Consider the following 144179-nt stretch of genomic DNA (forward strand, 5'->3'; position numbering starts at 1 on the left):
ACAGGGCTGAAGATGGGCACTTGCTGGAGGAGGGAAGAACCATGGCCGGAGACACACAGGGCTGTACCCAGCTCCATGGCAAGTCCTGATAGGCAGCGAAACCCAGCGTCTGGCACCCTGCTTGGAGCATAGGAGGTGCCAGAAAACAGCTGCACAGTGACAACTGCGAGTTCAGGACAATGGTCACCTCTGGGAGTGGGGAAGGCACTGAGATCACAGAGGGCCACGCAGGGGTATCCACTAAATTTGTTAATTTTTTTAAAGCAAGGTAATGAGTTCACTGGTGTTCCTTATATTATCTATTTTGTTGTTGTTTGGCTAAATTACTTTAAAAAATTTATATGTGTTACATACAAAAAGAACTCCAGGGTCCTTTAAACAAATGTGTTTTTCTCTGTGGATATAACACTTTGCACCCCATCTCAAGTAGTTCTAACCAACACCCCTGATGGGATCTTCTTGGCCTGTCATCTATGCCTCCATCCCCACAGCCTGTGACACTCAGGGGTAGATCTGAGCATGGCATGACAGACCGGGCCACATGCATTCAGATGTGGCCACATAAACTGAGCCAGGCTTGGAGGACAGGTGGGGAGCCCCAACTGGAACCATGTAGTCCCATTGATGATGCTACCAGGGCAGTGAGCGTTCCTGTGAAACCAAGCCACTAACCAATCTTCTGTTCCCTTCTGCAGAAAGGACGAGTATTGGCATGTAAATCCTACAGACAATAGACTATTCCATTCGGTTAGATACTGGGATAGGGTGTACTTTGAGACTGCCAAGATTGAACCACAAAGTCAGAGTCTCAGAGTCTAAAGGGATCTTCAAGGGCACTGACCTGGGCTCCCTATGAGACTCAAGCCTTCCTTAAGGATAACTGTCAGGAGGCCACTAACTACCTGGGGTAGCCGTAATTGATTCTCATGCTGTCTCCCTCCCTTTCTCCCTCCCTTCCGCTGCTCTCTCTCCTCTCTCTCTCTCTCTCTCTCCCCTTTCTTCTTTTTCTGCAAGTAATAGAGTTAAGATTGGGGATTATTGGTTTTTTTTTATATAAATAGTATCACCCTATGTACATTTCTCTGCACCTGGCTTTTCTCACAGACAATCTTTCTAGGCCATTCAAATTTTTTCCTTTTTTTATGACAGTTAGCATGTACCAGGCACAATTCTAAGCATGTTGTGCACAAACTCAGTTCTCTTCCTAAGAAGCCTATTGGGAAGACACTATTTTAATATCTACTTTACTGAAGAGGAGACTGATGGTCAGAAAAGTCATCAAAATGACTTTTGTAGCCAGGCGTGGTGGTGCACGCTTGTAATCCCCACACTTGGGAGGCAGAGATAGGAGGATCGCGCAGGTTCGAAGCCAGCCTTGCTGGCTTAAGAGACCCTGTTTCCAAATAAAAAAGTATAAAAATAGGTCTGGGAGTGTAACCCGGAGGTAGAAGAGTTTCCAGGAACCCCAGTACCACCAAAAAAAAAAAAAAAAAAAAGGCTTTTGTAAGTGGTGAGATCTAGAACCCTGGCTGGCTGTCTCCAGACCCTGCATTCCCAGCCAGTGCACCACATTTTCTGAACAGACACAAGATCTGTCTCACCCTTGCTAACAGCTAATAGCCACAATCTGTCTACAACACCTTTTAATTTTTCCTACTGCTGAGTTGTGGTGGTTCTTCTCATTTTTTTGCCACTAGAATTTTGCAATAAATATCCTTTATACGCACATCTTTACAGACTGGTGCCATTGTTCCATAAGCCAAATTCCCAGAAGTGGGACCACGGGTCATAGAGTACGTGTGTTTTGGGTTAAAATAGCTGTGAGGCCTATTGTTTGAGGAACCTTCCTATTAATGAGGCATGTGATTTTCACTCACTGGTTTTGATTCTGTCCCAAGGACTGCACAGAGCACCTCTGACTTGCGCTCTCTCTCTGGGACAACCCTTGTGGGCTGAGGCAGATCCTCCGCCTCTCAAGTGTTCTCTTGCCGAGTATCCTTAGATGTTCCTCTGACAACATGGTGGTGTGATCCCTAGGACTGGTCCAGACAGCTCTTAGAGTGCAGCCCCTTGGGTAAGCCGGCTCATGCTCCTTTCTCCCACTGCAAGACACACTCAGAGAGGGATAGGACGTTTCCTTCCTTCCTTCCTTCCTTCCTTCCTTCCTTCCTTCCTTCCTTTCTCTTTCTCTTTCCTTCCTTCCATCCATCCTTGTACTGGGGATTGAACTCAGGGGCATTCTACCTCTGAGCTACATCCCCAGCTCTATTTTACTTTTTATTTCAAAACAGGGTCTCACTAAGTTACTGAGGCTGGTTTGAACCTGTGATCCTCTTGTCTCAACCTCCCAAATACTAGGATTATAGGCGTGCACCACCATGCCCAGCAGATGGGATTTTCTGACACCGATGATATAGGAGGAGAGGTCCAAGTGGCAGGATTCAGATTCTGATCTTCAGCTCCCCCAATTCAAACACACACACCCCTTCCTGAGCAAGAGGGCCTGTAGGCGGTATCAGCCACCAGCCAAATTCTACCTGCTGTGACAATAAAGCAGCTCATTCTTCTACTGAGGAGATACCAATGACTGGGGAGCTGGTCAGGCTCGCAGCATCTTCTAGCTGGATGTCTTATTTACCCTGGTGCCCTGGTGGGCTGTGGCCCCTGGGCGTATAGCCTCACTCCCCCAGCTGGGAGCAGGGTCACGGGGGATGGGTTTCTCCAGCTCTCTGCCTCTTGGTTCCTAGGAACTGTCTTACTAGAAAGGCGTAGTGTAAATATTTTGCTAAGCAGCCAAGAGAGGAAACTTACCCAGGCTGAGCTGCCCGGTGCTGGGCGCTGGCCACGGACACAATGCTCAATGAGGGCCATTATCTAGGAAGGGAGGGCTGTTTGTTCCGCTGCGGGACAGTGCCAGAGCCCAGAGCCACCAGGCTTGCCTCTCTGGCTGCCACACAGAAGAGTCTCCTTGCGTTCGGCGGACTGTGTGGCGATGCAGTGGGGGCCAGGAGGTTAACTCTCCCCGGCCGGGAGCCAGGCCTTGTTCCTTCCCGCCTGAACATGTCCATCTGAAAATGTTCAGAACTGTGGGCCTTGGTGTTTGCAAAAGATGCTCAGGCCCTAACCTGCTGGTCTCTTCTGAAGGGCTTGGAGCTGGGGAGCTGGTGTAGCCATCTTTACGGCTCCTGGCCCCTGCCATCTACCCAGGCCAGTGCTCCAGCTCCAACACTGCCCACACCCACAGGGACCACTCCCAGGTCTCCCCGCCCTCTGCTGGGCTGCTCCATTCCCCTCTTCTCTCCAGCAGTTGTGCCTGGTCTAAGCTCATGGTCCACCCCACTTCCTCAAAGCCTTCACTGATCACCCCAGCCTCCAGTGGCCTGGCTTGAGGAGTGAGTTTTCAAGCCCAAAGTAGTCTCAGGAATATCCCTCTCAGTGCTCCATTTCCCAGGTAAGCAAAATGAGGTTCGGAGAAGTTGACTAGCCTGAGAGGAGCCAGTCCGTGAGTGTGTCAGTGGCGCTCCTCTCAGATCGCTCTCTCAGTGTGTCCTGGCATCTGGACCTTTGACTATAGCTGGACTCTAACTGCTCCCCATGGCCTTCATGGCTGAGACCCTGGTCTGGGGCTCTGTCACCTCCCGATGACAGCATATGCCTCAGTGCAGCAGCCAGGGTGGCCAGGGAACACTTAGATGGCTCGGCTCCTCTGTGTGGACTCCAGAGACTTGATGACCTGGCCTCCCTCCTCCCAGCTTTCTGTCCCCAGTGCACACCCCACCGGCCTCCTTGCTGCTCCCACCCAACAGGAAGAGGACCCTCCTCCATCCAGTGTTTACTACAGCTCCCCCAGCTCCTTGCCTGAATGCCACCCTCCCAGGCTCTTCTGTACCACCTGGCTTAAAAGTCACAACTCAGCCTGATGTGGTGGCGCACACCTGCAATCCCAGAACTTGGGAGGCTGAGACTCACGGCTCGCAGATACACTGATAACCTCAGCAATTTAGTGAGGTCTTCTGCAACTTTGTGAGACCTTGTTCCAAAATAAAAAATAAAAAAATAGGGCTGGGGATATAGCTTAGAGGTAGAATGCCCCTGGATTTAACCCCCAATACCCACCCCCACAAAACAACAACAACTACAATAACAAAATAGGTCACCACTCATAGCCCCAGCACCCTTTATTCTTTTTTATGTTACCATGTCCCATACCATATATTTCATGTAAGAAAAAGATATTATCTTTCTAATTTCTTATCAAGAGGCAGAGGCAGGCATGGCGTTCTGTCACCTGGCATGGGGCTTGACACCTAGTGTCTAAGAAGGGCTGAGTTTGAGGCTGGTCCCCCTCTCTGTGGCGGGGATACACTGTCTGTCACCAGCTAGGTCTCTCGGGGGCAGGGTAGGTTTGGTGCACATGTTGAATCCACAGGAGGAGAGGCCCGGCAAGTCTGGGGAGGCCAACAGTGAGGCTGCCCACTGCCATACTTTCAGAGCCCCATGGGAGAAACACCCAGATGTCTGGGCCTCTGTGTCCTCCAAACCCAGATCAAGCCGCTCCAGAATAGCAAAGTCACACAGGCGGCCACAGAGTCTGGCAGACTGTGAGGCCTGGACACAGTCCCGCTGTGAGGACCTGGGCATGGCTGGCCACGCCCTCTCTTGGGCACCTTGAACTTGCAAGTCCAGGAATCTCCGCTATATGTTTAAGTTCCTTCTCTGGGTGCCTTGTAGACTGTGCTGGGCCCTCGGCTGAGCCCCTTTGAACAAGCTGTGTTTCTGATGCTAAATGTTGACTGACTAGAGAGAGGGCTGGCAGGGGGTGACAGGGATCCACGGCAGGCACAGGAGAGGAGGACAGAGGCCAAGCAGGATGATCCTGAGGACACGCGCCCGAGCAGAGGCACGATGGCAGGGCTTGTCCCGACAGGTGGGACAGGCACTTCCAGTTCTCACCCGCACACCTGCACCTCTGCTGGCCGGGAGCTCAGAGCTCGAGCAAACAGAAACTCGTGATTTCAGTTTTATTGAGACTGACGTTTTTATTTACCCATGGCACAACTGCTTTTAGGTTGGCTGACTTTATTCTAAAGAGGGACCTGAACCAAGTTCCTTAGTTGACCTGCAGCTCAGATCTCCCTCTCCTTGGCAGGCCCACCCCACCGGGCTCTGCTCCGCCTCCCTGACTCTAGCCCAAGCCCTTCTTTCTTCCTGGTGTGTGCACTCCCTCCTCAGGCTTGGGTCCTCAATCCCCTATTGTCTCTCTCTGAATTTCAGGCCTGGCTTTTTTTTTTCTTTTTAATTTCTTTCTCTCTCCTTCCTTCCTCCTCGTCCTTTTCTTTTTCCTGTTTCTTCTCTTTTTCTTTTTCTTCTCCTCCTCTTCTTCTTTTATTCTCTCTCCCCCCTTTATATTTCTTCTTTTTATTTTTTTGGTGGTACTGGGGATGGAACCCAGAGGCTTTCTACCTCCAGGCTACTCCCAGACCTATTTTATATTTTATTTGAAAACAGGATCTCGCCAAGTTGCTGAGAGCCTCACTAAGTAGCTGAGGCTGGCTTCGTACCTGTGCGATCTTCCTGTCTCAGCCTCCCAAGCGCGGGGATTACAAGCGTGCGCCACCACGCCAGCCTCTTCTTTTTATTTTGGAGCAGGGTCTTGCTAAGTTTCTGAGGCTGGTCTCGAATCTGTAATCCTCCCAAGTATTGGGTTTACAGGTGTGTGCCACCATGTTCTACTACCATGTCTAGTTTTCTTAGCCACTCCCATGCACACATCTCTTGATTGCCCGGCACTTTCCAGTCCTGCATTTCCAAGCTTCAGGACACTTGGCCTTGGCCACCCCACTGGCCTCTCAAGATCAATATGTTTAGCACCAAACTTACTTTTTTTTCTCTCTGCCTTAGGTACCATCATGCTTTTAAACTTTCAGGATTACAACCCCAGAGCTTCCTCTGCTATCTCTAAATCTGCTCTCCTTTGTCCCATCCATCCCTCTGTCCCCTTAGCACCTGCCCCAGTTGTTCACTTATTTGTTCAACACCAGCCACCATGCACTGGCTGGCGGGGACCCAGGGGCATTCATCACGGCCCATCCCTGCTCCCTCTGTGGCACCTCAAGGACTAGCCTTGCCCTGATTATGAGAGGAAGCCTGATCCAGAACTAGCCGGCCCCACATCTGCAAGTGCTTTGGGTAAGTCACTTGCCATGTCTGAGCCTGGGCATCCTTGTCTGCTTTCTGAGAGGATTATTCATTCCTGTCTCGCCTCTCTTCAGGCTGGTGGGGAAGGCCCATCTACCTGTGTCCTACGGGTGACATCAATCTGAACCACATTTATGATCGTCACCCATGGCCATACCAGGATCTTCCTCCTGGAGACTGTGCCTCTTGGCCTCCAGTGGGATAGGGCCTCCGAGTCTGCATGGTATGAACACACCAAAGGTAACTCTGTTGGGGGGAGGTTGTGGATCACACATGCAGACGTGTGTGATCATTCACAAGACCAGAGTGTGAACTCCCTCCTCATCCCACTGAGGGAACCTACTCTGCCTGTCAGGCGCTAAGCCTGTCTCCAGCGGGGGTCTCTCAGCTGAAGTCCGGGTGGCCCTTCCACTCGCTACCCCGAGCCCAGAGTAGGCTCTGCTCTTCTCTTGTCATTTCCCTGCCATGGGAAGCCCTTCCTCCCAAAGGTCTCTTCCAACTGCAGTGTCCAGATTCAAATGCCTTCATCTTCCTCCAAGAAGCACAGACACACGTGGCCCTTCCTTTCCTGCATGAATGGCTGGCTGGCTCTTCACCAACTCACATCCTGGCTTCCTACCCAGACTGTGAGCTCTCTGAGGGCAACTGTCCACCTCGCAGAGCTGTGTGCTCATCCCCCTGTGCACCCACAGAGACGCTGCAGCAGGCTGCTGGGGACAGAGAAGGAAGGTATGAGCCTTGCATGAGCAGAAGCCCACCCAGCGTAGAGACTGCAGGTACTTGCGAATTGGATCTGCATAGAAATAAAGACAGGGTTCCACAGAATCCCAGGGCAAGGGTTCCTGTTGCCATGGAGAGGGGCACAGAGGGCAGGGAAGATGTATCCAGAAAAAGGAAATGGCATGTACAAAGGATTAAAGTGCGAGGCCTCCTGCACAGGAGCAGGGAGCAGGAGAAGCCCCATGGGGGCCAGGGGGCCGGGCAGGACTGGAGATGCTGAGCTCAGGGGCTGTGGTCAGCCTGTGGGTCAGGGGTTGGCAAGCTCAGCGCTGCCTGTTTTTGTGCATAATGTTTTTCTGGAGCACAGCCCTGGCTGTCCATGGCTGCTTTCATGCTGGGACAGCAAAGTCCCAAGACTGTATGGCTGGCAAAACTTAAAATATTGACGATGTGCCCACTTAGAGGAAGTTTGCTGACCCCTGCAGCAGGCACTGGAAGCCACGGGTGGGTTTCCAGCAGCGTCAGAGGACATGGAGAGGGCGGGGCTGGACAGCTGGAGGAGGGGAAGTAGAGGGGGAGGCTGGTACAATTGTCTAGGTAGGGGACAGATATTAAAGAAAAAATTTTTAATTAAAAGACATATTAGAGCCAGGCGAGGTGGCGCACACTTGTAATCCCAGCATTCGGGAGGCTGAGACCAGAGGATCGCGGTTTGTGGATAGCCTCAGATACTTAGTGAGGCCCTCTGCAACTCAGTGAGACCCGGTTTCAAAATAAAGAATAAAAAATAGGGCAGGAGGTGTAGCCCGGAGGTTGAATGCCCCTGGGTTCCATCCCCAGACTCGCAGGAAAAAAAAAAAAAAAAAGACATATTAAGAGTTGCTATTGCGCCGGGCGTGGTGGCGCACGCTTGTAATCCCTGTGCTTGAGAAGCGGAGACAGGAGGATCGCACAGGTTCGAAGCCAGCTGTGCTGGCTTAAGAGACCCTGTTTCCAAATAAAAATAATATAAAATAGATCTGGGAGTGTAGCCTGGAGGTAGAAGGGTTTCCAGGAACCCCAGTACCACACACACACACACACACACACACACACACAGTAAAAAAAAAAAAAAGAGTTGCTATGTGTCCATGCTGAACTAAGCTCTTCATTTCACCTGCACAGGAACCGCTCGATCCAGCTGGAGTCGTTCTCCTCACCCTCTGGCTGTGTCCAGGTTAAGGAGCTTGCCTGAGCACACAGCAGAGCCAGGGTGCAAAGCTGGCTGGGGTGTTCCATGCCGACTCAAGGTCTTCGGGGTTGAGCATGTTTGCTTGTTGACAGATCCCTGGAGCCTCCCTGAGAAGTCACAGAACACGAGTCCTCTGAAGGAGAAAACCTACCCCGTGCCGTGCCAGGCGGGAAGTGGGAGGCAGAAGTATGGCTATTTTGGAGAAGCGACATGAAAAACCACGAAACTTCCTACCTGTCCTGTTTTGCTCCCGTCTGTCCTGGGAAACAAAGCTGCCCCTCTCTCAGATAAAAAGGTGTCTCTCCCCACACAGCAGCTCCGCCACTGGCGCTGGGAGTGAGCGCGCTAAGCTTAGCACACGCTTGCTATTTTTAAAGGACTAGATAAACAAACAGGGCTATGTAAATAAGAAAAAAATGAGGTCATCCCTTGAAAAATCTAAAAATGTCCCTTTTCTATGGGGTGAGCAGCAAAACCTCAGAAAAGACTGGGGCTTTTTTAATCCCCATGAGGCCTTCTCTCGGCCACAGCCTCCCAAAGCCACCGGGCCTGGCCTTCCCTTCATTGCACCCGCTGAGAGAAGGGCAGATGGCCTCGGAGCTAGGACTTGCGGGTTTTATTCCTGGCTCTGTGAGCTTTGCCTCGAACGCCTGTCGCCACTGTCCAATCCCAGCCCACCTCCTAGTGCCCCTCCGCCTGTCCCTGTCACTGGCCAGGCCTTCCAGCACTTGGTCTCCAGTCTGACTCTGCTGCCTGCTCCCTTTCCCCTGACCCCCACCTTGATGTGCTGAATGGCCACGAGGGCCCACAGCATGCTGATTAGAAAGGACTTCTGTGCTTCTCCAGCCTGTTTCTCTGTGCACATTTTAATCTTTTCCCATGCTCGTCTAAACCTTTTCTTCCAAGCTGATGGCTGCAAGTCACTAAAGCAGCAGACAGCTGAGCTGAGGTCATCACCATGGCCAGGAGGCATCAGAAACCGCAGCAGGAGCTACATGGCCACTCTGTGCTGCCCAAGGACGTTTCCACTGTGTACCCCACTCCCCGAGGGGTGATTCCTGCCCGACAGTGCAGCCTCTCCTCTCCTCCCCTCTTAGTCTCTGCCATCTCTCACTCCTCCTCCTCTACTGTCTCTTCTGTTATCCTTAAAAGATGAAACGTGGTGGTGGTGGGACTCTTAAGATACTGTTGGAGGGGTTGTACATAAGTATAGTCACTATAGAAATCAGTATGGAGGTTCCTCAGAAGACTAAGATAGGGCCACCATGTGACCCAGTTATTCTATCCTTCTTACCCCAAAGATTTAAAACCAGCAAGCACACTACAGAGATACATGCACGCCCATGTTTACAGCAACATAACTCATAAGAGTCAAGTTATGCAACAAGTCTACAAGTCTATCAAGAGATAAAGGAACGAAAAAAATGTGGTATATATACACGATATAGTTTTAGCCATACATAAAGAACAAAATTATGCTTTTGCAGGAAAATGGATGGAACTGGAGAGTATTATGATAAGTGAGACCATCCAGACTCAGAAAATCAAGGGTTGAGTGGATACAGTGGCACATGCCTGTAATCCCAATACTTGGGAGGCTGGGAGAGGAGGAGGCCAGGTTCAAGGCCAGCCTTAGAAACTTAGTGAGACCCTCAGCAACTTGGCAAGACCCTGTTTCCAAGGGCTGGGGATATAATGCCCCTAGGTTCAATCCTAGTACCCAAACAAAGACAAAACTAAATAAAAAAGAAAAGAAGAAAATCAAGGGTCATACATTTTCTCTCATATATTAAAGCTAGAGAGAAACAAAGGAAAATAAAAGATATCTCATGAAAATACAGGGTGACTCGTATGATAGAGGGGGGAATACTGGGAATACAATCGACCAAATTATGTGATATGTGAATATGTCACAATGAATCGCACTATTATGTAAAAATTTTATGCACCAATTATTTTTTTAAAGTTTTCATGAAAAACAAAAGAACCACTAATATTTGCTGAAGGGTGGTTCTCAAACTGCGTTTCATGGAGCTGTTTCAGAGGTTCTTCAATGTGAGAATTTTATATTAAAATACAGTTTGACTCCTATTAACACTGTTAAAAGAAAACGGAGCTCTACATTCAAACCTGTTCCATAGCGCATTATAACACACCGAATGCAGCCAGTGGGTACCAGCTTAAGTTGGTTTGTGCAGACCTTGGAAATAAGATCTGGGTAGATCTTGAACTTCAGTGTTGAAATGGGTCTTCAATCAGAAAGACTGGGTTTGAGTTTTTTTGCTGGGGATAGTTGCATTTTGTTTATACTGAGGACTATGAACCAGGCATGGTGGCACAGGCCTGTAATCCTAGTACTTGGGAGGCCGAGATAGGGGAGTTGCGGGTTCAAGGACAACCTCAGCAGTGTAGCAAAAGTCTCAGCAACCTAGTGAGATCTTGCCTCGAAACAAAAATTAAAAAGGGTTGGGGATGTAGTTCAGAGGTAAAATGCTCCTGGGTGCAATCCCTAGAACTCCCATTCCCCCAAAATGAGGACTATGTCTACTTATATCAAACCACACAAGCAAATATACTGAGAAACTTTCAAAGATAAGAGAATGCCGCCAGATGCATACAATCCCTGTATGACAAGGATTCTCACACAAGTACATAGACGATGGTGGCGTTTCCTGTCTGACTCATGTTTATAATGAGAAGGATACAAGCAGTTGGATATGCTGTCAATGGCCAGAGCAGAACTCTTCTCTACTTCTCCCAGAAAGCATGAAACTGAAGCTATCCCGTGGCTGCAAGGTACCTGCTGAAGATCTATGACTATTCACATTGTCTCATTAGAACGAGAATTCCTTAATACTGTGCAGGCAAGCCAAGCAAAACAAAACAGAGAAAGGAATATTGGCCGCTGCAGCTGATAGGCAATACGATGATTATCTAGGGCACAGGTCAGCAAATCTCATCTGTAAAAGGCCAAATAGTAAATAGTTCTGGCTTTAAGGGACAGGTGATCTCAAGTAGCCATAGATAAGGTGTAGCAAATGGTATGACTGTGCTCCAATAAAATTTTATTTATAAAATCAGGCAGCAGCCTGGACTAAGCCCACAAACCATAGTTTGTGGATTTGTTTCGTAATCTAGAACATTAGATTTTTAATGTTTTTAATGTATCAAATGTATTTAATGTTTTTAATGTATCAAAGCAAAATTATTACTCTATTGATGAACTTTCATTATACATAAATGTTGCAGATTTGTACTTAAAAAAATAAATGTGCGTTAATAAGCTATCGCTTTAACTCCTTTTTAATGTGGTACTGAGGACTGAACCCAAGGGTGCTCTACCACCAAGTACATCCAAAGCTCTTTTCTTTTTTTTTTAATTTTTATTTTGAGAGAGGGTGTCACTAAGTCTGAGCTGGAGTCTTGGCTGAGGCTGGGCTCGAACTTGGCAATCCTCTCATCTCAACCTCTCAAGTACTGGGATTACAGGTGTGTACCACTGTGTTCAGCTAATTGTTTTAATATAGTGGCATTCCAGGAAAGATATGACTTTTAAAAATGGCTCTTAAGAAAAAAAAAGTTGAGAAATTCTTCTATACCCATTTCAAATTAGCTTTGTCCTGCAGTCACTCATTCTGAAATCACATTTACTCTGGAGAGAGCTCAGATCATGCCCCTGCTACACAGGGGCTGTGAGTCCGGGTCTCCTTGCCCTCGAAGGACTCCAATAATTCCTCTGGGAATGTAGGGGTGCCTAAGACTCAAGTGGTGATAATGGGTCTCCCCGTCTCCGACATATCGGAGTCTGCCAGCCACGCCGCACACCTGCTGGCCTGGGCCCTGGGTAGCTCACCCTCACCAATGCTACATATCCCAGCCCCCTCCCTGGTGGGCCAGCCATGTGTCCCATCATGAGTCAGCACCCCATTAATCATGGATGCTTTCTGTCCCAGGGAGAACACAGGGAAGGGTGGGGCCAGATTTCTTGCTGTAATGACAGCTCATTCCCTGCTGGGCACCTCTGCTCCTTACAGATGCCCCTACAGAGGGCAGAGCCTGCGTGGACTGACGAGAGTCTGGGTATGAATTAGGGGAGGCAAATGCCAAGCCTGGGGAGGGTCCCTGGGACAGTTCCCCAAAGCTCTGCCCATATCCTCAGAGCGCTGCATCCACCTCATGGAATAAACCCAGAGTAAGTCTTCCCTGAGACTGCCAGTGGAGGAGACCCATACACAGGTAACTGTGATATGCACAGAAGGAGCCAGGAGCTGCCCCGGGCTGCCAAGAAAGGGGACCCACTATTATGGCCATTGATTCTTATTAAAATGTACATTTCCTAGAGTAGGGACATCCTTGAAGTTCTAATTGTCTTTCTTCAGGAAGTTTCTTGGTGTGTGTGTGTGTGTGTGTGTGTGTGTGTGTGTGTGTGGAGTGCTAGGTCTTTTGTATGCAGAGAAGTTCTGCCCCTTACACTCTATGTGGCTGTCTTTAAATTACTGAGCGTCTCTGTTCTCAGTCTTCTTATTTATACAAAAGGGGAAATAAGATCAGCGCGCTAGGGTTCTCAGGACTTGAGCTCATGTGCAAAGTGCCAGGCCTTGTGTGCAGCCAGGGCTGGCCCCTTGGTTTTCCTTGACTCTAGGTCCCTGCACTGGGACCAGGTGGGAGAGCACAGCAGATGTGCTGCAGGGGAGTGGTGGCCGAGCTCCTGCATCAGGGGAGAGGGTGGTGGAAAGGCTGTCCATGTGTGGGGGTCCTTGCTATGTGCCTGGCCACATTCTGGGGGCCTGGGGTCTGTCCACAGCACCACTCTCAGCAGTACCCCTGCTATCCTCATTTTGCAAGTGAAGGACCTGAGGCTGAGAAACAGCACCTTGACTCTGAGGCCAGGAAATTCTACACAAAACCAGAATCTGTCGGAGCTGGGATTTGAACTCAGGGAGAGACCACACTATCAAGCACCAAAATGGGGTTCAAGCCGGGCGTGGTGGCGCACGCTTGTAATCCCCGTGCTTGGGAGGCGGAGACAGGAGGATCGCGCAGGTTCGAAGCCAGCCGCGCTGGCTTAAGAGACCCTGTTTCTAAATAAAATAGTATAAAATAGGTCTGGGAGTGTGGCCCGGAGGTAGAAGGGCTTCCAGGAACCCCAGTACCACCAACAAAACAAAACAAAACAAAAAAAACCAAAATGGGGTTCAAGTGCCCACTTCTTCTTAGAGGTCCAGGGGATGTTAGCTCTAGGTCCCCAGGGAGAACCCTGATCAAGGTCCAGGTCTGCTGGGCCCAGGAATGCTGCTAATCTGTGAGCAGAATCCCAGGTCCTGGCTCCCCCACAGTCCATACGGCCTTCTGGAGCAAACAAGGCCCCCGCCCCTCTGTACAGTGAGAAAATTTCAGTTCTCAGGGGAAAGGGATGAGTCACTGCTCACAGCTGGCCAGGCTGAGAAATGGCCCTGGAACATCACAGCAGCTGCCAGCTTTGCAGGTGAGCCTGGCCTATGCCACACCAGATAAGACACCCAAGGACTTAATCCTGGCCCAAAGAGCTTTTAACATGGTATGCCTAACCTGAACCACAGCCTGAACAGCTAGCTTGAACCCACAGCACATCCTAGAAGCTAAAAAATAAACATAAACATCTATCAGGGCCAGGGGCTCCTCCCAGACCCAGCCAATTATCATCGCTGGAACCGGGGCCCTGGTCCCACAATTTCTAAAGCTCTCCACATGATCCTAACACATGGCCAGGGCTGAAAAACTGGACATCTTTCCCCTTCTCCCCAAGGTGGCGTTGGGAGGAGCGGAGGCTGTGCCCCTCCGGGGGCAGTGGATGGGGGAGGGGAGGGCAGGCAGAGGAAAGGAGGAGGAGGGGCGCCCTGGAAAGTAGGTGTTCCGCAAGTGTGTGAGGAGGTCCAGGTTCTTGCCAGGGACAGGATGGAAGCTGAGGAATTGGAGGAGGCAAGACTGCATTTGGGGGAGATGCATTGCAGGGCAGTGGCCGTGCTGGCACCCAAGGGCTGATCCCTGGCCATGTGGTCCCAAGGGCTTCCAGAACCAACCCCACAGAGGCTTCACGAAGGCAACGGTGATCACAGAAACAGCACATTGTAAGACGAAGAACATAAGCTCGAGCTTCACCAAAACAGCTCCCCACGAGCGTATCCAGCAATAGCGGACTCCTACCTGTGCTGAAGGCGCCACTTCCGGTGGCCGAAACTGAAACGCTGTTCTCTTGGGAAACCAGCATTCATGTCCACTGCTGCCACCACGCCGCCTCTCACACTCGGCTCTTCCCTCGGGCGGGGAGAGCTTGACCGGCCTGGGGCTCTGGAGGCCGCTCCATGAACGATGTCAAGGCTGCCGGCTTGTGCCTCCAGTCCTGCAGGGGTGGGTAAAGCCATGGTCAAAGGGTTTTCTTGCTCTACTTCTGCAGACACAGAACAATCTCTGCTTGGTTGCAGGAGGCCCAAGCCTCCCCATCTCCTCCCAAGCAGCTTTTCTGGGTGCGCCATCCCATGTGTGGTGTGTCGGCCCTGGAATCCGATACATACCACCTTGTACCCAATACTGAATTTCCCTGAGCCTCTGAATCTTCAGCAGTGAGGTAGGCAGGTCTCTAGGATGTGCCTCAAACGTCCTGGTTCCCCGGTGCACAGTCCAGTATAATCCTCAGGGCTGGGAAGGTGGTGATGCTTACATTCTGTTTTAGGATATAACTGACCCTCAAATATAGGCTTGAGCTAATCATGATCGCCATTTATTTGTATTTATTTATTTATTTATTTATTTATTTATTATTTTTGGTCCTGGAGATTGAACCCAGGGATATTCTACCTCCAAGCAAACCCTATAGCCTTTTTATAAAATTTATATTTATTTTTTGGGTGTGTGTGTGTGTGTGTGTGTGTGTGTGTGTGTGAGTGTGTGTGTTACTGTAGATTGAACTGAACTCTCGGGGCATTCTACTTTTGAGCTATACCCCTAACCCTGTTTTATTTAGGATCTCACTAAATTGTGAAGGGTCTTGATAAGTTGCTGAGGCTGGCTGTGAAACCCACAATCCTCTTCTCTCAGCCTCTCAAATATTGGGATTACAGATGTGTGCCCCGGTGCCCAGCTCTGAGGCCCTTTAAAAGAAGAGGTAGTCTAGAGGGACTCCAGATCATGGAGGGGAAAAATCAGCAAAGCTTGAATGGAAAGACAGGAGAGGAAGAAAGCTGAGGTTGTTCAATGGAGGAGCTACATACGAATATGTATAATAATATAAATATAACATGGTTAACCTGGATACTCTCTAATGGAAGGGGAGAAGGGAAATGGAGGGGGAAGGGCATGAAGCACAATCTAAATGTACATCACTTTCAATATGTTCCACTTATAAAAAAATTTAAAAAAGAAGGGGTAGTTTGAGATACTGGAATCACTAGGATTCCATGTGCCCTTTCTGGCCTGAAGATGGAGGGTTTGAGTTGGAAGGACCTGGAATCATCCTCCAGAGACTGAGAGCGAACGCCCAGCTGACAACAGGCAAGGAAGCAGAACCTCCATCCTACAACCACAGGAAACTGCGTATGTCAACAATGGGGATGAACTTGGGACACTTCCCTGAACTTCCAAGTGAGAACTTGATCCACCCAATACCCCAGCGTCAGCCTTGAGAACTCCAGCCACTCTGCACGGACTTCTGACCTACATGACTGGGCTAGCAAATGCAAGTGGTGTTAAGCCACTAAACTGAAGATAATTTGTTACACAGCAAGAGGAAATTAACACAGCCTGTAAAAGTGACTGAGACATGGGCATGAGTGAGGATGAGCTACAGTGGCAGCCATAAGAGCACATTGTATTCCCAGATCACTAAACAAAACAGAAGGTTCAGGCCCCAGGGAAGCCTGCATCAGGGCCAGAACTCAATGGTGATCAGTTTTCAGAATTTACTTAGCAGGCTATTGTAAAGACCAACTAAGGAAATACAGAAGAAAGTACTTCCCGAACCAGAAGGCCAGAGTTGTTTTAGTCAGGACAGCACGGCACATCACAACACGCTGTGCTCTTTGGGCTGCGCTAGCCATGTCTGCTCTGGGCAGTGTTGTGTGGTAGCTGAGAATGTGGTTTCTAGGGCTGGGATGCCTGGCTTCAAGCCCCAGCCCTTATACTTATAATCTCTGTGGTTTTGTGAAATTTATATTGAAAAGGGGGCTGGGAATGATAAGTACGTCCCAGGGATTCAATGAGTTGGCCATGTAACGGGCCTAGAGCAAAGCCTGGCAGGTGGAGTGGTCCACACAATTGCTGTGGACTTTGTCCCAGAGCAGAGCTCTGCAGGCTGGGTCTGGAGGACCCTGCACACAGGCCTGGAGCCTGGCCTCCTTGCTCCGCTCCTCTGTGTATTAACCCAGCTGTGGGATGGCTAGTGCTTGGCAACCACATGGTACTGCTGATTCCTATAGAATATACAGGCCACTCAAGTCCCTCTGCTGTCCCCACCCTACCATGTCTGCCAGTCCCAAATCTAGCCAGCCCTGCCCCTTGCCCAAGGCAGCATCGTGCAGGGATGAGGTCAGACTTGCTCTGTGGCTCCCGTCTGGTCGTTTCCTGAATCTGTCATCCAAATCACCCAAACTCTACAACTCTGTGATTTTATCCTTTCCAAGTCTGACCTTATACCCTCCAATAGACTGCAATTATTAATGACATATGGTGCTGCTCTGTCTCTCCCACTGATTTCTCAGAACATACTGGTCCACGAACACGGCCCACAATTCCCTACCTCTGAGCCTCGGAGTCTTTGCTTGGGTAGTTTCTTTTGCTCACCATGTACTTCCTTCCCCTACCACCAGGTGCACCTGGCCAAATCCTCCCCATCCTCCCTCAGGGGGCTCACCCAGCTCCCACAGAGGTGGGCATTAGTGCTGCCTCCCAGAACACCCAAAGAACATGTGCTGTGCCTCTCTTATGACAAATTACATTGTCCAGTGTGCACAGAGAAATTAACTGGAAGCCCTTCTGGACTGCATGAAGCTCAGGCAAGGTTCGCCTCACTCAGTCCCATACTCCTAGCAGGTGTCTCACATGCAGTTAGTATGTGACGATTCTCTGCAGAGCTGATTTTCTTGTTCATTCACGTAACAGATATGCATTCAGGGTCTGTGTTGGCTTATGTTGGTGGTAGGTGCAAGGATAAAAGCCCATTAGTCAGGCACAATGGCCTATAATCCCAGTACTTGGGAACCTAAGACAGGAGGACTACAGGCTTGAGGCCAGCCTCAGCAATTTAGCAAGGTCCTCTGCGACTTAATGAGATCTTATTTCAAAATAAAAAATAAAAATTTCTACTCAAAGGTAGAACGCCTCTGGGTTTAACCCCTAGTTAAAAAAAAAAGCCAAATTTCAGTCCCTACCTTCAAGAGATCACAATGAATTTATCAGTTCAAAAGAGAGGGAGAAAGAGAGAGAAGATATTTCAAATGGCAAACCCCCAAATGGCTGGAATATTTGAGAAACTCATGCAATCCCAGCAGACAGAGGGGCAAGGCACCATCAGCTACAGAGGGCAAGAGCAGAAAGGTTTTCTGCAGCAGGCCCAGCCCTGGTCTGGCAGGGGAGCGACGTCATGGAATCATTTCGGTCACTGAGGTGATGTTGAGGATGAGGGCTGTGGCTGGAGGGGAGCCGGGACACGATGGAAGCAGAGAGACGTCATATCTGGGTCACCTGAAGATGTCACACACTTGAGGTTCTAGATGACAAACCATGTCCTTTTGTCTACCTCTTCTCCCCCAAATGCCACTGAGATCAGAGGAGAAATGTCCAAATAAGAACAGATGCATAGTAGCGCCAGCTGGCCAGAAAGACTTAGGAGACAGGCGACTAGGAGTGGTAGAAACCTAAGCAGAGCTACTCTAGCCTCACCCAGTGGCCTGGGCAGGGAAGGCCTACCTGCCAAACCCCCAGAAACCTACTCAGGGGTAGAGGACTGAAAACCGAGCAGAAAAGAATGCTCTGAGTCAAGTGTGGTAATCCCAGCACTTGGGAGGCTGAGATTGAAGGATTGTAGGTTCAAAGCTAGCCTCGGCAACTTATCAAGGCCCCTCAGCAATGTGATAAGACCCTTTATAAAATGAAAAAAATAAAAACCTTGGGGTTGTAGTTCAAAGGAAGAATCCCCGGAGGCTCAACCTCCAGCAACAACAACAAAAAAAAAAAAAAAAGAAAGAATGCTTTCCACAGAGACCAAAATGGAAAGGAAGGAAGGCACAGAAGACTGCAACCACCTCCCTCCACCTTTATGATCTTCAGCTCCATGATGTTCTATCCCAGAATCCCTGAAAGGTGGCTGGATTATTCATTACAGAAACTTCCTGAAGGATCCATCCACTCTTCATCGACAATTTGTACCCTGAGAATATCTGAATCCCCTGCCTTGACTCAAAACTCCTTGCCTCATGGTCTCCCAGTCCTGGGTATGGTGTTGTATGCCTTGTGCAAGGTAGATGACTAAATCAAGCTCCCACAATGATGTTCTCACCTAAAGGAAACTTCCAGTCCTTGGTGAAGACAGCCTTGCCTCCCTCCTCCCTGACATGCTGGGGCTCTGTGGAGGTGGTGATCTCCCTTCCCAGGTGAGAAGTGATCTCAGCTAAGCTTGGTCCCCCAAACTCATGGCCTTAATGGTAACCGGAGAGCTGGCATTTGACAGTCTCTACAAAAATGTGGAGATTTAGATTGACATTGGACTGGATATCTGCCTCACTGCCTGGTAGAAGGCAACAAAGCAAAGACCTCAGAGCTTGGAAGAAAAAGGGTCTAAAGCCCTGAGGTCTACTAGTCAGCCAAGACTCAAAATGAAAAGGAGAAGTACTAAAATAGCATGCCACCCACTTATCTATTCTTAAAAAATACTCAGGGAATTACTCCAGTAAAATAAAAACTGTGCCAGGCGTGGTGGCACGTGCTTGTAATCTCAGGAATTGGGAGGCTGAGACAGGAGGATCACAGGTTCTAGGACAGTCTCAACAACTTAGCAACCCTAGTAGTGATCCTGTTTTAAAATAAGGGTGAGGGTGTAGCTCAGAGGTAGAATGCTCCTGGGTTCCATCACTAGCACCAACAACAACAAAAAAGAAATAAATAAATACAAACAGACAGATAGATAAAATGCCAGAATAAGTAATTCAAGAAATGACAAGAAGAAACACACACGAAACAGTGAGGAGTAATAAAAACATGATGCATAGTCACATCTAAATAAATCCACAATGATGGGTTTATCTTGTTGGGAGTTAGATGCCATTTGATTCTTGATATGAGTAGAGAAATATCCTTTATTTAAGAAGAAAAATAAGATGCAGACCTTTTATGTGTCAGAGAAGGAACAAAGAAAATTCAATTAATTTAGTAAGAGCTAGGAAAGAAAAAATTAAACAGGAAGGGAAAGTATAATAAACTAAAGACATAAGATGACAACAGTAAGACTAAACACATTAATAAATCTACTAACATGATTAAATTAAATTATCTTATTCTTAGTTAAGAGATCAGGATGGTAAAGGAGAAAATCCAGCCATATGCCATTTGGAAGTGATACACTGAAATTGACAAAGAAAGGTTGAAATCAAAGAAACGAGGAGGGGAGACTTAACAAGCAAACCGTGTAACAAAAAGAATGCAGGAAAATCAATATTTATCTCAGACAAAATGTAAAAATATTAAGTAGTATGGGACATTTAATATTGTCAAAGGGTCTACTTCTACAAGAACACACAAAAATCATGAAGCTTCACTCTCACCCTGAACAAGAGGACCACAAATGTATGCGTCAATGTGTTCTTGGAATCAGAAGGAGAAAGAGTGGGAAGCAACGCTTGTCTTGAGGATTATTAATCAGTTTCGATGGGACAAGTTGCCTCCAAAATAGAATAAGAAGATTTGAAGATATAGTTAGTAAGCTTCACTTTCTTTACACTGAAGAAACAGATAAAAGACCTTTTCCTCAAATGTCCTTGGACTAGACTGTAAAAAGCTTTCAAGTTCCAAAGTGCATGAGTTGTACAGATCATGGCTAAAGTCTCAGAGAAACAGAATATTAGATGTTAACAAATAGCAAGATAACAACAGCGACAAGCCCAAAATAAGGAAGTAAACTACGCACATGGTACTTTTAAAATACTTTTCTAAATGGCTCTTGAATCAAAGAGCACAGCAAAACTGGAGCTGAGAGCCCTATGTCTCAAAATATGTGGCCTGTAACCCAAGTTGAATCCAGAGGAAAAGACAAACTGTAAATCCACTTATATGATAAAAGATGAAAAACGGAAACTACATGAGTTAAGGATTTCACCCAAGAGGCTGAAGAAGAACAAAGAGAGCCAGAATAACTTAGAAAGGAGAAATGAATAAAGTGGAAAACAAAAGTAAATTAGTAAGAAAAATGCTAGCAGCCACACCAAAGAAATGTTAAAGCCTCAAACTAGTTCTCTGAAAAGACCGACGACATGGACAAACTGCTGGGAAATCCAACCTCCAATAAACAGCAAAAGCACACTCAAGCACCAAGAGAGGGGTGTACACGTAGTTATAAAAATGTTTTTAAATTTAAGAGAATCTGAATAAAACTTATTTCAATGAATTTAAAGACTAATGATTTTTCTAGGAAGTCATAAATTATAAAACTAAAGGAGAACCGGGCGTGGTGGCGCACGCTTGTAATCCCCGCGATTGGAAGGCAGAGAGACAGGAGGATCCCGCAGGTTCGGAGCCAGCTGCGGTGGCTTAAGAGACCCTGTTTCCAAATTTAAAAAAAAGTATAAAATAGGTCTGGGAGTGTAGCCCGGAGGTAGAAGGGTTCCATTCCCGGTACCACCAAATAAAAAATAATAATAATAAATAAAATAAAATAAAACTAAAGGAGAAGGGAAAAAACTACATAGACCAATAACTACAGATGAAACAGAAAAGGCTAACAAAGAGGGAATTCCAAATTAGCAGAAAAATAATGGACTATTTCAATAAAAGAGCCGGGACAACTGTCTACTCCTTCAACAAATATTTACTAAGATCCTGCTATGTGTTAGGCCATGGTCTAGGTCCCAGGAATTTAGTAGTAAACAAAATAGAGAAGATTCTTGTCCCCCCAAAGCTGAGCATCTACCCAGGGGCTCAGGTAAAAAACAGGTAAAATAAACGGTATAGGAAGGTAGTGAGTACCATGAAAAATAATTAAACAGCAAGATGGAATATAGAGTGTGTGTACTTTAAATATCTTATTTAGATAGGGCCTGTGCACCACACACAGAGACATAAAGGTATAAACAATACATAAGCAAAGCTACAAAAAATACCAGCACTAAAAACATTTGTATAATGCACTGTTGGAAAAAAGTCTTCAAAACCTGAACTGGACCGCAGGGCTCTTAAAAGAAAAGATTAATAATTTTACTACATAAAGTGTCAAGTATTCCATATAACAAAAGATCCCCTCAACAGTTAAAAAGCAAATGACAGACTGGATAAAAATATTTGGAGGTTTTTGAATTCTTAAAGTAGGTTTAATTCCTACAATTGAAGCAATAAGAAGTCTTAAATCTCTATTATTTGTTCTATCAAAGTAACTCTTTTGCCAGATGTATTTTTTAGGTTTCTGGTGGAATGTTCAATAATAAACTAGGTATTGAGATATTCTGCAAACATAGAAAAGAAGGGTCAATAGCCATAATATGTAAACTGTACTCACAAAACAATAAGAAAAGTCATATAGCTAATAAAAAGAGGAGAAGAACTAAAGTTATTTTAATAAAATGTCTAAAAAAGATATTTAAATATGCTATATAATTATCATTAAAGGCCTATGTTAAAAATCAGTATCACTTTTTCTCAACTGGTTAGCAAAGAGAAAAATGGTTGGCACCATCAAATGTTGGAGAGGTATGGCCTATGCATATATCTCAGACATTGCCAGTGGGGTACAGGTTACATTTTCATATTTCTTCCAGTTTAGTTGACCATCATACAGCTTCACAAGTGCACACACATCAACACACACATACACACACATGCACTTGTGGAATATTGCTGTAGCACTATTTTTAACAGTGAAGATAGAAATAGCCAATGTCCATCATCAGGATTGGTCTGATAAATTAATGATGATCAATCCATCCAGCGGTGCTGTAATGGGACAGTTACTTTACTTAGTGAAAGACACATATACTCCTGCCATTGATAGAGAGTCATTGTGGCTTTTCGTGTGTGTGCAGTGCTAGCATCGGCAATTCTCCCAGGTGGTACCCTGGGCCCTCCCAGCTTCCGGGGTGGCAGGCCCTTGCTATCCCCATTTTCCACAGGAGTCTAGGAGAGGCTGAGGCGGGGCCAGGTGGTACACTTTGCTCTGTCCGATCCCACACACTCTGTCGCTGGACACATCTCTCAACAGGATGGCAAAAGCAAAACCCCACAATGCACATCTGTCTGTGCAACTGGGAATGCTGAAAAGGTCCTGGAGGATAAACCCTGAGCTGTGGGCTTGGCCTAGGCGGGACCATGGCATGGTGGGGTTTGGAACATGCATTTTCTTTCATAAACATTTCTATACTGTTCCTTAAAAAGCAATGAGCATGGCTGGGTGTGGTGGCGCACGCTTGTAATCCCCGCGCTTGGGAGGCGGAGACAGGAGGATCGCACAGGTTCGGAGCCAGCCGCGCTGGCGTTAAGAGACCCTGTTTCAAAAATATAAAATAGGCCTGGGAGTGGAGCCCGGAGGTAGAAGGGCTTCCAGGAACCCCAGTACCACCAAAAAAAAAAAAAAAAAAAAGCAATGAGCGTGTTTTACTTTTCCAACTTAAATATATACAAATGTATAGACACAAAGTAGAGCAGTGGTTGTCCAGAGCCATGGCAGGGGGGATGGGGGTTACTGTCTAAGGGGTGCAGGGTTTCAGTTTCACAAGATGAAAAGAGCCCCAGAGATGGACGGCAGTGGTGGTTGCGCATGTTTACGGATGTCTTTAATACCACTGAACTGAACCCTTGAAATGGTGAAGATGGTGATTTCATGTTACATGTATTTTACCACAAGAATAATAAAGGTAAACCAGAATGTGTCTTTTTTTTTTTTTTGGTGGTACTGGGGTTCCTGGAAACCCTTCTACCTCCGGGTTACACTCCCAGACCTATTTTTATACTTTTTTATTTGGAAACAGGGTCTCTTAAGCCAGCACGGCTGGCTTCGAACTTGCGCGATCCTCCTGTCCGCCTCCCAAGCGCGGGGATTACAAGCACGCGCCACCATGCCCGATGCATGTGTCTTCTTTTTAGAAAAGAGCTGCCCAGGGAAGGGCTACAGGGGAAGGGGGGCAGGTCTACAAGGTGCAGCCCTCTACCAGGACAAAGACCAGGGTTGGGTCAGCTCTTCTGCAGCCTCCTCCCCACTGCAGCCCGAGGCAGGGAGGCTCTGCTCTCTGCTTCCCACCCTGACATGGAATCAGAACATCACAGCACGGCCTCTGCTGGCAAGTGGAGAGAGTCATACCCTACCTGGGCACTGGGTTGGCATCCCTGGAGCTGATAAAAGGAAAACCCCTGGTGCCAGGCAGGGTCAGTAGATCACCACCCAGCCAGTTTCCAAGGGCTGGAGAGGAAGCGAGGGACACTGGGCCCTGGCACTGGGCTTCACCTCCTGACCCTAGAGATGGTAGAGAAGGCTGGCTCTGAGCCCCTACCCGCCCTCCTGACATGCAGCCGCCTCCCTCCCATTCTGAGTGAGACATCTACAGACAGAACCAGCACACAGGAAAGCTGAATTGATCTGATTGGAGTGGAGAATTGTAGGACAAATCTTTTTCTTTTCATTTTTTATTTTCACTGTGGTCTGAGGATCAATAAGAAAATCCAAAAATCCAAACACAGGGACACACAGGATAATCAACATGAAATAATCCTGGTGGATCTTGCTAGGATATGGGCAACAGGGAGGGGTAACAGGAAAAATTACTGGCACACCTCACGTACTCAACACCCTAGAATAGCACTGGATAGCCCAGAGAGCCAGCCTGACGACATCATCAGGAGAAATTAGAGTAGACCTTGGGCTCAGCCATTAATAGCTGGTTGACCTCAACCGAATCACTTAACTTCTCTGAGCCTCACTATCCTCATGAGTCAGAAGTTCAAGCGCACCTCTTTCCCCATGTATAATGTGGATCAGACAAGGCAGAGAGTGTGTGAGATTAGCGTGGGCCCAGCAGAGAAGCTGCAGGCAATAAATGCCCGTGCCCCTCTTCAGTTATGCTCTGTCCATCTGTCTTCTGGCTCTGTTTTGGGGCTGGGGTCAGCTCTGCAGGATCTCTGCCTTCTTCCCCACGGTCAGCTTCAGCTATCCCTTTCCTGAGCACCACTGTTGCTTCAAATGCCCACGCTGCATTCTGAGAACACTGCCACTTGCATCTGGCTGCCCAGAGACTGCTTGGGGCTTTCCTGGTGCCTGGCTGAGTTCCCCAGAGAGAGGCTTCTCACTCACGTGGTTGCTGACTCACAGATTAGCAAGGTATCCCACAGGAGAATGAGCTCTGCCTGGGACAAAACATGCTTGGAGAACACCCAGGAAACTTCTTCCTGGAAAAGCAGGGGTGTAAAAAATAGAGGGTGGAGATACATTTCCACGTGTATTGAGGACAGAAAGAGAGGAAACTCAGGTCCAAGCAGCTAGGTTCTGTTTAGTGACAGGCAGGAATATACTGTCCCACAAACCCTGTCTTGGGGCTAGCAGGAGAAAGATTCATGGTCCCCAAGCAAATCAGGGAAAGGGAGGGGGAGGTGCTGGTGTGTGTGTGGAGGGCACAGCCCTGGAGCCAAGACAAGGAGGAGGGACCCTAGGAGACTGTAGGACTGCACCTGGAGGTCCAGGTGCTGAGAGCTGCCTGTGCCCAAAGGAGGGATGGGAGGCTCACTTCCACCACACCGGCCATGCCTCCTGGCAGCCTCTCTTACTGAAAGTCCCCCTGGAACCAAGTACTCACCACAGGGCACAAAGAGGAGATCTTCTCTCCTCCCTAGGTACAACAGAAAGCCCCGGGACAGTGGAGGTGCAGCTGATTCAGCTAGGTGACTGCTACCAGGCACTCGCCAGCACTGTGCCAGGCCCCAGGGTACAATGGAAAGGGACCTTGAATTGTCTCAGGTGTGACACAGCAGGTCAGTAAGATGAACAAGGAAATCAGTGACTGCAGACCTGCTCCCCAGGAAGCCCACTTCCGAGTGGAGAGGCTTCCCCCCAGAAGGCTGGTAACATCTTCCCAGTTTGCAGACACAGAAGCGAGGGGTAGGAAGGAGCCCGGCATGTATCGAGTGCCTGCCAAGTGCCAATGCTGCCTTTCTATTTTGTCAATGCTGTGCTCATGCCACAGGCAGGCTCCACCCTCACCATGGGACTGCTGAGGAAACAGGTGCAGAGAATGGCTGGCACTACCCTGAATGCAGAAGGACGGCCACCAGCAGGCCTGGCCTCTGGCACTGAGGCCTCCAGCACCTTGGAGTCTCAGCTTCCTCACCTCCAAAATGGGAATAATTCTGTGTCCAAAGAAAGGGGGCCTTCCCCCTTTTCCTCTTTTGGTTATTTCTGATTTGCTAGCTTTACTTATATGTACAATGATTTTATGCTCTAAAATAAGATACCAGATCATATAGCAAGATTGGTGCAACCTATTCCTAGGGAGGACACACACACACACACACACACACACACACACACACACATGCGTGCACACGCACACACAGGCACACAAAGAAAAGCAGGTTGAGACCCTGGAGACCCCTGGGCCTGAGCCTCCAGCACTGGCCCACTGGCTGAGGTGATTACCACTGCTGAGATGACACCATGGGTGTGAGGGTTTGGGGGATTGCTTCCTGTGCCCACAACAGGTGCCTCCTTCACTCAGAGGGGAGGCCTGAGGAAGCAGGTGTAGAAGCCAGCTGTGACAGCCCTGGTGGCAGGAGGACAGCCACCACGTGGCCCTGGCTCTGGCCCTGTCTTTGTCCAGGTGCCCGGCCCCCTGCCCTGGCCGCCCCTCCCCCACCCGCCAGCGCCATGTCACCAGACAGAAAAGGCCATGCTGAAGGAAGGAAGCTGCTTGCTGCGGAGCCCACTGTGCCCCCTCCCCCTCCCCGGGCTCTTCCTTTTTCTGGCCTTGTGGCTCAGTGAGTGGGGGCCTTTTTCCATAGAAAGTTTCCATTGCATCAGTTATTTACATTCTCGACACCTATACGCGGGCTCCGGTTTTGAATCAGTGAACCAGAGCGGGCCTGGTGGGGCCCATCATGGCTTACAGGGAGTGGGGAGGCTGTCGCCACGGCAAAGGGGCCAGCAGCCCCGGGGCGGCCCTCCCTCCTCCACTCCCCAGGCGCTGTACCTTGGGCAGGCTAATCAGTAACATCGCTGGGCCTTGGGAACCAAGTTGGAAGCTGGAAGAACAGTAGCACCTACCTGCTGGGTGGTGGAGGACTCCATTAGGCAATCCTGAAGTGCTCAGAACATACCTGGCCCAAAGCCTCAGCTCGTGTCAATCAACGTGGACGGGGCCTCCTGTCCCACCAGCCTGGCTCAGACCCCCGAGTCACTCCTCACCTGGACCAATACAACAGCAACAGCCTCTGGACTCTCCCCCCAGCTCACCCTCCTCTGGCCAGACTATCCCACCCCAAATCCTCCAGTGGTTCCTTCCCCTAGAGGAAACAGTCTCCGGACACTCCCCATAAACCCCCTGACCTTGTCAACCAGGCCCAGTGCTCACTGCCTCTGTGGTTCTCTGCCTGGAGTGCTTTATTACATTCACTGAAAATAAGTCCAATCCCTATAAGCACATGTGAGCCCAACTCACAGACCCCCCCTCCAGGAAGTCCTCCCTGACCTTCCCCTCCAGGCAGTAGTGACCTATCAGAGCCTCTGAGATCTCCATGGTGGGGTGTCCCTCCCCACCCTGTGTGTGGAATGTAATCCACACCAGTGCTTGTCAGCATCACGGCCAAAGCACAGGGTCTTTGAGGACAGGACTGGGGTGTGTGATTCATCTCTGAGTCTCTCACAGAGCCTCCGATATAATTGGTGACAATACAAGAGTGAATAAACACCGCGTTCTCTCCATTTACTACCCCTGGGTGAGGAGGGGAAATAACGGTGGGCACGTGGGAGGGGATGAATCACAGCCCATGGGCCCCTACATGCTCTTCTTGAGGGATGCAGCAGACTGAGGTGTCCGCAGGGACCCCAAGGGGCTCACAGCCTCATCCCCACCCAGCTCCCCTGCCCACGGTCCAGGGCCCTGAGAGTCAGTGAGCACCTCCAGGCCAGGACACACTATCCTATCTGCACCTCTTGTGCTGAGCACAGAGCTTGGAAAGCCGTCGGCTCAATGAAAGCATGCCTAGTGAACGAGAGACGATGGGTCCATGCCCCACAGCTGGCCCGCCCCCCAGGGTATTGCCCTAACATCACTGCAGCCAGGACCTCACCTTCCAGGACCAGGCAGCAAACCTGCCATGTACACTGTGCAGCTAGAACGAAGGGTGCTCCCAGGGACTCTGCAGCCTCTGTGCTGCAGGTCCCAGATCCTGAATGGCCTGGGATCCCAGATGGCTGCATTCATGTTGGCCTGGAGGCCAACATGGAATCCTGGAGATACGAGGCTTTGGGGTGGGTTCAGATGCAGGGGAAGGAACCTGAAGAGCGCCCCCCCCCCAATCCCTGGCTGCCTGGCCACTACACACAAGGACCTTCCTGTTGTCACCTTTCCTTTTGTCTACCCCTTCCCAGATTGTGCCCACCACCATCCTATCTCCTCATCCCTTCCCAGGTCTGCCCTGCCAGTTCCCTACCAGGCTGCCTATTTAAAGAGTCTGTCATTCTTTTAATAGCTCAACTTACAAAACTATGGGGCAGGACCCCATGGGAACACAGCACTCCTACCAATTGGCCACATGATCTGGAACAGCCATGTCTACCCCTCTGTCACCCAAAGACCTGAACAAGCCTGCCTCTAAGGACCCATCTGTTCTTACTCCCTGTCTAGTGGTTGGGTACTGGCCAGAATGACTCTTCCTAATTAAAGAAAAACAAAAATAAACCAAGAGAATTCCATGGCTTTCTCTGCTATTCCTGAAAGCCAAGGTAGCTCTCAAGCTAGCTCTGGGAATATAAGTTAGATCCTCTTTTGATTCTTGAGGGAATGTCCCCATTTGTGGCAGTTTCTATGCCCATACATCCCAGGGGTTGAAGACACACTGGCCTCTCTGTTTTGTCTTTTCATTTTCACAGTTGGGTGAGTAGGCCTCCTTCTCTCCCTATCCTGGATAAAGAGCTCTGGATGGAGCTGAGGGGTTTGCCTAAAGTCTCCGGCTGGTGGAGGAGAAGTGGCGCTGGCTCCAGGTGCTGGACCAGGGGCTGCCCACCGATGGGGAGGCAGGCAGGCACTTCAACAGAACTTCAGTGGAGACATCTCTCCGTTCTTCCATGAACCCCTGCCGAGGGGTTGGAGTGCACAGACCTCATCGTGAGCTAGCTGCTTATTTCTTAGAAGCCAGACTCCTTCTAGCATTCCACTGGACAGACAATACTAAAGACAGACCTTGGTGGGGCAGCAGAGCTTCTATTTCTGAAGATTTCGGCCCCTTCCCAGCTGCTGAATCCAACAGGCCATGCCTGGTTCCTCCTGGCCTCCCGCCCTGCCAACAGCAGGACTCCTACTCTGGGGCTCCCAGAGGAGGGCTGACTGCATGTGATCTGACCTCCAAAGAGGGAGGGAGACAAGGTGAGGGGCCAGAGCCCTGGAAGAGCAGGAGGGGCTGCAATTCTGGGCTCTTCTAGCCCTGCTAGTTGTCGCCCCTGGTCTTGGACTGTTACTTTGAGGATGTGCTGATACTGTCTTCCAAATCATACTGTAAACCCCTTCAAGGATGTCTTAGAGTAGAACTGCCACATGTACTTGCCTTGCACAATGTACAGTCTGTATGACCATGAGCAACTCACAGCTTCTGACTATCCCCTGCATGGTATTTATCACCACTGTAATTAAATAACTAATTGAATAATTACTTATTTTCTCCCTGCAGAATACAAATTCTCAGGGGAGGATCAGGCCCTATTTGTCTTGTTACCAAGTGATAGCCCAGCCCCCAGCATAGTTAACAAAGAACAGGCTCTTGGGAAAATACCTATCGGACAAGTAAACTCATGTAGTTATCCACTCGTGTGTTACAGGGCCTGCCCTGGGTCAAAGGTGAGACACCTGTGCTCTGACTATGGATCTCCCACTTGCTCCTCCATTGACCCTGATTTCCGCTGTCTGGGTCTCAGTCTCCTTATCCATAAAATGGACCCTGGGCTTGACTTTCTGTGCCAGATTTTGTGTGACTCTGATGGTGAGGCCTTGCAATTCTAGCCCCTTGGTCGCCTCACCTGTCACCAAACCCAGTTTCCATGCTTCCTGGGTGCTGGCCAGGCCTAGGCAATGAGACTCAACCCACACAGCAAAGAGAGCAGGGCTTCTGAGCCCCCTGGTGACACCTGTCCTGGGGGGGGGAGGAGTCACTATTCCTGCCTGCAGCCCTGGGAGAAGAGTAACCATGACAGCAAGGCTTCCCTGGAGAGCTGCGTCTTCCTTGGCTTTTTCAGAAACAGTGTTTACCTCCAGCCCTGCAATAGGAAGGAGGCAAGGGGCCTGCCAAGACCAGCGTTTCCAAGAGCGAGGGCTGGGACCAAACCCCAGGCAGCCTGTGTACACTTCTAGACCCTCTGAGCCCAACTCCCAGGCATGCAGGACACGGTCAGCACCACCCTGCAGCTGGCCAGCACCACCCTGCAGCTGGGCACATGGAACACCAGAGGAAGGAGAAGTGATAGGATGGGGGTCTTGAAAAATGGGAGGAGTATAGAAGGAGACTGGGACGGCATGCACAGTGCCCCTGCAGGAGGCCTTGCTACAGAGCTGCTTGCTCACTGAGAGACAGTCAGTTTCCTATGTGCAAAGCAGCCTGGACAGCCTGGAACAGCGGAAACCGGTGCCCCAGTTGAAGGCGCCTGGCAAAGATCAGATCTGAAGAAACAATGGGGCATCTCTACAACTGTCATCTGCTCTGGGCCAGGAGGCATTCATGAGGCACTCTTCACAGCCTCCTGGTACACACAGAGGAGGCTCTCTAAGCCTGGAGTAACAAAGTAACCACAAACCCTATGGAAAACAACACAGGTGTATTATGAGAGAGCTCTGGAGGTCAGATGTCAAAAATGGGTCTCTCTGGACTAAAGTGAACAACAGGGTTGTTTCCTATTGGACAACAGGTGCCAACAGGGTTGCGTTCCTCTATGCACAGTCCAGAGGAGAATCCATCCCTTTGTGCCTCTCTCCCAGCTTCTGGAAGCTGCCCCCGTGCTGGCCCCCGGCCCCCTGAAAGCCATGGATGGCCAGTCCAGTTTCTCGCCGTGCATCACCCTGAAGCTAACTCTTCTGCCACAAGTGAATTATCACATGACAACCTATCAATTGTATAATTAAAATAATAATTTGATAATATTTAAAAGGCCCTTATGATTACATTGAGCCCACATGGATAATCCAGGACAATCACTATTTTAGACCCAGCTCATCTGTTGATCCCAAGGGCACTCTACACAGAGCTACATGTCAGCCCTTTTTATTTTTTATTTTGAAGCAGGATCTCACCAAGTTACCTGGGCTCTCCTCAAACTTGAAATCCTGCCTCATCCTCCCTCCATTTGCTACCATAATTCCCCTTTGCCATGCAATCTAACAGAATCACAGGTTCCAGGAATTCAGAAGTAGACATCTTTGCATGATGTAGGGGGTAGGGCATCGCTCGCTCTGCTACGACCTGCATAGAACAACCCCAAAAGGAAAGCAGCCCCGATGAGAGAGAGAGAGAGAGAGAGAGAGAGAGAGAGAGAGAGAGAGAGAGAGAGAGAAGAGGGAGGGAGGAGGGGGGAGAGAGATGTCTCACACTCACTAGGGAGGGAAGGAGCGGCGCAGCTTCCTGGCTCAGCACACATCACCCTAGAAAACCTTATCATCTTTCCACACAGAGCCAGAGCCAGGCACAGGAAGCTTCCACAGTGCTGGCAGGAGCAGAGCCAGGAGTAAGGCCACTGAGATGGAAATGCCCCTGCCCCAAGCCTCCCTGGCACTCACTCCACTCTCCCGCCTCCTCCACGGGGAGGGAGGTTCCCCTGGGTCTAAGCTGGGCTGGCTGAGGATTCCAGCAGTCGTCCTGCAGCCTGGCCCTGGGGGGGGGGCACAGGTATGGGCTTGCCCCAGGGATCTGACTACAGGAGGGGCGGGCACCCTCACCTCCATACACCGCCCCCAGCCTCACTGCTGCCAGATCCCAAGCACTCCTTCTCTAAACTCTTGCCACCAGACACTGGGGTCTGCTGGACACTGTCTCATGAGCCAAAAGCCCATGATGCTCTGATCTTGACCCCTCTGGCCTCTGAGATGTGGCTGGGCTCCTGCCTGGTGGCGCCCAGGCCCATAGAGGGGAGCGACCAGGGACCTGGTCTCACAAGCCCAGCCCTGGCCTCCAGCCCTGTTCTGTCTCTGAGCGCCCACCTGCCTGCTCTGCCTCCAGCCCTGGAGTCCCATCTGGGGAACTCAGGACAAACCCTTCTGCTTCCAAAAGTCTTCTTCCTAGGAGCTATGTGGGCAGAGCAACTTGTCCAGACCTTACCATTCACGCTGCTCACACATAGGACACTGTGTCTCCGTGGCCCTGGGAATCTCCTCTGTGACTGTTGGATTTCTCATGTCTTACATTCATTCAGTCAAAGGAAACAAGAGTATTGCGTGCCCTCCACGCTGCATAGCACACTGTTAGACCTGTGCTAGCTCACGCAGCCCGGGCCTCTACTCAACTCGCACTGTCCCTGTTCTACAGGGAGACAACCGAGGCTCAGGGGGAGGAAATGGCTTCCCTGAGGTCACAGCCAGAACACAGTGGAGCGCAGACTGGCCACGCATGCCGGGCTCTGCAGCCCCAGGCTGCAGCCACTGTGCCACGCTGGGGCCTAGGAGGGCGAGACCACGTGGGCAAGGACGAGCTGCTGCGGTAAGACAGCTCCAGTTTGGTCTCTTTGTTATGTATTGGGAATCCAGTGCCAACTTTTACTTAGGGTAAAAAAAAGTCAAGTCTGGGCTCGGTGATGCACACCTGTCATTTCAGCTGCTTGGGAGGCTGAGGCAGGAAGATCGCAAGTTTGAAGCCAGACTGAAAAACTTAGCCAGAGCTGGTCTCAAAATAAAAAATAAAAAGATAAAAAGGCCTGGGGTACAGGTCAGTGGCAGAGCGCCTCTGGGTTCAGTTCCTCAATACCACACACATGCATGCATGCACGCACTCACATGCACAAAATTCTTTTTTTAAAAAAGTTGGAGGATGGGTGGGGAGGGGCCACTATTTAAAACATTTGGAGATTGTTGACCATAGCTAAGCCCAGCTTTGTACCAACGACAAGACCAAGACCCAGAAATAGAAGGGATTAGCCCAAGGACAAGACACCCCAGCTCCCCGTGTGACCTCCTACCTTCTTCTCCAGGGAAAACCCACCGCCAGCTTCACTCTGCCCGGAGCACTGCTCAGTGCAGAATTCAGAAGCCCGTATGCGCGCCCTCGTTCCTGCTCTCTCGGTGCCTGCACAGTGAGCACTTCTGTGTGGAGCAGCAGGTCCCCTGGGGGACGGACTCCAGAAGGCGCAGACCCGCTCTGATCAGAGTCATGTGCAGCGACACTGGGATGGGATCACAGTGCTGGGCCCTGCGCCCCGCGCCTCGCCGGGGAGATGGAAAAGCCCTATCTTTAGAATCAAAAGCCTCAGGCAGAGTCCCACTTCTGATGCTCACAACTTTGTGGCCTTGAACCACCCACCTGGCTTCTTTGAGTCTTATCCTGGGGGATAAAAATGCCTTCCATAAGGAGTGCATACAGACGAATTGAGTTGAAATGAGGTAAGGAGTGTAGAAAGTTGGAAGCATGAGAATCCCCTAATTTTCAGAGTCCCAAGCTCCACCCCATCTCACTGTCTGATTCTGTAGCTGTGAGGGGGGGAGCTGGAATCTGAATTCTCCACCCCCTTCCCACTGCCCCCAGTGTAACTTTATTGCAGGTACTCAACAGACCACACTTTGAGAAATCCCTCTAGAAAGCTCTCAGAATGCGTTTGTTAAATTTTTGGATCCGCAAACATCTGCTGAGCTGCATGCACATGGCTACAGGAAGACATGGGCCAGAGGAAATCAGTAATTTTCTCCAAATACATTTCCTGTGAAGTCCAAATGATGGGATCTGGGTTGGGGCTTCTAGAACGGGAGGGTGATGCAATGACCCTTCCCCTCTGCACGAAGCTCTTTCCTTAGGCTAGAGGAGCCTGGAGCTGGCGGGCCATGCCCGGTGGCTCTGGGTCAAACACAGGCAGGGATGCTCCAGGGAGGGGGTCCCCTGGGGCGCGTTCCAGAGCCTGTTCTCTTTAGCATCCTCATGAAGACAGGAAAGAAAGAACTGAAAATACGCTCATTAAATCTGCATCTGGCACCCGATTTGGCAGGGTTGCCAAAATTCTGTAAGACTAGAATTAAATTAGCAAATTGGAAATAAAATGATTTTAAGCAGGCTTGATGGAATTCATCAGGGCCAGGTGGAAGCAAGTGGGGGAGGGAGCCAGGGAAGCCCATATCCCCTGGCCACGAAGAGACAAAACAGCCAGGAAGAGCGCCCCACAGGATTAAGATCCACTCTGGGGATGTGAGGGGGGCAAAGAGGATCCCAGACTCAGGGTGGTCAGAGGCTCCCCCTAGGGGACAAGGGTGTGGCCGGACAACACCCCGCAGAGAATGGCAGCCCTTCCTTTACAAGAGGGCCAGCAAGGGGGCTGTCTGGAGCCAGACAGGGCGGGTCCTCTGGACCGGCAGCCCCAGGGGGCGCTAGGTGGTGACCAGCACCAGGGTAGCGGGCACAGTGGTGATCACGTTTACTGATCTGGGAAGGACACAGCAGGGGCAGGGAGGACGCCGAGGACCTGGGGAGGAAGAGGACACCAGAAGCATCCACTGGGCACTTGTTATCTGCTGCACTGACATCTCATTTTGTTGTCACATAACCCTATACTGTTGAGATTTTTCTTCTTCTCTTTCTATTTCTTGGGCTGTTTTTTAGTTTCCTTTGTTTAAATACATGCACACACATATATGTGTGTATATATATGTGTATATATAAATATATATACTTTATATGTATATATATGTATATATATGTGTGTGTGTATAGGACATTTCTAAATACAGAAGTACTTAGCAGAAAAAGTGGACAAGCCTCCCCCCCTTTACCCTCCCAAATCCTACTTCAGCTCATGAAGCACTGGGTGTATTATTCTGAGGCTGTTTCCATGAGCACAGAAATATATCTACATGTACACACACACACACACACACACACACACACACACACATTTAACTGTTTAACTTTTCCTGGATGAAAATGGAATTGTACTAAACATATCACACAGAAACCTTCTTCCAGTTAAGAATATGCTATGAATACCCTGCAGGCTCATTTCTTTCTTTACAAATGGCCACAAAGTATTCAGTGCAACAAATGTACCACAAACTGTGTACATACTGCCTCTGCTGCCCATGGAGGTCGTTTCTAATTTGTCTCTACCACAAGCAATGCTACAAGAGAACACCCTTGAATATATAAATCTTTGTATACCATGTTTTCCTTTAGCTGGAACGGCTGGATCAAGGCAGGAATGTGCATCTATAATTTTCATTAATACCAATTGAGATGCCCACATGCCCTTAGTCCTTGCTGGCATGACATCTTCTCTATTTTTTTTTTTTACATTTTTGCCACTGATAGTCAAAGTAATCTCTCTCTCTCTCTCTCTCTCCCCCCCCCCCACTCACTCAGGAGAATTTTATCATTGAGCTACACTGCCAACATTATTATTTTTTCTTTTTAAACAGGGTCTTTCTACGTTGCCAAGGGCCTCACTAAGTTGCTAAGGCTAGTTTTGAACCTGTGATCCTCTTGTCTTAGCCTCCCCAGGTACTGGGATTACAGGTGTGTGCCACTATGCCTGGCTGAAATAATCTCATTTAACTCACAATCTTTTTTATCTCGTGGTTTAAGCATTTGTCATATATTTATGGACTCTTTTTACCTCTGTGAAATACCTGTTTATATTTTTGCACACTTAAAAAAAAACCTTTGCTGTTTTTTAGTTGATGAAATTTTTTTCATGAATACTAACAACTAACATAGTTTCTTGCGATCAGGCAACATTCTAGGCTCCCCAGCAACGACACAGCATTGAACCAAAGCCCCGAGAGGCGGCAGTGGCAGTCAAGTCTCTAGCAGAGGAAATGGAAGTTCAGAAGCTCCAGGGCACCTGTCTGAGGTCCCACGTGGTCAGACCAAGGGCATGCCAGATTCTAAGGGACAGGTGTAGCCAGCCCCTCCATCCTCAAATTAAGTCATTTCTGCAGCCTCCTCAAGACCTCCAACCATCTAATCCATAGGAAAAATTCCCCTTTCACTGGGCCTAGTGGCTCACACCTGCCAATTCTAGCAGCTTGGGAGGCTAAGGCAGGAGGTTTGAGATCAGCCTGGACAACTTAGTGAGACCTTGTCTCACTAAGTCTGGGAGTATAGCTCCATGATAAAGCACCCCTGGTTCAATCCCTAAAATAAATAAAAAATAATAAATTCCCTTCTTTCTGATGGAGAGACAATCATGAAGTAGAATTGGATCCTGTCACCTTGCTAGCACATGGGCATGCTTAAAGACAAGCTGGGAGTGCCAGGAGCAGGCCTGGGAGCAGGTGGGATTGACAGGGTGCTGGGAACCTGGGACAGTGAGGCTGAGGTGGGAGCCAGCTGGGAAGGGCTTTCGTGGGCAGGCCAGGCAGTTGAGAGGCTGGGACCAGGTGGTGGGGCGGAGGTGGGCCTAGCGAGACGTCCTCACCCATCAGAGATGCTCTCTCCTCCTAGTGGGTGAAGAGGCCCACCTGTGAGTGGAGCAAATGCACCTGTGTACAGGCAGGTGCCAGGGACCCTGCGTGCAAAGCTACACTCCACAACAGGCTTCTCAGTCTTGGTGGCATTCTTTAACGAGGTTCTTTTTGAGCTCCTAAACACCAGTGTTGCACATGGGTTTCTGGGTTGCAGATCGGCCATTAATTTTTCCTGTGAGCCTGGCCACCCTCATCGTAATGAACACGTGCAAGACAGTAGGCCTGCCTCCCTGAGTGGGGCACATAACGAAGGAGCATTTGCCTGCCACTGCCACTTTTCTTCTGAGAAAAAAGAAACTAAGTTAACAAAACAGAAAAAAGAGGAGACATTGACAAGCTGAAACTCACAGACAGAAGAAAGCTTTAGAGTTACTGTGAATTCTCTGTACTCTCGTTAGCTCTGACCTCAGATAACTTCTGTGTTTTCCCAAATGTTTTTCTATGAAACTCTAGTCTGGCTACTTATGTGTTTATGTAAGTGTGTGCACATATGTGTTCTCTGGTCAGTTGATCTTGAAGAGTTGCACATGATGCCCACTTTGACACACACACATTTAACAGCACACACACACATTTAACAATACACACACACATTTAACAACACACACACACATACACACACACACACACTTTTTTTTTCTTTTTGCAGATTTCCAATGCAATTTTGCATATTAAAGGCTCCAAGAAGTCCTGAAGTGTAAAGGCCTTTAAGCTTTCCCAAAGGCACTTGGCTCTAGGACTTTCCATTTCTCTCCTTAACACATTTTTACATCCTGCAGCGCTGAGACATGCTGGACTTCTTTATTTCACAAGATCAGAGCTGCTTAAAATAAGAGCCCATTTGGGGATGGAAATTAATTCTACCCCTATACACTGCTTTTTGATAGACCATGCGGATGGTTTCCTGTATACCCGAGCAACCTTTGCCTCTCCTGTACTTCAAGGAGACACCGATGCCCACGTACTAAAGCAGGGATATGTGGAGTGGCCCACAGTGCTCTAGAAACAGCTGGGAGACCTGGTCACCAAGACAGCCAAAGTTTTGCGGCTCAGCAGTTGCAGGTGAGCTTGGCCCAATCACCTGCTCTGGGCGTAATGGTTTTCAGCAGAGGGTCCCCAGAGACTCGCCTAAGCCCAGCCACTTGTTTTGTGAATGGGAAATCAGGCCCAACTTCAGAATCATTTGGCCTCTGGTCTCTTTCCTTCATTCAGTGAGACAGCTCTCCTGGGCACACTTGCTTTCTATAGCAAAGAAAAGCCAGATTACCTTTACAGAACTGAGGTTCCCTTTAAAGGCCTCTCCAGTCCTGTCCTCTGACTGTTCTTTCTCCGCCTCTGTTGTCCCTCGCACCTCCTCCTTCCAGCCACTCACAACAATCGTTCATAGTCACGTGACACATCTCTGCAATAAAGCTGAGTTCCCACCTGCCTGTTACAGCAGCAAGTGGAAATGAGCTGGTGAACTTTCACCAAATGTCCACAGCATACCTAGGGTTGTCTAATGTACAGGTTATGTAGTACTCCTGAAATTCACTGGGGGGGGGGAGTTCCCAGGGGGCAACATTTCAACCTTCCCCCGGCTCTGGTTACAGGCACTGGCTTACCATTCGCTCTTTCTTACACAAGCTACCCTGGGTGGCACATTTGGGGTGACTAGCAGGAGCAGAGGTTCGATTACTTAACGGCCTTTTATGGCTTTCCTATGTAATCCCAAGGAGGTCTGCAGTAGGAGTGTGTGCAAATCCACTCATTCATTTCGAGTAAACATTTCATTGTGGAATAGTTTTAGATTGGCATAAAAGTTGCACAGATAGAACAGAGACTTCCATCTGCCCTCCACCCAGCTTCCTCTGAGGCTGACATCTTATCTAACAAGGCATATTTGCCAAAACAAAGAAATTAACATCAGTATATGACTAGTGACTAACCCACACACTTAATTCATATTTTATGTTTTTCCACTAATGCCCCTTTCCTACCCCAGGAGCCAATCCAGGATGTCACATGGCATTTACTCAGCGTGTCTCCTAAGCCTGGACTTGGTGGTGTTTTCAAGAAATAGGCACCTCTCGACTGCACGCAAGGTGACAAACGGGGTACTGTACAGGGCCCCAGCTTCCCTGCAGGGATAAACTGTCTGAGGGGCACTAAGTCTGGGCTTGGGGCGCATGCAGCCCTCACCTGTGACAGGATCCTGGGCTTGTCACTCAGGCACAGCTCTCAGATTCCTCATCCACAATGTGGCCACGCTACATTCTACCTTGTCAGAGGGCTGAATGAGACAGTCTGTGTGTGTGGACAGGCATTTGAGACCTTAAAACTGTGACCAGTTGCTGCTCACAGGTATTTTTATTAATGTTAGTGTAATGACTATCATTAAGTAGACTCCTGTAGGGCCCTGCTTCCAAAACAGGACAGCCCAAAATTTGTGTTGTCTGGCTGAGCTGACCATTTCTGCTCCAAAAGAGACATTTCATAGACTTCCATGGACACTGTAGAGAAAGAAAGTCCCCCACAGAGTAGTCTCTGCATCTTCTGTTCCTTCTCAACGGTGCTCACGTGCTCTCACCAGTGAGGTCTTCTCTGACCATCTTGCATGAAGAGGCCCGGGGCACCTGGCCTGCCTTTACTCACTTCACACCCTGCTTTATCTTTCTCTGTGGCACATACTCCATTATCATAGCACGCCCTTCTCTGCACCTGTGTTTGTGGCTGCCTCTCTCCCTCTGCTGGTGTGTAAACCCACGAGGGCACAGGGTACCATTTGTTTTGGATGCTACCGTACCCCAGTGCCTAGAACGTGCCTGCCATTTCATAACTGCCCAGCAGATGTTTGATAACTGAATGACCGCTGACCACACAGCTTTATTCTACAATCTTCTGATAACCTGGACACGGCTTCTCACCACCCCACCCCAAATATACTGTTGAACTCTTATAATATGACACATGTTGCTGGGCGTGGTGGCACACGCTTATAATCGCAGCATTTGGGAGGTTGAGACCAGAGGAACGTGGTTTGGGGACAGCCTCAGCTACTTAGTGAGGCCTTCCACAACTTAGTGAGGCCCTGTTTCAAAAATATAGAATAAGAAATAGGGCTGGGGGTGTAGCTTGGAGGTAGAATGCCCCTGGGTTCCATCCCCAGTACTGCAAAATAAATAAATTAATAAGACACATGCTACTTAGGAAGCAGGTGGATCAGAGCCTTTTTATAAAGGGGGAAAGTGAATAACTTCTTTCTTTTAAATTCATTCAATTCCACGAATACACTTCTCCTATCTTCTCTCTCCTGAGTGGCCATGCCAAGCAGAAGCCACAGTCTCTTCCTTGCCCAGGGCCTGTCTGCTGGCCTTCCCACACAGTCAGCCCCAACAGAGTCTTGGCTGGAAGAGTTGACAAAGGCCCCATACCCAGCCAGCCCACAGTTAGCTCTTGTACCTCAAAGGCCCACAGACTTCTCAGAGCCTGAAGAAACCCAGGGGAGGTTCAGAGGTTCAGAGAGGGGAGAACACTGGCAAACAACACACAGCAACTTGATGGCAGGTCCACAAAGAAGCCGGGACTCTTGGCTCTGCACCCTGGCCCCGATTCCCTCATGGGCTGGAACTCATTCTGACAGTCCGTCCCCACCTGGCAATCCCCAGCACTTGAACTTGGGCAGCAGTGGGTGGAGACCACTCTCTCAAAGCGGCAACACACAAGGGAGCAGAGCTGAGAGCCAGGCAGCCAGGAAGAGAGGACAGAACTAGTTGAGAGCCAGAACATCCCCCATCATCGTGTCGCCCGACACTCCTGGTGCCCTGAAACCAAGGTGCCAGGGCCACATTTCAAGTGAGGGAAAAGACACCGCAGAGAACCCAAAGATGCAGCTGACCCCACAGCAAGTGAGCTGTAAGGAAGTCAAGTTCCTCCAGGTAAGGAAGCCCTTGCTTTCTCTGCCAACCCTCTAGCAGAGCCTCTGAAACCCAGACAGCACTACTCCAGAGACCATAGGGTCCTTAAAACAATCAAAGCTTCCTTTGGCAAAGCAACCAGGAAGATCCCATTTTAGAGAGCAGCAAACTGAGACCAGAAAGGAACTGTCTTTCCCATGGCCGGGGCGCTGGATCTGCAGGAGCACGAGTCCCTGGAGAGGCAGGCTGTCTCCTGTGGCTGAGCCCAGAGCCGAGCCCATGGAAGGGACTTTACCTTCTGCTGCTGAGTAAACCAAGGAATGATGGAGGGAGGGGAGAAGTGCCACTTCCTGAGAGTCCTGCGAGTCCAGTGTTTACCCCAGCAGCCCTCAGGACCAGGAGGCCCGGCTGACATAGGTGAGCCCTGACCGCCAAGCCTCCTGTGCCCTCTCTGTGCCTGTGGAATGGTTAGAAGTGTGGACGGTGATGCTGCCCCCTGTTCCGTGCAGCCACTGCTCTCCACCGCGGCAGGCACTATGCAAGGAAGAGGTTTAGGATGACGATGGCAGAGCTGGCAAGTATTTGTGTGGATTATGGTATGAAATGCTCCCTTCTCCCCAAGGGCTGGTGTTTGAGGCAAATTGGTTCCTCTTACTGACCCCTTCGATAGCAGCCAACTCACAAAATGCTGCAGTTTTTATTATTATCATGCATGTTTCACAATAACGACAGGAACTTCTGGGCTTACTGTTCACCTACTCTGTGCTAGGCACGGGTGTCTAACCTTGATGCTCGCCTGTAATACACATGGCCACCCTGCAGGTCATATGAGCATTCCTACCTTATAGCTGAGGCCCAGGAGAAGGAATATGGCAATGTGGCCAACATTCCTGGTCAGAGAACCAGAGATGCAAACGCAGGTCTGTGGAACTCCATCCACAGCTGGTGCAATACCATGTGGCCGCCATGGACCCAGGAATAGGGGGGTCAAGCCACAGGTAAGGTGGGATGGAAACAGGGGGCAGACAGAAGGGCTGGCTTTCTGGGCATCCAGCGCTCTGGCCTTCTCAGCCCCAGAGGAGCATCACCCCTGTCAACTCTCCACATGCCCAGATGCCATTGCTAGAAGCTCTGAATCAGACCTATGGGTGGAACTTGGGGCACTGCTGCCAAGAGCCTTCAGGTGACACCGAGAGGCCTCCTTGACTAAGAAACACTGCTCACAGGGTGCAGGATGACTCTCTCACATCTACTTCATCTTCTGAAAGATTCCAAAATGTTTCTTATAAAATCCCTTCATTGGCTTACAAAGAATATCATGCCTCAGAACACCTGGGACCTTATGACTCTAGGATTTTCAGCAAAGTGACAATAAGTCTGATCATTTTTACTAACTGTGATAATTATACCCAAACAGCATAATGTGTATGAAAAGGACTTTGGAATCCAAAGTCTCAGGTTTGAGCCTTCACTCTGCCCTTTACCAGCTGTGCAACATTAGGCAAATTGACTCAATGTGATAGTTTATCAGAAGGCTACGACGCACTCGGAGCCCTGGGCTGGGGAGACTGGGGACACAGAGGTGGATGGGAAAGTCACAATCTTGAAGTAACAGTTATTAAATGCCTGGTCCATGCCAGCCCTTAGACACAAGGGTTCTTGCTTCTCCCCATCAAGAGCTCAGGAGGCAGGTTCTCCTGCACCCTGGCTTTGCAGTGGAGGAAGCAGGGATGCAGCAGCAGTATGGCAGTGTCTGCGCTCTCTGCCCCTCCCCCCTCCCCGCAGATCTGTCCACAGGGCGAAGGGGATAATAGGAGAGAGTGCTCTTCAGCCGATCGAGAACCGCACAGATGTATGACATCATGGTTATTAATAATGGAAGCAGCACATCCAATTTGCTATCCCTCCAGATGGGCCACCTGAACTATCTCGAACCTCCTGCAAACAGAGCCTGGAATCCTGCAACAGAAGAGCTGAGAGCCTGTCCAGCCTCTCCTTGTTACAGGGCGGGGAGGGTGGAACAAATAGAGGGGAGCTCCGAGACAGCAGAGGCAGACCCCAAAGCCCGGGCTAAGTGGGGGAGTCTGGCCTCAGAGATTGAGCCACGATGATAATGAGGCCCCAGATCAAAAGCCAAAACAGTCACCCTCCTAAGGGTGGCAGCAAGGGAATGGGTAGTGGACGAGCTGCAAGGATGGTCTCCTGGTCCCCTGGTGGTCCCTCAGCCATGTCCTCCTGCTCCTCCTCTGCACCTGCTCTTCCTACACTGGAATATTCTTTTCCCAAGCTTTGCATGGCTATTGCTTTTTCATTGTCCCAGTCTCATGACTAATGTCAATTCCTCAGAGAGCTCCTGGGGCCCCAGATCTTGCTTCCCGGTTCACCTGACACAGCTCTGGACATTCTCCTCTCTGTCTGCTAGGATTGGAGTAGCTCCACAGCCTGCATCAGTATGTAGCTGCATCTTGCCCATTACTATTCATTATCTCTCTCCACTGGAATGCAGGCTCTTTGAACAAAGGGATTAGGTAGTTTTTGCTGCTGAGGGTCCAGAAAGCTCCAGTCAGAAAGGCTCAGTGCATTGGAGGAAGGAAGGCTGGTCTGGGTCAGAGTCATCCCAGCTGCCAGTGGACACTGCTTGCTCCCTAAGTGCTCACGGAAGCTCTCCTCTGTGCTGAGAATTCTGCTAAGTGCTGGGGTGCTCACCTCAAGGCGCTTTGACAGCTGATTCAAACAAACAGGACAGGAGACCCCAGAGCTGTGGATGTTCCTTCATATGTGACCAAACAATATATGTCCAATAGCATATATGGCAGGAGATAGAAGAAATTGGGAGATGGTGAGGAAACGCAGCATCATAGTCCCCACAGGGGCTTCCTGCATGCTCGATGCCCCTGTTAAGGAGCTACTGCAGGCACCCCGCCAACTCTGGGGACATGGGGACAAGGGAGTTCTTCTGATGAGTGACTCTTGGCCAAAGCCTGGACACAACAGGATGGATTTGTATATGTGAGAGTGGGTGTAGGAGCGGATGTGTGCGTGTGAACAAGTGCACAGGATAGAGCGCATGAGAGTATAGAAGTGGGTGTGTGCACTGTAGAGGCGGACATGTGTGTAGGATGGTGTGTGCATGTTCAGATAAGTGTACAGAATCAAGTGTGTAGGTTAGTGTGAGAGAGGGACTGTGTGTATATGGAGGAGATGATGTGGGTGTTTGAGTGTGTAGCAGTGCACGTGTGTGTGTGTGTGTGCACGTGTCTGAGATATGCCTGAGGTGCCTGTACTGAGCTTCTTCACCACAAATTCCAAAACTGGTTGAACTTTACACATTAACAATAAATGGCACATAGTAGATCATCACTTCATTCATTCACTAATAGATCATTTAAATCTTTATTTTTTAAATATACTTTGCAGAGTGTCCATATAACACAGAAAAGGTGGTTTCAGAAGAGAATGTCCTCAACATCTAGAATATAATTCAATAAGGTAAGAGTGCTGAATGGGGAGTCTAGGCTCTGGACCCTGTCTTACCACTAGCTACTAGCTGATCTTGGCCATCTTGTAGCTGCATGATCCCTGATGGGCCACGTAGCTGCTCCGGGCTTCTGCTCACTCGCCATTAAAAGAGGGCAGCTAAGAGTTAGCTGAGTTTGGTTGCCAGCATATGTCACCACATCATCTCTGTGGACAGCCCTGACAGCAAACCTGTGCAACTTGAAAAGGGCCTTGAGCCAGTGAGAGGAATGCTGGGCTCGACCAAGTTAAACAAGTTCTTTTATTGCAGGACTTTTCAGATCCCTTAATTTTCCAATATAGATGGCAATTGGCCAGATGGGGTGATAAAGAGCTTGCAGAAATTGCCAGACTTATTCAAACAGGGGAAACCTTTACTCATGGAACAATCTTCAAAACTAGCATTCCAAGGAACACACTCTGAGAAATCTGCTAGCAGGCTCAGAGGACACTTACTAATGCCCCCTTTTCTGCATATGACAGAACAGAAATAGTGTTCTAAGTCACAGAGCAAAGCCATGCCAAATGCCAGCGAGAAACCACGCAAACCTGGGCAACTGGCACGTGCACAGGCTTAGCATTTACAAGCCAATTCTCTCTGACAAAGCACCTGGGATGGAGGACACTCATCCCCATTTCTGAGATGCTAAAACACAGGCTGAGAGATAAGGATCACTCAAAACTGCTCAGAGCCATTAAGTGCTGGACCCATCCACACCTTGGTTTCCCCGCTATGTCCTTGATCAAATGGTCCGTGAATACATTATGTGTGCATAAACAGTTGTGGCCACCCAGAGACCCCCTCCCCCCACAAGAGGTCAAGGCTGATGCTCCTGCACCTGTTCGCAAGGACCACCAGTCCCGTCCAGAGCCCAAGCGCCTTGCATGAATAAGGGGGTAGGGAAGGGCGATCCCAGAAGTGCCCATGGAGTAGGCGCAGCTGGAAATATCCATGCTGCGAGGCCTGCCATGCCAGGCACGACGCCCCAGGCTGTACCTGATGCCAGGTGCCATTCTGCAGAGGAGAGGAGAGGAGGGAGCGACGCGAGTTTAACTCACTCCAAGGAGCCCAAAGCTGTTGGCTCTGAGTGTGAAACTGTAACAAGGCCGCTTGGGGAAGCCAGCGAGTGCTGCCAAACCCATTCAGCAGTTCCCACCGGGTGTGCAGAGTCCCGCGGTGGCAGAGACTGCAGGGGAGAGGGTCCGCGCAGGACCAGCAGCCAGTGGGGCTGTGCCCGGCGCCAGCGTGCAGGAGAAGTGTGTGGACGCGGGAGCGCTGGTGTCACCCTAGGGTGGCCACAGAAGTAGTGCCTGGGAAACGCTAGCGCAGAGCGCGTGCACGGGCCACCCGGGCTGCCGAGAAGCGGGTCCCGCTCCCCGAGGGTCCGGGAGCTGGTCCGCCGCGCAGCCCTCTCCCACGGCGCGGCGCCCTCCAGTCCCCGGGCTGCTCGCGCTGCCGGGCCCGGGCTGCCAGGCCCCGGCGGGCGCGGGGCGGGCGCGGTGCTTACCTGCGGGCGGCTGCGCTGGCGGCGCTGGACTGGGCTGGCCGGCCTCCGCGCTCTCGGCAGCCCGGCTCGGCTCCGCCCGGCTCGGCTCCGCCCGCGGTGCCCGGGGCTCCGCTCGCTGGCGGCCCACGCGGCGCGGGGTGGGCGCGGGGCGGGCGCCGGCGGCGGGCGAGGCTCCGGGCCGCCCCGCGGCCGCTTGGAAGCTCCTTATTTGGGCAGTGATGTCAGGGGAAGTCGCAGGGGCCGGACCACCCACTTCTTTCCATTCACTCCCCAGAGTTTCCTGTCGCCGAGCCCCGGGGACCCCGCAGTCTGCCCGCGCGCTCCGCGCTCGGCCTCGCCGCCGGCCGCCCTGGGGTGCCCTGGCGCCGGGGTCGCGGCGGGGCCGGGGCTCCTGGCCGGGGGAATCCCCGCTCCGGCCGCGGGGAGGGTCTGCGGGCCTCCTCGGTGACAGGCCGTGTCACTCCGGGCACCGCCCCTCCCTCTGCGCCCGCCCCGGCTCCGGCGCTGTCATTTCCTCCCGGGTCCTCCCGACAGGACTGGCAGGGAAGCCCCGGTGGCTGCCGCCAAGCCCTGCCGCTGGGCGCCACGCCTCGGCCGTACCGGGGCTCAGCGGGCGCCCATCTCGGTCCCCAAAGTGCACGCTCCCGGTTGCCGCTGCCTTCTTCCCAGGTGCCAGCCCGCTCCGAGAAGCTCCGTACCTCTCCCTTCCCAGGCGGGAATCCGCTTTAATGAGTGCTGGGCGGGGCGGGCCTGCTGAAACCTCTCTGGGCTCAGGCTCAGAGTGGGGGTGGGGGCACCCCGGAGCTTCCCAGAGGCCAGACTTTAACAGAAGCATCTGCATTCCAGGGTGGCCTGAGTCTCTCTTGTCCACGATGGTGGTCAGCATCCAGTGCCCTTGAGCCAGTCCCAACCAGGCCCCACCGGCCAGTGCAATGGCCAAGGGCATGAGACCTCTCCTGATCCATAGTTGACAGGTGCCTGCTGAAGCTCAGACACCTCAGGTGACTGGTCGGTTGCCAGCACTCTGCCACAGCAGAACCTGGGCTGACCCTAGGTCTGGCCTGCCTGTCCCAGAACAGCCTCAGGAAGGGGTAATGGGGGGTGCAGGAAAGGTAGGATTAAAGAAAGGCAAGTACCTAGGTTGCAAACTTTATTTAAGGATCACCACCCAGTATCTTGATCAGGGCTTCGGGGAAGGGCCCATGGAGCTCCAGGTTTTCTCTGGATCCAAAGCGATGGCCTCAAACTCATTTGGGCCCAAGAAACATGGCAAGTGACTCTGGGGATTTCTTTTCTTCCCGTATAACCACCTCTGGCAAAGCTACCACCTTCTCTCCAAAGCCAGGTCCGAGAAAACAGACCCCTTGCAGACTGCCATCTTTAAGTGCGAGAACCCCATCTTTCTAAGGGGGGGCTCCAGGGCTAATAGGAGCTGAGGCTGGAGTGCCAGCAGCTGGACATGGGCCTGCTACTCACACAGCTGTGCACCCATCTGCCAGCTGCCAAGAGCTTCCCAGCTGCCCTGTGGATCCCCACCACCCCAGGTCTCCCCCATTCCATCAGCTCCCAGGCCTAATCCAAGCTCTGATGAGGCCATGCTCCTTTTCACAAAGCCCCAAAAGGAAGAACCACACTCCCCAAAGTGGCATGAGGCCCACTGACCAGCTGTGTTTCCCGCAGCTAAGCCCATCCTGCCCTTGGCCCAGACCCCCCCCCCACACACACACACACAACCTCGCACCAGTTTTTACTCCTTGGAGTCTCTGCATGGACTGCCTTCCTGCTGTACCCTACTGCTGTCCTTCATACCCAGAAGCAAGCCTGCCCCTGATACAGGTGCTTCCTCTGAGCAGAGCAGTTGGGGCTGGCGCCTTCTGGAACAGATCCTTTACCTTCTCTCGCTCCCCCCTCCACATTGTCCTGTCTAGAAGAAGTGCTAGGCGGAGGAGGTGGGTGCCTTGTTATAATTCACAAGGCCCTGAGGGGTAACTTTTTGTCACTCACACAAGGGATCAGATGATAGCCTTGCTTCTAGCCCACATTGAGTGTTCCTCTTACCTTCCAGGGGTAGCCCTGCCCCATGGACTCCCCTCTACCACCACAAGCCACCCAAAGAGCTCTGGCCTCTTCAGACATATCCATCACCCAAATATCAGTCAGCTGTGAGGGGTCTCCCCTCCTCCAAACTGGGAACTGCAAAGAATTTTCCATCTTGATTCTTTTTTTCTTCCCAGGGAGGATTTCATGATTCTCTGATACATGGGTGTATGATGCTAGGGGGCAAATCTGAAGTCAAACTAAACCCAGAAGGAGCAGGGTTATCCAACTTAGACCTGTGGCTGAGGCAGCCGGGCCCCTGGCTGGGGCTGAATTGGAAGGTGGCTGCTCAGCAAGGGCTGTTCAGGAGGTAGAGCCAAGGTGGAAAGCCTGCCCTGAGAAGGTTCCTTCCTTGGACTACTCATTGATTCCAACTTTACATGGGTTGGGATTTGTCTCTCCTTCTTTCCCTTGGAAAAATCTGCAGCCTTCAAGCAGCCTAGGATATCACCAGGCCAACACCCAAGCTCAGAGTCCTGAGCTAGCCACAGCAAGATGGGGGTGGGGGGAGGAAGGAGAAAGCTATTCATGGAGCACCTTCATTGTGCCAGACAGAGCCATACCTCGTTCTCCCAGAACTCTCAAGCCACAGAGGCCCCTCAGGCCAGGAGTGCCAGCCAGGGAGCCCTCATCTAACTCCTCCCAGACCAGAGTTACCTTCCCTGACCTCAAGACAACCCCCACCCCAGTTCTGGTGACAGTTCTCACTAGGTCTTCAGGAATCTGGCCTTAGATCTTGAGGACACTGGGGACTTGCAACCTGAGTAGATTCTGCCCTATGAACCCCCACCCTAACCCTGGGGCTTGGGGTGCCTTTCCCACCCAGTAGCTGGATGGGACACAACTCAGAAGGCAGGTGGTGCCAGGTGCCATTTCCTTCCTGTCAGTCCCGGCCCCTGCATGTAACTGGGCCAGGTCTTGAGAAAGCCCCAGCCCTTGGCCCCAGGGGCCTTGCCACATTCCTTCGTTCTTCAAACATGAATCAGGCACCTTCCCTGGCCTGGGAACATACAACACACAAGCCTGTGTCCTAGGAGCTCTGTCCAAGGATGGAGACTGATAGGTAAACAGATATCCCGGTGAAACTTGCTAAGCGCCACCTTGCTGTCTGCCAGGCTTCAGGCAGGGAAGGGGAGGGTATTTGAGATGGGGAGGACAGATTCTTTCTTCCTCTAGGGCTACAATTCAAGAAGACTATGGTCTAGGTGTCCCAAGCTAGGATGCTGAATGCTTGTTTCCATGGAAATGCTATGTGCATGCACATGCGAATCCACGTGCACACACACACACACACACACACACACACACACACAGCTTAGCTCTGCTCCAACATCACACTGTAGAGACTTTGCAGGCTAAGAGAGAACAGAGCCGAGGGCAGCTCTCTCATCTAATCTCCCATCTTGAAGGCTGTCTCCCCGTGAGATTTTGTTTGCAGCTCCTAACAACCAAATTAAAGATATACTGTTGGAATATACCGCTGTTCCAAAGGAGCCAGGGGCTGCCACAATGTTCCTGGGAGCATTTAGAAGGTGTGGTGAGCAATAGGCATGGTGGGCCCTCTGAGTTATTTATGTTTAGGTCTTATTCTTACCAACCATCCCCTCTTTCCCTCTCATCCCCTGTGCTGTAATTTTCTGTACTCAAGTGCTCTTTGTTGTTTTGCGTGCACATGCGTGTGTGTGCGTGCGTGTGTGTGTGTGTGTGTGTGTGTGTGTGTGTTCAGTATTCTTGCCTCATTTCTGGGGCATGGACCTAGAGAGTCTTGTAGTTTATGGATAGCAGCTCCTCCTGGGGGCCTTCTGGACTCAGTCTCAACCTCTCCCCAACCCCCAAAGATGGAGTCCTTAGTTCATGCTGTGGTTAGCAGCACTTGGCCACATGGACCTGGGTCCAGGCTCAAGCCCCACATTTAAATGAGTCTGGAACTTGATGTTGCTGACCTTGGCTTTCTCATCTCAAAGGCTGCTGTGATATTCTAACAAGATACTGCAGTAGAGCCCTTATTAGGGTACCTAGACCCTAGCGGGGACTCAATAAATGGTACCGATGATTACTTTGTTTCCATATCATAACCTAGAATCATCTCCCTCTCATTCTGCTTATCTCCATTATTGGGGGCAGCCCTTGCACCCAGCCCAAGCTAGAATCTCTTGTCTGTTCCTGCTGCCCCAATTCAGGCCACTGCCATACACTGGTTACAGTGGCCTTCTCCATGATACTCTACCCAGCCTGCCCCTCCAATCCATTCTACCCATAGAAGAAATTTGCTAGGACAAAATCCAGTGGGATCCTGTCCAGATAAACCACCCTGTTCATTAGGGCCTCTAATAGCAGAGCCTCAGTTTACCTTCCTCTCTCAGCATCATCCCCATCCGATCTGTGTGCCCACTATACAGAATCTCTCAGCATTTCTGAGCCTGCCAAATACACTTTGCACACCCAGTTTCCTCTATGGTCTCCCTCGCCTATATCTGCATGGCTAGCTCCCACTCAACCTCCCAGGCCAGCTGAGAAGCCAAGTGCCTGGTGAAGCCTCCCCCCGGGCCCAGATGTCAATGCCTACCGCTTCCTTCTCTGCGAGCAGCCAGCCCTTGGCACAAACTGTCCTGCCCTGTGCTCTCCTGTGTGTAGTCATTTCTTCATGAATCTGCCAACACTTTGGATTCTGCCTCTCTATGCACGACCACATCTAAGCTCCAGGGATGTCACAGGTATTCAGAGCATGCCGATGGACAAACTTCTACCTCTATGGCCATCCTGTCCGGCACACATCAGCCATAAGAGGCCAGTTGTCTTCAAGCTCCCTGACTAGGTTTCGCTACATGACAAAAGCCTCCTCTTTTCCTCTACTTGGGGCTGAGACTTTGGCCCAGCCTGCGCCCGGGAGCTGGCTTATTCTGGCTTCTCAGTGGTGTTTCTGGGGACTCCCACAGGCCAGCAGGCCCCAGGTGCGGAAGGCGGGGTTTTGGTTCCAGGAAATCAGAAGATTAATCAAGCCACACTCCCCTGGCAGCTGTGAGAACAGGTTTTCCCCCAGCCCAGGGACTAGCAAGATCATCAATAATAACATTTATCTGCACATGCTTTGGGCTCACCAGCAGCAGGACACCAACACGCAGGGCTTGGGTTTAGACAGGCTCGGGTGCTCCTCCGACACACCTGCTTACGCTCCACTGCCTCAGTTGTCATAGCTTTAAAATGGGGAGAATACCAATCAGCAAAAACTAGGAGGAAAGGGGCAACAGCAAGAGGTCGAGCTATAGAAAGGGCCCTATAGCGAAGCAACTAAGGTGACCAATCAGAAGGTATGGAATAGGGGAGGGTGGAGCCTCTTTAAAACGCAGGAGGTACATAAACAAATGTATCAAAGTTAATCACCAAACAAGCCCGGGATCCAGGGAGGGGGAGGGAACGGGATGGGGGCTGGATGAGGGCTAATTGGATGATGTGTGCTTGTATATCCTCTCAAGTCTTGTATTCCAATGTGATATATGATTACAATGCACCAATTAAAAAATAAATAAATAATAAAAATAATAAAAATTTTAAAATGGGGAGAATAACACCAACTCAGGGAAGCATTATGAGGATCAAATGAAAGCTGATGAAGCTAAAGGAGAAAGTGCATTTAGATCAGAGGGGTATGTAAGACAAGCTAGATAAAGGGATACGGGAAGCCCCGCCCACCCTACTTCAAGCTCTTTGGGGGATGCTGTGATGAATTCAGCTTAGTTTTTTTTATCGGTAGCTCATAAAGTGAAGGAAAGGGGGATAAGTGAATTAAATCAGACCCCACAGACATTCACACTGCAACAAGTATGAGAAGAAAGAATTCTGGGAGCGGCAGAAGGGAGAGGGAAAATCTGAGATGATCTTAAATCCTTTCCTTTGTGTGACCCTCACCCAATAGTGTTGATACCACCCATGAGGCCAAGGCGAAGGGCTGGGTCCTCAAGGGGTGGGCAGAAGTGAATCTCTAGGCAAGACAGCCCCTGTGTGCAGACAGATAACGGTGCGGTTCCAGGGAGGCCTTGCACACCATGGGAAATAACTATAACAACAGTGAATAAAAGCACTAATGATGCAGAAGACATGGGAAGGAGAGGAATAAGGAAGGGGTGGGGCTGGTTTCCAGGTTACTTTCAGGAGCTGGCATCCCATAATAAGAAGGGGATGTAGAGGTGTCTGGCTCCACCCTTGCCCAGGCTCTGCCTCCAGTGCAGAAGAGCAAGCTCTGCTCCTCTACCCTTCAGCCTTGGGGTCCCCACATGGAGTCAGACCCAGGGAAGGGCCAGGCCTGAGTCCCTAAAAGCAATGTGACATTGTATGCACTGTGCCGGCTTGTGCTGTCCCTTTATCTTTTGCTCCTATGCTCCCCCTCCCTTCCACTCCCCTATTAACTCTCCCTGACTACTTATAGAACTCATCTTTCAAGGCCTCCTTCCAGTGTTCTGATTTTCTTATTTTTTTTCTGGCTGACTGACTCCCAACCTCAGGAGAATGTAAAGCCCCTTCCCAGTGTTCCTGTAACTTGTTTGATAGACACCAGCAGACAAAACACTGATCACGTTAAGTAATCGTATCTGCTGTCCCCTCTAGAGTGGGAAAGCTCTAAGGGTCTATGCTTGGCACCTAGCAGGTGCTCAATAAACAAGGTGCCTGGAAGGCTTTCTCCTTGTGCTTACCGCAGTGGAGTGGAACAGGGCAGCAGCTACCATGCTGCCTGTGAGTGTGCACCAAGCCTCCATGGATCCCTAGGAACTCCAGGCTCTCACCACAGCCAGCCACCTGCCTCAGTCTGAAGACAAGGTCTCTCAGGGATGTCTTCCCTGGTCTCCCTGCTGAGTGCCTGCACCTTGCCTAGAAGCGTGCAGATCCCAGGCGGGTAACCTTAAGAAAGCTTGGAAGCAAAGGCAATGTACCCATAGGTGGCAGGCTAGATGGAGTGGGATACACATGTGGATTTGGTGTCTGCGTCTGGGCCTGGAGGTACAGGATCAATAGCAGTAGGGGGTGGGGAGGAGGGCGTGACAGTTAATCCTGTGTGCCATCTTGACTGGGCCGTGGGTGGCCAGACGTTTGGCCCAATGTTATTCTGGGTGTGTCTGTGAAGGGGTTTCAGGATGAGATTGATGGGAGAGTCAATGGCCTGAGAACAGCAGACTGTTCCTCCAAAGTGGGTGGGCTTCATCCAGTTAACAAAGGATCTGCACACAATGAAGCCCTAGTTCCCAGTTTCTGACTGCTGGAGCTGGGTCATGGGTCTATTTCAGCCTTTGGACTCAGAATGAAGTGCTGGTTTTTCTTGGGACTCAAGGCTGCTGGCTTTCAGCCTGGAGCTTACACCACTGGTTCTCCTGGGTCTCAGGCCCTCAGACTCAGGCTGGAAGTACACATCGACTCCTGGGTATCCAGGTTGCTGACTGCTAATCTTGGACATCTATATCTACCTACCTATCTAGATACATACATACACACATACACATATATGTATTACACACACACACACACACACACACACACACACACACACACACATATATATATATATATATATATATATATATATTCCACATATCTCTATCCTGTTGATTCTTTTCCTTTAGAGAACCCTGACTAATACTGATGGCTGAGGCCTGAATCCCCCAGATGCCAACAGACCCCCATATTCCCCTTTTGGAGTTCCCCAAATGAGGGGATGTGTCCCACCTCCTCATACCTAGAGATGCCCTCCTCACCTGGGAGCACCTCTTTGCAGATGGGCAACATGCTGTTACTCCTCTGTGGACCCCTAATCAGTACGGTGCCTGGTGCCCAGCTGGTGCTCAGTGATGGTAGCAGAACCCGTGCACGCCCCATACTTGTTTGGGCAGCCCTTTAGAGGTTTCAGCATCATCACACGTGTGCCCTCATGCCATCCCCATAGCTCTCTGAGGGGCAGGACAGGGTCCACTGCCCCAGTTACCTGATGGATAAACAGAGTTCCAGAGAAGACCTAGAGGCTGTGCTGGCTGGGGACCCTGTCTCTAGGGCTTGGGTGTCCTCCAGAGGGGCCATGACCAGGGTTTAAGGCAGGGGATTGCCCTGAGCCTGGGTCTTTCAATCTCCCCCAAATCCATGCATCCTTTAACACATGGTCACCTATTCTAGGCTGGGCTCTATTCTAGGAACTTGGAGCACATCCATGAACAAAATAAATGAAGCCCCCTGCCCCTGCAGAGCTCATGTTTTAGAGGAAAGAGACAGAAAGTGACCATGAAACAAAACAAATAGGTGAATAATGTAACCTGGTTGCAGGCTATGCACTATAGGTCAATGTAGGATGGGGAGAGGGGTCAGGAATGCAGGGTGGGAGGCATCACACTCTTGGGTAGGGTGGTTAGAAAAAGCGTCACTGAGCAGGTGGCAGTGGGACAGCCACTTGGAGTCATGTGGTTACGAGGAAGGCCTTCTTGGGCTGGTGCAAAGGCCCAAGGTAGCATTGTGCCAGGCTTATTACACGGGGTCTTATGGGCTGCTGTGGGATCTGTGGCTTTAGGAGGAATAAACAAGGTTCCCAAAGCTGGTTTCTAGTGGATTCCACTCATCCTCAAGAGCAGGGTCCTGCTTGGCAGCTGCTAAGAGTCAGAGGGGGCCTGAACTGAATGGAGTGGGACGGGGAAGAGGGGGAGAGCCATTTTCCCACTTCAGCCAGACACGCTTGGCTCCAGTCTTCAGCTCTCCCTCAGGCCTGTTTTCTGCTGCCTTGAAAGCTGGAGCTCCAGCCCAGCTCAGAGCCTCCCAGGTGGGATGAGGTTGGACAGGTTATCTAACCTCTCTGGGAAAACTTCCAATGTCAAAGTCAACAGAGGAGGCTCCTGAGGGCTGGGGATGGGCCTCTGCACCCTACACCTCACATGCCCCACGTGGGGGCACCTGAGGAAGTCACAGGTCAAGACCAGGGAAGCTCCACCATAAGACGGCAGTGCTGGCCCGTGACTGTCCTGTCAGTCACCGCTCAGCCTCCGCGGGGAGCCGGGCCCTGTGTCTCCTCTGCTCACACTGACAGCTGTAAGGAGCAGATCCACTCTGAAGCCTCCGTGAAGTCGCAGGCGACAGCCTAATTTTAGACTGAGCATCTGCTCTTCTGTCCCAGAGAGGCAGCTCTGTCTGGGAATCGCTCCTTCTGGAACTGCTAGAGAAACAAACGAACCTCGCTCTACGGCCACAAACGCTGGCAGTGTCCAGGTCAGAGCTAGCCAGCAGGCCCCTCCTGTTGCCACACCCTGGCACCCTGTGCCCTTCTGCCCGTCTCCCATGTCACACCCAGTGGCCAGAGCCTGAGAGAACCATGTTTGATTTCTATCCTGCCTTCTCAGAAAGCTGGCAGGCCTCCTGGGGACTCACCCCAAGCAGAATGGGGGTCTAGGGAAAGAAGTGGCTTCTGTTCATCTACCTCCACATCCCCAGCTTCTGGCACCAGTCCTGAAGTGTATCCCTGGCAACCACCGGCCATGAGACAGAGACTGCGAGAGGAGAAAAGAGGAGCGGATCAATCTCCCCAGGTGGAGGGGTTCAGAGAGTTGGGGTTTGAAGGGTGAGTAGATGTTTATTAGCAGAAAAGCCAGGAAATACCATCAAGGCAAGAGAAACAGATAGAAGAGCCAAGAGTGCTGACTGTTTGGGAATAGCCCCCAAGGGATGGAGGGGAGAAAATGGGCAGACCCTGGGTGGAGGGGGGCAGTTAGGTGTAGTTGGGTTGGGCCACAACTCGAGGGTAAGGAGTGATGTTTATGTCTATAAGTGGAGAGCTTGCCGAGGAAGGCCCTTAGAGTATGTCACTTTCATCCATGAGGGCTTCTCCTTGGTTCTTCTTCCATGGTGTGTTGGATTCCGTAAGGCCCTCTCTTACCTCCTTGGCACATGTGGGTTAGACCCCAAGTTCAGCCTGATGGGGCTGCCCATTCTCTCTCAGACTCCCACCTGTGCTCTAGCCCCGGCACCTTCTGGCATGGCCTCCCGCCCCAGGCACTGGGATCACTGCTTGGTCCTGGTTTCAACCCCCACTCCCCACGGCAGCACCCCCTTTCATTTCAATAGACTCAGCTTCTCCATGCTGGTTCCACTACCTGAAGAGTCTTCAAGAATGATGAATACTTTAGTGATCCATGCATATCCATGTTCATAGCAGCACAGTTCACAAGAGCCAAATTAGGGAACCAGCCTACGTGTCCATCAACAGGTGAATGGGTCACAAAACTGTGGTATAGGCACACAACAGCATTTTACTCAGCCATACAGAGGAACAAAATCATGTTTTATGCAGGAAAATGGATAGAACTACAGAATATCATGCTAAGTGAGATCACCCAGTCTCAGAAAGTCAAAGGTTTTATGCTTTCTCTCATACGTGGAAACCAAAGAGAAAATAGTAAACAAAAGAGACTCCAGATAAACGAGGAGACAGAGGGCAGTTGAACAGGGAAAGGGGATTAAGGGAGGGAGAGGTAAGGGGGAAAGGAGAATTGACAAAGGAAACAGTTCAAATAATGCTGTGTCCATATTGAAGGTGTTACTACCAACCTAACACGTGCTGTGGTTGGGGAGGGAATCCAGAGGGAAAGATACCAAGTATTGTGTACATATATGTTTGAATTACTTTGAAATTCACTATGATGTATAATTACAATTCACCAATAAAGTATATGAAGAAGAAAAAGAAGGAAGAGGAGGAGGAAGAGGAGCGGGAGGAGGAGGGAGAGGAGGAGGAGGAGGAGGAGGAGGAAGAGGAGGAGGAGGAGGAGGAGGAGGAGGACATCGCAGCCCCACAGGCTTCTGCCTAGCTCAGCCCTGCCCCTTAGGCACACAGGAAGGTTCAATGTATGGGGATGGACCTTGTTCTCTAGACCAAGAACTTCTTACACATCACCTCCTTCAATTCTCCCAAAAACCCTTTGAGGTATTTATTTTTTACCACCTTTCATAGGTGAGGAAAGGGGGCTGATGAGCTTAACTTGGTGTTGATCACGTAGCAAGAAGTCTATCCTCTCCCGCTTAGCTCCCCCCAGCCCCGGGGCAATGCCTGAGCAGCTGGTGTCCAGGGCAGAGATGGTCAGGATATGAGGTCAGTGGGAGGAACTGAGGACCAGAGGAGGTGGACGCCTTGCCCGGGGCCCCTGCCTTGATATCCTGGAGAAAGAACGAGTTTAAAACTTATGTAAAGCAATTTGCAAATAGATCCCACAAAACAACATTTGGATGATTTAAGTGTTAAGGAATCGGAACCATATGGATTAAATGTCCCTGACGTTACGTATGGTTTTAAAAATTAGAAGAAAATGTACTGGGAACACATACACATATAAACTATGGAAGGCCAGACCACATTTTTAGCTTCATGGACACAGAGTTATTTGAAAAATACTAGCCAGCACTCACCCAACTTCTCCAAGGCTGCCACCCCCCATGGGCTTTGTCTTCTCCCCCACCCAACGGGGCTCAGCTCCCTCCCCAGGGCCCCAGCCTGAGAAAGAGACTTCCCAGAACAGCAGGCTAGATGCTTTAACCACAGGACAGTTGGAGCCAAACAGCTGGGCCAGGAACAGCTGGGATCTCCCAGAGGCCAGATGGGTGGCCTCAGGTGCAGAGGACTGTGGGAGAAGGCTGCTTTCCCAAGAGGGCCTCTAGGTACCGTGCAGAGAAGATGCTGAGCAGCCTGGAGAAGCAGCTACTCCCCAGGGCCAGCATTTCCAGCTCCTCCGAGCTCCGCTCTTCACTCCTTGCTCCCAGGATCCCTGGGAGGGGACTGTTGTTAACCCACTTCACAGGAGGGGGAGCCGAGGCCGGGGTGGGCTGGGGCGCCACTCAGCGAGTGGGCGGTGGAGAGGACCAGTCACCCAGCGCCTCTCCCCACTACACCTCAGAGCCTGAAGCCAAGTGCAGCCATGAACTGGGAGTCTAGTTTCACTCCAGGTTCCTGTTTGTTTTTTACTTCCTTTTAAAAAATGAGGGTGTTGGCCACACACAGTTGGAGATTTATCTAGCGGGGTGCTTTCAGGGAGGGCTCCCCACACATGCGCAGGTCAGGCTTCCTTGTGAGTCTAAATGGCACTTGCACAGGGTATCGCACTGAGGGAGACAGGTTTCAGTGTTTGGGAAAGCCAGGCTATCAGAGGATGAGAGGCAGAGCCACAGTGCCAGGAGCAGCGCCTCCTTGAACCTGAGACAGTCAATGTCAGGAGCCGGCAATGGCCCCACAGTCAGCCCATCTCCTGTCACTGTGTTAACCTGTGTGCAGGATGGAGTCCGAAGGCAGCAGATGAGACTGAGGTCAAGACAAGAAAGAGGAAAGGTGACAGCTGGGGAAATCAGAGTCTAATGACTTGATGAAACACACCAGTTCCCTGGATCTAGCCATGCCTGAGGTCCACCAATCTATCCATCCCAAGGAAATGAGACAGTGAGACAAACTCCACCTGTGCCCTCCCCTCCCCTCCCCCACTCCCTAAATGCCTCTGGGAGGCCCACAGAGATGAAAGTGAGCATGTGTTGAGAGAGACTGACTACTGCAGCACACCCCACAGGTATCATCCTGTCGAATCCTCATGGATACAGTGGTATAAAGGAAGAGAAGGGCCGTTAGAATAGGTCATGAAGGCCGTGCCCTCTAAGCTTGTCTCTGTCAGGCTGGCTGTGTGCTGTTGTGCCAGTTTCTTCTCAGGGCTCATCTTCCCTCCTCTGCAAAGTGGCAGTGATGCCCGCCTCAAAGGCTGCCCTGTGGAATGAGGAGACAAAACTAGGAAAGGATCTAGCAAGGTTTCGGGCTCAGAGAACCCTGTGGAATCCAGAAATCTTTCTAGAAAGGCAGTTCTCCGTGTCCTATGCTATTAGTGTTGGCCATGGGTAAAAGAAAAGGAGGATGTGTGAGGACTCCCAGCTGAAGTTCAACATGGAGTTAACATCTGGCATCTAACTGCAGTGGCACGATGCTGGCGGCCGAGGGGTCAGCCTCTTGCTGCGATGGACAGTCCCAAGGGTCTGGTGTGGCAACGGGCCACCAAAGCCAAGAGCCTGCTTGTGGTTTCTGAATAGGCCTAGCTGCTTCCAGCCTGCCCTGGACAGTGCTGACCATCTGGACCAGGACTCTAAAACGCTGAACTTGACCTCGTGTCCCCATCTCTTGTGCTGTTAGCTTTATGGGGCTGGGAGGCAGGGCCTGTCTTTCCATACTGGGCTCTGTCACCTTCCAACTATCACTTCTCAATAAAACTGCTGCTCTCAATAAATAATTTGGCTCTGTCTTGCCATGAGGCTGGGGGAGGTTCCGCTGAGAGAGGCCCAGGGCCATTCTCCTGCGCTGCTTGCCCTCGCAATCCCCACAGCCCATCCCTGTGAGGCATCTGGTCTGCTGCACTCCTGGGCCTCTGGGACTAGGAAGCTCCACTCCGGAGTGAGGCTGAGCTGGCAGCCCCTTCATCAGGAGCCTGGTGGCGACAGTCCTTTAGGCAGCTAGCCATAGAGACCGCAGGCCGCCTGCACCCAGCTCAACCCTGTCGTCTGTCACCAGCTCAGCCCGGGCCAGCACTCTCTTTGGGCCTGTTCCCACCAACCAAGGGAGACAGTGGTCAGTCCAGCTGCCCCAGGCCAGGGCTCGGAACACCTCTGCACCCGGAACAGTGGCATCCTCCACATCCTCTTCCCAGGGCTGGCCTCCGGTCCTCCACCCTTTCATCCTGCTTGCCTGTTTCCTGGAACCACGATCACCCTGCAGTGGGCACCGTCAGGCCTGAGCTGGACCACTGTCTCCCTATGTCGCCCTGCCATCCAAGAACCCAGAAAAAACCCTGCGTGTCTGTGAACGTCACCTCTTGGTGACATGATGGTGACGACTGTCCTCCCCCTTGGAGCCAGGTTCCCAGCGCTGGCAAGGCCCTGCAGGCCCTGTTTGTTATCCGCTGGGACTGTGACAGCTCTCCAGCCCAGAGGGCCAATGTAATCTCAAAGAGGAGTGTCTGGAGGTGTTGGACAGCCTTGAGCATGCTTCTAAGCCAGCACATCCGCGAGCCCACTCCTGTTGCCACGGTGATTTCCAAGGTGAGAAGGGTCCCTAGAACCAGGGTCTGACAAGTAAGTCAGAGAAATAACAGAAGGGGGAGGTGGTGATCCCAGGAGGTGGTGATCCCAGGAGGTGGTGATCCCAGGAGGTGGTGATCCCAGGAAGGAGTTAGGTGCTGCAGCTGGGAGCCCTGGCCTAGGGGCAGGATACTACACCAGGGTGGTCTCAAGGATCCAGAGTCCTGGCTAAACATTTGGACTGTTAGAGCTCTCAGCTCTCATGATAGGGGCAGAGGCTGAGCAGATGTTGTTCTTTTCAGCATTTTTTCTCATTTTTTTTTTTTTACCTCGCCAAAGGCCACTCCCTAACTCCCGACATGCACTCAGTTCTGATGAGTCCTGGTGCTTCCACGCTGCAGGCCTCCTGAGAACATTTTGTGTGTGCAGAGGCTGAGAGTCACAGAGCAAGGTGAGGCAGAGCCTGGACTTGGACTCCCTTGTCAGAACCCAAGTCTAGTGCTCATTCTGTGGGACCATAACTGCCCATGCACATAGAAAAGGCTGGGCTTCCACTGGCCTTGTGCAGGCCCAGGGTGTCACTGCTAACCCCCAGCTCTGCTCAGTTTTAGGCTGTCAGCTCAGTACCTGAAGGTTCAGCCCCACCCATTGCTGAGCTCATCCTGCCCAAGCCTGGGAGGATGTGGGAAACCACGTTGCATTTAGGGCTAGAATTACTTTTCTTACCATAAGCCACATGTCCTGTGGGTTCCTGGGGCTTGCCCATGCTCTCAGGGTTCGTGAGGGAGAGGGTGTCTCTCTGGGGGTCTGACTTGAGGAGGGTCATGCTACTGTAATGAGAATCTCAGGTCCAAGTCACTTTGCTAAGGGTCTGACCCACAGTTGTGCACTATGGGCTGGATCCTGTGCTCATACTTACAGCAACTAAGTCTAGATCCTGTCTTGAAAAGACATAGGCCACAGCTGCTGAGCCCCTTCTAATGTACACTGGCTGTAGCACACAAAGCACACACTGGTCTCTGGGTGGCTATGCAGGGCCAGGAAGCCATGGATGTGACACAGACGTTACTCTGCAGGCCAATGTGGGAACCAGACTGGAGACAGGAGCACTCCTCTTAGGCTGAGCTGCTGAGATGCCCAGGCTGCGGGTCTGACTCGAGCACATGCAAGGTGACAAATGTACCACTCTGGCCTTGGTCTCAGACTCCAATTCTCTTCCTCTTTTTCAAACTCTGACTCCAGTAGGGCATCACACAGGCTAATACAATGGAAAAAATGGGGGCATGAAGCTATACCCAGCAATATAATTTATTGGTTGCTAGCCTAGCCGAGGAGTCTGGCTTGGTCTGGCTCAGCCCAGTAACAGAAGGCCACATTCCAGCCTGCTTCTACATGAACTGAGCAATGGCTGCCTTGGTCCCCTCTGTGGAAAAAGATGATATAGGAGGGCAACTCACAGTTCTACACAGAAACTAGAGAAGTTTCTGTGATGTGCAGCCCCTGATTCTTAAGGTGGTCACTTGTGCCCCTGGAGAGTATCCCAAATCTTTATAACAGTATGTAATCAATGGGCATTGTATTCCAGTTAGACAAGATGAATAAACTATAAAGATTTGTTCCACAACATTACACCCATAGTCAACAAAAATGTATTGTTAAAATTTGTTTTTGTCAATAGGGTCCACATTAAAAAATAAAATTAAAAAATAAAGTATTTGCCGGGCGTGATGGCACAAGCTTGTAATCCCTGCACTTGGGAGGCAGAGACAGGAGGATCACGCAGGTTTGAAGCCAGCCTTGCTGGCTTAAGAGACCCTGTTTCCAAATAAAAAAATATATATAAAAATAGGTCTGGGAGTGTATTCCAGAGGTAGAAGGGTTTCCAGGAACTCCAGTACCACCAATAAGTAAATAAATAAATAAAGAAGGAAAGAAAGAAAGAAAGAAAGAAAGAAAGTATTTCTCTTACTTTTCAAAAAATTTTGTTAAGAAGAAGGAGGTGAAAGCCCTCTATGATGAAAATTATAGAACACTGAAGAGAAAAACTGAAGAAGACACTAGAAAGTGGAAAGACCTCCCATGTTCATGGATAGGCAGAATTAATATTGTTAAAATGGCCATCATACCAAAAGTGATTTATAGATTCAATGCAATACTCATAAAAAAACCAATGACATTCTTCATAGAACTAGAAAAATCAGTTCTTGAGTTTATGCGGAAGAATAATAGCCAGAATAGTCAAAGCATTTTAAGTTAAAAACATACTGGAAGCATAAAAATACCTGATTTTAAATTATACTATAAAATTATGGTAACAAAACAGCATGATGCAGGCATGAGAACATATACATAGATTATGGAGTAAAATAGAAGGACAGAGACAAATCCAGACAGATATAGTCACTTTATGTTTGACAAAGGTACCAAAAATATATGTTGGCAAAAGACCCCCTTGCTAACAAATTGTGATGGGAAAACTGGATAGTCATATGTAGAAAAATGAAAGTATACCAGATCTTTCTCTCTCACTGTAGGTATAGGTAATGACTTCCTCAGTAGGACTCATACAGCTCCAGAAGTAATACCAATAATTAATTAATGTGATGGCATCAAATTGAAATGCTCTGCACAGAAAAGGAAACAATGAGTGTGAAGGGAGAGCCCACACAATGAGAGAACGTCTTTACCAACTACTCTTCTACCAGGGGATTAATATTCAAAACATATAAAAAACTCGAAACACCACCCAAAAGACAAATAATTATAAATGGGCAAATGAACTAAGCAGATACTTCTCAAAAGAAGAAACGTAAAGGGCCAACACATAATTGAAAAGATGTTCAGCATCTTAAGCAATCAGGGAAATGTAAACCAAAACTACACTGAGATTTCAGGTCACTCCAGTTAGAAGGGCAATCGTCAAGGGTACAAATACTAATAAATGCCATCAAGGATGAGGGGGGAAAGGAACACTTCTATACTGTTGGTGAGGTTGTAAATTAGAACAACCACTGTGGAGATCAGTATGGGGCTTCCTCAAAAGACTAGGTATGAAACCGCCATAAGACCCAGCCATGCCACTTCTCTGTATTTATCTGAAAGAACGAAAGTCAGCGTACTCTAGTGATATGTGCATACCCATGTTTATAGCAGTGGGATTCACAATAGCTAAATTACAGAACCAGCCTAGGTGTCCTTCAACAGATGAATGGATAAAGAAAATGTGGTATATAAACACAATGGATTTTTTCAGCCATAAAGAACAAAATTATGTCATTTTCAGGAAAATAGATAAAACTGGAAAGCATTATGTTAAGCAAAATGTAAGACCCAGAAAGTCAAGGGTTGATGTTTTCTCTTATATGTGGAAGCTAGAGAGAAAAAAGAAAATAAGGGGAGGGGAAGATCTCATGAATAGAAAAGAGACCAATAGAGGAAGGGGATGAGGAGGAGGAGGGAGGGAGGCAAAGGGCAGGTCCTGAGGAATGAAATCGACCAAATTATATATGTGCATGTACAAATATATAACTAGATGTATAATGTAAAATGGCAATGTATGATTATCTGTAATCAAAATGCACCAATAAAAGTTAAATAAAAATAAAATATTTTAGGAAGGTAGATTTCAAGTGTTCTTACTATAATAAATTAAAGTTCAGAAAACAGTATGAATATACATAAAAAAGATAAGTCTTTTGTGGAAGCTTGCCTTTTATGGAAAGAATTCCAGTTACCAATTACTGAACACTTACCATCAGCCAAGCTCTGGGCTGAACATTTCAGGTCTATTTAATCCTCACAGTAGTAATCCTACAAGGTAGCACTAATAGTATTCTCACTTTACAGATGAGGAAACTGAGGCTCAAGGACTGTCTTATTTCAATGCCCTTATCATTCCCTGGAAGCTGAGAAATGGCCTGTGTGATTAATCAATGGGCTCCAGGAAGTATCTCTCTGAGATCCAGGAGTATCTCAGTTTCTCCCCAGCAGTAACTCCAGGGTTAGTTTAGGAGCCATAGAAGACGAGGTGCTGGGGAACTACATACTTTTGTGGACACAGGTTGCCTGGCCCATGCCTCTAGGCCAGGAGGAGTGAGGCTGCCCTTGCCATCCTCCCCAGAGGTTAGGCAGGTCCTCCAGCTGGCTGAGAGCTGGGGGAGAGCTGAGAGAGAGGCCCAGTGTCTGGCTGCATGTGAAGTCTATTCCCACTACCTGTGACTGATGTGTGCAACCCTCCTCATGGGGACTGGTTGGCCCTGGTTGTCGTTTCTTCCTGTGAATCTCGGTGTATTTACAGATCTGCTCCCAGCTCATCTCTGGGAATGGCTCAGCACTGCTTAGACACATCTTCCTTCCTCTAACTCCCTCCCAAATGACATCTCCCCAGCTATTATACAATCCAGGGAGCCCCTCCTCCACTGCCAGTCTTTCCAGTGGACAGCTCCTTCCCAGGGATTAGAGGGATGTGGCTGGTGCCAGCCTGGTCCTCCTTCCCCTTACCCACTGTGGCTCCTCTGTCCTTCTCACCCACCACCCTCATGGACAAATCTAGGACCCTGCTGCAGCTGAGGTCACCTCTGTCCACACCACTGGCCACACCCAGCAGCTCCCAGGCTTTGCGCTCACTGTGAACTCTGCTTCCCTGGGTCTCAGGCCTGTCCCTCCAGGACGTCCTCTCTGGCCCAGGGCCAGCCTCCCCCAGCCCTCCTGGAGCTCTGGGGTCACCTCTGCTGTGGAGGTGTCTGTTTCCTCCCTGGGTTGTGAGCCCTTAAGGGCAGGCACCACGGCTCATGACTCCCTGTGCTCCCAGCACCTGAATCGGCTGACCCCAGGGGATGCTGGGAGGACTGAGGGAGTTGAGGCAGATATTTTAAAGGAAGCACCCGCTGGCAGCCAGGGGATCCTGCAAAAGCAGTATCCAAACTTTCCAGAAAAAAGTATCGGCTCTAGAAAGGCCTGAGAAACGCGTCCACTTTTCAGAGGGGAAATTGAAGCCCAACCAAGGACAGGTGTTACCTGTGGATGAGACCTCCCCGTGGCAGGCTTCCCCAGGTGTCTCTGTCACATGCTGCCTGGAGCCTCAGCAACGAGCTACGGAAGCTCACGCTGGGTCCCTCTGGATCTGTTTCCATTCCTGCCAATGGACTCTGATGGGACAGCCACTGCCTTCCAGTCCCCAGGCTCCAAGGAGCCCTGCCACTGTGCGCCTGAATTGCTGTCAAGTGGAGTAAAACCGAAATAGCAGAAATGTGTACAGAGGCGCTGCCAAAGGAGATGAGACGGGAGAGGATTGGGAAGACATCTTGGGAGAAGTGACTTGCAAACTAGATCTGGAATGATAATTTACCTGGAGGACTGAGTTGCCAATGGGAAAAGAGGGGAATGGTGGTCCAGTTACAGAGAAATGTGCAAAGACACAACACAAAAAATGACAGTGAGATGGGGACCCACTTGAACCAGGCAGTGAGGGAATCTGTGCAATGGAAGGTAAAGCAGTGAACGAAGCCACATCGACAGGGATGAAAAGTCACACGAAGCTGACTGGACCCTGGATTACAGGAAACGAGCCTTATATATGGAGTTTGTGTGCTCTCTAATCTCCCTCCTGCTCCCTGCCACCCCACCAGGGGTGGGAGGCACAAGTGGACGCCTTAACCCTGCTTTCTCACCAGGAAATCCTCAAGCCCTGGAACATCGCTCCTCAGCTGGTAGGACCGCACATGGATCCCCACACGTTAGAGCTGCAAAACAGGAGCCCACTGCAGACAGGAGCCCGTGCTGACTTCAGAACTGGAGTCTTTAGGGAAGGTCTTCTAACAGATATGGAACTCAGTGTCGTAAAGACAGGGAGAAGGCCCATGTTGGCTGCAGGTTTACCCATGACACCACACCTGCTCTGAGAGTCCTAGAGCATCTCGTCAGCCACTCACCAGGCCCAGGATGCTGTAAAAATTCAGGAACACAAGTCAAAGGAGGTGGCGGGGAAGGGGAAGAGGTGGGGGACCTGCATGTGGTCCTCTGTGGCCTCTGTGTCGTGCTAGCGCTAAGAGGGGATGCCCTCTGCCACCTTCCTGCTTCCACCGCTGTTGTGACAGTGGAACCCATAGAAGAAGCAGGGAAACTGTGAAGGAATACAGGAGGGTTTCTACACGCCTGGTGACCATCACGTCCCTAACTGGGGGTCAGCTGGTGGCATCCTGCACTGTCTTCTAGAAAGCACTGTCCCCTGAGACAACTTTTTGTTGACCTCCTGGAGATCCAGGCAGGTTGCCGGCTTGACAGATGTGGAGACTGAGCCCCCACAAGGGGAAGTGGCTGGCCTATGGTCACGAGGTGAGGCGGGAATAGAGATGGGGAAGGACCCAGGTCTCCCAGTTCTCCGCCTCCCCACCCCAACTTCCTGCAGGTGACTCAGGCCGACAGTCAGCTCAGGAAGGAAGTGGGAAGGGAAGCCCAGCCCGCTGGATTCCAGGTCACCACTTTGTTAGTCCAGAGCCACCAACCACCTTGGCCACCTGGCTCTGGCCAGTGCCGGTGACCTCGCAGGCCTTCTTTCCCTGGGTCACAGCTGCGGACCTTTTCCTCCAGGCTCAGGCCAGGGCCTTTCTGCCAGGCAGCACTTCCCTCCTGCAGAGGTCAGGCATCGCCTGCATGGACTCGGCCAGTGGCTGAACCTGTGCAGGCCAAGGTTCATAAATGAAGTGAGATGAGATGTAATGAAAGCCTCGTATTTAACAACTGGGGCTCTGGAGCCAGTTTCATCATTCGCTGGACTCAGTTTCTCTCAGCTGTAAAACCAGGCCACAGTATCTGCTTTGTGGGCTGCTTGGAGGACGAGAAGAGATGATAATCTGCCTCAGAGTGTGCGTGTGTGGGCACCTGCTCTCAGTTGCTTCGCGAGGTATGACTACAGGTAGCATCTCATTTAATTAACCCTGAAAGTAGACAGCATCATTTTTTTGTCCCTGGTGAGAAACTGGAAGCTTATGGCTGGTGCAGGCAGGATTTGAACCCGGCTTGGTCTAACTCCAGAGCCCAAGTGTCCTCCCAATAGCCACAGAACCGTCTGTGGTCACGTAGTCATGTGGCCATTTGCCCGAACAGCTGTATGTTTGTGCGGGCAGAGAATCTTCCTGGATTCCCATCCTGGTTTCACCACTTCCCAGATGAGTCTTGGAGTCTTTGGGCTCCCACTGTCTCCTGCCTATAGTAGAAAATCCTCCAGCCTTCTTCACAGAGGGACAAAGAGGGGGGCGACTGTGATGGTGCCTGTAGCTGGGATCCTGCTCTTGGGACACAGGTGACTCCTTGCAGCAGAAGCACGGCTGGGGCTGTCACACATGTGGCTTGAAGTCAGGGATGCCAGAAGACCAAGGCCTGTAGGCGCCTCTGCCTCTGTCACCACCACAGGAAATGCTGCAGGGCCTCTGCAGTCTGGGGCTTTCCATGTGCTCAGAGCGGATCCCTGAGATGAGGAGGGAGGGTTGCAGATTCGTGGCAAGTCTGCTGGCCTGTTTCCTCCTCCACATGCAGGGAAGGACTGGCTCCCAGCACATACCTGGGGTGGATGCTCGGCTGCCCACACCCCACCATGCAGGCTCCTGACAGTCACCGTGGGACTGAGGCTCCGTCCTTTGTGAGCCCAGGCCCCCACCTCAACTGCAGCGCTTACCGTTTCATTATCCCAATTTCCACCTTGGATCTTTGGGGAACAAATAAGTAGACCCGCACATCTCTGCTTCCTCTCTGTTTCTTTTGCTGGATTTTAAGTTTCCTGAAGACACTTTCTTTATGATACTCATCTTTGTAATTATCCATAACCAGCGTAGATACCTCTGGGGGTGTCTCATGGTTTTCATGGTTCCTACAAGGCAGGTGAATGTATGTGATGGAGAAAGAGGGGGTATTGCTGGATTCTACTAGAATCAAATGCACAGATGTATGTACATAGAGGTTGCCGTCCTCGCAAACATTCTGGGGTCTTGAGGCATTCAGGGCTTGCTTCTGGGCTGTAGATGTATTTTTGAAGTCTGAAGTCACCATTTAAGTAGTCTCTTCCAGAAAAGTGAGCAAGCGCCGGGACATAGCTCAGAGGTAGAACACTTGCTTAGTGTGCATGAGGGTCTGGGTTCAAGCCCCAGCACCTCAAAAATAAACAAATAATAAATACAAATTTCACACAGCACAGTGAGCAAGATACACAGGGGTGGAAGTAGGGAGGAGGAATCCATCAAAAGCCCCATCGAGTTGTCTTCTTTTTTCCTTTACTTGCTGAATGACTGACCACTTGCAGGACCCACCAAACCCGGACATAGCTGGATTGCCAGATTTTGCCATGAACTTTCAACTACTGACGGGGATGATGCCAGCCCAGCCTCTCATCTGGCTCAAGGATCCCTAGTGAGGACAGTCTTGAAACCTTCCAGGGCTGGGCACACTGGGCAGACAGAGATTCTGAGACCCCAGGGCCCAGGGAGGGGTTCTTCCAACTGCCAAGAGTTTCTGGTTCTCGATCGTGAATGAGAGGAATAAAGCCCATCCTACAGAGTTTGTATAAGATCAACATGAGATTATAGTGGATAAAAACAGTACGGAAAAACTGGGCAGGGTAAGGATCCACCTGTCCCTTCCACTAAATCTGCACTGCTGTGGGCCGGGCACCGTTTCAGGATCTGGGCACAGTCTGTGGACAGCAGCATGTTAGATGGGGGTCAGGGACATCCAGAAAAGCAAAGAAGAGGAGAAAGCAGAATGGTATGCCGACAGTAGGAGGTGCTGCCATGTTAAACAGGGGCTGGAAAAAGCTTCACCTTCAGAAACCTGAACGAAGTGAGGGACTGAATCATGTGTATGTGTTTTCCAGTACAGAAAACAGCGAGTACAAAGGTCCTGAGGTCAGAGCTGGACACCAGTATGGAGGCCAGAGGATACAGGGTGTGAGAGGTCATTGACAGCCACATGCTTGGGGTCAGGAAGGCATTTCTGGCCTTTACTTGGAGACAGGAAGCCACTGGACACTTTCCAGCAGAAGGTTTATACAACCTGACTTTATAGCTAATCAACCAAATTTAGCCTTTCTCTTCAAATCCTCATTCAAAATGCAGACCTTCGAGACTCTAGCCTATATGCTCTCTCCTCAGATTGCTCCCAGCTTCCTAGGCTTATCCAAATCAGGAGGGCCTCCCTGCTTTTTGCCAAGTACAGACTGGATAGAGACTGTGACTGAAAGAGAACAGAGCAGAGACCTAGTCCAGTGTGTGTGTGGCGGGGAAGGTCTTGCTCCCTCCCGCCCTCGGTGCTCAGAGGGCCTCCGGCCAGGACATGGGCAGGGCCCCAGCCCGAGTCATCACCGAGACAGCTCGGTGCAGAGCCTGGACTCTGTGCTTTCACTTTGCTCCTCTCCTTCAGTGGTTTTTAACCTTTTGGGGTTCACCTGTGCCTTCAAGAATCTGCTGACAGCTCTGAGCTATGGCTCCAGTAAAGGAGTAGGGCACAGGTGCTCATTCTCTTAGGATGTTGGGGGTTTCACGAGTCCCTGAAAACACAGGAAAGAAACCATTATCTGTGCAGATGACATCGGAGCCGCAGCTCAGGCTGGATGGCTAAAGGAACAAACGAAGAGGGAAAAGGCTGTGTGTACCTGGAGGAGCAGGAGGAGATGTCAGAACAGGGAGGCGCGGCTGCCCCTGGGCACCAGGACCCTGGCTGGAGGTCCCTGAGGCCTTCACAGAAGCCACCCGGAAGCAATGTGCAGCCAGGCCCTGCTTGATGGCACCCTCCAGATAGCCAGGCTCACCCTGTGTTCATCTGTCCTGCCCCTCTGAGGACCACCTTTCTCAAGGGGATCCAGGCACACTTCCCTGCCCTTTTTTCAGGTCCCCTGAGCAAGACAGAACTTTATCTGGGTGACTCTGGGGGCAACAGAGAAGATCTAAATCCAGACATCTAAGAAGCAGGCAGCCACTTTTCTTGTCTCATATCTGCTGAAGCCCAGGACCCCCTGACAATCTCAGACCCTCTCCACCCCTCCTGCTGGGCCCAGCTTTCTGACCTCCCTGTTCACTGTATTTATTTTTGATACCTCTCCCAAGAAGGTGGGTTGAACATTCACTCCTTCTTAGAGCTGCGCCTGTCACTTTCAACAGCATCCCATTTCCTCTGGTGGCTGTTCTCAGCCATCACTTGGAGAGACCTTCCCTGTGGGCCCAGGTGGGTGGGAATCTACCCAAACATGCAGTGCCCCCAAGAGAGATCTTCCAACACTCCGAGGCCCAGCGATGTGGCTCTGGCGGTTCCCGCTCACTTCAGCTCACTCCGCCCGCTCCTCGGGACAGCCACCCTAGCTGCTGGATCCCGCCTCTGTCCCTTGGCATGTGCTGTGCCAGTCTCCTGGAACGCAGCCGCCACCTGCTCGTCTCACAGGAAAGCTCTCACCTCGCTGCTTCCCAGAGACGCGCCCTTCCTTTCCGGATCTTGACTTCTCAACATAACCCAGCCCCAGCACGTTCTGTTTCCAACTTCTCTTTTGAATCTCGGGGTGGGGGGCATAGTCAGAAGTTAGGTGAGTGCACTTTCGAGTATTTGCCGGCCCTGTTCACGAACAGGGCCTTATTTGTCTGTTTCGCCAGCAGAGAGCACAGGGCGCTTATGAATGTCCAGTTCGTTCTGGTGAATAACCATCTTTTTTGGTAGGTCTCCTCTCGACCCTCCCAGCTGGGTTGTCCTGTGACCTCAGCCCTCTGCTGTTAAGCCAAGCCTCTCCCTGTCTCTGTTTCTGCTCCGCGGGGATCCTGTTAGAACTGTATGTAAACTAGGAGGACGTGGGCACCACAGGAGACTGTCTGAGCAAACCCAGGACTGGGCATAGAGGCTGGGTCTCAAGTTCTGTCTGCCTGGCACATTTGTGCTTCTGGGCTGCAGTGGGTAAGGCCACTGGATGGGAAACCTCCTCCAGCAGGTTGTCATAGTAACCATGACTTTCAATTTCATGTGAGAGAGTCCCTCAGAGGAAACACGCACCAAGCGGTGGGGGAGGAGTGGTGGGAAACTATCAAAAGCTCCTAACATTGTCCTCTCGTCCCCCTTTTCTCTGCTTCAGGCTGGTTTACATGCTCAAGGTAGATGCCATTATGTGTGGGCATCTGAGTAGAAGCTGCTTAAAATAGCCGCCCGACTATTTCAGGGAGCAGTTGAATATGCATGAAGCTATTTTAGAAAAGATGTCCCTGGCCCGGCCAGCCCCGACCCCAGCCTTTCCCCTGGCAGCGCCAAGAGAAGTTGAACGGGCCCTTTCTTAGCCTCCCCTGCTGGGTGGGGGGTTCTCAGAAGCCGCAGGAACAACACCCTGGCTAATGTTGGCCTTGTGGCCTCTCAGCTCTGCCTCCCAATCCTGTGGCCACAGAGACTCGGGGCCAGACAGCTCAGCCCTCTAGAGTCCCCCAGAGCCTCAGGAAGCTTCCACAACTGCCTCAGTACAATCCTGTTTGCAGAGGGCTTTGGGAATCTCAGGATCTTAGGCGTTTCCACTTGTTCATTCACAAATTCCTTCAACGTGCTTTTATTGATGGACAACCTGTGAAGAGCATGCTGGGTACCTGGGTTACAGAGATTTCTGACACACGCTTAAGTGGGGTGGACAGGTGAGATCACGGTAGTGGCCGTGAAGTTCCGAGAGAGAAGGGGTCAGGGCGATGCCAAGAGGGCTCGGGCTCGGGTTGAGCCCTGGAGGTGAGAAGGCCCCTGAGAAGGCAGGCAGGCTCGCAGAGGTGCGTGGTTGGGTGTGGATGGGGCCCGCTGTGCTCCAGGAGGAGAGAATGGAAAATGAACCAGTCTGTGGGGGGGCACCGGGCACTGGGCTGATGAGGGCTTCTCTGAGTCCCTGAGCCGGGCTGGGAAGGCTTCCCCTTCCATGGGCCTGGAATGCCTGGTGGACCCATGCTGCCCTCAGCCTGGCCTGGAAACACCTCGGGGCAGGGGCTATTTCAGTCTCCTGGGCATCTCCATGGCCCAGCGTCAGGCTAGCTGCTGGGCAAACACGCAGCACATGCTGCCTGAAAGCTGGCTGCTGGAGCCAGGCTGCCTGTGCTCAGATCTGGACTCTACTTCTTATTGGCTATGACCTTGGGCAAGTTGTCTGACCTCTCTTTGTCTCAGGTTTCCAATCCAGATAATGAGGATAATAATAGAATCTATATCATGAAGCTCTTTGAAGAAAAATACATTAATTAATAATGTAAAGAATGTTGGGCATGGCGGCACACATCTGTGATCCCAGCTATTCAGGAGGCGGAGGACGGAGGACCACTGAGCCCAGGAGTAGAGGCCAGTCTGCACAGCATAGGAAGCATCATTAAGATATATGTATATAGCTGGGCATGGCTGTGCATGTTTGTAATCTTAGTACTTGGGAGGCGGAGAAAGAAGGATCTCAGGTTTCCGGCCAGCTACAGCAACTTAGGGGAACCCTCAGTAACTTAATGGGACCCTGTTTCAACATAAAAATAAATAAACACATACATAAATAAATATGGCTGGGAGTGGAGCTCAGAGGTAGCGTGTTCCTAGGTTCAACCCCTAGTACACACATCTACATGGCTTAAGAATGTTTACTTTTGCCGGGCATGGTGGCGCACGCTTGTAATCCCAGCATTCGGGAGGCTGAGACTGGAGGATCGCAGTTCACAGACAGCCTCAGATACTCAGTGAGGCCCTCTGCAACTTAGTGAGACCCTGTTTCAAAATAAAGAATAAAAAGTAGGGCAGGGGGTATAGCTTGGAGGTCAAATGCCCCAGGGTTCCATCCCAGACCCACAAAAAGAAAAAAATGTTTACTTTTTATTATTCTTGGTGGTACTGGGGTTTCTGGAAGCCCTTCTACCTCCGGGCTACACTCCCAGACCCTTTTTTAAAAAAATATTTTTATTTGGAAACATGGTCTCTTAAGCCAGCACGCTGGCTTCAAACCTGCATGATCTTCTTGTCTCTGCCTCTCAAGCGTGGGGATTACAAGCATGTGCCACCACACCTGCCTACTTTTTATTATTCTAAGTTTTGATATTTATCTGGAAACTGGAGTACCATAGATGATGAGTTTTGTTCCCCAAATAAAATCAGCTTCATTATTTTAATTAATTGTATCATATATATCCACTATAAAAAGTTCAAACATTATAGGCAAAAGGAGAAAGGCAAAATCATCTCAAGTACTAACTGGTACTTGCCAAGAACATGACCACCTGTCATGGATGCATGTCTGTGTCCCTCCAAAATTCCCATGTTGAAATCCTGAGCGTCCATGGTATCAGGAGGCGGGGCCTCTGGGAGGCCATTAGCTCCTGGGCATGAAGCCTTGTAGATGGGATTAGTGCCTTCTGAAGACCCAAGAGAGACCCTTCTTTCTTCTGCCACCTAGGAGCCTGACAGTGGACCATCCTTAGACACTAAATCTGCCTAATCTTGGACTTCCAACACCCAGAACTGTCGGGGATACATTTCTTTCACTTATAAATTACCCAATTGATGGTACTTTGTAACCCAAGTGGATCAAAATGTCATCTTTTAAGATACAGCTGAGCCATGCATAGTGGCACAGGCCTGTATCCCAGGACATGGCTCTTGGCCAGACTTGGGAGCCTGAGACAGCAGGATCACTGGTTCAAGGCTAGCCTCAGAAACTTAGTAAAACTGTTTCAAAATAAAAATAAATAAATAAAAGGGTAGAGAGTGTACCTCACAGGTAGAATGCCTCTGGGTTTCAACCTCAGTACCAAAAAAAACCCCAAAAAACAAAACAACACCCAGTTGTTGACCCTCATTACTCAAATGAGTCATATTTACAAATTCACCTGCTCAGTAAAAATATTTGTAACCTCCATATCAACCCTCACTTTACAGATGTTTACAAATGTGCAGAGCGGGGGAATTTTTGAGTGGCCTAACTTTGAGGTTCCCAGAGGAGGCCAAACAAGGTGACACTCTGCCCGCCTGTTTTAGCATCTGTACTGTAAACAAGTATCCTTCTGCGGGCCATTTAGCGCCATGTCTTTTGTGTTTTTGTACTTCTTCGGTGATTTTACTTTTTAAAACGGCCCTCGAGTGTACTGCTGAAGTGCTATCTAGTGTTCCTGAGCACAAGAGCGCTGTGAAGTGCCTTTGGAGAAAATAAGTACGTTAGACAAGCTTCGTGCAGGCCCGAGTGACAGGCGTTGGCCCTGAGCTCCTGGTAAGGAGTCAGCAGTCTGCCCTGACTGCAGTGGTTCCACGGGAACACACTATGATGCAAGGTATCTTTAAACAGCAACAATACAAAACAAGGCTATGCATTGTTTGGTTGACAAATATTGTGACTGGAGGTGCAAAGGAACTCAATGCTGTAGTTCTCCTAGGAAAAATGGTTCAGTATTCACTGATTCGGTGTTTGTGGGGACATAATAGAACATAACTACTATGTGTGACAAGAATCCAGGATTCCTTTCTAGATATGCAGACATATTCTTCTATACCTTCTTTTGACTCTTTCCAAAAATCATACATGAATATGTCAAAGATGTCTTTCCATATCTATAAATACGGGTTTATGCATGTGCCTTCTCTCATTGGCCAGTAGTCTCCTCCTGATGGACAATTTGGTTGTTTCCCATTACTTGCTATTATAAATACTGCTAAGAATAGCTAACATTTATTCAGCATTTACTACAGGCCCAGCCTTTTACTAAAAGTTTTGTAAATAGTATCTCATGGAAGCCTCATAGTCACAACAGGCCTCTTAGGAAGTGGCATGATTATTACGCTCACTTCATAGATGAGGATGCTGATGCTCAGAGATATTAAATAACTTTCCCAGGGTCACACAGCCTAAAGCCAGGCTTCCCTGACCTCAGATTGCACGCTCTTAACCAGGGTGCTCTGCTTTCTTCTCACATACACACGATCCTGGGTGCTATCTGATTGTTTCCTGTGGATACCTGCATAGAAGTGGGCTACTGGGTTGACCAGTGATGCCGTGCAAGTGTTGGAACATACTGTTGAATCTTCCCTCTGGAAAATGTGTATCAATTCACAACTCACTAACAGTGTTCAAGTGCTCCTGCCTCCCTGTCTCATCTCCCCCGAGTACTCTCATTCTGTGAAATAGGTTCCTCAAAGCACATCTTGATGCTGTAATGTGCATCCTTAGACAACCAGCGATCCCTCTTGTATATGCTTAGCACACAGCGATCCCTCTTGTATTGTGCCTTCTGCGGATTGCTCCTTTACGTCCTCTGCCCATTTCCTGCTGGAAATTTGTCTTCACTTCAGCGACAAGGGCTCTTCGTAGATGAGCGCTGTTAACCCACTAGTCCTTGCACACGTGCTGAAATACTCTTCTGAGTTTGCCATCCTCCTTTAACCTTGATCATCGTGGGATTTTTGCTCTGGGGTTTTAGGTTCTGTTCTTTCACAGTTTCTGGATTTGGTTTTATACTTGGGGAGGCTTTCTCCATCACCATGTGATACAAATATTCCTTCACTGTGTATTCCGTTTATGCTTTTATGCTTTCTTATCTCTGTGGAACTTATTTTGGTGAGAAGACTAGGGTATGGAGACAGTGGTACCTCCATCCTCTACAAACAGCTAGCTGGTTGTATTTATAACATGTCAGGAATCATCTGCCTTTTCCTCTCAGGCTCAATGCCAGCCTCACACACACTGATATGTATTTCTGGGCTTCCTGTTCTTGCCCATTGGGCCACAGTCTCTTCCTTTATCAAAACTGAACGACTATAGGTGATTCATCCATGTTCGTTTTTCTGGATGTGCTTGGTTATCATTTTATGGAAAAAAAACTTGTTAGGGTTTTGAGATTTCATTTATAGGCCAATTTAGAATAGCTTCTCAAGTCTGTTCTTGGCCAGTTTATACTTTTATTTCTTTGGAGAATGGAATCTTTTCTCCTCTGTGCTTTTGAGCTGTTTCATTTGGGTACCACCTTTCTCCTGAAATCTTTTCCAATCCACCCTGCAGGCAGCAATCGCCCTTCTCCAGAACTCTGCCTTCCCTGCCTCACTTCTTATGTGCCTGGAATTACAAGTGCTGCTTAGACGGTGAGTGAGCTCCTGGAGGAGAGTCCCTGCGTGGCCGCAGGTGTGTGTATCTCTTCTGTGTACCTGCCAGGTGGCCGGGGTTCTGGAGATATTTGTAGGATAAATAAATGAATGAGCAAATACACATCCTTCTGGAGAGCTGACTGCATGGGGGAATGAAGCTCTTGCAAACCCTATTCCTCCATGGACTTGCATTAGCAAATAAGAGGTTGCCCCGGCTAAACCCCAAGGTGCAGGTCAGAATCAGAGAATAGGTTTCTGGTTGGATGGGTGTGCCACCTGCACCATGTCCCGGCACCTCTTTCTAGAGACCAACACCCTCTCCCAGCCTGGCACTTCTCAGCGAGGTGCCCAGGCCTCACAAGCTCAGAAGAAGAAGCAGCACACAGGCTGTGTGCCTGCTGCTGGACCAGACATTTGAAAAGCACATCCCCATGAAACAGAACAGCCCTGAAAGCCAGAATCATGGGTGGAATCTAGCCCTAAAAATACAATCTAACTGGGAGCTAGAATCAGGAAGCCTAAAGGCCTCATCAATGGTAACACACAGAGCATCTGAGTCTCAAAGGCTGAGTGCTGAGGCCCAGGGGGACACCATAGGAAGAAGGGTCCTGCCTTTACTAAGCCAAGATCATCCCTAGAAAACATCTTTCCTCCACAGCAGCTGTGATGCTGCTGCTATGAATTGTTCCTAAAGAGCATCTGACTCAGGTCAAAGAGCCACTGTTGGGGCAGGGGACATATTACACAGCCTGTATTGTCACCATGGGACTGGGCAGGGTGGGCTGGGGAGGTGGGAGACTGGCCGTGGGGGCAGGGGCAGTCTCTGGACACATTTGGCCTCTCCGTGTTGCTCCCCCAGGCTCCCCAGGGCCGGGCTCTCTGACTTGGCCCCGCAGCCCCCTCCTGGGAGCACAGCCAAGCGGCCACTTCCTTACTGGGCTGGCAGCTGCTGGGCAGGCCTCAGCTTATTTCTAAACCTGAATTAAAGCTTGGGTTTCTCAGGAAGGACCATGGGTTGGGGCCAATATATTTACTGGGCTTGACTCTGTGCCCGGCCCTATGCGGGCCCCAGGGATGCAGAGGCGAAGGGCCCATGGGTCTCCCGCCTCATGGAGCTCCACTCTGACCAAGAAGCAGATCCTGAGTAAAACTCCCAACCCTACTCAAGTGTCCTCACGGAGACAGCTCCACAGGCAGAGATGATGATAGTTAGATGCGGCTACAGAGTGTGGGCTGCATCCTGTAGGCAAAGGGAGATTTCCTGTAGCTCCAAGCAGGACTCTGCCACAATTAGATTGGGTATATTTATTTTCCATCATGGTGGGAGTTGAACCCAGGGCCTCTCCTATGCTGGGCAAATGTTTTACCACTGAGCTACATCCCCAGCCTTTTTCATCTGTCATATTTTGGTTTATTTATTATTTTTATTTTTGTGGCACTGGGAATTGGACCCGGAGGCATTCTCTCTCTCAGCTATACCCCTGCTCTCTTTTTTTTTTTTGAAACAGGGTGCTCTCTTTTTTTTTTTTTTTTTTGAAACAGGGTCTCACCAAATTGTGGAGGTCCTCACTGAGTTGCAGAGACTGGTCACGAGCCTGCATCCTTCTGCCTCAGCCTCCTGCAGCTGGGATGACAGGCATGCACCGCTGTGTCCCGGCAACATGTATTATTTCTAAGGTGGGAATTAAAGTATTCCCACTTTGGATGAACACCACCAAATGTTGGGCAGATGGCCATGAACCTGGTCAGGCTGCTATCCTATCTGGCTGGTGAGCAGAAAGAGCCCTGGACTATAAGTGAGACACGCCCACATTCACATTCAAGACTCCGCCACCTATGATATGCTGCGTGACCTCAGGCAAATTACATGCTGGGCTCAGCCTCAGTTCCTTCACTGTGAAATGGGAATGCTGTCACCAAATCCACTGGGCTGTCATCAGAAACAAAATCAGGACGTCAAGTGACACAGTCCTTTCAATACACACTTGACTAGTGTGAGTGCTGAGGTGAGGTCCAGGCAAGTTCAGTGTACGCGGGCACACACACACACACACACACACACACACACACACACGTGCTCACGCGTGTGTGTATAACACTCTCACCTGGGGACTTCTCAGGCATCCAGCACCCCAGCAATTTCTCAGGAAATCTCTCTCAGCTGTTCCAGCTCAAACCAAGGCCCATCCTATAAAAACACAACCCCATCCAGAGACGCAGTCTCCCGTGGGCGTTGGGTGGGCCACCTGCCCCGGGAGCAGCTTGCTGGGCTGAGAACATCAACAAGGCCCCTTCCTAGGGGGAGAAGGAACAGGGAGCTGGTTGTTCTCTGACAGCAGAGCATTGGCGGCGATGAGGAACATTTTTAAGGTGGGACTCTTCTTCCTGCACCGTTGGCAGCTGTCTACATAAGGCGTCCATTATGTGCAGACCCCAAGGACAGGGCCTGAGAGGCCAAGCTAAAATTAACGTCAAATGTGTACCCACCAGAGACACAGAACACCCGAAGGTCAGATGCCTTCAACCAGCCGCCCAGGCAGGACTGGGCACCTGGGCAGTGGCTGCCTGCAACTACTCGTGGGCACAGAGACAGACGGCCCTGCCCAGGGCCTGGTCCAGTGGTCCAGTTTGAGCTAAAAATAGAATGCAGACTATGATCCAAAATATATACATGTATTTAGAAATGTGTGTCTGTCCACATAGAAGGTGGGTAAAGAACTCACTAAACATCTCCGTTGTGCATGTGAAACAGTGGGTGAATTCTTTTTTTCTTTTCCTGCACTTTCCAAAAATTTCTGAACAGAGATGTATTACTTGGTAATGTTTTGCATTACAGAAGAAAATGAAAAAAAGGGCTGTAAATTGCATCTTTATCTTACATATACAAAATGATTAAATTGTATATACTTTTAGATGTGTAGTGTAGGTGTTTCTACAGACAGGGACATGGCTGCTGACTGGCAACATTCTCCAGCTTTTCAGTTTATGGAGACCACTGAGGCCCCACAAGCAAAGCAGGACGCCAGTAGCTGCTTTGCCCTGAGCCTGGTGTTGTCCTGTTGTCTCCCCAAACGCTGCCCCATTCATTTCTCTAAACAGAAACCGGAGACACAGAGAAGCGAATCAATTCACCCAGCGTGCCCAGCTAGGAAGCACAAAGCTCAGTCCAACTCTAGTTTCCCATGTGCAGCCACTAAGCCTCAAGAAAGGAAGGGTCTTTGGGGGGAAAAAAAAGAAAGCAAACCCAAATCCCCACTTTGCTTCTGAAGTCTAGAGTATTCAGAAAGTACACAAGACAGGAGTGAGGTGTGAACGCTCTTTCCCGAGCGCACACACCTTCCTGCCTCCTGGGGCTGGGGTTGTGGTCATGCTGTTAGATCTTCCCCTGGGGACCTTTAGGGAAGGAAGGGCAGACCAGGAAGGAAGGACACAGAGGGCAGAGTGCACTCCCCTTCCCAGGGACAGGCTGGAGGGGAGGCAGCAGGTGCCAAGTCTTGGGGATGAGATATACCCCTAAACTCAACCTTGTCTGGCCCTTCAGCCTTTCAGTGCTCCAGGCCTGGCAGCGCCTCCCGGCTACTCGCTGCATTTTGACCCAAGGCCCTGTTCCAGCTGCACCCCTGCCTGAGACCCTGTCTCCATCCCCATTTCCCACGCCAACTCTTTTGGGGCCCAATTCATCACACATCTGTGCATTCTTGTCAGCTGGCACATTTTCACTGAGTGCCTACTACGTGCTAAAGCGAGACAGCCATTGCTCCAACCCTGTCAGTGCCTGTGGTGCTTAGAGACAGGCTACCCAGGGTCATTTGAGTGTAGACTCTGGGGCCCAAATGCCTGAGTTCATCCTGGCTAAGCCACTTCCCGCTCTGTGTGCCAGGCCAGTCACAGAGCTTTTCTATGATCTATGTTCTCACCTGTAAAGCAGAGCACCAACCCCACCTTGGTGAGTGGTTGCGCCTGCTGTGTACTCCATCTGACCTCTTAGAACAGTACCTGGCAAGTAGCGAATGCTCAATATGGAGAGTTATCATTATCCTCGCGATGGCCATCCAGCTCAGACTCCGGCTCATGGCCCACTCTGTCCCTGCTCTCTGGCTGTTCCCTTCTCTAAGGTGCCACAGGCCTCGGGACAGTGATCTGTCACAGCAGCAGGGGCCACACAGCATGGGTATGCAGGGCCTGTTCACTCCCACTCTGCCTGGGCAGGGCCTGAGCGCCACGCCTTTCTAGCCCAGCCACCAGCACAAATGTAGCGCCTTGAGATGCCCTCAGAGGAGTTGGCAGGTTGCCATGCTCTCAGCCAGCCAGGGGGAACCCAGGAAGCTCCTGCTCACTTGCCACCAGAGGCCACCGAGCTTCCCTTCTGCGCTTTTTCAAACTGTGGTACCTGGCCTAGGACGAGACCCTCCAGGGAACATCTGAACTGATGGGTCCGGGTGCGGAGCCTCCGGCACTGCTTCCCTGGGGGAAGCTCTGCTGGGCGGGTTGCTAGAAACACCAGCTACGGATGCCCAGCACACAGCGGCTCCCACGGCCAGGCCTTCGCCCCTGCTGGGACCGCCCTTAGCTCCCTTCCCATGGTCCCGCTGATCTGACCCACGCTCTGGTCCTCCTGGTGCCAGCTCCTGGCCTCTGAGAGATGTCTCCTCCTCGTGCCCACCTGTGGGGCGTGTCACCACACCTCTCATGTGTCTTCCACTTCCTCTGTGAGCCTGTTTCTTTCTTGCAGGGCATTGCCACACGCTTGGCTACATGTCCTTTCTGGGGAGACGACCATCCTATTATTGCCCGCGCCCTCAGTGTCCCCCAGTGCCAAGGACACAGCTCTGCTGAATGGAATTTTCAAAGGAAAGTCAAATCCATGGCCGCTTCCTCCTGAGGCACACCTGCCAGCTCTCCTGCCACCTCCCGAACGCAAACCTCACAGGCCTTCCTGCCTGCCCGGCCTTCCCCACGAGCTCTCATGTTGGATTCTAGAACCATCTAAGGAAGCAGGTATGTTGTGGAGGAAGAGGCCTGGCCAGCCACAGCATTCCCCACAGGAGGGACAGGGTGGGCTGGAGGGCAGTTCTTTGGGCCCTTAGCCTACTCTTTCCACACTGCCACGGAACGACAGATCAAAGTGTTCTGATCTCTACCAAGAGAGGATACTGTGGTGCTCTAAAGCCATGCAGTATGTCTCCCAGAAGGTGGCTGCCCTGGGGGAGGCGGCCCACTGTCCTCCTGCGACAGGGGAGGGGAGCTGACAGGGGGGACGAGGCCTCCAAGTTGCCCTGCAGATGCACAGCTGTCCAGACACCTCAACGACGGGCCTTGCCGCAGCGCAGTACGTTCTAAGGCAGACAAACTCCTTGTCTCTGCTCTCACTGTCTCTGCTCTCAGCTGCCACCACAATCCCGGGGCCTCTCTCAGAAGCCCCAAGCTGACTACCTCTCTCCCCGGTTCATGTAAGAACCGACCCCAGCACCCTGGCATGGCTCTGAGCCCTGCACACACCCTCCCCTCCACTGCTCTTCCTCCATGCACTGGTCCCCGCCATGCTGATCTTGTACTTACTACCCCTTCTTCCATGGGGAGAGGGACCTGGTGAACTCCTACTCATCCTTCAAAGCCCGGTTCAAGTGTCACCTTCAAATAGTCTTCCCAGAACTGCCCCCGACAACTAAACCTAGATCCAATGAAGCCCTCCTGTTTCACAGGTTTTGCTGTGATACAGCTATTTGCCTGACCATCTCCTCCACTGGGATGGAAGCTTCTGGAAGGCAATGCCAGGATCGGTTCACCTCTGTGCCTTAGCGCACAGCGCAGAGAACAGAGTGTAGCACGTAATGAAAGACATGCGGGCGACCAGCCATGAGAGCGCGGGGTAAGGTCTGTGTCTGTGTTTGACTTCATGAGGAGTTTGCTAGGAAGAATGGACCCAACCCTCCACACACCTGTGGTGTCCGCTCAGCTCAGCACAGGCTTTCTGTGGGTGTGAGGTCCACGCGGCAATCGGCAAGAGTCCTGGGAAGAGGTGCACAGGTGCAGTGCCATCTCCCCCACCCCCGCCTCCACCCCAGACCACCAGCTTGAGGACCTCCATTCTCTGAGTCCCACCGCCTCACTTGGTAGACAAGCAAACAGAGGCACAAAAGAGCAGTCGCTGCTTGAGATGCTAGTGAGTGGTCCCCCAGAACCAGTTTCCAGCCCCCACCCCCAGGACTCTCCACGCCACACGCTGCCATTGGCAGAGGCACCGGCTGCAGCATGCTGCACATCCCGGGGCCTCCCTGAGGTCTGCGTTTCATTCTCCTCCCGAGGTTGGGGACATCCCACCTACCTCTTGGCCACAAACATGGCGGGCACGGTGGCCTCTGGTCTGCCCCCGCCTAGTGTGTGTGCATGGTCGGAGAGGGGATGGAGAGACCCTACCTGTCACACGCCAGCCGCGGTCTCATGGTTGAGTTGTGTCAGAGATGTCTAAGAGCTTCAGGACTGTGTTGGAGGGAGGCCTGTGGGAAGTTGAGAAGTGAGAATATTATACCATTGCCATCTGTCAACGTTCATTTGAATTTGAAAAATGCAGCCAAAAATGGCGCGCGCAGCCTTGCTGAGCGCGAATCCCAGCCTCTGCCCTTCCCAACATGGTCACCGCAAGGTCAAGGCCAGGCCCCTGGGTGTGCCGCAGCGCCTCGTCACCCCACCGGTAGAGCGGAAAGCCCTGTCCTGCCCTGCAGGCCCCGCAGGTGTTCTAGGTCCACGCGCAGGCCCCAGGAGCTCTCATGGGCACCCTGAGCGCTGTCAATCATAATTCACTCACTGCTTTTCATTATTCATTCATCCACACATGAAGCAGACAGCATCCTTCTGGGAAAGCTGTTGGATGCTACATCAGGTCTCAGGAAGATGAAGTCCCTGAGAGAGACAGCTCAGGTCCAGCAAGAAAGGCCTGCGCCCCAGACTGGAGGACGGCCTCCCCCTCCACATGGCCACTGTGCCTCACACCGGGTGAGCACTTTAAACCAAGGAGCAGAGTGGCAGACTCTACCATTTGCAGCACACAGACCCCTTTTGCAAGGAACAGTGCTCAGAACTCTTCCCGACAGTAACAACACACTTGATATGGTCTCCATGAGAGAGTAAACAATGCTACAAAAGCTACAATGAACACAGTGCTTTGCAATTAGCTTGCATTCTAGTAATCACAGCACTGCTGCATAGATGTAAATGTTTGTGCACAGATTTATTAGAGATGTTATTTATGTCTCCTGGTCACAGGCTTTGAGCCCTGAGGGATCCAGCCGTCCAATATTCATTCAACAGATATTATGGAACATGTCTGAGATGCCTGGCCCATGTCCTGCAGGTTAGGGATCCTGGTCTGGGAGGAGCAGACTGGAGTTGTGCCCTCAGCAGGCATCCAGTGTGTGAGGCCTGGCACAAAGCAGGGGCTCAGCAAATGGGTACCAGAGGCTCATCGACCTCCCCACCATTCCCAGCCACAGTCATCATCATCAACACCATCGTCATCGTCATCAACAGCAGCAATGAGTCTGCGATCCTCTGGTTTCAGCTTCTCAATGTTCTCCTTATCATAGAGTTATTTGTCTTCACATATTTTCTCAGGTTTGTGCTCAGCCAGCCCCATAACTCCAGAGTTGTGTGAACTTGGGGTAAATTACTTAATCTGCCTGTTTCTTTTCTCTTGTGTATAAAATGGGGACAGTAGATCTAGTAATTCACAGAATTGCCATAATGATTAAATGAAAGCCTCAGCCTAATACCTGACATGTGCTCAATAATTCCTGGTCATTATTGTTGTTGTTATTATTATTATTATTACCATTTCTTCTCTAGCCTGGGATCTCCCAAGGGCAGAGATCATTCCGAATTTATTTCTGTCTCCCTTACAGGAGCATGCAAGGCCTTCCCAAAGTCGTTAATAAATGATCACTAAAACAGTCTGAGGCCCACACAAAATCAGATGCAAAATAACTCAAGGGACAGAAGCCTGGGGCATGGCCAAGGATAAAGACTCTTATTGAGACCCTGGAAAACACCAAATGATCGCCCGAAGGGAGCCATTTATCACTCAGAGTCAATCTGCCAGGGCTGCTGGGACCACTCATTCATTCATCAAAGTGACACCAAATTTTTACTTCAGCCCAATAATAAACCTTTGCCCAGTACTATCTTCCTGGTTTGAAATCTTATTTTCATATGCCACCTCATTCAGCCTCCACAAAAATGCATGGAGGCAGATAGATACCTACTAGTTATCCATTTTGTAAACAAACAACACAGGTTTAGAGAGGCCCCAAGTCTTGCTAAAGGGCACGTGCTGTCACGTGGATCAAGATTCCTTTGTGACCTTGACTCTTTGCTGGTGGTTCCACGAGGTCTCAAGCACTTCACCAGCATCCTTGCTGCCCAGTGGCTTTGCAGCAGACAAAACTGAATTAAATTATTGTGGATATTATTTTATCTTGATCTAAAAGAAAGAATCTAAGGATCATGAGGGCAGAGACTATGAGAGCCACAACAATGTAAGAAAAGTTAAAGATATAAGCTCTGATCTCAGGGTGCTGACCTCAGGGTGCCTGAGTTCGAATCCTGACTCTGCCAATAACTGTGGGACTTGGGGCAAGTGACTTAACTTCTCCGTGCCTCAGTGTCTTCAAGAAAAGCTAATAGTAGTTGGTTCTGCACAGGGTTGTTGTGCCTAGAACAGTAGCTGGCACAGAGTAATGCTCAATAGTACTTAGTATTCTTTGTGATGTTCCCCTAAACCTAGCATGAAGCCCAATACATGCAAGATCCTGATAAGCACACAGTAGGGCACTGCATGGGGACATACTCCTGGAAAGAGCTGAGCACCTACACCTTAAGCAGATGAGGGAGGCAAATGAATAGCTGGACTCCAGCCCCAAGCAATCGGGGCTTCCTGCTCCCTGCACCCAGCCAGATCCAGGCCCCAGAGCCCGGCCTGTTTCTCCAAGATGCTTTCTGTCCATGAGCAGGACATGTGACTAGTGGCAGGGTCACAGGTTCTAGAGTCAGTTCCTACTCTGCCATGGTCACTCGCTCACTGAGCACGCACTTTGGCTGCCTCGTGTGTGAGGTGGAGACACTCGTGTGCACTGTCTCTGGACCAGTTTACGACGGGGTTACGATGCACTTAGCAAGGTCCCCAGCAGCTCACCTGATGGGGCTCATCCTGGGCCAAGCACTGCTTCTTGTGAGCTTTGGGTTGTTCTTCTTGGGCTGTGGCTTGGTGGGGTGGCCCAGGGTCTACCCTGGAGGCCAAGGCTGCCACAAAAAGGTAAACTTTCCATTTGGCCCCAGCTGCTTGGGAAATGACCCCCCGCCCCAAGAAAAGTGGTCCCTGAGACTCTGCTGGGGAGTTCCTCCTGGGCACCAGTGCTAGTACTTAACAGCTGGCTGCAGCTGCCCCTGAGTTAATCCAGTTCTGGTGAGGCTACATACTCTTCCTGTCCTCAGTTTCCCCACCAAGCCCTTAAGAACAAAAGTCAACTGTCCTGCTTATGGGAAGGAAGGGGCAATCACTGGGCCAGGAGCTTTGATTCTGTGTCTCATTTAATCCTTACAATGAGCCTGAAAGTGGGCACCCGGATCTCACCAGCCCCAGGCCCCTGTCTCCTCATCCGTGAATGCCCGTTGATATCTTTATTCACTCACCCGTTCTACAGAGAAAGAAGGCGAGCCATAGAGAGGGAAGCACACTGTCCGAGACAAGGCTGGAGTTGAAGTTTGACTTCAGAGTTCCATTTAATCATTCATCAATTATTTTTAGGGTCCACCATAGGAGGGTGCTGACTGCACAGGCTCTTTCTCTTTAAAAATATTTATATGATCTATTCCCCATCACTCCTAAGACCCTGGTATTCAAGGCAATTCAGCTTAATGAGGACACACTGTCTTCCTGCGCCAGGCACTGCACAAAGTTCTGGTGTCAAGAGTCATGCAGACCCCCACGACAATCCCCTTCATAGAGGACAAAACGGGCAATTCAAAGGGGCAAGTGAACTTATCCAGGCTCACACACTTGGATTCTGGGTAGATGCCTACATCTAGCCCACCCCAAACTTGCTTTCCCAGGAATATAGTCAAAGAAAAAAATTTCTAAGCAAATTCCATGGCGTATTATTTATAGTGACGAAAGTAAATCCTAAAAGCACATCTAAGTGTTAACACATGGACAGGGCCAGCACGGCAGTGAAAATGGAGGGACATTGACAGTAGGGTTGACAAACCATAGCCTGCAGGCCACATCCAACCGGTAGCCTGTTTTTTCAAATAAAGTTTTATGTTAACATAGCTATGCCTGTTCATTTACATATTATCGGTGGCTTCTTTTGTGCTATATTGCAGCTGAGCTGAGAGTTGGGACAGAAACATAATGGTTAGAAAACCCTAAAATATTTACAATTCGGCCCTCTGCAGAACACTCTTGCTGATCTCTGTTCTCCTCAATGGATTATTATGCATCTTTTAGGATGGATGGGGTAACGCAAAAATATTCTAAGTATGGAGTTGAGAAAAGCAGGCTAAAACATTATGAATACAGGATGATTTCGTCTACATAAAAAGAGAAGACGCCCTATATAAACAAACCACATAAAATTATGCAAAAACAAAAACCAGAGATATAAAATTATGAACAGTTATGAGGAATAGAAGCACAAAGGCATTTTTTTCTCTTTTGCCTTTGTTTCTATTTTCTAATTGTTAAGAAACACATAAGTATTCTATAATGGGAAAATACATGTTTTAAAAAGAGTAGTGTCCAGATGAATGTCTTAGGTCTGACCATCCTAGCAGCCAAGGCAAAGAATAAAATAAGACAGGTTCTATTGTCTGACAATAGAGAGTTAGAAGGCCAACTAACTTCTGGATCAAAATTTTTTCTCTTTTTCTTCTTTTTTTTTTTTAAATGGAATTGACACATAACAATTACACATATTTATGAGGTTTAATGCCATAATTTGATATATGAAAATAATCCATGATGACAAAGTTAGGGTAAATTAATATTTCTTTGTGTTGGGAGCTTTTGAACTCATTTATTCCAGTCATTTTGAGGTATAGAATGAATTGTTGTAAGCTGAACATGCTCCGGTCTTTGCTCCAAGGCTACTGGAGAATGCATTAGGCAACTTTATTATCTCCTGGTGTGCTAAGTCATTACCCACATGTATGGCTATTCTGGGTCACTGGCCTCCGCATGATGTCAAAGAGAGAGCATTGAGCAGTGGTTCCATAAAGTCCATTCTCCCAGTGGCCAGGGTGACAGAGATGTTCAGTTCAAGGAAATCTTGCAGAATCTTGGGTGGGGGGAAGGCACTGATGTGTCCAGGGGTCCAGTGAATTCTAGCCAGAGAGTTTTCTCTTTGGAGATAAAACCTAGACTGAAGACCAGCGTAGAAAGCAGGGAACGGGATTCCGCATGGCCCCTGGGGCTTCCTGGAGCCCAACTCTGCCTTGCCATCCCCAGGGCACCCACAGAGTCCTTGCCCTTTGGCCTGACCAAGGGCTCTGGGTGAGCAGAGGGACAGTTCTGCTGCCCACAGAGGTCAGAGCCACATCCTCAGGAGCTCGATTCCCTGGAGGGCCCAGGTGGTGGCGTGGAGCAACTTCGAGTTTCTGGGGTAGCAGTTCTGGGGTATCTTGAAGGCTCCTGAAGGCGGGAGTCAGGTCCCTGCACCAGGAGGGGTGAGGAGGGGTCTAGTGGGTAGACAAGTCGGGGGACAAAGCCAGTCTCTCTCTGAGCAGGAAGGATGAGAGGCCTGTTAGGAGTGGGGTGTGGGGTGGTGGAGTGAAGTGAATAAGAGGGAGCTCCACGCCAGATTCGAGTCCCGCTCTGCTGTTTGCTAGCTATGCCCATGGATTGAAGGTGATTAACTCCTTCTAAGTCTCTTCCCTCAGCTGTAGAGAAGGAAAACAGCAACCATGAGCCAGAGCTGTTGGGAAAATTAGATGAATTCCTGCATGTTGAGCTCAGAGCACCTTACCTGCCACAGACCTGGCTGTACCTAAAATCTGCACTGCTGGGAGATGTAAGCCTGGGAGGTGACCTTCCTTTCACACAGTCTTGAAGAAAGACTCAGGATGTTCTGGGCTGAGACTGGTGACCAGAAGACTGGGAAGAAGACAGAATTTTTAGTGCCAAGGAGAAGCCAAGAAGGGCCATTCTCCAGGCAAACAGAACAGGGATCCAGTAGAAGGACTGACAAAGACCTCTTTGACTGACCAAAGGTGCCCCATCAGGGGACCTGGGGGAGCCTCTGTGAGGACCTGACAGAAGGTGCTCATGTGACTCTTGCTCAAAGGGCCTTCCCCTAGCACTTAAGGCCATGCATCTCGGACCTGCACACGGGGCCTCTGTTGTCTGAGTCAGGTGCCATGGGCTACTGTGGTGGGTTTCTGCTGTTTTTTGACTACTTGGCACCCCTTTCCCTACTTGTATAGTAACACCTGACTTTCACTAGGGGAATCAGTGGTCCTAGCTATTGGGGATAGCATATCAAGGCTTTCTACTTTCCTGTAGCCTGGGGGATGGTCTGGGGCCGATGCTGCCTGCCAGGTTTGAGTTGGAGCTCACCCTTCCATCTCTGGTCCCTGGACTGGCCCTGAATCCTTTCTGAGCCTGCTTCTCCAGCCATCCTTCCAATATCCTCCTTTTTTGATTAAGTTATCTCAGCTTCTGTTTCTTACACCAGTGAGTCCTAGGGGACTTGCAGGAAGAGATCAGATGGCTTCCCATGACACAAAAGGCTGTGATCAGGAGTTCTGGCACCAAATGCAAACAGGAACAGTTCACGTTTACTATTGGAGCTATCTAATAGCTATTTATTCTTTCTATTTCTTCTTTGCTGGTAGAGGCCTATTTCTGTTGGGGATCCTTCCAGGGAATAAATGCTGATGGTGTAATGCAGTCCTACTGGTTTTATTTCATTTCCCAGCAGTGGGTTCATGGGACTCAATTTTGACCAATGGAATCTATTGCTCCCATTTTAGAGTAAAGGGAAGTCTTTCTCAGGGCTTCTGGGAAGGGACTTCTTTGATAACAAAAGGGAGCCTGGGAAGATGCTTCACCTCTGGAATTAGTGCAACCATCAGATGGTTGCAGGCAAGAGGATGTTAATGTGAAGGTGAGGAGGGCAGAGCGGGATGCTGAAAGGTGCCTGGATCCTTTATGTCATTGGGCTGCAGGAGTTCTCGACCCCCTATTGCTTAAGCCCTGGTAAAAAAATAGGTTCCTATTACCTGCAAACAAAAACATCCAATATTCACTCTGAGCTCAAACCTGGGAATGTACACCCCAATAGCAGGTGAGATGGCTGCTTCTAGGGCCCTGTCAGTAAGAAGCCTAAAGAAGGGGGTATCGAGGGGGGCCAACAAGCCCCAAGGGGGCCCATGTAGGGCCCCTGAGGGCAAGACAGTGGTGACCTCCAGGTGACACCAACCTCTGAAGCCAGATGAATGGCAGTATCACTTCCTGGCCATTTTCCTTATTAGGGCAGGGATCTAGCCCCAGCCAGAGGTCACGGGGAACAGAATTCAGTCCAAAGTGGGTTCAGGTGGAAAGTAATAGCTAGTGAGGGTGTAGAGTTCATGTGGGGATCTGACTTTTGCAGAGAACTGGTGTCTAAGGCTAAGGCAGAAAGAAACACAGCTGGTTATGGAGAATGGCCAGCACAGGGGTTTGGGGAAGGTTGCAGCTCAGCAGCCTTCTGACCCTACCACCACTCACAGGAATGCCAGAGGAAGAGGTCCGGGCAGCCAGGCCGACTCCAGCCCAAGAGCCCTGGGAACTAGGATTCAGACTGCTCTGGCCAGGTGCAGCTCAGCTGTTGGGCTGGCATGTTGTGGGGATGGTGCCCCACAAGTGGGGCAAGCAGTTTGGGAACCAGTCTCCATCAGGAGCTGGAGGAGCAGCAGTAAGATTTCCAGCTCATGCTGATCTGAATCAATGGCGTGCAAGCAGCTATCCATGCCTGAAGGGATGACCCTGCTCAAGTTTGAAGGAACAGTAGCTGAATCAACACTCTGCCCTCCATCCAGCCAGGGTGGACACACTCTCCTGCTGAATTTCTCATCTGCACGCTTTGCTTCCCGAGAGCTCCCACCACCCCTTTATAACACGAAGAAGAAGAAGAAGAAGAAGAAGAAGAAGAAGAAGAAGAAGAAGAAGAAGAAGAAGAAGAAGAAGAAGAAGAAGAAGAAGAAGAAAAAAACCCACCCAGAAATAGCTCATTTTCAGGACTGGAAAGACCCTAAAAGGCACCAGGTTCATGTGACCACAAAGGGAACAGAGGCACTGAGAAGCACAGGCTTGTGCTGTTAACCTGCTGTGTGATGGGGAGAGCCCACACCGCCTCTCTGATCAAGCCCATGATGTCCCAAGGTCCTGCTTCCAAAGTACACACACATGATGTGGTGGACCTTTGGGAAGGATGGCTCTACCTGAGTCCTGAGCAGGGCAGGCTCTCCTCTCCCACACCCCTCTTCCTCCAGTCTCTTGTCCCTATGCCATCTACAAGCTTGTCTTATGCCTGGCTCTCGAGCCAACCCTCCCTCTTATAATGAGGGGGCACCTACAGAGCACTGCTATTGGCCCTGTGTCCCCATCTTATTCCCAAGGCCGAGCATCCGACTTGTTGGTCAGTGCTGGTCCAGAGCCCCATTGTAGTCTCACTCTGCAAACCTGGCTCTCCTGTCCCTAGGATGAGCAGCAGGTTGTGACTTGATGGTGGCTGATATTGGTGTACATAGCACCTGCTTTTTGCCAGGAGCTCAGCTAAGACATTGACATGGGTCACTTTCCTGGAGCCCAAAGGAGACCCTTCCAAGGTGGTTACTTTCTCTGCTATTCCCCAGGTAAGGAAACTAAGAAGTAAGCCATCTTGTCAAAGGTCACAAGGCTGGTAAGTGGCAGTACCGGCTGATGGGCCTCTGATGGCCCGCTCAGCTCTTTGCTGCAGCTTCTGCTCTGCCATCACGTTTCTGGCTTCTCTTACTCCATAGCACTCCAGGCTTAGAGGAGGTGAGATCTGATATGAGCTGAAGAACAAGCAGAATGGGCAGAGGGAGTGGGGAGCCCACGGGAGGCCGGACATCGAGCCTGCTCATTTGCAGAGGTACACCTCTGACAGCACCCAGGAGACTAGGTACCTCTCTCCCTCAGTCCTTTGGCAGTTTCAGGACTATGTCTTCATGGACTGATGATGTCACTACTGCTTGGGAGATGCTGATAGGACAGAGAAAACCCTGGGCTTTGAGGCCAGATGGGCCTGTGTTTAGATCTGAACTCTGTCTTCCTGAAGCTCTATAAACTTGAGGCAGCTTTGTGGGAAGATGACCTCTCCCAGCCTCAAACTCCACAGCCATAAACTTGGGCTAATGGCAAGGATTTGGCATGGTTTCCCTGGGGACATAGAAGATGCATCCATCCATTGCTTGGCTCTCAGCAAAGGCCAGCTCCCTCCCATTCCTGCTGCCCCTTGGGCTGTACTGCTCCCGGGCCAAAGGCAGCCTCTTAGAGTCTAGCAGCCTGAGCAGCTCCAACGATGCCCGCCACGTGGCTGGCAGGGACCCGAGCACACTCTGCCTGCTGAAGCTAAATACAGAGTCCAGGCACCTGATTCTAAACAATGGGCTATTCTGGGGCTTTAATTGCTCATCAAGGGGAAGGCAGACTCTGGCAGTGACCAACCTTGGAAGTCAGGACAGGCATCTGGAAGCAAATGGGGGAGCGAGCACACCACGTACAGGTGCAGCCCGCAGGTCACAACCCCCCAAGTGGCATCAGGGAGAGCACTCAACAAGCCTCTAGAATGAGCCTCCTTTTGGTATACGAATGGGGAGACCAAGGCACAGGGAGGAAAGAGCTTTGATCACAGCTTCAACAAACACTCACCGAGCACCTCCTCCAGTCTGGGCTCCAAACCGCACCGCAGGGACCTCATGTGGGCAAGGGAGACGGGCACAATTACAGCATCCAGTGACAAATGTCAGGGCTGTGGGGCATGAGGAAGGCTACCACCTCCCCATGCAGTCAGCCCCTTGTGCTCATGTGTGCCAGGCCCATTCAGGCACTGGTGATAGCCCAGAACATTCTCAACCCTGCCGTCAGGGGGTCTGTAGTTACCCACCTGAGATAGAGGTGATACTCGAATGGAGAGGCCTGGAATATATCACATCACGGTGCACAAGTGCTATGTAGAAGATAAGGCAGGTAAGGAGACAGGGGTGCCTGCAGGGGGTTGATGTCTTAGGTAGATGGACAGTGCTAACGACAAGTTAACCTTAAGGTGATATAGGCAGGGCAATGGATGCCCTGCCCTTCTTATTCAAGATGGAGAACCAGTGCCCTGAGCTGACCTGCCTCAGGGAACAGAGGACCAGTAGCAGAGCCAGGAGCTCCCCAGCTGTCTGGCTTCAAAGGCCAGAGCTGGTCCCCAGTGTGGCATGTATCTCTTCCCATCTAGGCGACTTCCCCTCTCCCCCCTTACCAGGGAGCTCTGCTGGGCTGGGGGCCAGAGCCAGGCCCCTTTGGCCATCACCTCCTCGCTGAACAGGTGCCCAGGCAATGGAGACTGACAGCCAGACCCTCTGCCATCCCTCTCTCTACCACCTGTCCTCGCTCAGCGTGGAAGTCTTGGTGTCAGACACATGAGGTCTCTCCCCTGCTGAGCTATGTGACCTCGACAAGTTCAAGAAGAGCATCTTCAAAACTGCACACTGCACCATTGTTGAAGAGCCACTGGGAGGATTAAATAAAGTAAGGTGTAGGATGCCCACAGGCGCCCGGCCCGCTGTGGCTGACAGGTACAGACACCCTCCCCTCTTGCATCAGTTCCTCCTGTTGGCACCTGTGCCCCAAGCCCAGGGCTCCCACAGCCCTGAGAACACCTGTTTTCTCTTTCTGTGTCTACTGTTGGCCCCTGGACAAGACAAGCAGCTCTTTCTGCCTTCAGCAGGTCTCTGAGCCACCTGCCTGGGGCTCAGCAGAGAGCCATGGTCAGTGGCTGCTCCATAAATCTTCTTTTATGCAGCTTCTGGTGGGAAAGTTGAACTTTAAGAACAGGGCATGTCAAATATGAATTCAGAGTCAGCTTCTTTATGAGCTAAATGATCCTGGGCAAGTTAACTCTTTTTTTTTTTTTTTTTTTTTTTTTAGTAAATGAGGATAATAATTGGTACCTGAGGTTCTACAAAATTATATGGTGATTTCAATATTATTGTTTCCATTACAGAATCATAGGCTGAGACAGGAGTTTATTCAATTTGTAACCCAGTACTGCCGTCCTTCCCACAACATCCTGTCTCTTGGATGTTCTGTCCCTAGTTTAACTCCCCAGTGACAGGGAACTCACTACCTTCTGGGCAGCCTGTGCCATGTTTTGACTGCTTCTGAACACTAGAAACTGCGGTCTGTTCTGAAACCTGCCATGCTGAGCTCTGGGATGCAGAGAAATGAGTGGGTTGTGAGCGAGCCTGGAGGAGGGGCTGGGGAGGGGTGCAGGAGGGTGGCAGGAAGGGCCTGAGGAGTGAAGAGCACCCAGGAGGATGCCTCCAGTCACTGCGCTAGGGAGTCTCCCGGCCGTGACCCTCCACAGTGCCAGCTACCTTCCCAGACAAGCTGCCGCTCTCAACGTCTACTCTACTCTTGGCTTCAGAGCTAGCCAGCCCTTCCAGAAGACATCTGCCCTGCCTGCCTCCTGCGGGGGGCTGCTCAGTGGCTGGACCACAGGGGCTTGGGTTCTCAAGCCATGATGTATGATTTATGACTCCGATGAGCTCACCGGCTCAGGGAGGGAGGGCGATCTGAGCAGAGACTAGAAGGAGGCTGCTTATGGATTTTAACCCTCTGATGTTACTGGCTGGGAATTTAACATCAATAATTCAAGGCAGTGGGGAGGGGAAGGGAGGAAGAAAGGGGGAAGAGGCATGGAGGAGGGGAAGCAGAAAGGAGGGAGGCAAAGATACATTTCCTAAGTGTTTCCCCTGGGTACCAAGCCCCCATCACATTCTTCTACTCTTTTTGGCCTCATAGGAACCTGTGAGGCAGACACCGCAGGCCCCTGTGACCCCACCAAGATACTCAAGCTCAAAGAGGAGCAGTGACAGTTTCAGGGGTAGGGGATTCAGACCCAGATCTGCTGACTCTAGAATCTAGTTCTTGGCTCTGGAGCGTGGCCAGGTCAAGGAACACAGAAGGTCTCACAGGCCTCGGGATGCCCGGCTCCAGCTCAACACTCTGGGGCTGGTTTGTGGGGAGGATAGCTTGGAAGGTTTTGCCCCCTGGAGAGAAAGCAGCCATTGGCCTTCTGGACGGCACCAGAACTTTGTTGCTGAAGCTGGAAAAAATTAACTGCTATATTTAAAAAAGCATTGTTCGGTTGCTATGACAACAGAAGGGGCTAAGAATAATATAAAAAGAAGATGATATGCCAGGTTGTCACTGGCAACCCAATTTTAAGGTGTGTGTGTGTGTGTGTGTGTGTGTGTGTGTGTGTGTGTGCATGTGTGCATGTACGTGTGTGTGTGCATGTGTGTGTGTGTTTTAAAAGGAGTTGGGCGGGGGGGGGGAGTGCTGAGGTTCTGTCTTCCCTGCTCCCTCTGGCACCATATGCCCCAGTGACACGTCCAAGAGCAGACAGGTCTGACATCTCACAGGTCTGCCCAAGGTGGGGGAGAACTGGCACAACCTGGCCCCAAGTCAAAGATATAGGTGGTTCTCGATTCTCTAAATCCTCACCCTCCCAGAAGGTCCTCCCTCCCCACTGCCTGGGCTGCTTCCCTCTATTGCGGAACCCCAGCCGGAGGCACCTCTCTAACAGATGGCCCCCAATTCTCTTTTTCTCTCCGACCTGGGAGCTTTCAGCCAGCCTGGCAGACTCCCCTGGGACCACCCGGGGAAAGCAGATGGTCATGAGAGAAGAACAGGAGATGGATTCATCGATCGCAGCCTGAGTGTCAGGGGTGGGAGGTGGCTTGGCAGACCTGGGCATGGGCGACCCTATTCCCTGCAGGGTCCTAGAGGGAAGCCCACATGAGGGCCAGCCTGGGACTAGAGCCTAGGCCAGGTGACCTAAAGGAGACCCGCAGCAGACCTTGGGAGGGCAGCAAGGGCCCTCATACACCAGCCGGTTGCTTGCCAGGCCAGAGACGGCAGCACCCATGGGAGGCATGGGTGGAACTGGGTGGCAAAAAGACAAACAAAATCTCCAAGACAGTCGCTTGACAGTCAGGTTTTTGAAAAGTCTATTTTTGCTTCTGTCATAGGCATGCAGTGTGGAGGAAAGCTATGAAATCAGCCAGACCAGGATTCTGGGGCCGGCTCTCTGGCACACTGCCGTGTGAGCTAGAGCAAGGCCCTTAGCATCCTGAGGCCTTAGCCCTACCATAGGGGAAGTGACAGGCACTCAGAACAGTGGCTGGGCCTCCAGAAACTGAAGTGCCAGGCCTGGTGCATGGAACATCCTCAGTACTCAGCACTGTCTGCCACGAAACACCTTTACTGTGCACTCACTGCACCGAGTCCAAATGGGAAGCCACAGAAGCGCACACATAAGTAAGCGAGGAATGATGGGGCTGGAGAGGTGCACTGGCAAGGACAGCGAGGGGCTGGCCACTGAGGGAATTCCAAGAGGAGAGGTGACGTGGGAGCAGCTCTAGAGGAATGAGGACAAGAGGCAGAGGGAGGGCTCAGCTGGCAGATGGGATGGCCTAAGGGAAGGCAGGGAGGCAGGAGGGTCTGGGAGCAGAATCCCGCTGGCAAGGAGACAGGGTCACTGGAAAAGGGAGAGGTCAGATCTGTGTGAAGCTCAGTGGGAGGCAGGAGGCCCATGGGTGTGAGTCTGGGCCACGGTAAAGGGACCTGGGAGTAGGTAACTGTTGGTCCCCAAGCATCCCCTCGACATAAGAGAGTCCAGGAGAGCTGGAGGGGCCCGGACCAGGGCAGGTCTCACGGGTAGGGGTCACCCTGGAGGACTTCATGGAAGAAGAACGATGGGACAGCCTTCTGGGAAGACAGTGAGGCACAGGGGAAGCCTGGCCGGAGGACAGTCATGGGCACTGGGACCCTGAAGGCTCTGGGCAGGGTTGGGTGGGGGACCATGAATGGGGGGCTGAGAAGCCATATTTACCTGTGGACAGCAAAGATCTGTGGGGAGCCCAGGTGGCTGGGCAGGACAAGGAGATGGGACAGAGAAGTTCTGGGAAGCCACGCTGGCTCAGGCAGCCATTGCTTCCTCCTTTTCCCGGCATAGACAGGAGTCTCCTTCCCGCTGTCTGAGCGTTGGCAGCACACACCGGGCCTTGAGCAGCCTGCTGTGGAGATGGGCACATGGCTGTGGCTGCTCTTATCTCAGCAGAACACAGCCAGCTGCCTCGGCCTCACGGTCCGCTTTGGGGAGCATTGGGTGGCCTCTGTCCTGCTCTCTGGGGATGTGATTCTGGGTTCAGGTGCCCATGGTAGAGGCACCCAGAGTTGTGCCTGGAGGAGTATGTCTGGGCCTCATGGCAGCACAGGCTGAGTCAGCGGAGAGCTGACTCAGGGGTCTCAGAATCTGGGCACCAGAATGTAGGACCTGGATTTTGGTCCACTTTAAATTATGTGAAACTGGACCCGGTGCACTGTGCACTACCCTCACATGGCAGCCTGTGGCTGGGCCAGGGCCTCCTCTGAGGGCACTAGGTTCCTAGGCCAGGGGGCACGACAGGCCGGGAGGAAGATGGGCGAGGGCTTGGGGGCCAGTCGGGTGGCTGTGGGCTGCTCCCCATGCTCCTTAGGCCGTGCAGTCTTTCTGAGTCTCATTTTCCTCCTCCGTCACATGGGACTAATACAGTGCCTGCCTCCCATGGTAGTGGGAGAACTGATGACACATGCTAAGTGCTTAGCATGATAGGGCCCCCCAGGTGCCTGTGGGTGTAATCAATCAGTGGAACTTCAAGGACACAGGTAGCTCTCTTCAGAGGTGACACAGATGGGACCTGCTGGAGTCTGAACAGCTGGCCTGCACCTGTGCAGCCTTAGCACCCCAGGCTGGTCTAGCCAGGCCTGTCAGCGGGTTGGAAACAAGGATCCTTCCAGTCATCTCAAGACACCCACATGGTGTGTGTGGCCTGGCACGTGCCGCTCCCTCCCTCTCCCCTCCTCCTCTGTCTCTGTCTCTCTGTCTCTCTTATACACAAGCATATGCTGCAATTCCAGCCAGCAGACCTGGACCCAGCCCAGGGCTGGTGGGGGTGGGGGGTGGGGGGGTGTCTGAGACCAGGGAAGCAGAGAAAGCTCTCAGGACCTAGGCCAGGAATTGAGGTGCATATTTTAACTCTCCCTGGGCAGGAACTAGCCTTGATAGCCTAGGGCCAAGCAGGAGGTTGGGAGGGCATGCCAAGCGGAGGTGATAAGAAGCTCACTCCTGCTATGGTGAGACTGAGGCCAGAAAGCTGGAGGCGACACGGGGTACACTGTGTGGCCACAGGTGGTCACACAAAGGAGGACCCAGCACCCCAGAGGACTTCCTGGTGGTGGTGGAGGAGGAGGATCAACAGATGGTGCTCTTGATGGAGGATCAAGGATGTGGTACTCAGTAAGGAAACAGCACTTGAGCAGAAAAGGAAATGAAGCCAAGTACCAAGGCACAGAGGCTGAGACTTTTGAGGTTTAGGACAACAGGGAGGTTCCGTTTCGGGGTTAAGCCTTCTCCATCAGAAGTAAGAAGGGGCAGGGAGGTGGAGCAAGAAGCCTTTCTGGCTCCTAATTTCATCTTTACCTTGAAGCGACACTCTTTCTTTCATTCACAGGAATAGCGCCCCTGTCTGTAGGAAGCCGAGGCGGCCCAAGCAGAGACTCCTTCCTGCCTGTGGCTCACAGTGGGCGTGCCGCCCATGGTCCTCAGCCTCAGCCTTCCTTCCCTGCTCAGGAGCACTCTGTCCCCACCAAGAGGTCTCAGCCTCACTAAAAAGCCTCCAGGTTCTTGAGACATCTGTCTTTAAGGGCCCAAAGCACAATAACAGAGAGGGATGGCATGGTGACCAGGCTAGGGAGACAGAACACAGAGCCCTCCCTCCACATTGCCTCCATCCCTCCGCAGCCCCTGTGTGCTGCACAGCTAGCTCATGTCAGTGTGGGCATGGGGAGTCACCAAGAAATTTCCTGTCTTGCCTGAGTTTCATACCTGGCTAAGCAGTGGAGCTGGGAATTGAACCCGTGATTATGTAACTCCTGGCCCCCATGTCCTTTCCTGCAGGCCAGGCTGTCTCTTGTCCTAAGTTGCACAGGCCAAGAACAGAAGCTAAGAGAGAAGTGATTTATTCCAGTCACACAAGGGCCTGAGCTTTGGAGGGAGGCAGGGAGCGCTTGCAAGCTCTGTCACAGAGGCCCAACCTCCTAGACAGCAGGTTCTGGCTCTAGATTCAGCTGAGTGGCCTTTCCTACGCCCACTCTGTCCACCTCAAAACATCCTGCCTGCCAGGCCTCTGTCTATGACTCAGGTGCTGAGAAGTTGTCAGAGAGGCGAGGAAATTCTCTGAACCTGGTGAACTCCAGACACCACCACTGAGCAGGTGCCAGGCTGCTCCCAGGTGCCAGCAGTAACTCTTAAAAAGACAAAAGATCCGGGCATTTTAGTGTATGCCTATAATCCCAATACTTGGGAGGCTGAGACAGGAGGATGGCAAGTTTGAGGCCAGCCGCAGCAACTTAGTAAGGTTCTTGACAACCTAGTGAGACCTTGTTTCCATATAAAAGAGGGCTGAGGGCATAGCTCAGAGGTAGAATGCCCCTGGGTTCAATTCCTAGTACCAAAATAAATAAACAAATAAATGGAAGAGGAAGGTTTCATTTTCACCACTGAGACATCTCACAGAAAGGATGGTCTAGTCACAGGCTGACCCCATTTGGAAACACCACAACCGGCTTTGGGTTTGTCTAAAGAGAACCATGTTCCTCTTACCCTGACCCGCCCAGTCCCGGCAGTGTTGGGCCCGCGTTAGAGCCCCTCCTCTTTAGAACATATTATATGCAGTGCCCGTGTGAGGAGTCCAGCAGGCCACAGGTAGATCAGGAGCACGCGGAACCGGAGCCAGGCTCTGATGCCAAGGAGGTCAGAGGGGAAGAAACTGGAACACTGCACAGTGCTCCTGGGATTGGGAAATGATGCAGCCACACTGGAACACAGTATGGAGATTCCTCAAAAAAAAAAAAAAAGCAATTAAAAATAGAACTACCATATGATCTAGCAATCTTACTTCTGGGTATTTATCCAAAAGGATTGGAGCAGGATCTCAGGAGAGATGCCTGCACTCCTGTGTTTGGCGCGGCACCATTCACAATAGCCAAGAGGCGGAAACGACCCAAGCGTCCATCGACAGATGAATGGATCCAAAAATGGCGCATCTCTCTATCTATAATCAAATACCCTTCAGCCTTAGAAGAGGAAGGGGAATCCTGCAATATGTGACAACATGGATGAGCTTGGGGGATATTATGCGAAGTGAAATTAGCCAATCACAGAGTGACAGATGATCGTACCACGCCACTTGTGTGAAATCTAACATAGTTCAGCTCACAGGAGCGAAGTGAAAAGCTGGCTGCCAGGAGCCGGGGGAGGGGAAATGAGGAGTTGCCATCCCACAAGTCACAATTTTCAGTGAAACGAATCCAATAAGTTCTAGAGATCTGCTCTACAATGTGTGCAGAGACTTAGTGATACTGCGTTGTATATTTAAAAGTGTATTAAAAGGATAGGTCTCCTTTAAGTGTTCTCCCCCTTTTTTGGTACTAAGGATTGAACCCGGGGTATTTTATCTCTAAACTACATTCCTAGCCCTATTTTATTTTCAAACAGGGTCTCAGGGTCTCCTCACTAAGTTGCTAAGGGCCTCACTAAATTGCTGAGGCTAGCCTTCAACCTGCCATCCTCCTGTCTCATTCTCCCAAGTGCTGGGATTACAGGCCAGCATCACCATGCCCAGCTCTTACTACAGTTTTTTTTTTTTTTTTTTTTTTTTTTTTTTGGTGGTACTGGGGTTCCTGGAAACCCTTCTATCTCTGGGTTACACTCCCAGACCTATTTTATATTTTATTTGGAAACAGGGTCTCTTAAACCAGCTGAGACTGGCTTTGAACCAGCGCGATCCTCCTGTCTCTGCCTCCCAAGCACAGGGATTACAAGCGTGCGCCACCACGCCCGGCATTACTACAGTTTTTTAAAGTTCATCAGCTACCACTAGAGATGTATGTAGGTGCGCTGGTTAAATATTAGTGCTATTAGCCGATGCTTATGTAATCTGTGTCCTGTGCTGGGCCCAATCCAGAGTTTCTACCTATATTAACTCATGTAACACTTGTGATGATACTGCAAAGGAAATACCACCATCAGCTCTACTAAACTGGACAGAAAATGGAGAGGTGGAATAATGTAGCCACAGTCGCTCTGTTGCACACAGGAACACAGGTGTACATCGGGTGTGATGAGCTTCTTCAGAGGGCACATGAAAATTCTCCCAAGGGAGGGATGCCTGGATCCACCTCTCCATAGTGAAGAAACCCCATCTTGTCTGAAGCCCAGCGAAGCCAGCAGCCCTGGAAATCCCCAATCCTTACCCTGACCCCAGTGGTCAGCCTCCTCCCTCTTGCGAGCTGCAGGCCTCTGCATGTGAACCTCCTTTGAGCATAGACCTGGGGGCCCCTTGCCCTGATGTGGCTGTCTGGCCTCCCTCCTGGGCAGTCCTTGGCCCATGCCCCTTTGCCTCTCTGACCTCTCTTACTCCTAGCCCAGGCTCAGAGCAGAACTGGCACTTGGGAAATATTTGTTGAATTGACATGAATTTCCTACAGATGCCAGTACTAGGAATGACCCTGACCAGACCATGAGATTAGACCAAAGAAAATGTAACTTACTTTGCCTCTTCCCCTCTTCCTTCCTTCTCTCCCTCTACTTTCAACAGGTATCTATTGTATGTGGCCTCTGAAACACAGCAGGGCAGTCTCTAGCCTCTGGGTACTCACAGTCTAGTGGGGGAAACATTACGCAGGGTGACAAGTCCTGGCGTGAGACGGTTCTGGGGGCCAAAGGACTACACGGGATGGACAGACTTAGTATGGAGGGGCAGGCTGGGGAGGCTTCCCAGAGGTGGCTTCTAAACAGACCTGGATATTGAGTAGGAATTTGTTGGAAGGAGAGGAGAGAGAGAAAGGGGAGGGGCAGGGGAGAGAGATGGTGTGCTCCGTGTGAGCTAGGAGGAAGGAGGTTAAGCACAGAGCTTTCTGGGCAGAAAGCTTCAAGGTCTGATGTGGGAACTAGACCACTGGATGTAGTTTGTTGGAGAAGACAGGAAAGAGCAGCAGGTAGTTCCGGACCAGTTGCAAGTCTAATGGAATTTATGATTTAACCCTGAAGGTCACAGGAAGCTATGCAGGGGGTGATGGAACTAGATTTGTCTTCTAGAAGATACCACTGGGGACCAGATCAGAAGTGGCAGTTAGAAGCAGCTCTAGAAACTCAGCAGCGGGAGCAGAAGGAAGGAACCCACCTGGAGATCTTGAGCCAGTGGGGCTCGATTGCCTTGGATCGGGGAGCAGGGGTGGGTGTCAGAGATAAGGCCTGAGTTTGGGGCATCTCATCCTTCTGGGAACGCCTTTCTCTTCTACCACATCCCCCTCCTTTGCTGTAATTCCATTAATTGTATTCCATTGCTGTAATTGGAAGTCATGGAATTCTTGGGGAACTCCATGAAATATTAAACTTCTCTCTCCATCACAGGAACAGAGAACAATTTCACTAGCAGAAAATGCACCCACACTATTGAATAAGTATCCACACACGTACACACACACACACACACACACACACACGTGTGCACATACCATAAAATCAGGCCGAAAAACTCCTCAGAATTGGCTAATTCTGATACGATTCATTAATACTTGTTTTCTACTTGTACATTTCATTTTATTGCCTGTGAACACTCATTAGCAGTCAAGCAGTAGCAGGTGCCAAGAGCTGAAGATAAGCCAGTGGCAGCAAAACAGAAAATTGAGATAATTATAAGTAATAATTTCATTCTTTACTGCCATTTGGGAAGAGATAGAGATCGATCTAGGTTAGCAGTGGCGCATCTCGGCACAGCTTTCAGAGCGTGGGGCTGGGGTTAGGGTTAGCCCTCCTATAGGTCTCTCTGGTCAAGGTTGGAAAGCAATGTTATCATGCTAAAGAATCCAGGACCAACAGAGACCTGAAGCACTCCTGCCAGGTGTAGAAATGAAGAGTAAGTAGGTGTCCCACCTTCCTTCAAATGCCATCCCCTGCCTGTCAGCCAGAGGCACTGTGTAAACTCAACAGAGTCTGCAGTTTTCCTGGGGTCTTGGCAGCCTTGAGAGTGACCTAACCTGGAATCTTTTCTCCAGGTTTGCAGAGGTGGCACAAGACACCATCCAAGGTGACCTTCAAGAGCCTCTCCAAATAAACAGACATACGCCCAGCTAGCGAGTCGGCCTACTCTGTAAATATGGCTTCAGGCTAGGTCTTGCCGTGCTCTGCCTCCCCTGCTGCACTGCTGTCCCCTCTCCTCCTTTGAGGACACCTGGCTAGGCGGGTTCTCCAGGGAGAAGGGAAGCAGGTCTGGCCTGCATAGGACAGAAGGAGCAGTCACGCGGGCTTTTCCTTCTTGCTACTGCTGCCAAGTGAAGTGAGTAGAAATGCCCACGGAGGCACACCACCCTGCAGATGGGAACATGAAGGGCCAGAGGACAAGAAGCTCCTGGTGCCTCCAGCCATGCCCACCTCTCTGACCCTTTTAGGCCTACGATGGAGACGAGAGGCCCCAAGTTGGTGTCACAGCCCAGGAGCAAGAAAGGGGTGAGGGGACACATCCAGGGCAAGCCGGGATGTGTTAGGTGCCTGAAGCCAGATAAAGAATGAGAGGGTCTGAGTTGCACACACACACACACACACACACACACACACACACACACACAAGGCCTCACCTCTAGTGTGCGCTGATGTTAGAACCTGCTGGGTCTTGTCTGAGGCCATTAGCTCCTGCCCAGGTGGGCAGCTCTGCTCCTTTGCCAGGTTGGCCCCCAGGCTTGAGTGTGCTGGGGTGAGAGTGGATGAAAGGGGCTTAGCAGAAGCCCGTGGGTGACTCCAGGTGGGCCCTCACGCCAGGACAAAGAGGAGCACAGTGCCTCTCACCTGTCTCACAGTGATGGCCTACTGAGCTGTTCCTACCCACCAACTCAGGAAAGGGCGGGCCAGCTGTTTGTTTCCCCAGTTTACAGAGGAGACTGAGACTCAGAGTGGTCAAGTGACCTGCCCCAAGACCCACAGCAAGTGAATGAGAAAAGCAGAACTGAGAGCCAGGACTCAACACTTTTCACCATCTTTGTGTGCCACAGCCAGCCCCAGGCAGGATGGGTACACACCAGGACCTCTGTGAAGCTGGGACAAGACCAGTGAGGACAGACAGAAGTGTAGCTGGGCCTCTAGCCTGATGCCACCTCTCGAGTTGATGTGTCCCATCCCTGCCCCAGGCCTCCGCAGAGACAGAGGCAAGGGGGCCCTGGCTCTTCACAAGGAAGCTGGTGAAGAGGCAGGCGATCAGGGGCTCCTCCTAGGTCTCCCGCTCCCCTCTGGCCCTGGGGCCTTTGTGGGTCTGTATGGTCTTGCCTAACGCAAGGGCAGAGAATCGCTGAGAATCCCCAGAATGGCCCAAAGCCCCAATGTCATTTGTTTCAGATAGCATTTGCTCCTCTAGAAGGATGGCAGTGTGTGAACACAGGACCAATGTGTAGAGCAGCCCAGCAGTGCCCAGTGTCCCTGCCAGAGGTCCTGTGCCCTCCCCAAGGGGCCTCCACAGACAGGTAGGCACTGCAGAGCTCTAGGCTAGGCTCCGCGACCTAGTAAACCAGGTTCTTGTCTCCACCTTGCAGATGAGGGCACAATGACAGATGAGGTAGCCTGTCTCAGGGCCACCTATAGAGGCCACTCCCACATCATACCAGGTATACCAGATACACCCCTCCCCAAATGTATTATTATTATTATTATTATTATTATTATTATTATTATTATTAGGTGCTGAGGCTGAACCCAGGAGCATTCTACCTCCAATCTACACAATTTTACTTCTTATTTGGAAACAGGGCTTTGCTAAGTTGCTGAGCACCTCACTAAGTGGCTGCGACTGGCTTTGAGTCTGGGATCCTCTTATCTTAGCCCATCAGTACTGGGATCACAGGCACGCGCCACTGCACCCTTTTTTTTTTTTTCCAAATGTATTCTTTAGCTGAAAAAAAATATGCTTTAAAAATAGTCTTATTTTTGGAGTTCACTGCAGTAAGTGCCTTGAAGTGTTAAGGGCAGACTCTGTCCACAGGAACCCTGGCAAGGGGAGGCCTGCTAACCCCAGAGGGAGGGGCAAAGTGAAGCAACCAACCAACCAGGCTTGAATAATATTAACCAAACATTGACTTTGATAAGCAGTTTTCATATTTGAAACCAAACCTTTTCTTTTCACATCTCAAATATTTTTCTAAGCCTGAGAGCCCATGAAGACTCAGGAATAATCCAAACCTAAGGTGGACCTGGGATTTAAACACAGGTCTGATTTCCAAACCAGGGATCTTCCCCCATGGCATCTGTCTCTAGGAGTCAAAGTGCCTTCTGCCAGCTGTAGCAGGGAAGTTGCTAAAAAGAATCAGCACAGAGCTTGAGTGAAGGCTCTGGGAAGGATGTCTTTGGAGCTGCTAAGGGATCTGTGGACATCTGCTCTTGGACACCAATGGTCTGGGCGATGTTCACCGGTGCTCGCACTCTGAGAGCACATTATACATCTGCTCCTGTGAGTCTCCTAGGTCCCCCATTTGGGACATACAGGCATTAGGAAACTTAGAATGTCACAAAGGTAGCAAGTAGCCACCCCAGGATTTGAAAAGGAGTAGGGTTCTGGAGCTGGAGATCCAAACTGCTCTGTTATACTACCTCCCAGGCTGGAGCAGAAGGATCTGGGGAAAATATGGAGGTGTCCACGTATCTCGAACAATGAGAGTGGGGAACCAGTCCCTTTGGGGGTGGCCAAAGGGAGAAGGTGGAAATGAAGGCAGGCAATTCTTGGTTAACTGACAAAAGGAACTTTCTAGCAAACAGAGCTGTCCAACAGTGAACAAGCCGTCCTGGCAGTACTGAGTTCCTGGTTATGGGGAATCTGCTGGGAAAAGTGGAGGCTCGGTGCAGGGCTGGAGGAGGGGCTCCTGCTGTCCTGGAGGCCTGCTCTGAGAGCAGAGGCAGAACTGAGAACCCCCTCTTCCTTTCTCAGAGTCACCTCTGCGTGGCCTTGGGGGCTCCCTCCAGGAGACAGGGACACCAGTGTCTGCCTCTGGCCAGGTGTGGGGCCCAGCAAGGATGTGCTGGGCTGGGGGAGGGGTGACTGTGGGCCAGGCGTGGGTGCTGGCTTTGGGCAGGGTCTGGAGGTGTACTCCTGTGCTTCCTGGGGTTTTTAACACTTTGACTACTGGCTCTTTACAGGTCTTGTTTCGTTTTCCCCCCATGTCCTCTGAAGGTCCAGCTTCTTTCTCTGTCTCACAGATGAGCAGAGGCCTGGGGGCTGGCTGGGCTCAGGGCCTTCATTCTGAGACACCCCAGCTGTCTCACTGCCAGGGAACAGCCACAGTGGCAGCTCCTTCCTGGCCCTGACCCCCACTTTAGCTGGAGAATGTGACCCAGGCAGACACAGCCACTGAGACCCCAGGATGGGGGAGGGACAGAAGGTTGAAGCAGGAGTGGAGCCGGGGTGAGGGAGACCCTGACAGGCGGAAATGAAAGTGGCCTTGAGAAAAAGGAACGAGGGAAGAAAAGCAGAAACTAAACAAGTGACAGAGAAAACGAGAGTATCTGGAGGAAGTGGCTGCGGGGCAGGGCGGCTGGAGGAATCCCCCACAGACCGGTGTTTCCTCTCTACTCAAAGGCCTGGCCTGGGGGGACCAGCTGACTGAGAGGCAGCCCAGGCAAGGAAAGCCTCACCCTACCATCGTGGGAAGGATCACTGGACACAGAGCCCAACCCTAGGCTGAAGTCTTCATCACCTACTCCCTGCTAGGTGATTCTGAGACACTTACTAGATTTCAGAGGGCCTTGGTTTTCTATGTATAAAATGGATATATCTGCCCTGAGCTCCCAGCATTGAGCCAAAGCCCTTGTAGGGGCCTGATAGACACTGGATGGGGTAAAGGTGGTTGTGCCCAGAGCTGTAGGATGCACCCCAGAACCCCTGGTAGGGGCAGCATCCACATCTTATTGTTTGAACAGACATTTATCCATCCCTGACAGTCCTTAAGCACCCTGGCTTTGTTGGTTAGAGAATAAAGGGCTGAATAAGGGCCGGTCTTATCCCCAGGTATAGACTCTGCACACAGACTCCCAGCTCCTTATCCCCCTCCCAACTTGGTAGATGTGTGGCCTCCCACAAGTGGCTGGAAACAATTGGCATACTGACCCCAGGTAGTGAGGGTAAGGGAGAAGGAGCTGGTGCAGACTGGGCAGCCTCAGCCCGGGCGCGCCTGTCCCAGTGGGGAACAGGTGTTCTATGAGGGCACCAGTGGGACTATGCAGCAGATAACGCTGGGGTCTGGCTGCCTGGTGCCTGGCAGGGCTCTGCCGAGGTGTCAGAACAGGCGCAGGGGGAGGGGACAGTGGGAGCAAAGTCACAGAAGCTGTGAGGAGGGGTGTTCGGGGGGGGGGGGCAGGAGATGAATGGGACCAGACTTGTCCTTAATCTAAGGCTCTAGTGACAGCTCAGACTGCCTCACGGGCCAGGCTACTGTCAGCCATTGATACAGACTTTTGCTAGGGCTGCCATTGGCCCCAAACAGAGGTGGGGATTTCCCTGACGGTGGGCACAGCTCTTGTGAACTGGTTGGCCAGTGACTCTGGGTCTCCAGTTAGGGCAGCTGCCTTAACGAAGATGTCACAAGGCACAGCTGGGGCCCGCAGAGGCTCAGGAGGGGGTTTCTAGAGGCTTATTTGCTTGACACTGAGGACCTATTTTGCATAGAGGGTAGCTGCCACCCAAGGCCACACTGCTGCCCACGACCTCCCCATGGCTGCAGTTTTATTCTCAGTCATGACCCCTCACACTGGCCGGGGGGTTACCCAGACTTCCTTGGCCATGTGCCTCCCACCCACAGCCATCTAGGAACAACTAGAAATCAGACAACTGACTCCCCCACTCCCGGGGCTCCCATCGGCTTGGCGAAGCCCTGATGGACGCTTCTATAAAATGGGATAATAGCCCTTCCCGCCTCCCGGGTGGCTGTAGGAATAAAATGACGTGGGTGGGGGAGAAGCGCCTGGCACTTGAGATAATAATGGGCAGTCCCTTTCCCTTCCTGTGCCATCTGCCCCTGGATTGCACGTAAAGGACAGCAGCCCGAGCCCATATTACCCCTCACCCTGGCTCTGTGACTTTATCCAGCAACATCAATACTCATCTGCAAAGTGGGGACGAGGAGGAGCAAAGTCTGGCCCTTGGCTGGCAAAGCCCCTCCTCGCTGCCGCTCCCCTCATCCAACCTCAGGTACCAGGGGCTTCCCAGCACCCTGAACCCCCTTCCCAACTTTGCAGTTAGGATAGGACTGGATATCAGCCATTGCCTTTTTAGTCTGAACGAACCCCCACTGACTTTAAAGCTGAAAGAGTCCTACAGGACTTCTAATCTCCTCCTTCCTACCCTCCCACCCATTTTATGGAAGAAAAAGTGAAAATAAGAGAGGGGAAGATGGGCCCTGACTGAGGCCACTGGCTTACAAGCAGCAGAGCTGGGGTCTGGGACCGAGCGCCTTAAATGCTACATTTCTTGGGGCTTCCCAGTCGCCGTCCCCAAACCTTCAGTTATCACCATTTAAGAACAGGCCAGTCAGCCCGACCTGATTGTGCAGTGAAAGGTGTAAGGTGCTGGAGACCACATGAGAGAAGTGTTTCTTGCTGTCAGTGTGAAACATGACGTTTGTTTCCAGCCCCCCACTCCTCCAATGCCTCTCTTGAGCCTCATGCCAACCCAGGGAGGCAGAGAGACATGACAGGAAGCACTGTGCCCATTATCCTTGGAAAATGCAGATGTGGGGTATGGCTTGCATCTGCCTCAGCCCTCACCTCTGTCTTCACATACCCCTTGGGACACGAGGTCCTCCCTCTTGCACAGCATCCTCCATCCACATGGAGGCCCTCAGTCAAGCCCGCAGGAGCTGCCAAGGTGAGGAGTAGCCTGGCCCTCCACCGCCTGGAGGCACCAGCCCTACTACTTTTGGTCATACCTGGCTCTTCATGTCAAGTGCCTGGAGGGCCAGCTGCCCCTTGGCACTTGTTCCTGGGGCAGAGCCAGGCCCAATAACACTGGGGCACACTCAGAGAGCAGCAGCATTGGGCCACCGGGGGCATGCTACAAATGCTGCAAACTAATGCACCGGGGACGGAGGGCATAATACATCTGAGCGGCGCTCACACGTCTCTGCATGTTAATAATGCATGGGCAGCCGGCGCAGGGGCCATCGCAAGCAGAGGTCGGGTGGCATTAGGAGGCCTTTAATGGTCCTAATTACCCAGGGAAGGCTCCCAAGTGGGATGTGGGCAGCATGGGCGGGAAGCCAGGATTCCGGGCACTTAGACCCCACAGGTGGGAGGGTGGGGGAGGGGCAGGAGGACAGCATCCAGGGACTGAACTCATGCAGGGGATCAGGGTGAACCGAGGTTTCCTGCAGAGGGCTGAGCCCCTGTATAAAGTGTAATCCCAGCATTTGGGAGGCTAAGACAGGAGGATCGTGGTTATCGGACAGCCTCAGCTACTTAGTGAGGCTCTTTGCAACTCGATGAGACCCTCTTTCAAAATAAAGGATAAAAAATAGAGCTGGGGGTATAGCTCAGAGGTAGAATGCCCCTGGAATCAATCTGCAGTATCATACACACACACACAAAAAAAGAGCAACTCAATTCCTGCAGGCAGCTCACAAAGACTGTGGAGTTTTAGAAACTCAGCTGACAAGTCTCCCCTCTAGGGCAGGGGCTCTGCAACACGTGCCAGCATACCTACATTCACTACCTCCTAGAATGATACACATCCGTTCAAACAGGCGTGGCTTCTAGGAAACAGGTGACAGTAGATACCATGGTCACAAAAGCAAGTGACGGGGAGTGTTGGCGGGCTGAGTAAATTGGATAAAGGGGCTGCTGAGAGAAACAGGTGCTAGGTTCTAATGCTGAGGGTTCTCCTGTCTTCCAGGCTACCCCAGGGGCAGGGCCCCGAAGCTCACTCCACAGCCCTGGTGGGCTCCTGTGAACCTGTGAGCCTTGTGTCCTCTGCACAGCACTCAGGGAGACAGGGCATGGCAGCTGGGGGATAGCTAGGCTCCAAGATGCCTCTGATGATGGGCTGGCCTGTGACACTGACAGATACTGGGGACTGACCATCATGACTTCTGAGGCTAGGTCATAAAAAGATATTACAGCTGCCACCTAGCACTCTCAGACTGCTCCCTCCGGGGAAAGCCATGTCCTGAAGGCACTCCAGCAGCTGTGGGGATGCTCATATGTGGAGGTCCCTGACAACAGCCGGCTCTGACATGCGAGGCCTGTGAGCATGCGCCATCTCCACAGTAGATCCTCTAGCCCTAGTGCCCCTTCCTTTAGGTGACCGCAGCCCCAGCCCACTCTTTGACCGCAACCTCATGAGAGAATTTGAGCCAGACCTGCCTGGCTACACTGCTTCTGAGTTCCTGACTCACAAAAATGCTTCCTGATTTTAGCCACGAAGTTTGGGGTCATTTTATTACCAGTAATAGATAACAAAACCACACTCGATAAATCCTGGTCAAATGAATGATTGTGCTGGCCAAAAGTGTTTCTCTGTGGGAGGGTCCAGCGTGGAACTAAGTAGTCTGGGGTCTGGAGGGAATACAGGAGAAACAAAAGATAGGGTCCTGTTCCTCCAGGAGGTCTGAGGCACAGGGCAGAGATTCCAAACACAGAGGAGCAATGGGAGAATCCTGGGAGGGGTTACACTATCTGCAAGGGACCAGGATTGTTGGGGGAGGGGCCAGCAGCAGGGCTTGAGCTGGACCCTGGGGGACTAGAAGTAGTATCGCTTCCATGGCTTTTTGCTGACTGCTGTACCCCTGCACCATTACCACCCTGCTGGGAAAGGAAGAATCCAGGATTTGACCCGAGGAGCCAGCAGGCAGCATTAGGGAGGCCTCAGGAGGCAAAGCCCCCAAATATGGGACAGAGGGGCTGAGATGTAAGAGAAGGTGACCAAGGAAAGGTCACTGGCTGGGGCTGTAGGGCCACAGAAGGGCAGGGGAAAGCAGTCAGAGAAGAAGGGGTCTGGGGCAGCCACACCAGGTGCTGAAGGCTAGATGGCTATCTCCCCAACTTTACCCAGCCTGAGTCCCATCTCCCTGCCGGGATGCTCACCACTGCTCTGGGGATTTCTGTGTGGACTGACCAATCCCTCACACAGCACCTAGACCAGGAGCTGTACCCCCCAGGGCCAGGGCCCTCCCACCCTGGCCTGCCTGCCCCTTGACAGAACTCCCAGGTACCCCAGGTTACACTGTCCTAAGACTGATCCTTGGCCCCTGATGGGATTAAGGATTTAAGGACATCCAGATTTCAGGCCCTCACAGAGGCAGGAACACCCCCAGACTGCCTAGTCCTTAGTGTCTGCTCTACCATGTCCCTAACACCCAGCCCTGGTCCTGGTACACAGCAAGTACTCAGTACACACTCATGGGAAAAGCAAAGCCTCATTCTTCTAACGTAAAGCAGTGTGCATGTGCAGGAGTCACATGGAGGGCTGTCCCAGCAGTGGACCTTCCTGAGGGTTCCTGGGACTTTTCAGTCTTTGCCCCCAGGGGCTGTTGGTATCCTCCAGGCCTCCGGGCAGCAGGCCAAGGGGCTCTGCTGAGACACAGGGATGTGATAGGATGGAGGGGCATGAGCAGAGGGGGATCCCGGGGCTGGGATGGCCTTGGACACGGGACCCCAGGCGCTGGCAGCCAGCTGTCTAGCTGCAGGGCCTCAGAGATGAGTCCTATAAAGAGCCAGGAGCCTGGCACAGAGACTGGAGGTCCCACTGAGTGACCTGTGCTGGTGGAAGGGCACCGGAAATCTCCCAGCCCCTCCCTATATTCAAGAGGAAACTGAGGCCCTGCTGGGAGCAGAGACTCTCAAGGCTCCTGGGAAGCGGAGGTGGAGTCAGACATGGAAGCCAGTACTTCATCGCCTATTGGAGAACTCAGTGGGCGCAGGGGGCCCTGCTCTGGGAGACAGGTGGTACCCAGAGAGCCTGGACAGTGTAGATGAGTAACTTGGAGGGTCAGTTCTGCCCTGGGGAGGGAGAGCTCGGGAAGGCCTCCCTGGGGGTGAGCCTGAGATTCCTGTGGAGGGACACAGAGTGCTCACTGTTGGGCAAGGAAGTGGCCTGGCCCCTCCCACCACCTACAGCTGACTTGCTGGGTGCAGGAGAGTCAGTAGACTCCCTGGTGCTGAGTGGACAGCGCCCTTGGCCTCGCCCAACGCATGAGAATTGAGGTCCCACTGCGCATACTAGTTGTGCGGCCTTGGCCGGCCGGTTAACCTCCCTGGGTTCCAGTTCTCTCTTCGGAAAAGTGAAGCAGTGATACCTCCCTCAGGGGCAGGATTAAAGAGCCGGCTGGCAGGTGCATGGCACAGGTGAGGCCCAGAGAAAGCGAGAGATAAACATTCATTCAGTAAGCATACAAAGGACGGGTTCTGGGCAAGTGTTCCAATCCACCCTCCCCTGACCTCAGGACCCAGGCTGTGAGTATATAGCCACCAGGTATTTTGCTGACTGATCGCCTGTTACTGGTGAAGGGTGCACAGTGGGGAGGGCATGGGCCACGGGTGGCATGGGCCATGGATGTGGCTCAGAAAGACCCTTGGGCTGCCAGTGTGGAGGGCAGCCTGGGAAGGCAGAGACAGAAGCTCAGAGACCAGGGAGAGGTGGCTGCAGCTGGAACAGCTGGGCAGGTGGGTGGCTGCAGGACCAGTAGCAGCCAATGGGAAGGGAAAGGGAGGTTGAGGGTGGACAAAGAATCCAGGAAAATATCAATCGACGCTGGCGGCTGCCGATGCCACTGGTGTGCTGTGGGACAGAGAGGAAGGGTGGGTTTAGGACAGTGGCCCATAGCAGTAAAAAACGACCAAGAGATGTGTTTGGGTTTGGGAGTATCAAGAAGGTACTTAGAGGGTGCTCAGGGTGGGTTGCTGTCTGTAGGGTATAATGTTTGTGGCTTCAAGTGCATCCCTTTGCCAGTATCAACCTGTAGCAAGATGGCACCCAACAACCCGCTCTGACAATAACAATAGTCTATGGCGTCCCAAGGTTTGTGATATCACTACCGGGGAGGGTGCTGGAAGGATCCAAGGGGGCAGTAACAGCCAAAAGTGCCACTAGGGATGTTGAATTAAACACAGGCGGGGTAGAAGCACCGGGGTGTTGGATGATATCTGTTTTGAAAAGGAAGCGATGAGCCAATAAATTCTGTGGAATAAATTCATCCATTGTGCCCAGGACCAGTATGTTCTGGGCAGCTCTGTGTGCACCAACACTCGTACATCTCCAGAGGCCCTTTGCAGATGGTACCACTAGCATCATCACCTCTATTTTTCAGAGGAGAAACCTGAAGACCAGAGGTTGAAGTCATCTTGTTACTTGGTAAAAGTCACCAAGTTATTGACAAAGTGGAAACTGGGGCCAGATCGTTTCCCTTGAGCCCCCACTAGCTGGGAGAGCCTTTGGTAATAGGAGATGATGGGTCTGCCACACAGTAACACTAGATCAGCGCTTGCTATATGTAGCAGTGGTAATGATGGTGATGTGGATGAAGGTGAAGATGCTTATGATGATGGTGATGGGGGTGGGATGATGAGGACTTCTCTAGTTTGATTTAATCTGTTGATTAACTTTAGGGGTGAGTGTACCTTAGCTATGGGGAAACGGAGTTGCACCGACCTGGGAGTTTGGGGGGTGAGGAGCTGAGCCCCTGCCCCACAGGCCAGCCTCATCCGGATCTCACTTGCTGTTGCTCTCGGCTAGAAGCATCCAGACCCTATCCCTCAAACTGCCAACCTCCTCTCACTCTGCCCTCTTCTCCCACAGGACTGGCTTGCTGGGGCTCTCTCCAGCCCTGCCATGGGACCCAGGCATTGCTGGCATATAGACCCATCCCTCATTCTCCACCAACACCAGGCGAGCGTGGTGACAGGCGGATGAAGGAAGTCTGCGATGCTCCCCAGCCACCCACGTGCTATCTAAATTCACCGCCAGACAAAGCCAGCTCTTTGTCTAGGCGCCTCCCCCCTCCCTGCCATTCAAGTGCTGAGAGATTTCGCTTCCAGTAAGTGGAGGCTGGAGAGAAAAGCAAGCAGGAGAGGAAGAGAAAAAAGAAGGGAAGAGGGGGAGAAAGGCAACAACATTGAATCAGACCCAAGACTTAGTCCCATTGTCAAAGTGTCAACTATTAAAAAAATGATTTGTTTTCTGCGCGGGGGAGACCCCGCCTCTGAAGAGCCACCTTCTGTGTTCAGTGAGCAGCATCCGCAGCTAACAGAGCCACCCAGGGAGTCTGGGAGCCTGTGCTATCACAGCAGACCTTCACACTCCTGCTTAGGAGGCGAGCTGAAGGATTCCAAAATTCTGATCCCTCCCTACTTAGAAGCTAGGGGACCAGGCTCAGTGTCCCCATGGCAATGTCCGGGAGAAGCAGACAAAAGCCCAACATCCAGTTTTAGGTCCCTGTGGTGTTCAGATTCTTGGCTCCTATGGAACACTAACAGGTGCACCTTGTCCATGAGACAGCAGGCCAGGCTCCCCCAGCAAATCACGGAAGCTCATTTTGCCCTGAACACATTGATGGTTGGGGCAAGAAGGGTGGGGTCCTGGGGTGGCAAGGCTCCTGGTTCCCAGAGGAGGCAGGGAGGCCCACTGTTTGCCTGCTCCCTCTGCTGCAGGGAAATGAGTAATGTGTATTAGGTGACACTCTGTTACCCCAGCAGGTCTCATAAGAACACTACCCTCTCTGGACCCTGGCTTTCTCCCCTGCGGCTGACAGGGCTGAAGTATCTGTCACCCTTCCAGACCCTGAGTGTTTCCTAGGTGGAGAAAGTGTGAGATCTCCTGCAAAGATCCACCTATGCCTAGCCCCCGTGCTGGCCGCCCCGGGGTTGAAACACAGAGATGACGAAACATGTGCTCTTGACCAGCTCAGAGTGTGAAGGAAGCAGAGGTCCTGATGTGACCAGGGCTTTAGGACGGTCGCTCAGAGCCTCAAAGGGACTGCAGCAGATCCAGAGGAGCTCTGGTTCTTTCTCCACAAAGAGATGCTGACATGGATGGCTGGGGCCCTCTGACACCCGGGGCTGACCCCTCCAGGCTCCAGCCTTCCTCTCCTCTCAGATCTGGGCCCCCCCCCTCCCCGCCCCACTCAGGCATTAGCCACAAACAAAACCAGGCTTTCTCCAGCCTCTACTGCAGAGAACGGAGGACCCTTGCTCACCAGTGGAGCATGGGCTTTGGGAGCTCATTGGCCGGGGCCTATAATCCAAGTACTTGGGAAGCAGAGACAGGAGGATCGCAGTTTCAAGGACAGCCTCAACAATATAACAACACTTTCTCAGCAATTTAGCGAGACTCTGTTTCAAAGCAAAAAAATTAAAAGGACTGGGGTGTAACTCAGAGGTAGAATGTCTTAGGGTTTAGTCCCTAGTACCATACGTACACACACACACACACACACACACACACACACACACACACACATTTTACAGCGAAACCTCCTATATTATGGAAAAGCATACAAAAATGTATGAAAATGTGTAAGGGAAAACACCAAACTCCAAAGAAATTCATATGCTTTTGTAAAAGTTCAGGAAGTACTAAGCTAATCCAACCTTGCCCTCCAACAAAGACAGAACTGGAGCTAGAGTTCTGTCTGGTGGCAAACAGGGAACCCCGGGGTGTTGGCAAGCCCCCGAGGTCGGTTGGCTTGCTCAAGGTCACGGAGCCAGTGTACTCGCAGAACCTGGAAGAGAAACACTGATGTGCCCAGGCTGCAGACAGCCGCTCTGGCGAGGCGGGCCTGGATTCCCATTCAGCCCTGACCACACTACCATGGGGCTTTGCGTTGAACAGCGTCTTCCTGGAACTTCAGCTTCCCCATCAGTAAAATGGGGCCACAGTCTTGGCAGAATGGGATCAAATGCTGTATGGGTGCACAGGCACACCTCAAATTGTTAGCTTCCCCGCACTCCTGTGCCCCTTTAACAGCAGAAAGAGACCCGAGGACAAAACTCTCCCGTCAGCTCTCAGACCCCCAGGAGGGTGGCTCCTAGTATCTTCTAGCCATTTGCAATGCATTGTGGCGCCGTTAGACCACAGAGTTTCATGCAGTTCCTCAAATACATCATCCAATAATGACGCTGCACTCGGAATAATCTCGCCGCCACCGGAAGGCTGAATTCCCTGGGCCACCCACTGCTTCTTGTAGAGGAAACAGAAATGTCCAAAAATAGAAGCTCAATCGATGTGCTGGACTCGGGGCCACGAAGTGTGGCAATGCCAAGGAGTCGCGCCACCCTTGCCCCTGCACGTCCTCAGCTTCCCCGGGGCTTTCCGGGTAGCCTGGAGTTGGATTGCAACAGCTCGAGTTGGAGGTCATGTGTGCACAGAGCAGCTGGTGGCAAACAGGGAACTCCAGGAAGCCGGGCCTTGTGGACAAGGGCTGGGGGGCACCGAGTAGGAGGCTGAGCTCAGCGAGGCCCCTGATCTGGGCTGAGTGATGGCTGGTAGGCTCCACCTGCCCAGAGATGGATGCCTGATCTGGGTTGGCCAGTCCTTCCAGAAACAGAGGCAACCGCATGACAGAGCTGTCCTAGTGACCACCCACTAAGCGCTGGGCACACACAACTTCCTCTTCAGATTAGAATACCAAGGATTGGAGAGGGTGAGCGCTGTGCTTTCAATAGTCACCCAGCCCCTCTGAGGGTCAGGATTTCCCCCAAGCTCTCTGCCCCTTCTAAGAAGAATTCTGGGTATCTTCAGGCCCTCCCTCTACCCACCCAAATACACCCAATATTTACCAAACAATTCTCAACCAGACTCCTGAGAGCATCTTGTATGCTTACAGCTTTCCCTGGAAGGCAGATGGGAGACTCATGCCCACTTTACAGATAAGAAAAACTGAGGCTCTCAGAGACCCTCTGACTTGTGCCAAGGCTCAAGTCCAGGTCATCTGCTCCACCCCCAACACCAGCCTGACAGCAGTGACAGTGCGTTCCTATGTGACAGAGCTGTGTGTCACCAAAGTGTTTCTACCCGCCCGCCTGGCAGTCACGTGCAGCCCTCTCCCACCTACCACCATGCTGGAAGAAGAAAATCCTCTATTCCCATTTTTGAGATGAGAAAACAGGACCACAGGGCTGGTGTGATTTGCCTGAAGGTAAAAACTAGCATGCACAGTGAGACTGGCTCTGCTCTGGGTGTCCTTTGGATTCATGCACAAACATCTAATAAATACCCACCGGTTCCTAGTGCCCTGGCTAGGAGTGCTCCGATTTCTCCCCTCCCTGATTCTGACCAACAATCCTTGGGAGTCCCCCACTCTGTGCCCAACAGCATGGCAGATGCTGAGAATGAGGATGGGCAGGTGAAACCAGGACTGGAGCACTGCACAAGGAGTTCACTGTCCTAGATGCCCAGATTATTCATTTGCCCCCAGCTATGTGACCTAGGTAGAGCTCTTGTCCTCCCTGGGTCTTGGCCTCCCATCTCTGAAGCTTCTAGAGGGTCCATCCTCAGTGGTGCCTGCCTTGGGGTGAGCAGAAGCATAATTGGTGAGGTGACAAAGCCCATAAGAAAGCAGAAGGGAGCAGGGTCTGCTGGAGTGCTTCTCTCAGCTCCCTGTATTTGGCCGAGGCTGGCACTCTTCTGTCCTCTCATCAAACAGCCAGAGAAGACACAAAAGGAGGAGAAGAGCCATTTCCTGGGAACCTACCATGTGCCGACCCTGGCCAAATGTTTTCATATGTGGCATTTCATCTAATTCCTAAGACAGCCCAGTGGCTTGGTCTGTCTCTGAAGAAGGAAGGCAAACCACACCTCCCTTCTCTTCTGGCCCCAGGCCTCTCCTCCCCAACAGAACTGGAGGAGCAATGGACCAAGTGCCAGGGGAAGAGGAGCCCACCCACCCTGTCCTTCATCCTCCCCAGCATCTGGGTCCCTGGCTTCCTCCCACAGGCCCACCCCCCACCCCCCACACTTCCACTGTCCAAGGTCGGTGACTAATGGGCTCTGCTGCTGACTAAGCAGCCCTCGCTGGGCTCCACAGTAGAAACACACCTCGTCAGCCCATCTCCCGCACCTGGGATCTCTCGCTGGCCCTGCTCTGCACACACAGAACCTGCTGTGCAGGGGAGCCATGCAGGCTGCAGCCATGGCGATCTGCCATCTGTGGGCTTTTCTTTGGGGTATGGGGAACCAAGTCGGGGTTGTCCATTTGGACAGCCCTGGTCGTGATTTCCAGCTCAACTATGAACTGTGTGATCCTGTACCCTGGCTTTACCTATCCGAGCAGCCTAAACTCCTGAATTTGTTCAATGAAGGGCAGTTTTGAAAAACTAAAATCCATAATGTTTGTAGAATGCCAGACACATAGTAGGTGTTCAACCAGCCTTAGCTTTTCCCTTCTATACTAAGAGGACTCAGGGCTGAGACATTTGCTTACACTGGTCAGCCAAGAATAATAGCAAATGATTTCCTACTGTTCATCTGATTTGTGGTGAGATAAACAAATGCTTTTGAAAATTAAACTTGACTTGTGATTTAGCTCTTAATTCTATATCATTGTGAACTGGAGCCTGAATATGTCCAGCTTCTACAAGTTGCAAGTCAGGCTAACATCAAAACATCAAATCTCCCTTCTTTCCTTCCTTCCTTCCATAGAGCCATCCTTCCAGCTATACATTGATCCATCCTCCCATCCTCCCGTGCTTCCGCCTATCCTTCTCCCACCCTCCATACCCATCCTTCTACTCATCCACTCAGTGCCCATAACATGCCGGCCACCGGGGTGCTCCAGACACAGGAGCTCCAGAAGCCTCTTCATCCCCCTACTGCAGCTGGCTCTGATGCACAGCACAGGCGACCAGAATGTTGTTTCATACTGGTTGGATATGGCGAGTGAAAGAAGGCTCATCCCCCCACACACACACAGAATGGCTTACTGGACATTCCTTTCCTCCATTCCACGAGCAAGTCTCCAGGTGAGAGACTTCATGTGAACAATGACTCATTCCTGGTGAGCAGAGTGTTGTTCCCTGGAAGGACAGAAGTTCCTAAGGTACACATCACTTAGGGTGCACATGGGGTCATGGTGCATGCAGAGGGCTGTGTGCCAAGCAGCCTGCAGTTGTCTGTACTCTTTCCTGTCTCTCCATTGGTCAGCACCATGTTTTATACATAGGACATTTTCCCCCTTCCGCATCTCCCTCTATCACATCATCCTGGTTTATTCTCAGCATAGCAACCCTCGATGCCTGGGATCTCCAAGTGGTTAAATTTATTTGTGAGGCTGCATAAGAAAGTAGTGAAGAGTGTGGTCTATGAAGTCAGACTCTGGGCTCCAAGTCCATCACCACGACCGTGTGGCTTTGAAAAAGCTGCTGAACAACTCTGTGCCTCAGTCTCACAGTCTGTAAAATGAAGGGGCATTTTTGCTGTAAGTGGTTTTGGTGCTGTTATATTATGTAGCGGACTAAATTGGGGCATGGGAAGGGTGTCAATGACAGTACCAGGCAGGAACCAGACATGCTAAATCTCTCAACATACCCTGTATCCTCCACAACAAAGGACTGCTGCTACACCCCACTGAGAAGCTCTGCATAAAAAGGGCTTCCACAGGGCCTGGCACATGGCACATGCCCCCCAACTGTGAGCTGTGACTCCTTTACTGTTCCCCTGTTCAAGTAAGCTCTGTAGGGATAAGAAAGGACCTTGAAAGTCTGGTTCAGTCCTGCCAAATCTCCAGGACCTAGTGCAGGGTCCAACACAGGCAGACACTGGATGGATAGATGGATGGATGGATGGATGGATGGATGGATGGATGGATAGATGGATGGATGGACGGACGGACGAGGGTACAAATGAATGTGCTCAATCAATGCTTGATGAGTGGCTGTTTGGTGAAACATGTCAATGCCGATCAGTGTTTCCTGAGCAGCTGTAACCCACAAGCTCAGGAAATAGCAGGGGAATAGCTGCCCGTTTCTGTATGTCCAGGATGACCTCTCCTTCAAGGCCTGTGCCCACTGAGATGACACTCAGGGCCTTGTCATCTGCTCTGCCCTGATAATGCTGTCTGGCTCATCCAAGCTTCTCTCCTCTCCCCTCGCCCCAGCACCCGGGGAAGGATCCATCTCTTGTCTCTGTTCCTGAGCTGGGATCTGGCCTTGCTGGGCTCAGCAGCTGAGTGGCTGCATTTCTCTCTTTTGCCCTGCATGAAACAATCAGGAAACTTAATTCCTGATTAAGCAGAGTCCTTGAGGAACACAAAGGAAATGGGTGGGGAAGGGGACTCCCTGAGTATTTGCAGGAGAAAAGGATTAACCAGAAACGTCTAGTTCAACCCTCGTCAAACATTGCCCCTCAAAGACTTTTCCTTTCCTTGGGAATACAAATCCTCCTTTACTTCCTAGAGCTCAGAGGCTGACTAGCCTTCTGAAATCTGTCCCTGAAGCTTTGTTAAGCACCTACTGCATGCAGAGGAAGAGCTGAATCAAACTAGTCCCCTGATGCTGGAGGCCACATCCTATGAGGAAACATCCAGAGAGGGGCAGGACGTGGAAGCTTCAGGGGAGTATGTCAAGGGTCTTGGGGCCAACTTCCTGGCACTGTTCAGAAGCTATGTTCTGGGGTTCAATGTCTAATAGTGTTCTTGAAGTCAGTAGGGTTTTCCTGTTCATTTTGCCTTTATTCTTCACATTCTGCTTAGTTGAGATACCAGTCAGTGAGATCCTGGCAAGGTTTTATGATGTGTGCTCATTGGAAGTGTGAGCCAGGCACCGTGTCATGCTGTCAGGGGGCTTCCATCCCAGCACATACCTATCTGACCTGTCAGATGCTGGGAGGCAGCCACATGGGGTGGAGGGCGAGAGGGTGGCCATAGAAGGGCTCCCTGCTCAGGCGCCATTTACACAGAGGCCAGAGGAAGCAGAGAAGCTGGCAGAGTGGATCTCAGAAGTGCTTCAATACCAGCCAGAGAGAGGAAGCTTGGTCCTGGAAGGTGCCAGGCTCCAGCCCAAAGCAGGGAACCCCAGTGCTGCCAAGGGAGGGCACTGATTCCTTTTCCTCAGTTTCTCCTCTCAGTGGGACTTGAGCCCAGATGATTCAGAGATGCTACCTTCTTCTCACCACCTCTCACAGCCCTTGTGGTCAAGAAATCCCCCCCATACATCATTTTCAGGGAAATGGATGGAACTGGAGGACATTATGCTAAGTGATATTAGTCAGTATCAAAAAATAAGAAATCGGATGCTTTCCCTAATATGTGAAAGCTAAGGAGAAATGCGTCATAGGAGGAACTCTAGATGAAAAAGGAAATCCTGTAGAGGAGCAAACAAGACAACCTAACTGAGGGGAGGGGAGGGGGGAGGACATCACTTGGCGTATCATCTCTGAATCCCGCCCCGCTGTCCCCTCCTCCTTCCCCATACATGTTCGTGAGACTGGAGTGATGCCTTCATATATGGACATGGAATTATTTGAATTATTTCCTTGCTCAGTCTTCCTTTTTTTCCCCTTCTCTCTTCCTCCCCTAAATCCCCTTCCCTTATTTTACTAGTCTTTTGCCTCATTTATCTAGAGTACCTTTTATTTCATACTTTATTCTAGTCCCCACATATGAAAGAAAATATATGACCCTTGACTTTCTGAGATTGGCTGATTTCACTTAACATAATATTCTCTACATTTTTTTTCATCCATTCATCCGTATATGGACACTTTGGTTGGTTCTATAATTTGGTTAACGTGAATTGTGCTGCTATAGACATGGATATGCAAGTATCACTATGGGGTATGCATGTATCACCAGGGGCATTCTACCTCTGAGCTACACGTTCAGCCCTTTTTATTTTGTATTTTGAAACAGGGTCTCACTAGGTTGCCAAGGGCCTTGCTAGGATGCTGAAGTTGACCATGAGCCTGTGTTTTCCCATCCCTAGTACTGGGATTACAGGTTGTGTCACCATACCCAGATACGGTTTCTAGTCTTGAGGAACCTTCTTCCTGATCTTCATAGTGCTTGTACTAATTTACAATCCCACCAACAGTGTACAGTAGTCCCTATTTCCTCATATCCTCACCAACATTTATTATTGTTGGTTTCTTGATGATTGCCATTCTAACTGGATTTAGATGAACTATCAGTCTAGTTTTTATCTGCATTTTTCTGGTTGCTAATGATTGTTAAACATTTTTTCACATGTAAAGGCCACTTTTATTTCTTCTTTTGAGAAGTATCTGCTTAGTTTAATTTCCCATTTTGATTAGTTTTTTTTTTTTTTTTTGCTGGTCTGGGGATGGAAGCCAGGGGCATTTGACCTCTGAGCTACACCCCCTGCCCTATTTTTTATTCTTTATTTTGAAACCAGGTCTCACTGAGTTGCAAAGGGCCTCACTAAGTAGCTGAGGCTGTCTGCGAACCACGATCACCCAGTCTCAGCCTCACAAATGCTGGGATTACAAGCGTGTGTCACCACGCCTGGCTTTTGATTGGATTATTTTTTAGTGTTAAGTTTTTAAATTTTTTTTTTAGTGTTACATTTTTTGAGTTTATTAGTCCTCTGTCAGAGAATTAGCTGGCAAATATTTTCTCCCATTCTATAGGACCTCTCTTCAGACTCTTGATTTTTCTTTTGATGCTGAGACAGAAGCTTTTTAATTTGATACTATCCCATTTATTGATTCTTAGTTTTATTTCCTGAGCTTTGGAGATTTTACTGAGTATCTCTACTAGTGCCTGTATATTGGAGAGTTAGCTCTATGGTTTCTTCTAGTAATTGCAAAGTTTCTGGCCTAATTTCTAGGTCTTTGGTTCATCTTGAGTTGATTTTTGTGTAGGGTGAAAGGAGTCTAATTTCATGCCTCTACATATAGAAACCCAGTTTTCCCAGCATCATTTGTTGAAAAAACTGTCTTTCAAAATGGCCATACTATTACCAAAAGTGATCTACAGATTCAATTATATCTCTATTAAATAAATACCAATGTCATTCTTCACAGAGTTAGAAAAAAACAGTCCTAACATTCATGTGGAAAAACAAAAGACCCCAATTTTCAGCAATAAGAACCACGCTCAAGGCATCCAAATATTAATGATTGTTATTAATAATATTAATGATTTCAAATTATACTACAGAGCTATAGTAACAAAACAGCATGGTAGTGACACAAAAAAGACACATAGACCAATGGAATAGAAAATAGAAAATATGGCAACAAATCTTCACACTTACAGCTTGTTGATTTTTGACAAAGGAGCCTCCTCAAATCTTTTAACTCCCCACCAAAACAGCACGAAGCAAAGTGCATGTCTCTCTCTCGGTAAGGTCCAAGGACACAGTCCCGAACTGTCCTCCGAAGCTAAAAGGGCTTTATTCTTTCTCTCTCTTTTTTTGATACTGGGGTTGAAGCCAGGGGTATTTTACCTCTAAGCTAAATTCCCAGCCCCTTTTATGTTTTGAGCCAGGGCCTTGCTAAGTTGCTGTGGCTGGCCTCAAACTTGTGATTCTCCTGACTCAGCCTCCCAAGTACTAGGATTATAGGCATGCACCACTGTTCCTGGCCTTAGTCTAATATTTTTGGAATCCATGCATTTATAAAATTCTACTCTACAGCCTATCCATGTACTAAAATATACAAGCATTCAACTGTTCAACTGAAAGGTGGGTTGAGTCAACAACATGGTTCTGCTAGGTCCCTGACACCCTGCCGTACACCCCTCGGGTCACAGCCACCTGCTATTGAGGAGCACAGGCAGAGGAGACCCTGGGCTGGGGTTTTTCATCAGGACTTGTCACAGACATACCTTGTGTCTTTCACTATTCAAATGATGGAGCTGTTATGGCCCCGGGTCCCACATCTCCAGGCTGCTCATGTCTCTGACATTCCCAGAGGAGAAGAAAATAATGTGGATAGGAAAAAGCCTAAACTGAGCAGGAGTGTCATGCAGGGTTGCAGGAAGAATGCTCTGGCGAGAGGCTCACCCCTCCCCAGTGGAGGGAATACAACCAGCCCTGAGAAGGAGACATTGCAACTCCGCACCCCTCCTACTGTGGCTCTAGCAGATCCGGTCCTCAGCACGGTGCACGGCAGGTAAGCCTCTTCCGCTGGTATTTGTGGAATGAATGAATGAATGAATGCCAAATGAGTGAGTGGGTAAGTCACAAAGGACCGGCAGATAGCCACCGGCCTGGATGCTTCTAAGGCCCTTTACAACTGTAACCGTCACATTTGAGGTGGCTGCGCCATTCCTCTTTCCTGCTCTAAATAAATAACTTATTGTGCGGCCTGCTGGCCTCACGGTTTCTCTGTGTGGCTAATGCAATAAAAAGAGCCATCGATTATAAACCACTAATTGTAGTTAGACTTAAAAAAGATATTTCATAGAATAACGGTAATGATGGGAACCAAATGCTCAGGCTTCTACTAATCACCTTACATCCATTATCCCTGGCTGCTCACCCCAGCTTTCTAATCGGAAAATGGGGATTTGCAAAGTAACATGTCTGCTGAGAAAAGGGGGCCCGGGACTGGCGTTGAAGTCTCACTCTTTCTCCTCTGCTTGGCTGCAGGAGGAAAGGGAAGTAGGGACCTGTGCGCCCTCTTGGTCCGACCTCCCTCCCGGTCATGTCCCTTCAAATGAGAAGAGTCTAAGGTACCTTGTGTAATTATGCTCAGGAGCCTGGGCAGTGGTTTCCATCCAAGGAAGTTGTGTAGGGGTGGTGGGTCCTGACTCAGGACTCCTGTCCCCACTGCTGCTATGACCCGTGAGCGATCTGGGGCTGCATGCTGGGGGTGGGAGCACTTCACTAAGCCAACCCAGCCAGCTGTGGAGCCTACATGGCGGATCCCCTAGCCTGTCTCCTGCCCCGTCACTCCCTGGCCCTCCGGCCTGGCCTCTCCAGCCAGCACTGTCTCACTTTGCCTGTGTTCATGGAGACCTGAAGTGCCTGAGAACTCATGTCCCAACTGCCACGGGCCAGGGCCAGCTCTTCACCAAGGGCTGATGCCTGCAGGGTGGAAATGCCCTGGTTCCTTCGTGGGCACACAGGGTAGGGATTGCGAAAGTCAGGCAAGGCCAGTGTGTGACTCGAGCATGGGCATCAATCGCAGGCCAGGCAACACGAGACACTAAATCACCCCTTGACCTATGACTCCAATTTTTCACAGAGGACTGGGGATTCCAGCCTGGGAGAAACAGCAACAGGATGGAAACTCAGGTCAGTCTTATCAGAAGCCAAAGCTCTGCCACAGACGAGGGGACAATAATAACAGCTCCTGTTAGGGAGCGGGAGGAGCAGGGAGGACGGAGAGAACACCAAATGATGAGGAAGTGCCTCTGTGCCTCCTGTGGCTGCCAACCTGCTTCACAAGAACCAGAGATGAAGCGGGAGGAGACGCTGGGCCAGCACAGGCGTTTGATCTGGAGAGCACACCGTGCCAAACCGGACCTAGAGCAGGCTGCTGCAGGGCACCCTGTTCCCTCCAATCCCACCAGCTCCACCTTGTAGCCACATGGGTGCCTGTCACCCAGGACCTGTCTGGCAGCTGCCCATCCTCATGGTTGCCAGCGACTCTCACCCATGTTTCTAGCAGGGAGATGACAGTAGGGGAAAAAATCCTTTTCCCCCAATTATAAGCAAAGTTTATACTGTGGAAATTCCAAAGAGTATAAAAGGAAGATAAAATATGACTTAAAATTCCACCCTGGAGATGGTTACCACTCACATCTGGGCATGCTTCCTGTATGCCCTTTTATGGGCAAATACATAGCTGGGCTTACTTTTTACATCTTCTAAATGTACTATGATTTCCAGTTATAACATATTACTGGCGCACTTTCGAGTCACTAAATGCATACCTCTGCTTCTTCCTTCAACAGCTACATGGATTGATTGATCGGCCCATTCTGACGGACCAGTGCTGCTGTTACAGTATACAATGCTGGAACAGACATCTTTAAAATAGTGTCTTTCTGGGGCCCAACTAAGAACTGAATCAACACGGGCATGGTGGTGCATGCTTGTAATCCCAGCATTCAGGAGGCTGAGACAGGAGGATTGTGGCTTGCGGACAGCCTCAGCTACTTAGTGAGGCCCTTTGCAACTCAGTGAGACCCTGTTTCAAAATAAAGAATAAAAAATAGGGCTGGGGGTATAGCTCAGAGGTAGAAAGCCCCTGGGTTCCATCCCCAGTACTGCAAAAAATATAAATGAATAAGGATCAAAAGCCTCAGGAAGGCACCATTCTCTTTGACCCTCTGATCCCACTCAGAAGCATTAGCAAATGCTCGTAAGGAAGTAATCCGATAGGAGAGGCCTAGGGAACCTGGAGGGTAGGACATCCATCCACACAGGTACCAGGCAGCAGGGGAAAGGCCAGGGCAGGTGCATGACTTATACATAAATATTATTTGTCTTTTACTTCTGAGTACCTGGCACAGACCAGACACTTAGCAAATGCGGAAGGAACAGCAAGACTGCCCACAAAGACAAGCTGGGAGCCCACGCAGAGGTCAGAGCAGGGCCTTTGCAAAGGCTGGATTGTTGCTAAGAGCTCAGAATACTGGCCTTAGGTTCCTCTGGGTAAGGCTAAGGGGTCCTCAGCTTCACGGGGATAAAATGAAGAGGCCAGGGGTAGAAAGGTGACCAGAGACCCTTGTCTCATATAGAAATGGTACACTAGAGGAAGACATATCTGTGCTTTGTTTCGGAGTGTAGAGAAACCATCCTCCCCTCCCTCACTTCACCTTCCTGACCCCTTCTCTGCCCTATTTCCTTCAACTACTGAGTGGGAACTGTGGGCCACCCACCTGCAGGAAGCAGCCAGGGAGGCAGCAATGTAAGCGTAAGCTTCACCCTCGTCCCGGCAACAATAACAAGGGCAGTTGACATCTATGGAGCACTTGATACCAGCCAGGTACAGTTCTAAGGGCTTCAGCTGTGTCATTTTGTTGCTAACTCTGGGGCTGACGCTGCCCAAAGCCACCACTGTGTAGTGGAGGCATGAGCCTGGGAGAGGTCACACAGCTGCCTGTTCCCCTGGTGGGGTCAGAACCCAGCAGCTTTCTCTGAGCCAGGGCTATTCCTTGGAATGCCACATACCCTTGCCGCTCACCAGCTGGCTCCTACAGGTGCTCGATTTTTGTCTCTGAGACAGGAGTTTCCTCATCTGTAAAATGGGGTTCCCTGTCCACGTCACTGAGATTCCTCTGATCTCACAGGCCCTAGTAAATGCTTAGTGCCCCACTGATCCAGAGCCTGGCGTTCCCTCCACAGAGGCGCGAGACAGCAGCAGTACAGGAGGGCTACCTGCTTTCTGTGAAACCAGATGTGCAGTCAGAGACCATGCGCCCAGCCCCCACGCACAGGTCCCCCTTTTCCACACTCGGGGTCTCTATTTCCAGTCATGGCGGAGTGCCTTCCCAGCCTCCAACAAGTTACAGACAATGAATGTCACCAGATGGAAGACATGAATATAAAATGAAGCTTCTCTGACATGTGTGACTTTATACTGGTGTTCCTAGTGGGGGTGGGTCACTCTCCCACCCACAGCCATTTACCAGACCCCTACCTGAGCTCCTGGGAGGGTCCAGCAAAGGCAAAAAGTACAGGTGATTCCTGATCCGAAGGCCTCTTCTGGGTTTCAGGGGCTCTCAGAACTCTAGAGACAAATTGTGTATGTGTACGTGTACGTGTGTGTGTGTGTGTGTGTGTGTGTGTGTGTGTGTGTGTGTATTGTGTGTATGAGAGAGAGAGAGAGAGAGAGAGAGAGAGAGAGAGAGAGAGAGAGAGAGAGATTCTAGAAGGATGGCCTGTAGCTGGCAAACTGGCAACATAATCTCACAGTGGTCCCTGCATTCCTAAGGCAATTTAGAAACACTCTAACAAAGTGGTTTCCCCCATTGAATGCCTTTACATTAAAGTTGCTGAATGCCTATAGGAAGAGCCCTCACCCCCATCCATGTGGAACAGAGCTCTCTAAGGATTCAACCCTCCTTAGCCACGTGGTCTTGGACATCTCACCTCTCCAGCCCCTGTCTCCTACCTGCAAAGACTTTGGGGTAGCTTTCAGTCAGTGCTCTGCAGCGCTCTGAGAGGGCACCTGGAGAGTATTGGCCTTCGGTGGGGTGGCCCTCACAGAACCTGCGAGAAATGTTCCTTGAATAAATGGCTCTGTGGCTTAAAGCCCACATGAGCATAAATTGAGCTCCATGGATCATGCAGGGCTTTCCTCACTAGTGAGGTCTAGCTAGACCAGGGCCAAGCAACCTGGGGGTTCATCTTTGGTCCTTAGAGGCAGCAGGGTGTTCCAGCATAGAGTCGGCCCCAGGGTGTGATCCTGGCTCTGCCGCTCAGGATGCGCTAAGACCTCAGGCATATCACCCAAACTCTCCAGCCTGTCTCCACCTCTGCAAACAGCACATCCCTACCTCATAGGGTCTCTGCGATGATTGAACAAATTAATCAATCTACAACACCATAGCAGACACATGGCCAATGCTTTGAAATGTTAGCAGCTATTTTCAGTCCAGGCTTTGAGTGAGAGGCTAAAAACATGGAAGGTGATCAGTATGTGACAGCTGAACATACAAGGGGGTGAAGGAACGATTCCCAGAGTCTACAATTCCATGAATTGGCTCTTTCTATGAGCCCACTCAAAGCGTAAGACCAGGGCTTCGGAAACCTTCCTGTGTACGTGTCAAAGCGGATGCTGCAGGGCTGGGTGAGGCTGGGCCTCTGTGGTTCTAAGCTCACAAATGAGGAGATGGTGCTGGGCCAACAGCAAGGCTTCAGGTCCACTCTGTAACCTGCGGGCTTCCCACCTACAGGCAGCAAACATCTATTGATTGAGTGTCCTCTGTCTGCCACCAGGCTACTAGGCCAGAGCACGCCCGTGCTAGGTTCTTCAGAATGGGCCAGGGCGTCAGTGTGCAACCTGAGTCTATGTGAGTCTGTGTGAGACTGGACAAGTCCTCGGCCTCTGTGGGGCTCCCTGTGTTCACCTGTAAAGTCAGCACCACCCTCCATGCCCGGCTCCAAATTGCTGTGAGGATGCAAAGTGACAACTGTTGGGCCCACGCGGGGACAGGGACCGTGACTAACCAGCAGGCTTCATTTCCAAGGTCTCTTCACACCCTTGAAGTCTTCCTCTGAGGGAAACAGGCGTTGTTTTTTGCATAAGGGCAGGTAAGGGGAGAGGAGAGGAAGAGGGCCTGCTAAATTTAGCAGGTGCTCACGCCCCCTCACTCCGGGCTCGCCCACGCATTTCGCCCTGAGTAGGTGTGCCTTTCTATATTTAACTTCTATCTGCACCTTCCCCACTGAGCTGAGCTGAAAACCCCAGGAGGATGTGGTGAGGAGGGAAGGGAAGTTCATGAAATGTGAGCAGGGGCTGATGTCACAGGAGCCCCCACTGCTCCTTCAGGTGTGTGTTCTTCCTGGAAGAAACCAGAAAGCGTTTTAACGTCTCTCTCACAACTTGAGATTCTTTGGGCCAAAGTGCACCCGCAGACCACTCTGTCCTCTGGGGCAAAGACACTGAGTCTGTGGGGCAGTGAGGGACAGTCTAAGTCGCAGCGAGGCAGGAGACTCTCCGCTGCCTTTCACGTGGCAGGCACAGTGCTGGCCACTCACACTCGGGCCAGATTTAGGCCACATGGGAACACTTGCGCCTGTGTCCCGCTCAGGTGAGCCTGTGAGGTCCAAGGAGATGAAGGGAGATGCCCAAAGTCTGTGATGGGTGGAGACCCCGGGGCTCTTCCACAAGTCTATACCCCCATCCAAATCCCATTATCTGCCGGGCGTGGTGGCGCAAGCTTGTAATCCCCACACTTGGGAGGCGGAGACAGGAGGATCACGCTGGTTCGAAGCCAGCCGCGTTGGTAGCCAGCCACACTGGCCTAAGAGACCCTGTTACCAAATAAAAATATAAAAATAGGGCTGAGAGTGTAGCCCAGAGGTAGAAGGACTTCCAGGATAACCAGTACCACCAAAAAAAAAAAAAAAAAAATCCAAATCCCATTATCTTCTTGTTCTGCCTCCTCCACAAAAGGCCGTCAGGAAGCCATGGATGGGGCTCACCCATATCATCCCTCAGGACGGGACCCGAGTGAGTCCCTCTCCCTTCTCAGGGTGAGTTCCTCTCCCTTCTCAGGGTCTCCATTTCTCCACCCATAAAACTAGCCCCTGGGGCAGATTTCCTGGTTTACTCTCAAGGTCTTCTTAATGATCTTAGAGTGTGATAGTCAAAGGAGTTGAAAAGTCGTCCCGAGAATGTCCCCCCACTTTCAAAGCACAGGCAGCCTCTGTCCAGTGCTCAGCTGCTGGTCAGATGCACAGAGACCGTGGCCACCCGTGGTGAGGACCACAGTTGCTTCTTATCCCTGGGAAGCTGCCACTGGAGGCCTCTGTGCTGAGTTCAACAGGTTCTGGAGGGACCAGGAGGAACCATGGGCTTGATCATGGGGCCATGCCACAGAGAGGAGGGTGGCACAGCAGAGGTGGCATCCCTATGAGACCAGGGTCATGGAGCACAAGGGCTGGGACCTAAGTCAGCCTCAAAGGGCTGGGGGAAGACTCAGTGGGAGACAGGTCAAATGACACCTGTGTTCCAGGCCAGCAGGTCTCAAAGTGTGATGCCTTGGGACTGTGGCATCAGCATCATTGAGAGCCGTGTTAAAAATGCAAATTATTGGGCCCTATCCCAGGGGTTCAGACCTTAGGAAGATTAAAACTATCTTAGCTCTCTAGGTCCCAATCAGAGCTTAGCTAGGAAAAGAAATAATTTGGGAAAGTGATCCAAAATACATGGTCCTTTCCCTGGGCTAAACACCCTAAGCACTCCCCTGTCGACATGTTATGCTCCTGGGAAGCACCACATCTGGACACACGTCTCTGGGCACTGGCCTTGAGTTTCATGGCGCATGCTCGCAGCCACAAGAAGACTGCCTTTGGCTGGCTGCAAAATTAGACAGAACTTCTTCCATAAATACACATGTGAGGATACAATGGCAAGTTACTTGGGAAAAAGTTTTAAAATAACAGGTTCTGGTGTTGTTGAGTGTATCGGGGAGAACTCACGCCCCCACATTTCTGGTGAGCATGGATATTGACCCTATCTTTCTGGAGACCACCTGTCAAAAATCTTTAGAAAAACATACATCCCCTCAATCTAGCAACTCCATTTAGAAATTAATCCTAAGGAAACACTCATGACTGTGTGTGAGCACTCCACCTCAAGCACTCACACTAGCACTGCTTGACACAAAAATTGGAAGTAATCTAACTACATGTTAAAGAGAAGGAGTTGATTACTCGGTGGCCATTTCTTCATCCATGGGGTATTCAGTGCCAGGCAGGGTATTAGATGCTGCTCATATTTCAGTGGGTAAGTAAGTGACCAGACTCCCCATCCTTCTGGGAGGGAAGATGACCAGGTCACAAATAAGCAAGTGCAACACACACACACACACACACACACACACACACACACACACTGGACGTCATTTGTGGGTGGGGCTGCAGGAAGACAGCTAGCTGCTGTGGAGGGTGCGGCTCTGACTTGCCAGAAGGAGAGGGTGGGACGTGAGCCGTGCACATGTCTGGGGAGACATTCCAGGCTGAGGGAACTGGGTTCCAGAGAAATGGGACCAGCAAAACAGACCAAGAACTCTCAGCATCCTGGGTGTGTTTGAGGATCAGCAAGGAGGTAGTGGCTAACGCCGGGTGTTGGGGCAAGAAGTGTGGGGATAGGAACACGGAGGCCATCCAGGAACTTTGACTTTCGCTCTGGGCCAGAAGAGAGGGTTGTTTTTTGTTGTTGTTGTTTTTGTTTTTGTGGTACTGGGGATGAAACCCTTCTACCTCCAGGCTATATTTTATATTTTTATTTGGAAACAGGGTCTCTTAAGCCAGCGCGGCTGGCTTCAGACCTGCGCGATCCTCCTGTCTCTGCCTCCCAAGTGCGGGGATTACAAGCATGCGCCACCACACCCGGCTCAGAAGAGAGGTTTTTAAGGAGAAGAAGGACTCTGATTTGTGCTTTAATTTTGCTTGTTTGTTTATTTATTTTCATGGTGTTAAGACATGCTCAGCAAGACTTTACAAGTGAACGCCCTCCCCACTCCCTCAGGCCCCTGACTTGTGTTTTAGACACAACCCTCTGTCATCTGGCTTGAGAACAGACCTTAGGGTAAAAATGTAGAAGTTAGGCCACAGTTAGAGGCTATCACAATAATATTAAGTACATGCCTGAGTTGGTAGCAGTGCGAGCCAGGTAGATGAGGTAAATAAGAACCCGTTTTAAATGTATTTTGAAAGTACATTTGGGCTTTTCTATATAGCAAGTGCCTGCCAGGGGCACGCGTGGCTACCTGAGCAGACGATTTCATCTCTAGAAGCTGAAATGAGAGAGAATAAACAAGGAAGAGGGCGTGCAGTGCCTTTGGGGGGAGTGGAATCAGCGGTGGGTGCCCCACAAACCTGCCTGTTTTCTCTGCTGGACATTTCTGAAGCCTGACTTGTGAAGTTTCACATCACCAGGCCGCCGCACTTTCACCCGCTCCATATCTGGGGGCCCTGGCTGGCTGCTCAGCTTCAAGGGCAACCAAAGAAACGTGATTTGAAATAAAGATGCAATACAATTTTTCAGTTATCAGATAGGCAGAGATTCTTTAAAAAGAATGCTACCAGCCAGCGTTGGTGTGGGCGAATGGAAATAGCACTCCCCTGCATGCTGGCGGAAGTTTAAGTTAGTAGCATCTTTCAGCAGCCATTTGGTAATACGTTGTCACAGCCTTTAGAAAGCACATGTCCAAGGAACTAGTACAGCTGCATTTTTTTTTTTTGTACAAGAAAAACAAGGTAAAAGAACCACCTTACCCAATTCTAAAATGTCTGATAGAGCAAGTGAGACTGTATGTTATTGTTGGGTCACTGGAACAGAAGAGCAAACCCAGACATGGTCTCACAAAACTCCAGTCAACTGGGTTTTGGTGAAGGTACAAAAGCAATTTGGGGAAGGAGGGAGGTCGTCTCAACAGCTGGTGCTGGAGCAATTACCAGCTGGAGCAATCGGCTGTCCACTGGCTAAACAATGGAGTGCTCGGTGAACTTTACACTCTAATCAAAACCAAACCCAAAGTGAGCTATAGATTTCACCACGAAATGTAAAACCACAAAAAACTTAGAAAGAGCAAAAGATAAAAATATTCAGAACCTAGGGTCCAGTGAAGAGATCCTAGGTGTGACATCCAAAGGTCAATCCATAAAGAAAAGAATCAATTGAACTTCATCAAAATTAAAACCATCCGCTCTGCCAAAGGCCCTGTTAAGAGGATGAAAAGACAAGCAATGAAAAGACTAGGATAAAATAGTTTCAAACCACAAAACTATAATATATAGAGAACTATAAAGAACTCTCGAACTCAGTATTTTAAAAAACCTAATTAGAAAATGGGCAAAAGACATGAACAAACATTTTACCAAAGAGGGTAGACAGAAAACAAAAAAGCACATAAAAAGATGTTCATGTCATCAGTCATTAGGGAAATGCAAGTTAAAACCACAATAAAATAGCTGAAATTAAAAAACAGCCAGATGTGGCAGGCGGTACATGCTTGTAATCCCAGTCCTTGGGAGGCTGAGACAGGAGGGATGGCAGGTTCAAGGACAGCCTCAGCAACTTAGCAAGACTCTGTTTCAAAACCAAAATATAAAATAAAATAGAGCCGGGCGTGGTGGCGCATGCTTGTAATCCCCGTGCTTGGGAGGCGGAGACAGGAGGATCGCGCTGGTTCGAAGCCAGCTGTGCTGGCTTAAGAGACCCTGTTTCCAAATAAAAAAATACAAAATAGGTCTGGGAGTGTAGCCCCGAGGTAGAAGGGCTTCCAGGAACCCCAGTGCCACAAAATAAAATAAAATAAAATAAATAAATAAAATAAAATAGAGCTGGGGTGTATCTCAAAGATAGAATTCCCATGGGTTCAATCTCCAGCAACAAATACACACACACACACACACACACACACACTCTCACACCCCACAGTGGTGATAGCAAATGCTGATGATAGCACAGAGAAACTTGGTCTCTCATACAATGTTGATGCAAATGTAAAATGTTATAGCCACTTTGAAAAATAATTTGGCAGTTTCTTTAATATAGCCCAACAATAACTCTCCTGGGCATTTATATCAAACAAATGCAAGTTTTTATCCATATAACCTACATACAAATGTTCATAGAAGCCTTATTTATGAATGTCAGCAACCATCCTGCAACAGGTGACTCATTCAACAGTGGTACATCCCTACCACAGAAAACTATCTAGCAATGCAGAGGAGCACACTGTTGTTACATACAAATAGGATGGATACTAATGGCCAAGGCAATCGCCAAAGGTCATATGATGTGTGATTCAGCCTAGATAATGTTCTTGAAATGACTGAACTAGCCGGGCGTGGTGACGCACGCTTGTAATCCCAGCATTCGGGAGGCCGAGACCTGGAGGATCGCGGTTCGAGGACAGCCTCAGCTACTTAGTGAGGCCCTCTGCAACTCAGTGAGACCCGGTTTCAAAATAAAGAATAAAAAATAGGTCAGGGGGTGTAGCTCGAAGGTCGAATGCCCCTGGGTTCCATCCCCAGACCCTGAAAAAAAAAATGACTGAACTACAGAGATGAGGAACAAATTAATGATTACACAGTTAAAAATGGTTGTAGATGGGGAGGAGAAGGGTCTGACTCTAAGGGGGTGGCAGAAATATCTCTTAGGGTGACAGAAGAGTTCTGTATCTTGATTTTGGTGGCAGTTACCTGAACCTACACAAATGAGAAAATAACACAGAACTGTATGTACACATTGTACTAGCGCACCAATTCCTAGTTTTGATATTGTTCTATAGTCACATAAAACACAGCCCTTGGGAGGAACTGGGTGAAGGAAACATGGGTGCTCTCTTTATGACTTCCTATGAATCCATATTTATTTCAAAAATTAATAGTTATTTAGAAAAAAAGAATTACCATGAAAACAGGAAGAGGAGTACATGTACTTTGACCTACAAATTTTACATTTACAAATTTATCCCAAGGTAATGTCAGAAAGGTATCAAAAATCACTAAAGATAATCATCTCCAACTTGTTTACAGCAGGAAAAAAAAATCAGGGCAAACTCTCCATGCCCATGATTTGCTACAGGCAATTTAGATGATGATAAAATATCCAATGGAATATCACGCAGTCATTAAAATGATGCCATAGATCTACATTCATTGATTATGGGAAGACATTCACAACATACTGTTAAGGGGGAAAGACTGCTTAAAAGTAGCACAAGCTCTTCCTTTTCTTTTTAAACATTGACACAAGTACATACATGACTGCAAGCTCCAAGAAAACAGGGAGTTTTGATTTTTTTTTTTTTTTTTGTGGTACTGGGGGTGGAACCCAGAGGCTTTCTACCTCCAGGCTATACTCCCAGACCCATTTTATATTTTATTTGGAAACAGGGTCTCACTAACTTGCTGAGAGCCTCACTAAGTAGCTGAGGCTGGCTTCGAACCCGGGCGATCCTCCTGTCTCAGCCTCCCAAGCGCGGGGATTACAAACGTACGCCACCACGCCCAGCCTGGGAGTTTTGATTTTATCATTTGCTTCAGTGTCCCTGGTTCTCGGTACAGTGCCTGACATAGCAAGTAGGCACTCAATAAATATTTGTTGAATAAACATATTAACACACATTTGCATAGGGAAAAAGCCTAGAAAGTAATAAAACAAATACTTAACAATGGTTCTCTCAGAGTAGGGGAATTTTGGTTGATTAATTGCATATCTTTTTGTGGGTTTGTATTTGTTATTTTCAATAGTAATTAAATATTGTTTGTGGAATATTCCACATATACATATTACACAAATGATTCAATATCTATCTACCTATTTATTGTGTGTGTATTAAAGTCACCAATCACTGTGGTGTTCTGCAGACTGACCTAGGCAATGCTAGTTGATGCAGTTGGGCCACACCAAGCAAAGCTGCCAGTCCTCGGATTGGACAGGGTTTGTAGAGTCCAAGGACTGTTTCCAGCACTCTGGTCTAAGGGACACATGTTTGGAGTGAGGGTCTTTATAAGAGAGCTGGATAACGGCGAAGCCCCCTATCAGTGTTGCTGGGATGATGCACAGGGCTCACAGGGAACAAGAGGGGAGGGCATTGCCCCACCCAAATCTTCTCTAGATGGGCCATGGGAGGGGACCACATGGAAACCTGTAAACATGTCCATCCAGCAGAGTCCTTCCTATGCACAGCCATCTGTACCTCAGTGGGCTAGGGCAGTGTTTCCCAAATGACCTGTTCACAGGCAGGCCATATCAGGATTAGCAGGAAGCTTTGTAAAACAGACATTTCTGCCCATGGCATTGCTGAACGGGAGTCTCTGGCCCTGAGCTCCAGGAAGCTGCCATCTAACAAAATTCCTCTTTTGACTGTGATCGCAGTGGGGTCGGAAACCTACACGTTGGGGCCATATATACAAAATGGTATCATGTTGGACAGACAAACTAGGACTGTTATGCCACTTGTGATGTAGTAATAGGGGACCCAGCAAGTATGGCTTTGTAAGAAGATTCTCTCTGCAGAGTTCAGAACAATTTAAAGATATTCCTAGAATCTGACATACCTCTCCTTTAAGAGAGATACTGGGACTCTTCCCGTTGCCCTTGCTTAGTGCACTGTGACCCTCAACTTTTTCAGAAAGGACATTTTGGTAAGCCCCAAGGACTCCCTTTTTCCATCATTTTTGCTTTTTTTTTTTACTATGATAAAATGTACATAATCTCAAATTTATCATTTTAATTAATTTATTTATTTATGGTGCTGGGGATTGAACCCAGGAGCATTCTACCTCTGAGCTATACTCCCAGTCCTATTTTTTATTCTTTATTTTGAAACATAGTTTCCCTAAGTGGCAGAGGGCCTCACTAAGTAGCTGAGGCCAGCCAGAAACCTGTGATTCTTCTGTCTCAGCCTCCCAAGTTCTGGGAGTACAAGTGTGCACCACCCCACTGGTGCAGTTTTAAAAGTGCAAATCTCACTGGCATTACGTATTTTCAGTGCTGTGCAACCAGCACCTTTACCTAGTTCTGGAATTTCTTAATCTTTCCATATAGAAACTCTGTAACATCTGTGGCCCAGAAAGCCTGATGTGGGGGATTGGGGGTGGACGGGCCTCCTCCCAGGGCCTTGAGCCTGCTCAGCCACCTCTCTGCTTCCCGGTCCTCTCACACGCAGCCCCAGGCCACACTCTGCTCCCTTCTCTCTGTGGAAATAATGTACACTTCTCTGGGAGGAAGTGTACTTGGTCAGACATGGAGGCACCAAGGCCTGCTGCCAACCCCAACCGGGGAGGAAACCAGTCTGGGAGATTACAGGTACCTTTGGAAAGAACATCACTGGTGAAGGAGACCTGCTTGGCACGTGTGCCCGTGTGAGTGGATGGGTGTGCATGTGTACATATGCATGTGTCTATGTGCTGGTGTATGTGTGTGCATGTGTGTTAGGGACAGGGGCATTGGTGGAAGCTGCTTTTCCTTCCTCAATCCCCGGGAGCTCAGGTGCAGCCTGGTCTGGCAGCTGGGTGTGCAGGCCTGCTGGTGGCAAGGGAGGGAGGCCTGAAAGTGTGAACACTAACACAGAAAGCCCGTGCCAAGTGAGGGGGAGTTCACATGTCAGATAGTGTCACGGTCACCTTGGGCAAGTCCCTCGCCTGGGGCTTTAGTTTTCTCTCTGTCAAATGACAGGGGAGTCCGGGGCCCTGTCTTTCACATTGTATTAGTGTCTCTGCTAAGAGCTGCCACTGCTGGCAGAGACACAAGCTCAAGGGGACACGCTGTTGACAGCCACCCTGCTCCCCGGAGGCCCTGCTCCCTGGGGACGCTACCTAGCATCCGAAGAGAGCCTGGGATGCCCAGCTGCTGTAGCTTCCTGCCTGGGGGTCCCTGAACCTTGTCCCAGTGGCGCCTGCTCTGGCTGGCTGAGCCTGTTCCTGGAGACCGTGGGCAGGAGCAGTCATCCAGGGAGTGCTCCTCTCCCCCAGCATGCCTGGCTCTCCCCTTGGCTTCTACTCGCAGCTGATGTCTCACCTCCATCGCCCAGCCCCACCCTCCTGCAGCCTGGGCATCCCTCATTCCCTAGACCAGTGGTCTCTGAAGTATGGCACACCTGGGTCTTAGGGCATTTCTGTTTCTATTCATTTTGATCACATCCTTCTATAAATTCTGTGTGTGCATGTGTGTAAAATATATTAGTACAGTAATTCAATGTAAAAATAAGCAAAATATATATACGTCTGAGTATATTCTTCAAGTTCCTTTTATTGGAATATTAGATCAATGAAATTTGGAGACTACTTCAGGAAAGGTAAAGGTATAATGACAACTTTAATCTGATATTTGATACGGACATCGCAACAGAAATGAAGGAAAGGACATGATCGCTACCAACAAAAGTGTGAAAGGAGAGCCAGGGAAGGCTGCGGAGGTGGCTCCGGGGCTGACTTATGAGAGGATGGCTCCACGGCCACGCAGGGCAGGGCTTCCCCAGGGGAGGACTTCCTGTGAGAGGAGGCGCAGGGGCTGAGAAGCACCCAGCAGACAACGGAGACCAGAGCCGTCATGGGAAAAGCAGGAGAGATGAGAAGGGTGGGGACGAGAGGGGACAGGGATAGAGACAGAATGCTAACGGTGAGGGATGTGTGGGGAGCATACACAGAATGGGGGCAAAACTGGCGGTAACCAGTGGAGAGTTCTCAAGAGGAAAAGCACAGGGCCCAACTGCATTTGGGGCTCTTAATCTCGGGGTAGGAATGGGCCTGACAGTATCCCCAAGAAATCCCACAGGGGCCAGAGGCGGTCCATGGAGCTGACATCTTCAGCTCGTCCCTGCTCTGCGGACCAGCTATCTCTGGGCTAGCTCAGCCTTTCTTCATGACTAGGTCACCACCACCACCAGGTTTTAGGCCATCATTACAGGTGTGAGCAGCATGTGACAGTGGCCTGATCTGTGCGTAGGAATTTGGAGAAACCATGACACCACACCAGCTGTGTCACCCTCTGCCAAGCAAGCCATCCTTAGAGCATAGACCCCGGCATCTTGCCCCTGGAGCTTTTCTGGGGCCCTTTGCTTATTTCTGGGTTTAGGGAGCTCCCTGACATTTAGCAGAGCGGAGGCTACCCGGTTCCTGAGTGCCAGATGAGTATGACCGAACAGTTCAGCTTATTTTAATTAATTAAGTGTCCCCTCCCTGGCCCCACCAGCTTGTTTCTTTTTCAGTCTTCGTCATCTCCCCAGCTATTTTTAAAGCTTGGGTCCCTCAGTCTATGGCTCAGTTCCATTCTCACTCTTGAATTTGCCTGCTGGAAGGAGGTATCAAAGCCCCTCTTATATAACTGGGCTCTTCTAATGTGCCTGAACCCTGATGTGCTTGAAACTTAAGCAGAATGGAAAAATCGCACACATCTGAGGTGGCCAGATGTCGGCCAACTCCTGCAGCCTCCACTGATGAGCCAAGTGTCTTTGGGTAGCACCCCGAGGCTCAAAGCCCTGGAGAAGTTAGTCTGTGGTGTTGATTCATTAGCACTTAGGAATTAAATTTCTCTGCTGGTACATGTCAGGCAACAGGTGGAAACTGGACCTTTTCAGCCAAGTCCACCCTCACCGATGGCAACCCCACCCATCCCGTCTCTCTTCCCTGCTTCTTAATGTGCCTACCCCATGTGGCAGCCGGTACCCCTTGTTCCCTTCTCTGTGTTGTCAGCCTCTCCCACTAGAATGCAAGCTCCCCGAGGGCAGGGAGTTGTGTCTGATCCATGCCCCTCATCTCCTGGCACTTTGCACCACTGCCTTGTACATGGCAGATGTTCTAAACATTTGTTGCGGCTGGATATGGGAATGAGCATCCCGGGGCTGTTTGAAAACTCTGAGGGAGTTGAAGTATGCCAGGGACAGGCCTGGCAGATGGCAGGTGCTGAGTAACATCCCCTCTTCCCCTGCCCCTTGCCTTTCCCTGCCTGTCTGAAGCTTTCCCTGGGGTCCAGATGTCACAGGATGAGGCACCGGGCAGTAGGGACTCCTCGTTAAGACCTCTGTTCGAGGCAGTGGTCCTCTCTGGCAGGTGCCTGTTCCTCTCCCTCTGTGGTCTTGCTGCATGAGCCCTGGGCCATACTGGCTGATGACAGCTTGCTGCTGGCCCCTTCCCCAGCTGAGCTCTGCCACTTCTCCCCAGGGTCAGGTCTGCCTCACCTGACTCTGATGGGTCCCTGGGCCAGGAGCAGGTGGGCCCAGTCCTCAGGCCCTGGGCGCAGGTGTGTGGTTTGTGATCCCAGACTGCAGGCCCGTGGGAGAAACGCTTACTGTGAGGACCGGCAGCTGGGGTATAGAGTGTGTGTCCTGCTTCTCAGCCAGAGCGATTTTCTTCCCCTTCCCCTGGGGAACATCTGGTGATGCGTGGAGGGAGATGTTTTGGTTTTTATAACTAGTGCCTGCTACTGGCATCTAGTGGATAAAGGCCAGGGATGCTGCTAAATTTCTTACAATGCATGGGACAGCCCCTTCCAACCAATTACCCTACTGAGACCATCAATCGTGCCAAAGTTGACATCTCTTCATAAGTGTAATTAAAAACAAGGAAACCTGTCAGGCATGGTGGTTCATGACTATAATCCATGTACTTGGGAGGCTGAGAGAGGAGGATTGCAGAATTGAGGCCAACCTTGGCAACCTAGTGAGACTGCAATTTAGTGAGACCCTGTTTCAAAATAAAAAATAAAATAAAGTGGGTTGAAGACATGGCTCAAAGGTAGAGGGTCCCTGGGTTCAATCCGCAGTACTATTAAATAAATAAACAAACAAAAAAAAAACCCTGCTGCTTACAGAGTGCTGGCCACATGTCTGGGCTGTGCTAAGCACTTTATATACTTTTTCTCACTTAATCCCCCACATTAGACTGGCAGTGTCGTTTTCCTCTTGTACAGATGAGGAAAACGAGACTGCAAAGATACTTGTGCAACCACACACAACGAGGAGCAGGTGTAGGCAGATCGGCCCCAGTGCCTCTGGGCGGGCTGGGGCATTGCAATGTGGCGCTCCCCCAGCCTCTCCACCCATCGCGGTGGCTCAGTCCAAGGCACCTGCTTTTGTTTCTCTGCCCAACAACACCTTGTTCTTACTAGGTTTGGTATTTGACCAGATCTGCTTAATGGGCCCCCAAAACCTCCACACACAGCCTCAGCCTTCCTACACCGCTGGCCACGTCAAGAACCAGCCATGTCTTGGAGATATTAAAGAGCTCGCTGTCCTGGCCTCCCTCCTGCCGCAAGCTGTGCCCCAGCCTCAGGATATGAAAGGGCCTTCAGTTGTTCTGCTCCCCAGACCGATGAGCCAGCCCCACCCCCAGGGTTCACCAGCACTGGCAGCTGGCTGAGTCCCAGCCTGGTCCCACTCGACCCAGGGAGTCCCCTGGGCTCCAGGATGGTGCTCACTCAAGCCCTGACCCTGGCCTCTCTGTCTGCGATCCACATCACACCACACACATCGACGCTCCACTCGAGCTCGTCACGTCCCCTAATCCCACTTCCTATTTGTGTGTTTCCCTCCACTCCCCGAATTTCCTTCTAGATCTTTTTGTGATTTTCACCCAAGGAGCCTTCACCAGCAAGGAGGCTGTGTGTGGGGAGTAAAGAGGACACAGAATCAAAGCAGACACAGTCCCCATCTCCAAAAAAGCTGAGGTCTCATGTGGGGCGTGAGTTTTCTACAAAGGGACCATAGTAGCTCAGGCTCCTTCCCTGCAGGAAAACAGGAGATGTGGCGGGCCTGAGTGTAGCTTGGCCTTCCCACCGAGGGGTGGCATCTGGCGTCTGTTCCCAGACCTGAGAAGGAGGGTGTGAGCCTTACCAGCGCTGACATCTGAGGAGTCATCCTGCTATCCCTGCCTGGAGTCCCGTGGGCCTGCTATCCCCGGGCACCGCCATAGGACTCATGAAACCTTAGCATGAATTTCTGTCATGCTTCCCAGAGCTGACAGGGTCTCCCTTCCCTCCTGCCCCTCCCTCCCTCGGCACATTCTGCTGATATATCTGCATGAAGCGTCTGCTGTGCGTCAGGAGCCAATCACAGCTCGAGTCCCAGATTCTCCCAGCTGGCAGGACTTTTGATCATCTGCCCCGAACTGGTCCATCCTCGGCCTCGTCTCTTTCCACTAGATTATATTTGTCGGGAGAGGAGCAGAAAGCCTCGGGCTATGTTTGCCCAGGATTCATTATGACCTCATTCTTCTTGGCTCAGTGGATCATCCTCATGAAGGTATTGGAAGTAAGAGTGAGCAAACACCGTTCAATCTCACTCTGCTTACGGAGAAACTGAGGTTTAACTTAGTCTAAGAAAACTGCCTCTCAGATTCAGCGCTGCGCTATGCTGCTTTCTTTCTCCTCAAGCTAAGCTTATTTTGTGTAAGCTTTCCTGAAAGACCCAGGTGGGCAGTTCTACTAATCTGTACATTTGTAGAACTATAGAACTTTGGTGCTGAAGTTTATCTTAGCGGTCAAAGCATCTAGCTCATTCAATGGACAGACCTTTGTTGAACAGCTTCCCTTCCTGGGGTGTGAAAGCCTCGTCCCTGAGGTACAAAAGCCCCATTCTCAGGGTGTGAAAGCACCCTCCTTGAGGTGTGAAAGCCCCCTTCTCAAGGAGAGAAAACCTACTTCTTGGGGATGAGAGAAACTGTTCCTGGGTCCAAGAGGAAACCTACCCATAGAGAACTAGCTTTGCCTCCTCTAGCGTCTGGGAGCTCACATGGAGTAAGCTGAGGGGGTTTTGCCTATGTTTCACCAAATTTAATTTAAATATTACATTAGAAGTTTAAAGCCCACCCTATTGCAAAGTCTAAATAGAAATATTCCAGTGCAGTCTGATGTCTGAGTTCAGGGCCTTGAGCTGGGCATGGTCAAGTATCCTTCAGGAGTCCCCGTCAGGCCCCCATCCAAACCTTTACAGAAAAGAGAGGCCTTGTGGTATCATGGAGTCCACTGATCTCATGTTCTTTCTGATACAGAGGCTCTCAGCTTGGGGGTTGCAGTGCAAACCCTTTCTGAGTAGTAGCTCTCAACATCCTGGTGCCAAGGAGCTGAAAATCACATAGGAAACAGCACACACCTCCACCACCCCATTAACATATTCATTTCATCCACTTCTTGACATTTAGGGATCTTGGACCATGAAACAAAGAGTATCAAAAATCAGCCACAGCTGGGCATGGTGGCGCACACTTGTAATCCCAGCACTTGGGAGGCTGAGACAGGAGGATCACGTGGGTTCGAAGCCAGCCTCAGCTACTTAGTGAGGCTCTCAGCAACTTAGTGAGACCCTGTTTCCAAATAAAATACAAAATAAGTCTGGGAGTGTAGCCCAAAGGTAGAAAGCATCTGGGTTCCATCCCCAGCACCACACACACACACACACACACACACACACACACACACACAAATCAGGCACAGGAGTCAGCCTTTCCCCTTGGAAAATATTGCTCACTGTGTAAAGCACAGGCACCTGCCTCAGCCCCTCAGCCAGCCCTCCAGGGACAAGTGACTCAGGGTTACAGAGAGCGAGGGGTCACGGAGTGCACAATCAGAAAGCAACCTCATTTTTATTTCCCCCCCAGCCTATTAAATGTGTCCTGAAGAACTGGTTATTCCCTGCCCTTTAGAAGAAATCCAGGGCACATCCAAGACTTTGCTGGTCACTCTTGGGTAATTTAGTCATCTAGAAACCAAGAGCTGATTCTAGGGACTGGGGCACAAAAAACACAAATTAAAACTACAGTATCTTGTAGGGCCAGAAAGTATAAAAAAAATAGGGAAGGACAAGGAAGGAAGGAAGGAAGGAAGGGAGGAAGGAAGGAAGGAAGGGATGGAGGGAAGGAGGATAAGAGGGAGGGAAGGAGGCATAAGGATATAAGAGCTAATCTGAAAAAGTTCCCAATGACGAGTGTGAAGATTAGTGGGTGAAACTTTCAGGAGAAGCAGGATCTTTGCATAGCCCCAGCATGGTCTCTTCCAAATATTTTTTTCATTGCTACAGTGGTTTTTATGTGTCCAGTATTTTTTGATACTCCCCCCTCCAGCCTGTGGGGCTTGGTCCCCTCCCTTTGTGTGTGGGTTGGAGGTACTGACCTACTGCTAGTGAATGGATTCCCCAAGGGGAAACAGGAACTTCACAGTGAGCTCGCAGACACCACCCTGACCGAGTGATTAAAACGGGCATACAGGCAGTCAGTGCGTTGCGGTCATGCGGCCCGTGGGATACTATAAGAAGGGAACCTCATTTCTCCAGAAGGCCATCACCTCAGTCTAATAGTGAGAAACACTTGATAAATTTAGACTGGGGAACATTCTACAATATGCCAGGTCAGGAGGCTTCAAAACATCAAGGTCATGCAAGACAAGAAAAGCCCGAGACACTGTCACAGAATGTAGGAGACCAAGGAGATCTATGCACTGTGGGGTTCTGGGACCAGAAAAAGGACATTAGTGAAGAAAAAAAACTGGAGAAATCAGGACAAAGTCTGATATCATGGTGTTCTGCTAGTATCGATTTTTAAGTTCTGACAAAGATATCACAGAAATTATAGAAGATGCTAATGTCAGGGAAGGCTGGGGCCAAGGGTGTGTGGAATCTCTAGAACATACATTCTCAATGAAGGTGAGATCATGCCCGGGGGCAGGAAAAAATCCTCAGATACTCCAGTAGTTTGTGGCTCTCTGAAGGGCCATGATACATAAACAGATACACTGTGTATCTATGTGATCAAACATTTGTGGGGGAAACACTATAGAAATAGATCTCTAGTTAGACTCCTGGGGTAAGGGTGAGGCAACAATGAAAAAAAATCGAGGAAGTGTGCCTTGGAGGCACTGCCATTACAACTCCTCTGTAAACACATGATTATTTCAGAAAGAAAATTCAAATAGTGCTCCTAAAAGTTAGCCCGTGAGGCCTTTATCAAATAATAATTAATTAAAAATCACCTGGTCTCTTCTACCCATAAAAGTTTAAATTAGGTGACTAATAAAGATGACCTGGAATAATAATAAGAGAAGGAAAAGGTTAAACTTTTCCTAAATTAGTGCTTCTCCCCTCCCCAGTTTGGGCCTGCTGCTTGTTGTCCCTTGGTGTAGAGAAAGAAGTTTAGAGAGTCAACCTTCTCCTCCCTGCTCACGTGTCTACCCCTTCTCTTGGCTGCTTCCGTCTTCTCCATGGTTTAGGGGCAGGTGTGGGAAGAGGTAGGTAAGGAGATGAGAAGGCTGGTAATTGATTGATGCTCCAGGGTGATAACACCTCTCGTGTCTACCCCTTCTCTTGGCTGCTTCCGGCTTCTCCATGGTTTAGGGG

This window comes from Muscardinus avellanarius, assembly GCF_963383645.1.
Source record: "Muscardinus avellanarius genome assembly, chromosome: 3".
Classification (NCBI taxonomy): domain Eukaryota; kingdom Metazoa; phylum Chordata; class Mammalia; order Rodentia; family Gliridae; genus Muscardinus; species Muscardinus avellanarius.